General features: G+C 38.4%; 6 protein-coding genes and 2 pseudogenes across 10 annotated transcripts; 6 read left to right on the top strand and 2 right to left on the bottom strand.

Annotated features, from left to right (window-relative positions):
- The first annotated feature begins 4,579 nt into the window (after positions 1-4,579).
- Positions 4,580-6,835, top strand: LOC148723077 (uncharacterized; annotated as a pseudogene).
- Positions 6,836-10,724: 3,889 nt separating this feature from the next.
- On the bottom strand, positions 10,725-14,678 carry LOC148723076 (lactadherin-like). 3 transcript variants are annotated; one of them, XR_015991942.1, is made up of 4 exons: positions 14,482-14,678; positions 13,552-13,843; positions 12,779-12,894; positions 10,725-11,531 (listed from the first exon to the last, which is right to left on the bottom strand). XR_015991942.1 is itself a non-coding variant. In XM_088734035.1 (3 exons), exons 1-3 carry the CDS (start codon positions 14,531-14,533, stop codon positions 12,882-12,884), a joined length of 357 nt encoding a protein of 118 aa, XP_088590161.1. In that variant the 5' UTR covers positions 14,534-14,678; the 3' UTR covers positions 12,677-12,881. The 3 variants fall into 3 exon arrangements, 1 of the variants encoding a protein (XP_088590161.1); XR_015991943.1 differs by lacking the exon at positions 10,725-11,531 and adding an exon at positions 11,610-11,914; XM_088734035.1 differs by lacking the exon at positions 10,725-11,531 and having other exon boundaries at positions 12,677-12,894.
- Positions 14,679-16,812: 2,134 nt separating this feature from the next.
- On the top strand, positions 16,813-102,125 carry LOC111347662 (uncharacterized). Of its 2 annotated transcripts, XM_088734026.1 has the most exons (8): positions 16,813-17,001; positions 17,307-17,732; positions 18,060-18,098; positions 18,561-18,650; positions 99,652-99,831; positions 100,729-100,753; positions 101,180-101,330; positions 101,586-102,125. In XM_088734026.1, the coding sequence occupies exons 1-8, from the start codon at positions 16,926-16,928 to the stop codon at positions 101,697-101,699; spliced, it is 1,101 nt and encodes a 366-aa protein (XP_088590152.1). In that variant the 5' UTR covers positions 16,813-16,925; the 3' UTR covers positions 101,700-102,125. The 2 variants fall into 2 exon arrangements, with proteins under 2 accessions (XP_088590152.1, XP_088590153.1); XM_088734027.1 differs by lacking the exon at positions 18,060-18,098.
- LOC111319106 (uncharacterized) lies at positions 33,943-40,285 on the top strand. Its single transcript, XM_088734031.1, has 3 exons — positions 33,943-34,236; positions 34,785-35,604; positions 36,418-40,285. Exons 2-3 carry the CDS (start codon positions 35,062-35,064, stop codon positions 36,481-36,483), a joined length of 609 nt encoding a protein of 202 aa, XP_088590157.1. The 5' UTR covers positions 33,943-34,236; positions 34,785-35,061; the 3' UTR covers positions 36,484-40,285.
- Positions 45,225-46,925, bottom strand: LOC148723075 (uncharacterized). Its single transcript, XM_088734032.1, has 3 exons — positions 46,764-46,925; positions 46,279-46,442; positions 45,225-45,891 (listed from the first exon to the last, which is right to left on the bottom strand). The coding sequence occupies exons 1-3, from the start codon at positions 46,918-46,920 to the stop codon at positions 45,733-45,735; spliced, it is 480 nt and encodes a 159-aa protein (XP_088590158.1). The 5' UTR covers positions 46,921-46,925; the 3' UTR covers positions 45,225-45,732.
- Positions 56,981-58,126, top strand: LOC148723074 (uncharacterized). Its single transcript, XM_088734028.1, has one exon. The coding sequence runs from the start codon at positions 56,992-56,994 to the stop codon at positions 58,003-58,005; it is 1,014 nt and encodes a 337-aa protein (XP_088590154.1). The 5' UTR covers positions 56,981-56,991; the 3' UTR covers positions 58,006-58,126.
- Positions 61,434-75,048, top strand: LOC148723073 (uncharacterized; annotated as a pseudogene). Its single transcript, XR_015991944.1, has 9 exons — positions 61,434-62,354; positions 66,542-66,941; positions 67,060-67,218; positions 70,466-70,606; positions 70,948-71,088; positions 71,388-71,525; positions 72,149-72,316; positions 73,271-73,896; positions 74,328-75,048. The product of XR_015991944.1 is annotated as an uncharacterized LOC148723073 (transcript).
- LOC148723072 (perlucin-like protein) lies at positions 87,902-92,611 on the top strand. Its single transcript, XM_088734029.1, has 3 exons — positions 87,902-88,089; positions 91,865-92,263; positions 92,382-92,611. The coding sequence occupies exons 1-3, from the start codon at positions 88,014-88,016 to the stop codon at positions 92,570-92,572; spliced, it is 666 nt and encodes a 221-aa protein (XP_088590155.1). The 5' UTR covers positions 87,902-88,013; the 3' UTR covers positions 92,573-92,611.
- Positions 102,126-116,433: the final 14,308 nt, after the last annotated feature.

Raw genomic sequence — 116,433 nt, 5'->3', positions numbered from 1 at the left:
GTTAAAGAAAAACACATAACATAATGCAAATGCCAGATAGACAAGTTATTATATAGGGATCTTGCTGTGAGCAAATAAGCTCTTCTCGATTCATATATTTTTTTAATTTTATTTTTGGCGTATAGCTATTGATTCATTAATCTACGTTTTTTGCTTATAATGAGATACACCACCGTTACCATTGCTTTACATTTCTCTTAAAAATGGACAGACATTCACAATCTTACAACAATAAGTTAATTTCCTTATTTATTTTTAGAGAAAAAATCAGCGACGGGACGGTGTCCACCAGAATAGGTGACAATTGGCGTTATACTACCGAAACAGGTAGACTGCTTTTTCGGAGACGCGTAAAACACTTGCCGCTGGTGAGAAACATTAAAATTAAGCCCATATTATCTATCCGTGACGCCTCAAACGTAAACGCACGTAATCGCATTCTTTCACATTGCTGAGATTCAAACGATACATACATACATACATACACTTTATTGATGCTCCCTAAGTGGGCTTTTCAGCTCAATAGAATAAAAAAAAAAAAAAAAATACAAATATATAAATTAATTGAGAATGTAAATACAATAATATTATAATTACAAAATATATATCAATAATATAATATATCAACTTAATAAAACATTTGCAAGATGACGTCTAAAATTCCTGGGGCATTTTAAGGACTTAATGTTATCATTCAAGGAGTTCCAGAGTTTGGCTCCTCTGTAAGCAAAGGAGCGCTGCCCTGTTGACAGGCGACATAAAGGTATATCCAAAGCACCAGATGATCGAGTTTGTCTATTATGGACTTGAGAACGTGATTTAGACATATCAGCAAGATAGTCTGGAACAAGCTTGTTAATACATTTGTGCATCATAGTAGCGTCATTTAGAATGAGTTTCTCTCTAATAGGAAGCCATTTCAACGATCGCAACCCATCCGAAATATGGTCATACTTTCTTAGTCCCAGAATAATTCGTCCAGCAAAGTTTTGGACTTTTTGTAACTTGTCAATATTGCTGCTGCTGGTATTACTCCAGACAGTTGAACAATATTGGAGTTTATTGAAGACAAATGAATTTATTACTAACAGAAGTGTTTTCCTATCTAGGAGGTGCTTGATTCTGTTAATTTGGTACAGTTTAAAAAGGCATTTAGAGGCAATCTCAGTGATATGTTGGTTATAACTGAGGTGTGTGTCGAGAAGAACACCCAAGTCCTTAACGACAGGCACAGGTGTTATTTCCTTGTCAAAAAGTGTTATACTGAATGATGACAGTTTCTTTAAAAGTTGTGGTACTCCAACAGCTAGAACCTTAGTTTTGTCCGGATTAATCAAAAGAGAGTTTTTACAGCACCACTGAGATATTCTCGTAAGATCTTCGTTTAAGGAGAGGATGGACGTGGGTAATTCGGCAGGTGAAAAGGACAAATACAATTTACAATCATCAACATAGGAGGCAGATAGACAACGTTTAGGAACAGAAAGGAGGTCGTTAACATAGATTGTAAACAAAACCGGACCTAAAATAGAGCCTTGCGGAACTCCGAACTCAAGTGGGAGTACTTTAGAAACTGCGTCACCAATTCGAACGCACTGTTGTCGGTTAGAAAGGTAACTCTGAAACCAATTCAACGCACCCTGGGAAAAATCGAGATTTTGTAGCTTGGATAACAAGATGTCGTGTCGAATACTATCAAATGCTTTAGACATATCTAATAAGACCATGATGGAAACTTTCTTGTTATCCATAGCCTGGAGCAACTGATCTGTAACGTACAACAGAGCTGTTTCTGTCGAGTGAAGCTTTCTATTTCCACTCTGATGTGCTGCCAGTTTATTATTTCTAATTAGATGCTCCATAAGTTGTCCATGTACCAACCTTTCAGTGACTTTTGAGACTATTGGCGGGCTTTTCATCAAAATACGAGAAAGGTCTTATATTGGTGGTAAAAGCGTAGACGATAGCCTAAGGTGTATGATAATCACTTCGATTTTAGCTGAAAAGAATATTGTAGAACAATTTAGCTGGATCATTTTGTATTACTTAACGAAAGCGGATAAACGACGACCTACAGCAAAAGCGCGGGAAAAGAAATGCGAAGGAATGTTATCACGTGCGTTTGCTTTTTGTGCCAACATCTGTTTAGTCATGTGATCACCTTTGCCACTCACGGCAACTGTTACGCACGTCTCTTCGGAAAAACAGTCCACCTGTTTCGGTAGTAACTGTCAAAGGCATGACTTACCCAACATATCTGTACATGTCCAAACGATAATTATAATGATTATTAGTGCTGAATGTGCGTACAAATCAAGTAAAGAGACATTACTTCCCTCGAATTACTCTGAGCAACCCCTACCTAACACTTCTCTAACTTTGAGTTCATACGTGTAGATAAATATAAAGGAACAAACAAGCAATAACAAAAACAAAAAGAAAAGAGCCAAAAAAAAAAAAAAAACCTAGGAAAAAGAAAATAATACCCATATTTTTGCATACTTTTGGTTCTCCTTTTATGTCTGTGTTTTTTTGTTATTCACCACCATTATTATCATCGTCATTTTTGGCTTAAGAATATTTTTTAAATTTTATAATAAGAATACTAGTAGTGAGTCACTAACTTTGGTTTCATGTTGGTCCTAAGGAATGAATAATGAATCTCAGGCATCGACATCTTCACGGGTCAGAAAATCAACAACAAGTGCGTCAAATACCCAGAAAATGTTCTATTCAAGTTCACTACTATCCACCATAAAACACGGACCCACTTTCGATCTTTCTAAAGAAGGTTTGAAATCCTATTATGACATAGTGCAGATATTAGATAAACCTGAGTCATTTTGGATCGTTTACTTATAATGTATTATTCGTACACCGCCTAAAGATATATTTGTGCCTCTCGGCGCTTTCCTTATATGATTGACAGGCAATCATCGCACTTCACCAATTCGTGAATTTTCTTATTACTCTCCAAAACAAAACAATCTTCAAAGGTGGCAACTTCCAACAAACCAGGTAAGTGTGGGCATGACTCATCCAACAATTACGTCTAAATGATCATGTGAGTCAATGAATGTTGAATGTAGGTTTAAAATAAATAAAGTGCTCTAACTTCCCACGACTTACTCCGCGAAACGCCCAAAAGCTCCTTATATCTACAAAAGGAACAAAGAAACCATAAAAAAACATAAACATTATTTACCACAAATATCATCACCATCATCATCAAACTGAATTTAGAGTATTTTTAATCTCTATGGTTGAGTGAAAGGCTGAATTTATATTGAAAATGCTAACAGCGAATCACTAACCCAAGTTGATTTGATGTTTCCCTTTAGCACCAACTTATAAATCCCAGGCATCGGAAACTCTTCGGTTCAAACAATCACCCACAACTACGACGGGGACTCACTAAGAACACCATTCAAGCAAACCATCGTCGGCTCTAAAACACAAACCCACAATTGATCTTTCTACTGAAGGTTTTAAATCCCAGTGTAAGTCAATTATCACCGTTAAGAAAGATTTAAGATAACATATGTCTATGCCTTTAAATATTACTAGCTTCCACCTCTTCCGGAAAAAAAAGGGAAAAAATTCAAATTAAGATGTAGGTAAAGGCAAAGAAATGGTATAACTTGAGCTAAGATAAATGGAATCATATCATTTTTTAAGCGTTGTGTCGAATCTTTTGGCTCCATGCCTTATCTAAAACAGCCTTTTATGTATATATCTGTAAAGGGATTATGTTTGGGAATACCGTCATTGAATATCTCTTGGCAGACGATGTGCATACCAGCAAGCCTAACATGGTTGTAATGGTAGTGGTGCCACTGGCCATTTTTATCCTGATCCTTGTAATCGCTATTGGATTAATTTTCTTTCGAAGACATCAGAGCCATCGTAAACACTGTAATTGTCTTGCATTGTGCTCTCAATTGGTCCTAGTCAAGCCTTTTTTTTTTCTCGTGAAGAAAACTTCTTTTTCATCTGTCTTTATATATTTGACATTTCCTTTACTCTTTACCTTAAGTGATACATATTATAAACCAACTGCGCATAATTATAACAACCTGTACATAGCATCCCCATTACAACCCTGTACATGAATTTCAAATAATTGCAGCAGTTTGCCATGCATTATAGTATTGTTAATTTGTTTGGCAATGCTTAAAAAATATCAGACTTACCTTTCGTAATTATTTTTCCTTTTCTGTCAACGCTAACAACAACGACAATGGTGAAAATTAACTGGTGACTCGATGTTTGGGAATTACTGTGAAAATGATATTACATTAAGTAAGTTGACGCTTGATTACTGATTTATTTTTAACCGCATTTTTAACATTAAGTGACTAGAAGGAAACACATGATTCGCTGCAACTCTGAGTTTCGTGCGTTAAGATTAAATCTGCCTGATGAGTGCTTAACGCACGAAACTCAGAGTTGCAGCGAATCATATATGTTTCCTTTTAGTCACTTCATGTTATATACCGCTCTACGCAAATGTGTATTGAGCCCTTTTTAAGTATAACCACATTTCTATCATCTTTTCTTATTACGTGTAATGGGCATAATGGCAGAAAAGGTTCGCTTTGCGACTCTCAGTTATGTTAAACAAACCACTGTACCGGAAGCTATTAGAGTACTTGAATCCAGAAAGAAAAATAAGCAAAGCAACAAATTTATCAAATGGACAGGGGATTAAAATGTACTTCGGCATATCGTTTTGGCTGGGTGTCAACTGACCCCTCGACAACGAAAAATCGCTTCAAAGTTGCAGATACCCAGGGTAGTAGTCTTTCCGTGTCATGACCCTCCTGAAAAAAGCAAGGTTTTGAGATTAACGTATAGTCGGGACTGATAATATTTAGAAGAGGCAGGATATTCAGTACAGTGACAACATGAACTGATTTAACAAGGCTGAATAAGTAATTATTAGATTGCTGAGCCCTGGAAACAGTATTCAGAGAAATTAATTTCTAATTTCTTTTGTCATAGATGATGATTCGGCCAAGATCGTGCCATATGCACCTACGAGAGGCCTTTGAACTCTGAACAGACATCCTTCGACCGTGTGCTTGTTCAACAAACGCAGAGCTCACTGAATTTACCGTTCACTTAACCCTTTCAAAAATGGAATCCGAACTGGCAACCTGGAGACAGTGAGCGACTGCAAAAAAGAGTGCGAGTATGATAACATAGATGAGACTCAGCGAAAGTCGAAGTCAGTAAGTGAGGGATTTTCAGATCTTCAGGAGCGATAACGAAGAACCACACTGGTGGTGAGTGATAAAAGAGGAATAGAGCAGCCAAGCAGTTCCTGCGATGAAAAAGAAGGAAAGAAGGACTATGTTTACAAAAAAGGAAAAGGCAGAGCCAGTTCTAAAGCAGGCGCCCTAAAAAATCTTCCGAATCACCCTCGGAAAGGAACTAGCTGGTTACCTGGTGACCGGACGTCCTTTATAGGGCTCGAAGTCAATACAAAGACCGCCATGAACGAGACACCCAAGACTGGCAAGAATACAGATTACTTGTATGCAGTTGTTGACAAGACGAAAAAGAAGAGGAAACCGCCACAGGTAAAAATATTTCACCTACCAGAGCAAGAATTGTCTTCATGATTACCTGTTACCGTGACTACGAACTTCAGCGCTGTTTGACTTAAGAAAACAATATTGATAAATTTACCTCCTCGATTTATAATATATAAATATTATAGCTGTGCGCGCAGCTAGCTAGAGCATGGTAAATGGACAAATCTTTTAGTATCCTCTGAAAAATACTAAAGTTATACTTCTTACTAAACAACCGTGAGGGTCGTACTGGAAAAAAAAAAAAAAAAAAAAAAAATTATGCTGAGTAGGATTACGGACCGAGCAAAAACAAAAGCACCGTACAACTGAGGGCCATAATTCACCAGTACGACTCGAGAAAGCGGCGTTGATGAATAGTTTATTATGCGTCAAAACTCGTTAAATTTGATTTTTTCCGCCTTTCGTAACCAAAATATACGGCTTATGACAGTCACCGTCAGAAAACGGTTCGTACAGTGCACGGTAAAGTACAAACCAAGGTAGAACCAAATTGGAACACTGAGATTTACCTCAAGATTACCTTGAGACATAGTAAATATGTAAATAAAAACTAACAAAGAAACAAACGAGCAAAAATAAGAAACAAAACAAAACAAAACAACAGCAAAAGGAAGCAAATGAAACAAAATAAAGTAAAATATTGATCAAAAGCAAAATAAGACACAACTGACCGGGTCATCTTATCATACTGTGATCATATCATTTATGTTCTGTTCGTTTGTCTGTTTTTGTTGTTGTTGTTATTTGTTGTTGTTGTTGTTATTTTTTTGTTGTTGTAGTTGTTCTTTTACTCACTACTACGTTGCTATCATTATTCAGTATCGCTATTTGTTTTATGTTTGATCTAGATGCCCCCTCCCTACCGCGGTCTTGTGTACGCAGATCTGGCCCTCTCCCGAGAAAACTACGCCAAGCTTGTCAAAGAACAGTCCCAGACAGTATACGCCCACGTTGATCAAGCAAGTCAAGACCCTAAGCGTAAAGATATTAGAGCAAAATCATGAGGAAACAAAGGAAGGAGAAGACTGGTGAACTCTCTTCGTTTCCAATCTTCAAAAGAATTATTGAATGATAAAAAGAAAGAAAAAAAAAATTAAAGCTAAACTTACAGAAAATGACTCTAATAATAACACGTCATTGCTGTGGAGACAGTATTAAGTAATCACTTGTTTTGTCGTTACAAATACCGGACTATTTTGGTAGAAATGATTTCAATAAATTGTACCATGGATAAATGAAGTTCATATATTTTGAACTGCGGTATTAAATACGTATGATGTACGATCCTTCGCAGTAGATAGCGCTATTTATGCAATAGCGAAAAATCAGACCTGAAAAAAATCAGGCCTGTAAGGGATTCGAACCACTGACCTCTGCGATACTAGTGCAGCGCTCTACCAATTGAGCTAACAAGCCAACTGGGAGCAGGCCTGATTTTTTTCAGGTCTGATTCTCGCTATTGGATAAATATCGCTATCTACTGCGAAGAATCGCGCATCATACGTAAATTGTACCATGTTGATTAGAACAACTTAAACTGTCATATACCAGAGTGCGTAGGTTGATACTCATTAAGGTACGTATAAAACCTACGAAATCAGTCTTACTTCCAGGGGATAAGTTGATAGAGTTCGACATCGGCGTCTCATCCATGGGCGTACTGAAGGAAAACATTTCAAAATTTTAACATGCCTTCTAGTTGCAGTTGGTTTCAAGCAAAATAAAAAAATTGCGAAACAAAGCTTTGAAAATATCCCTAATGATTTTTCCCTTTTATAGATAAGTCATAAATCTCCGAGGACTAATGACATTGACTTAAACCGCAGCTTCAAATGTGTCAAATTGTAATACCCGTTTTAACGTTTGTGTTTTCGAACAACACGGTACTGTCTAATTTAAAAACAATAAAAGATGAATGAGTCATCGCACAGAATGCCTCGACATCATCAATTATTCATGAGCACTGAAGCGGGAGATTTGAATGCAATCGGACCTTGAAAAGCCCAGAATAAGAGAATAAAAAGGCCGAAACTAGCGAAGCAGTGTTGATAAAACTCGCTTTTTCAATAATCAAAAGCAATAAGTCAGAAACCCAAGAGTGGGTTTTTGAAGAAGAAGAATTTATCTTTAATTTAAGCTTAAAAATAGGAAGTTCAATTTTTGAAAGTATAAGGACTATCCCTGAGCCTCTGAAAATGCAGAAAAAACGGACATTTTTAGTATGAAGACCGATTTTAAGAGCGATTTTTTGCAAAATCAAACCGGCTTCCAAAAACCCAAGAAATGTAGGATGGAACTTTCCCGAAACAGAATCCCTTTTAACTTTGGAAATAAGTGAACGATAACCACCATTGCTCACAGTTTTAAAATTTTCTGTCGAAGTTCCTTTCGAAAAATGGCGTGTTTCAAATTCGACTCCATTATTTTCAGTCCATGTTTCAAGAAAACAATTCATTTATAAAAAAAAGAAAATTACCACAAGTTTTAAAAATGATCTTAGTGCATCAGCTGCTCTGTACCACTAGACCAAGCGATGATGAATGATAGAAGCAAAATGAACTCATAGAACCCCTGTTCGACCCTATTTTTAAACATGTAGTTCCACCTTTTGTTGAGGAGAGCAACCAGTATTTGTAATTCAAATGAGCGGTGAAACTGACTCGGCCTCCCACACCAGTAACGAATAAGACCTTTATTAAGGTAGTCGAACTAATCATTGCGTAAGTTCTAGCTTAACACAGTGTGTGACTTTATTTCGTTTCGAAGAAACAAGTGTCAGAGTGACTTGATGTGACTCGTTACGTCCTTTCCATCATGGAAAAATTGTGCGAATGTTTTTTTCCGACGAAAATCGAGTTCTAGACGGGAATGATAGAACGAACGGTTTCAAAATTGAGCACTATTCTAGCTTGTAACACATGCGCGTAATGTGTGACTTTTTTTTCTAACAACGGCATAAGCAATAGCTTTATAAGCTTTTGTTTCTTGGCTCTGCCTCGACAACTGAAGTTAATGAGCTCAACCAATATTAGGGTTGGCGAATGGTCCTTCAAAAACTCTGGGTCTCGCAAAATTTTTTGTCGAATTTCGTAGGTCTCGCAGTCTCGTTTTTTCAGCGGTTATGTGCGTCTCGAAGTCTCGTTTTCTATACGAAGGTTCTCGTAGTCTCGATTTTTTGCAAGGCTAAGGTCTCGAAGTCCCGATTCGTTTGTTGGTTTTTTTCTTTTTTAATGACGTCTTCTTTTAGTTGAAATAAGCAAACAAATACGAAAATGCTATGCTTAATAGACCCTTAATCAAATACTTAGTTTGAATTAACTTTTTTTTTCCAAAAAAAATTAGTCTTTTGAATATTAACTTTTATTTCCTGTAGACGTAGCTGGTGGTTTTGATTTTCCCGCTTTCGACGCGATCGCCGGAAAGCGATCGAGTGTATGGTAGTTTCAATATTTCAACCTACTTTGCCAACTTTTGCCATCTCGGGCAAACAATCCCAGGTAAAGCCACCATCAGTGCAACTTGCGACCTAGATCTTTCATAGTAGCTTACAGTAATAGGACTGCGGGACTTGACTGGCCAAGAGTGGCGTGGTTGTTTTCACGAGGCCAGGCTTGAAGTTTTACTGGTAGACTAGTAGCGAATTGTCGGCACATTCATAAATACCAACATCTATATATAGAGTACTTACGTGATTAGTGCTTTCGCTTCCGATGAGAAGAAGAAGACCTTATGCCCATTTCGGTTTCCTCCATTGTTTTAAACGCTTCCACCTTAACTGAGTTAAAACACGGCCACGCGTTCTTTCTGACGGCTTCCAGACAACTTGAGTTGTAAGTGACGGCGTGTCAGTCAAAAAAATCAAAGGGAAACGACCAAGCGCAATCTCCTGACCGGGAATTAGGTAATGACCAGGAAAAAAATTAGAATTTATTGACTGTTGACAGATTTTCAGATCTGATGTCTCGTACAAGGGTTTATAACAAAATGATCCTTTGTGAGACTATTGTACAAGCTCATTCTAGCTCATCCTCATAGCTCTCAACCAAATCTGGGGCACGCAATTTAAGAGTCTGAACGTCTCGCGCTCCCACTCGAAACCCTTTGAATTCTTGGTCTCGCAATGTAAAAAGTCAAGATGTTTCGGGCTCGCAGAGAAAAACGCTAGTCTCGCTGTCTCGCAAAGTCTTGCATTTACCATTCGCCACCCCTAAGATTAACCGAGGAGGAATGCGTGCGTGATCTTTGACCGATGATAGCTCTCTAAAACTCGTTTTGCCGCTAATAATACAGATTATAGTTGTTTTCGTTACTGCAAGTAAATGTCTCAAGAACAATAGGCATTCTGCGCGATTGTGGTAGTTTTATCTAATCAGTGGGAAATGTTTGTCGTTATTTGCGATACAACTATCTGCCAGGAAATGTTGGACAGGAGGGTATTCTGGTAATGTTTTATTTGTTTTACATGTGTGAAACAAATAACTGTTAAATCGCTAAGCTTTGAATTTCAAGAATCGCTTATCTTCTTATTGACTATTCCTGTAAGAAACATCGGTAGCACTGGCTCGGCTAACACAGGGTTAAAACGTCGGGCATAAGTCATCGAGGAGATCAATTCGAGCAGGCGATGAATTAGCTTTCCGCGCAAAATGTTCAAGGAAAACAAAAGCTGTCCTGCAAAGAAGGGAAAAAAGAGTTGTACCCTTTTAAAACACCGTGACGCACTGGCTTGTGAAGTTAACTGCAACGCGAGTGAGACAATTTGGTTATAACAGCCTGAAAGCACGCCATCTAGTCGTTACAAGGTGCACACATGCGCAAACGTGTGACCACTGTGTTAACTCGGCTGCGCCTCGTGAACCACTTACACATTGTGTCGTTGCCTGTGATCTTTTACTAAACAGAAGCACGAGAACCGGGCTTTCATTTGCCAATTAAATGTTACCGTTGCGTCATAGAATCCATTATCGATTCCTTTCTAACGACGAGTGAGACCATAAAGTACTTGCAAAAACGGGTATTAATCGGAAGCAACAGCATATCGAGTTCTCAAGATAAGAATTAGTCACACTATTTCAATCTCAGTTTGAAAAGGGATAGAAATTGCGTATTCAGTTTTTTTTTATCGTGTGTGTGTGTGTGTGTGTGTGTGTGTGTGTGTGTGTGTGTGTGTGTATGTGTGTGTGTGTTGTTAATAATTGTTGGCTCGAAAAATGTCTCGAAAATTTATAAAAATATAAGAGGTCTTGCCGTATTGCATTGTGGATTGTTTACATATCATGATCCTATGGAAAGTGTTATGAAAACTCATGATTTATCACTGCGTTTCACGCTATTTAATCGTCTTTCACGATATTGTCTTATTTATTCTAAAAAAAATTTTCTCAATCGAGCAACCAATTCGATCTTTAACTAAGGTCCGCCCAAGTTGCCGGTTTTGTCCGAGCATCCTCGAATTCTGCAATTTTTAAAAATTTTTTCCACGCTGCCTATTGCAGATAAACAATATCAAATCCCAGAAAATGTAATGCATTTATTGTTCAGAGCGCTGTGTAAATATTTATCGCGCAATATTGATGATAGCTGATCAGTTTGCGTCGTAAAAGTAAATGGTTTCTGGTTTGTTTGATAAAGCGGCTCTATGAGCTACATTACATTTCTACTGTGGCATTTCTTACAGCGTAATTGTGCAGTTATACAGCTCATTTCACACGGTTTCAGGGGACCCATAAGGGTAGGGTTGACAAGTCAGATGATGTATTGACTTGTGTACAGGGACAGATCAAAAAGTTCTGTCACTTCGCTTATATTTCCCTTGATGCACCAACAATTCCTAAAAATTGCTGTTACATTCCTTCGAAGTTACTTCCTTCGACTTCACTTCCGTACATCGTTGCATCCACATCTTTCACTTCTGGAAGCATTGACGGTACTCTGAAAAAGTTATAGATCTCGTCTCTGAATGGGCAGCCTAGGCAAACTCTTGCACCCTTGAAAATGGCTTTCATGAGAGAGATCAGGGTTTTAATTCATAGTTAGATACATGTACAGCATTTTTAAGGATCCTTTTCTGACTAAAGCAAAGAAGCTTCGGGCATTAAGCTCAGAACCTGTAAAACTTTGAGACGTCAGTGCCTGAGATGGGGCATCATTTGAAAAAAAATTGAACATTATTAAGTATGGAACAATTTTCTTTTATAAAAGCAAATGTCCTATTTTTATTTATTTATTTTTTTATTTTAATAAAAGTTTGCGTAGATTCCTAACTTTTTTAATTGAAAAGTTTCGGCCTTTGTCATGATTCTGAGACTTCCTGTCTGAAAGATATGAATCACAAGAAATTCTGCATACTAGCTGGACCATTCACAATTCACCATTTACCATTTGGTTACCGGAAATTGTGTGGTAAATCTAGATTGATAAACTGGGACAAAAGCAAATAGGGAAAGACTTGGGACTTGAGACGGTCGAAGTTTGGGGGGGGGGGTGGACGAAGGGGGGATTAGCAAAATTGTGCGTAAGTCTGGAAAACCCTGGCTACGTTCCTGTGTTCAAAGATAAAGAGAGTTTGAAAAGTAGACATTACTTTCGGAAACCTTCTGACTATTAATGGACAAATATATTTCCCCTTCATATAGCTAAAGTGTTTATAAAGAAAATTTCACAATGCAGTGTACGTGGCAATATCTGATAAAAAAAAGGACGTTAGAACACGATGTTGTTTATTTTGCAGAAACACACAGTGCTTGAAATCGAAAACTCAACTAAACCACCAAGGGAGGTTTCCTGCAAACAGAAAACACGCTTAGAACAAACGAAATTAAACTGAAATGAAAAACTCACCGATTGTTCGAGCTTAAGGTTTCTATAAACAACGATAATCCACTCTAACAAATATTTCGACATGAACGCGACGATTTCTTTTCCAAAAGCTATTGCTCGGATTACGTAAAACATAGTCCAGCAATGGGAGCTACACACGAGTAGGTGGTACGTCTCTCTAAAATTCAGAAGCTATTAATATCCAGCCATTTAACACGGGATTTAAATCCGAAAATGTTGCAATTGTAGTAAGAAAATTGATTAAAATCATATTTTTATGTTATTTTATATCACAGTTTTACTAAGTACTAAAACAACTAGTACACTTTAGGGTTCGGTAAATATCCAATACTCCCTACCTCCACTTTCGTGAATGATTGTTAGTTATTAGTCGGATAAGTGTAGGAATTTGACACCTTTGTTGGTGATTCTTTGAAACTAGTAGTTTCTGTTAGTTCAGGCTCACAAGTCGACCCTGACGAAAAACAAAAGATGAAATTTATTGCAGAAATTCATGTATCCAGAATTACCTACTTGCAGGTTACATATAACTATCTTGTTGTATTGTTCTATTTTACCTGTATGCTTATAAATTAAAAATTGATTCTTATGTCAGCGTGCGTTGATGGCATGGGGATAGGAAGAATACAGGAAGTCTGAAGAACACGAGAAAAGCGTAGGAGTTTCTTGGAACTCAGTCGAAAGCAAACGTCTAACTTCTTGAGATCCGTATTCCAAAGTTTTGAAAATTACCTCTTAAACACAGAAACTATGATAGCAACCAGGTGTGTGTTCGTGTTTCTAGCTTCAACTTGGTCAAACTGGAATTACATCGCGCCCAAAATTGATACCCTGATGATTCTTTTATCAAAACCGACGCAACAATTTCGATGCGATTACATTGCTATTGTACAGTGTACTGAAATATAAAGAAAATGCGTAAAGCGCATTTTTGATCAACATCGTCAGAGTTTTTATAACTTATTAAAAGATAACAAACGTGTATTCTATTCTTTATGAAAGTCTCCGATCTAAATGTTGCAGGATGACTCGCTAAGATAAAGCTTAGATACGATTCAAATTCGAATAACCAGGTATGTGTGCGGTTATAAAATGAATTATATTCGTTTACCTTAAATTCTCCTTGCTCTGTGTAGTTGTTCCAGTTGTTTCCATAAAACTCACATAATAGTGAGTAATATAGGAGCCTGGAAAGCCTTGTGTAGTAACTGCATTGACATTTCTTGCATACTGTTTATTCACCTGCATCCATGGATTTCTATCATTTGTATCAGGAGTCCATGCTTTGCTGTTGCTTAACCGTGCATAAAGATGAAATGAATCAGAATTCTGTGCTGATAATGCTGTGATATGCTTGTTTGGAATAATACCTCTTGCCATACCAAAGTCAGGTGGGTAACAACCTAATAAAACATGAATGAAAAACAAGTAAAAATGTAGTTTCTAAAGTGGGTCAAAAATTATTTGCACTTACACACACACACACACGCACAGACACACACACACACACACACACACCAGACTCTCAGCCAGATAGATAAACCTAACCTATACTAGCCTCCCCCCATCCAAGTAGATCTGTATAATTACATAGACCAGATATCAAGATAGCACTGAAAAGTGGAACCAAGTTACAGTTGCCTCACTCAAAATTGGTGGTATTAGTGATATGTAGCTAAAAACTCGCACACTAAAATGGAATATATCTTTTTACACAGTTAAGAGGAAGGTAAGAGCTCTTCATACTTTTTTTTCTCTTAATGCTAAATTACCTCACCAGCTAAGTCCGAGGTGAAATCATAATAATTTTCTGAAAAATGTGCATGTTTTTGAACGAGAAAGTAGGAAGCAATTACTATATTTTAACAGCTATATACATATGTACACTATGCTCTAGGGGATGGGTGCTTATTCTGGGAAGGGCAGCGTTTTAGAGCTTGGAGGCTTGCGGTTTCTACTATGGGAAATACAGTGGCCAAGCAAAAAAAAGCATTCTTTAAGAGCCATGTAATGAATATAAGTTAAAATGACCAGGACTTACCGAAAGTGTATCGCCCCGGCATCAGGATTGTCAGAAAATGTATGGCAAACATGTAGCTTCCCTGAAATGCCTTGCCTATTTCCTCATAAGGCACGCCATGTCATGCCATAAGACTACTTGACAGCTTGCTGAATTTGGTAACCAACATTCACCTACACTTTGATACACAGTGCCCACTCTTTTTGTTCATGGGTGCATCTGATCAAAATCATCGTCACACCTAAATTTTACAATTTTCCATGAATCCAAAAATACTTACTTCTGGCGAATACCTACATAGCTTTAAATTTTAAGAGCGTGTATGAATTCAGCTCCGAGAGTGAGGTAGCATATTCATGGTCGTGGCAGCAAAGGCAAATTAGATATCAAACTGAAAAATGATTTTGAGTGTAAGTGACAGTTAAAAAATTATTATTAAATGATTTTTTCTCACAAAAGATCGATCTTAGTATGCGAAACAAAACTAAAATTTTCACACAAGAGTTTGGAGAAAAGACGAGCAATTGAATTTTTTCCAAATTTGAGGATCGGCGCTGTTAAAAACGAGCCTCAGAGTGCGGAGGTGATTTTCGCTTGGAAAAGAATTATCTTAAAACATTTCGAAAACTCAGGTGGTTTTGATCACTTTTGGGGAGACAGAGTCGTGGGCAAAGTTTAAAAGAAGACGAGTTTTTATACCGAAATTCACGGTAACAGACAATTTGTCTTACCACTCACTATAACCTTCCTTGGTACTTCTCGCCGTGCACTGATTTTTGCTTTGTTTTGTTTTGTTTTGTTTTGTTTTTTTTTATCCGAGAAACGTCAAAAATGCAAATTTCATCGAAGGATCTACAATGGAATCACCAAAAGTGTTACAACGCAAAAATTCTGATTTCGTATTTTTTTTTTCTCTAACTGATATTTCTAATGCATCAAGCAACGTTTTCTTAACGAGTTTTGACTTGTCAATTAAACAACGGTTGCCCTGTAACAACTTATGAGAAAGCACTGACATCGATCATGAACAACATAAAACAGAAAAATTTTGAAGGAAAATCGACTTGTGTCTCAACTCTGTACTTTAGACACTCGTTCAGAACAAAAACCCAAGTAAATAACATGTTTGGATTGGGTCCTGTTTCTATCTTTCCTCTCATGCATACTGGTAACGAAATGTAAGAAGTATTAAGATTTGTTTTAGAGTTATCAATTAGGTATTACGTAGGGTAAAACTATTCAAAACATCCATTTCTTAATGCCAGATATCATGACCAGACTAATCAGCTTCAAATCAGATCAGAGCATTTAAAGGAACTGATCGATGTCAACAAACTTGATTAATATGCTAATTCAACGTTGTTCAGCTGTGTTACCTTTGATTTTGTGCCCGAACATTTACTACCGAAGATTAAAGGGAAAAGAGGAACAGATAGATGACTGATCTAAATAAATAAAGTTAAATAAAAAAAATAATAATTACAGCAATAACATCAGCGTCATGAAAGAGTCTACATGGAAAATATTTTCATTTTTTATCAGTTAGTACTTAAACGAAACTTTCATTTTAAGTTCACGCAAAACGTTTTACTAAAAAAAGAAATTGGTAACGGAAGTCTGACAAACAAATCCTTATAATGTTCAGACTAATAAATCTCTGAAGGAAGTCGTAGGAAAAAAAAAAACATTCATTAGAGCTGCAAGTTTCTTAAACAGAAGTTGTTTTAAACTAATAACGAGGAAAACGAGAATTACGTTTGAAATTTTATTGAATTTTAACAAAACGAGTGATTCCGGGGCAAATCATAAAATTCTTTGGGTCAACCTTTAAAACCGAAAAGGGTATTCAGAATGGAAACGTTAAATAAAAAATGAAAATTTTCCCCGTATGCATGTTTGCAAATTCTTTGTAATTAATTTTTACGTCTTATTGATGTTTTCAATATTGCTACCATCAGATTAAATATTGTAATGCATGGCCTGCATGATCCATTTTAGAGAAGTAAAACATTGGTAGCTAACTTACAAAAAGGACATCAGACGCAACAATTATGGTTTCGTAGTATACACTATGCCTTTGTCAACTTCCTCATGTTGTGTTTGTTATGAACCGATCATCGAAAGCTGAAAAGCTGTGAGATTGAAATAGGAACTTGAACAGAAGTGGGTTTGAGAAAAAAGTTTGAGTTGAGTCAGACACGAATGATGTCATTAGTGACGAACATTAGCCGTAAAAGGAAAAATCCCGCTGCGTTTTGACCTACAATAAGCACATTCATTCAGTCTTGATACGCGTGCGTACTTTTGGTGTCGAAAGTCACGTCTCAGTGCGGTGACTTAATCGGAATTGCCTCTTTACAATCTTAAGACGAAACCGAAGTGCCCGATTCGCATATCACACCACGATTCGCAAACCATTTTACTTTAATGCTCGAGCACATTGTGGGAAATACTTGTCTGAAGGAATGGAAAAAGTGCGTTTTGCGGTATATTCTACTCTGCTCGTGCTAACTGGAACCACACAAACAAAGAGTGATGGCGGTAAGCACAATATTTAGATGGAGAGGAACTTGCTTCCTTTTTTTTATTATTCGTATCCAACTGAAAGCTGAATATATAGGATGCTCGTTTGAGGAAAATCGGATGTGCTACTTTATATGTACAAATGATGATTTGGCGCTGTACTCGGACACATATTGCCCATAACATGTTTGATATAACAATGTACTCAGACACAACTTAGCCACTATTAAACTTTAAAAATAGGTCTTAGAAGAGTTTCGATTCCTTAAGCTTCACCCCTCTCTGCTGGGATAACTAATGTCTCCGTTGAACTGTACATTCAGGTCTCCTGAGGAGCTACGCTGATTCAAGTTACATTTTCTATGGGAGTAATGGTATTTTGTACAGTTGGGACAAACGCAGAACAAGCTGCGAAAGTTCTGGATGTAACCTTGTTTCGATTGAGAGTCGTGAGGAATGGAAATTCCTGAAGGAAACTATGCAAAACAATGGAACCTCTGAATACTTCATAGGATTGAGGAAAGATACATCAACCGGAGAGTGGAGATGGTTGAGTGACAACAGCACAGTTAACGCGTCCAGTAAAGGAAAGTGGCTCCCCTGGGCAGCAGGAGAACCTAACAATCAGGGTGGCGAGAACTGTGCGGAGATGTACAATTATGAAAACAACTTCGGGTGCTATAATGATCTGCGGTGTGACGTACCAAAGAAGGGTGTTGGATTCATATGTGAATGTAAAGATGGAGGAGGTAAGAGTCTCTCGTCGATTCACATTACTAGAAATTGAGAGCAAGACTAGGACAATCGTACTATAGCCCAGTCCTTCTCTCGAAAGTCGGTTGCACCTTGAAAGATTTAGTTAAAAAATGGCCTAACATAATGTAAATGCTAGAGACACAAGTATTTATGGTTCTTATTATTGAGCCAGTAAGCCAATAATATTTGGGGTTTTTTTTTAATTAAGATACAGCACAGTTACCATTGCTTTACATTTCCCATTGCTTTACATTTCCCTTAAAAATGGGGAGACAATCACAAGATTGCAATAACAAGTGAATTTCCTTATTTCTCTCCAGAGAACAAATCAGCGAAGGCGACGGCGTCCATCTGGATAGGTAACCGTGTTGGCGTCATAACTGTTGAAGGCATGACTTACCCAACATATCTGTCGAAAGAATAATGTGAATCAGTTCTGAATGTAGGAATGAATCAAGTAAAGAGACATGACTTTCCTCAACTTACCCTGAGCAACCCCTACTTAATAGCACTCTAACTTAGAGTTTATACATGCAGGAGTTTATACATGCAGGAAAATAGAGAGGAACAAACAAGCATTAATAAAAAAAAAAACAAAAAAAACAAAACAAACAAAAAAAAAATAAAAACAAAAAATAAAAAAATTTAGGGGGAAAGAAAATTGTACTCATATTTTAAGCATACTTTTGGTTCTTCTTTTGTGTGAGTGTGTTTCTGTGTGTTTGTTGCTGTTTACCACAATGATTAGCATCATCAATTTTGGCTTAAGAGTATTTGTATAACTTTATATGAGAATGCTAATAGTGAATCACTAACTTTAGGACTGACTGATGATTCGCAAGCATCGACAACTTCACGAGTGAGAAAACTAACAACAACTGCGTCAACAACCCAGACAAAATTCTATTCAGGTAATCCAATATCTGCCCTAAAGCACGGACCTACTTTTGACCTTTCTACAGAAGGTTTGAAATGCTATTGTAACATAATTATAGATATTAGATAAACCAGTCATTTTGGATCACTTATTTATCATGCATTTTTTATACACCTCTAAAAATATATTTGTTCCTAAAGTGGATAGGCAATCATCACATTACGATGAGTTTTCTTATTCCTCTCCAAAGTAAAAACAATCAGCGAAGGTGACACTGTCCACCAAAACAGGTAACTGAGAGCATGATTTATCCGGCAAATACGTTTGAACGATCATGTGAATCAGTGCTGAATCTAGGTTTAAAACAAAAAAAAGTGCCAACTTCTCACGACTTACTACTCGAAATACCCTGCAGCTCACTAAATTCAAGTTTGTACGTGTAGTTCCAAACAAAAAGAACAAACAAACCATGCAAAAACTTAAACAGAATGTTAAAACCATTTTCGTCATTTCCATGCATTTTGTTCTTTTTTCTGTTTCGTTGTTATGTTTTCCACCACCATCATCATCATCATCATCACCATCATCAAATTGAATTTAGAGTATCTGTATAATCTCTATGGCTGAGGAAAAGGCTGAATTTTTTTAAAAGGTAATATATGTCTATGCCTTTAAAGAATACTAGCTTCCCCTTTTTTTCTGAAAAGAAGGGGAATAAATTCTAATAACTATGCAGGGGAAGGCAAAGAGAAGGTATAACTTGAGCTAAAATAAATGACATTATATAATTTTTAAAGCGTTTTATAGAAACATTTGGCTCCATGCCACATCTGAAACAGCCTTCATCCTTCATATATATATATATATATATATATATATATATATATATATATATATATAGATATAGGCTTTCCTAGTTTGAGCACTCTGGCATGGCTGAGACGATACCACAGATGTGGGATCGTTCGGGGTAACCATATCGGTTCTCCCCCATCCTAGCATCAGCACTGATTAGGCCCGGAAGGCCGAAACAGTACTGTCTGCAGTTATATATACAAATATAAATTTTAAATTCTTAAACTTGATTTGAACAGAAAAACGTGACAAAAGCCTACAAAAAGACGAACCAAACCATCTCTAACACGATCAACCTTGCCGACCAAAAAATCCCACAAAGCCCAGCCCTTAACGGCCGAATCGAAACCTCAGGAAGCAGAGACGCGTTCATTACATTAAAAGATCACAAACCTGATTTCACGAGCAACCCATCCTGCAGACTAATTAACCCCTCTAAATCAGAAATTGGCATAATCAGGAAGCGCATTTTAGAAAACATCAACAACGAAGTTATCAAAGCAACGAAATTAAACCTCTGGAAAAACACATCAAATGTCATCTAATGGTTTTATTCAATACCTGATAAAGCTCAACATGCCTTTGTTAGCTTCGATGTGTGTGAGTTTTATCCGTCCATCTCTGAAAAACTTCTACAGAAAGCACTAAACCATGCATCCTATTCCACATCCATTAGCCCACAAGACCGCCATATTATAATTCATGCGAAAAAATCACTGCTGTACCACCTGGACACACCATGGGCAAGGAAGAGCACGACCAACATGTTCTACGTGACGATGGGCTCGTATGATGGAGCCGTGACATGCGAATTAATCGGAGCCTATATGTTATCCCTGATTGCGGCAAAGTTTAAAGATGGAGTGGGTCTTTACAGTGACGATGGGCTGGTGGTATGCAGAGCTACACCTAAAGAAATTGAAAAAAAAAACAAGAAGCTAGCAAATTTTCAAGTCTAATGGCCTGAAGATCAGCATCGAAGCTAATAAGAAAACAATCAAGTTTTTAAATGTAACCTTCGACCGCGCAAATAAATCTTACGACCCCTTCATAAAACCAAACAAACTCCTCTATGTCCACAGTCAAAGTAATTATCCACCTGCACTGCTAAAGAACATCCCGGAAAATATAAACAAGCGATTGACCAGCAAAGAAGGTTTCGATAAAATTATCAAACAATGCAAACCGTACAACAACATTACTAAGAAATGTAATCTATGTCTTTGCGAAGTTTTGGTTTTTTTTTTTAAAGTGCGTTGAAAGTTAATTGTAATAAGGTTTTTGTTTTCAATATAAACAGGTGTTTATTAATTTCCGGAGTGTTTTTTTAATTTCAGGAATGAAAAATTCAACGATTATTTGTAGTAAGGTCTTGAAATTAAGATTATTAATTGTAAAGGGCTTCACTTACGATTATTAGTCGCAAAGAGTGTACTATTGCGATTAATAATCGTGGAAAGTACGGCTATTAATCGTGACTGCATCCTTAATAGTCGTGTTTGACGAGCTTTTAGACTAATAGTCGTGCATCGTACGCTTAATAATCGCATCTGACAGCAAATATCATTATCAATCGTACTCCTCTCCAGAGAAAGTTCAACCAGAACTTTTTTTGGATGGCCGCCATTACGACCAAAAATTCAGAAGTTAGTACTTCTTCGCACATGGCTTTTCAAGCAATAAATGTCACACATTAGAAGTCTTCTCGGGTTCAAGTTCTCAGTGAACTTCATTTCTGTTTAAAAAGTGTGTTTACCAACGACGTTTTTCTTTTCTTTCGTCCTTCGACGAAGTTCAGCGCGGGCTTTCGATCTACCGAGAGAGAGTTGACCAACGTTTCTTCTTGGTGACCCAGAAATTGTAAGTAAATACGTTAATTTCGGACAGGTTTCAAGTAGATTTAAGTTTAACCAAATACAGTTGCAAACGAACAGCAAAATGGGTCAAATCACGAGAAATGCCAAATCCCAACAACGGCCTTTTGCGAAGTTGAAACGAATGTTTATGCGGCAAGCGACAGATGAAATCGGCGGCGGTGATCGATGTGATACGATTATTTCAGGTGTGGATAACTTGCATCGCAATCCGCCAGTCCCAGCTTTACAGAATTAGAAATTGTCAGACTCAATCCTAAAAAAAAAAAAAAAAAAACATTTCACTGATTTCCCTACCCCGATTCCCTACCTCATCATAAACGAAGAGGAAAGATTAATTTGAGTCGCGGGTTCATTTCTCCATTCTGCAAGACACTAGTTCTTTCCAGAACTATTGTGTTTCGAAATGGGTCGTTCAACATCAATTGGGAAAACGCTGTTTCAGAATGGAAAGACTATTTTCGATATTTTGAGTGAAACCCACCCCGGCGAGATTTGGCAAATGTCACGCCGATTCGGTGAGATGTCTTTTTCTATTCTTTTCCCATTGCGATGCTTATCTAGCGGTTAAATAGTCGTTTTTCACCCAAAACTGAATGACATAGAAGTAACAACAAGAATGGCCTTTCTTCATTTATCTCAAATAATAACTGTTTTGCACTTGTTCATTTTAGCATGACAAGCAAATCAGAAAAACAGTGCGCGACTGTCGACTCGTGCTACCGATGCGTTGATATTTAGATACGCATCATTTAGATCAAAACACATTACGTCGCATGGGTTTTCGTATTTTCCGAAACTTCTTTTATTCGATTATCATATTTCTGAGATGAATTTAGGTAATATCTAGGTGTACAATGGGTTCTTATCGAAATATTTTTTTTTCCGCGGTCAAAATTCAATTTGTAGGAATTTCGAAGCCTGCGTCATGGCGTCACGCACCCGCTCCGGATATGAAAAAGAAAAAAATTCATATTAATCAATGTTATATTTGTTTCAGCCCAAACACGTTGTGTCGGCGACAGAAACATCCCAAAAACATTCACAGGGATTTTAGAGTATTCTTTCATCTGATTTGTACACCACAGTCCATTTAAGCATTGTTAGTAGCCATCTTTCATCGTGGCTGTTTGATTAAATTATTTTTTATGGCTCTCTCTCAGTTTAAGAAAGGTTTAAATCTGCAGCTACATAAAAACGTTTCTTTACCAGTTTATATAATTACCGTGTATGACTTTGTACCTTTGTTTGTAGCAGATCAATCCAAACGGTATGCAAAGTTATAGGCGATAATTAGAGAGATTGATGGTAATGTAAACCTTTTCTTCATATACAATTGTCAGCTGAAAAACTATGTGACTTTTTCCCGCGAAAATAACTCGAAAAGGTTTCGGCACGGTATTACAAAGAGCCAACTTGAAGAGTTGTTTTGGCTATGGCGAATGAATATGGAAGAATACTCTAAAATCCCTGTGAATGTTTTTAGAATGTTTCTGTCGCCGACACAACGTGTTTGGGCTGAAACAAATATAACATTGATTAATATGGATTTTTTCTTTTTCATCCGGAGCAGGCTTCGAAATTCCCACAAATTACATTTTGACCGCGGGAAAAAAAAATATTTCGATAAGAACCCATTGTACACTTAGATATTACCTAAATTCATCTCTCAAAAATATGCTAGTCGAATAAAAGAAGTTTCGGAAAATATGGAAACTCATGCGACGTAATGTGTTTTGATCTAAATTATGCGTATCTAAATATAATCGCATCGGTAGCACGAGTCGACAGTCGCGCACTGTTTTTCTGATTTGCTTGTCAGTTTGTATGCCTAAAATGAAAGTGCAAAACAGTTATTATTTGAGATAAATGAAGAAAGGCCATTCTTGTTGTTACTTCTCTGTCATTGAGTTTCGGGTGAAAAACGACCATTTAACCGCTAGATAAGCATCGGAATGGGAAAAGAATAGAATAAGACATCTCACACGAATCGACGTGACATTTGGCAAATCTCGCCGGGGTGGGTTTCACTCAAAATAACGAAAATACTTTTTCCATTCTGAAACAGCGTTTTCCCCATTGCTGTTGAACGACCCATTTCGAAACACAAAAGTTCTGGAGAGAACTAGATTCTTGCGGGATGGAGAAATGAACCCGCGACTCAAATTAATCTTTCCTCTCGTTCATGATGAAAAATGCAAACGCATCTCGAATTACGTTTGATTAAACAAGAAGAGAAAAAATAAATAAATAAATAAATAAAAAGAGAAAAAAGAAATCGGGGTAGGGAAATCAGTGAAAGGTTTTTTTTTTTTTTAGGATTGAGTCTCACAATTTCTAATTCAGTAAAGCCGGGACTAGCGGATTGCGATGCAAGCTATCCACACCTGAAATAATTGTATCACATCGATCACAGCCGCCGGTTTCATCTGTCACTTGCTCATAAACATACGTTTCAACTCCGCAAAAGGCCGTTGTTGGGATTTGGCATTTCTCGTGATTTGACCCATTTGGCTGTTCGTTTGCAACTCTATTCGGTTAAACTTAAATCTACTTGAAATCTGTCCGAAATTAACGTATTTACTTACAATTTCTAGGTCACCGAGAGGAAACGTTGGTCAACTCTCTCACGATAGCTTGAAAGCCCGCGCTGAACTTCGTCGAAGGACGAAAGAAAAGAAAAACGTCGTTGGTAAACACACTCTTTAAACAGAAATGAAGTTCACTAAGAACTTGAACCCGAGAAGACTTCTAATGTGTGACATTTATTGCTTCAAATGCTATGTGCGAAGAAGTACTAACTTCTGAATTTTTGATCGTAATGGCGGCCGTCCAAAAAAGTTCTGGTTGAACTTTCTCTGCAGAGGAGTACGATTAATAATGATATTTGCTGTCTGATGCGATTATTAAGCGTACGATGCACGATTATTAGTCTAAAAGCCCGTCAAACACGACTATTAAGGATGCAGTCACGATTAATAGCCGTACTTTCCACGATTATTAATTGCTATAGTACACTCTTTGCGACTAATAATCGTTAGTGAAGCCCTTTACGATTAATAATCTTAATCTCAAGACCTTACGACAAATAATCGTTGAATTTTTCATTCCTGAAATTAAAAAAAAAAACACTCCGGAAATTAATAAACACCTGTTTATGGTAATTTGTGTCTTTTTGAGAAATTCGCGATCATTTGTAAAAAGGAACTTTGCAGTCTAAACAAGCGAAATGAGATAGCAAGTTCATACCCCCATAGAAACAGAAACCTCTTTAAGAACTTCATAATAAAGTAAAAATTTCCGACATTATACATACCAGTCACATGACTTATATTGAAAAGTAACGTTGTTTTCTTATTTTATATCTCCTAGCTGCCGTGTTCGAGCTTTTATAGCCAGTTATTGTAATTTAACGGTCAATTGTTGAAATTACCTGATGAGTGTGGTCATATTTTTGACCATACGAAACAGAGCTGTCGCAATAAAACGATGAACTACCTCTGAGGTCTTGAACCAGTTTGTTATAATTATATTTGTTATATATTTGTTGGGGTGTATGGGGTGCCAGGGAGTGGAAGTACCTCTGACGGGGAGACATGTCGCACCCTCTGGGGTGGTCCATCCGCTCTGGTCCGCACCTGGCACTCAACTCTCACCTGTGGCTCCAAGTAACTGTAGCATGTGCAGCGGCCACACTTCGACAAACCGTTTCGACAGGCGAGCTAAACCAAGTGAGGGTAGCCGTCAGGTCTGAAACCCTCGGTGAACTAGGGAATGTCTACCCAAGCATGTGAAGACTGAACCCGGCGGACTGGGCGGAAGAGATAATCTGATCCAGCGGCTACGAAGGCGGCAACAGCAAGGTGTTGTAGAGCGCCAAGAGCACGACAAGACACAGAAGACGTCGGGGTCATCTCCTGCAGCCAAAGAAGTTTTCGGTCGTGAGGTCTCTACGTACAACTGGAATTCAACTTCCTAGGCCAGGAGAGTGGGATCGCCCGCGTGCAACGACCCTGTTACTATAAACAACCTCCAGCACAGGTTCTCTATGTGCAACTTTTTCTGAACATCTCAACTCTTCTTCTGTATCCCGCTATCATCAAAGTTTTACGGCGATGGGGAAAAGGCGAAGCAACAAGTGGAGGTACCCACTGGCAATTGTAGCTCCAACCCTGCACGTAGGCGGCCTGGAGATAAGAGTCGCTCTCCTTCTAACCGTGGGACAACAGAGGAGTTCGGCGTTTTCGCAGGTGACTGAGCAGCCCTGTTTAGAATAGCACTACTCACCCTCCAATTAGGGAGGAGACTAGAAAAGGTGTCTCAAACACTGCTTGTACCATCACCTACTGGCCATTCTACCGCGGCTGGCAGTGTTACCCCTTTTTGCGGTCGAAACACAAAGAGAATGAAACAGATGATTTTCCAAGCATGGAACGTCCGAACACTTATGGACAGGGAAACTTCAACAAGGCCAGAGAGAAGAACAGCCCTTGTTGGAAAAGAACTGTCTCGCTTCAGCATCGACATTGCCGCACTCAGTGAGACTAGACTAGCAGATGAAAGATCCGTTGCTGAGCTCAAAGGGGGATACACCTTCTTCTGGAAAAGCAAAGCTCAAGCCGAAGAAAGAATCCATGGGATAGGTTTGGCAATCAAGACATCAATTCTGAAGCAGCTGCCAGATCTCCCTTCTACCATCAACGAACGCCTAATGAAGCTTCGTTTTCCACTAAAAGCCTCCCAATATATTACAATCATCAGTGCATACGCACCAACAATGACCAGCAGTGACGAAGCAAAGGAAACCTTCTATGAGGATCTGAATAACCTCGTAAAGGATGTACCCAGTGGAGATACACTCTTACTGCTGGGCGACTTTAACGAAAGAGTCTGCTCTGACTACACGAACTGGAATGGCGTGCTGAGACCACGTGGAATGGGGAAGATGAACTCCAACGGCCTGCTACTTCTGAGCCTATGTGCAGAGAAGAACCTGACAATCACCAACACCCTGTTTCGGCAAGCTGACAAGTAGAAATCAACTTGGATGCATCCAAGGTCCAAACAGTGGCACCTGATTGATTACATTATCTTCAGCAGACGAGATGCTAGAGACTTCAGGATTACCAGGGCCATGCGTGGAGCAGAATGTTGGACTGACCATCGACTCGTCAGATCTGTCGTCAAACTCTACATCGCCCCCCCTCGTCAGAAGAAGCTTAAGCTCAACCGGCCGTCATTCAACATCGCCAAACTCCACCATTCAGACCACCGAGACCACTTTTTGAACAGCCTGGACGACAAGATGACCTGCCATGGACCACTCACTGGAAGCCCTACACAACAATGGGACCAGTTTAGCTCGATGGTGAAGGAGGCAGCTCAGTCGATACTTGATCCAAAGTAGAGAGCGCACCGGGACTGGTTCGATGAGAATGATCAAGCCATCACCCAGCTCTTAGACGAGATGCAGAAGGCATATTTCCTCCATCTCTAAGCGTGATCACTTCAAACACCTTCAGCACCGAGCTTAGACCACCTTACGCCACACGCAGGATGAATGGTGGAAGAACAAGGCCCAGGAGGTCAAACTATGGGTTGATATGAGAAACTCGAAGATGTTCTTAACCACCATAAAGACAGTGTACGGACCGTCCGAGCCTAACAAAACCCCTCTCCTGTCAACAAATGACACTCTACTGAAGGAGAAGAACGCCATCAACGAAAGATGGAGGGAACACTTCAGCATCCTTCTCAACAGATCCTCTACTGTTAGCAATGAAGCACTGGACCACATCCCTCAGAGACCTACAATAGACAGCCTCGACCTCCCTCCCAGCATGGAGGAGGTCCAGAAGGCCATCAAGCAGACCAGCTCAGGAAAAGCCCCCGGCAAGGATGGGATCCCTGCAGAAATCAACAAGGCTGCTGGACCAGTAACCCTTAACGCCTTCCACAGCCTCCTCTGCAGCATATGGGAGGAATAAAACATTTCCTAGGAATTCAGAGACGCCACAATCATCTCCCTGTACAAAAAAAAGGGCAGCAAATCTGACTGTGGCAACTACCGGGGCATATCAGTCCTGTCTATTGCTGGTAAGATCCTGGCGCGCATCATCCTGAATCGCCTGATCATCAACATCTCTGAGCATAACCTACCTGAAGCCCAGTGTTGATTCCGTCCAGAAAGCAGCACAGCTGACATGATCTTTGCGGTCCGGCAAGTACAGTAGAAGTGCAAGGAACAGAATATGGATCTGTATGCAGTATTTGTCGACCTGACCAAGGCGTTTGACACTGTCAACAGAGCTGCTTTTTAGACAGTTCTTTAAAAACTTGGTTGCCCCAGGAAGTTTGTGACCCTGATCCGTCTATTTCATGACAGCATGACGGGTCTAGTGCTTTCTGGAGGTGAGGCGCCTGAACCCTTTGAGATTACCAGCGATGTGAAACAGGGATGTGTCCTTGCCCCAGTACTGTCTAACCTCTTCTTCACCTGCGTTCTCAGCCACGGTGTCAAAGACATCGAGGACGGAGTATACATAAGGTACAGACTGGACGGATCTCTCTTCGACCTTCGACGCCTCAATGCTAAGACCAAGACAATTCAGAAACTGATCCTAGAGGCCCTCTTTGCCGACTACTGTGCACACATGGCTCATACTGAATCCACCCTCCAGCTCACTTTCGACAAGTTTGCTAAAGCATCCCGCCCGTTTGGCCTCGCCGTTAGCCTTGGAAAAACAGAAGTGCTGTTTCAGCTCAGTCCTCTCACAACAGACCACCGCCCATCCATCTCTATCGAGGGAACGGAACTGGGGACTGTAGAGGAATTTAAACACCTCGTCAGTGTCATTTCCAGCGACGGCTCCCTTGACAAAGAGATTAACGCCAGGATCTGTAAGGCAAGCCAAGCCCTGGGCAGACTGCGAGTTCGTGTGCTGAGCCAATACAACATCCAGCCGTTTACCAAGCTCAGGGTCTACAAGACAGTTGTCCTCACCAGTCTCCTCTATGGTTGTGAGACCTGGACCCTATACAGAAGACACATCAAACTGCTGGAGCGCTTCCACATTCGGACCTTGTGCTCAATCCTGGGCATCAAATAGCAGGACATACTCACTAACCTTGAGGTCTCGGACCGTGCAAAAACCACCAGCATTGAGGCTATGATTCTCAAAGCCCAGCTCAGATGGACGGGGCATATCATCCAAATGGACAGTGACAGAATACCAAAGCAACTCCTCTACGGAGTGCTCAGTAAGGGAAAGAGAAAGCAAGGCAGGCCACTGAAGCGGTTTAAAGACCTCATCAAGGCCAACATCGCCTACACTGGAATCGCAACAAAGCAGCTTGAGGAGTGTGCACAGGATCGCAATGGATGGTGTGCATTGACACGCGAAGCAACAAAAGCCTTCGAAGCACACCGGCGAGCCAATGTCTCTGAGGCTTGCGTTAAAAGGAAGGCGGCAGCAGAGACACCCAAACCTCCAGGCCAGTTTCCCTGCTCCCACTGTGGTCGTGTTTGCCGTTTCCGCCTTGGACTCCTCAGTCATCAACGAACCCACCCACGCACATAGACGTCATCATCGAGACCGATGGACCACCAATAATTATTTTATAAATTATAATTATGTTATAAATTATAGTTATGTTATAAATTATAATTATGTTATAAATTATAATTATGTTATAATCATGTTTGTTATAATTAACCGCCTCCCGGTTAGCTCAATGGATAGAGCGCTGGACTGTTGTGCGTGAGGTCGAGGGTTCGAGCCCCGGCGGGACCAACACTCAAGGTCTTAAAATAATTGAAAAGAATTTGCTACTTTTCTAAATCATCAAGAAATAGTTAAATATTCTAGTCTTCTCGGAAAGGGCCGAATAAATAAAGGTCCCTTCTCCTGTAGGGTTAGGAGCAGGAGACGTTAATTTCACACGGACAAGATTACTGTGTGGTGAATGTCCTCCCCTTGGTGTGGGATGGGTGGGTCTACTGGGGGTGAGTTGGGGGGAGGGGTGGTGCCTCGCATGGACCTTATGTTCCGTTCGCACTAACGCTTCCGGGTCTAGTCACTACCGGTAAAGTCGTTAACAACAACAACAACAACATATATAAATGTATGCATGTGTATATATACATATATATATATATATATATATATATATATATATATATATATATATATATATATATAAGTGTGACTTGATTTCGTAGAACAGTGCTCAATACATAGAAGTAGAGCGAAGTATATATTGTGGGAGGAAAAAGACAAGTAAACTACAAGTTCATCCCTTGATGAGTGGGCGACCACGAAACAGGCTTGTAGGGATGAACTTGTAGTTTACTTGTCTTTTTCCTCCCACAATATATATATATATATAACTAACTGCAGACAGTACTGTTTCGGCCTTCTGGGCCTCATCAGTGCAGTGCTAATGCTAGGATGGAGGAAAACCAATATGGTCACCCCAAACGATCCAACCTTTGTGGTATCGTCTAAGCCATGCCAGAGTGCTCAAACTAGAGTACACTAGCGAGCATGCGCAATTGCAGAGCAATGACTCATCCTAGTTAGAGTGCTCAATTTGGACATGAAAGCAAAGCTTTGTATGCCAAAGAGCTATATCTAACTGCAGACAGTACTGTTTCGGCCTTCTGGGCCTCATCAGTGCAGTGCTAATGCTAGGATGGAGGAAAACCAATATGGTCACCCCAAACGATCCAACCTTTGTGGTATCGTCTAAACCATGCCAGAGTGCTCAAACTAGAGTACACTAGCGAGCATGCGCAATTGCAGAGCAATGACTCATCCTAGTTAGAGTGCTCAATTTGGACATGAAAGCAAAGCTTTGTATGCCAAAGAGCTATATCTAACTGCAGACAGTACTGTTTCGGCCTTCTGGGCCTCATCAGTGCAGTGCTAATGCTAGGATGGAGGAAAACCAATATGGTCACTCCAAACGATCCAACCTTTGTGGTATCGTCTAAGCCATGCCAGAGTGCTCAAACTAGAGTACACTAGCGAGCATGCGCAATTGCAGAGCAATGACTCATCCTAGTTAGAGTGCTCAATTTGGACATGAAAGCAAAGCTTTGTATGCCAAAGAGCTATATCTATGTATATGTATTTATAGATATAATGTGTGGTAGTCGGAAAAAAACAACTACATATACATCCCTAAAGACCTGTTTCGTGGTTGCCCACTCATCAGGGAATTTTAATGGCAGAATAATGCGATACCATCGCTTATGTATTACACTAATTGCTAATTAACATGGTTTATGCAGTGTGAAAAGTGTCAAGTCATCATTTGCGTAGGAGTGCTTTGTTTCTGTGTCGGCAGAAGAGACGAGTTCGTTACGCTTGTTGAGTGTTGATGGGTCTGGGTGGCAGATGATTAGGAATTTCTCTTTAATACATAGGTTGCATCGTTTTCTTGAGCTGTTGAAGGGCAGCTGGGAAGATAAGATGCGCCGGGGGATGTAATAATTGATATTGTTGTCTTTTAAGTGTCCAGATGTGTTTGCTGAATTCGGTGGAGTTGCGGTGTTTTGCGTGTCGAAATAATGAGGTGCGGTTGTTGTAGCGCGACTTAAAGTCGTTTAGAGTGAGCCCGATGTATGTGTCTGTCGTGCTGTTGTCTTTACGTGTAATGGTAGCTTGGTATATGACAGATTGTTTGAGGCAGTTTCCGTCTCGAGGGCATGATTTTTTTTTGTCGGCAGTTGCATTTCTTGTTGTTGTTTGCGGTAGAGGTGTCAGTTGTCGCGGTGGCGTTAGTCTTTACGTGGAAGGTGAGGATTCTTTTGTTGTGGCTGTCGATGATTTGTTTTGTATTGTCCATGCCGCTGTAACTAACTGTACTGTCTGCAAAATTAAGTTTCCCGGGAGACCACGTCTCCGATCACGTAAATCAAATCTTCGATTGCCGTGTTGCCAGCATGGTTGTCCTGATAGTGTAGTGGTCATCACACCTGACTAGTAACAGGGGGACGTGGGGGACGTGGGTTCAAACCCCCTTCAGGGCAAATTTTCTTTTCAAACATTTATTCTATTTATTTATATATATATATATAACTAACTGCAGACAGTACTGTTTCGGCCTTCTGGGCCTCATCAGTGCAGTGCTAATGCTAGGATGGAGGAGAACCAATATGGTCACCCCAAACGATCCAACCTTTGTGGTATCGTCTAAGCCATGCCAGAGTGCTCAAACTAGAGTACACTAGCGAGCATGCAAAGCTTTGCTTTCATGTCCAAATTGAGCACTCTATCTAGGATGAGTCATTGCTGTTGCAATTGCGCATGCTCGCTAGTTTACTCTAGTTTGAGCACTCTGGCATGGCTTAGACGATAGCACAAAGGTTGGGTCGTCTGGGGTGACCGCCTCGGTTCTCCCCCATCCTAGCATCAGCACTGCACTGATGAGGCCCAGAAGGCCGAAACAGTACTGTCTGCAGTTAGTTTACAGTACTGTTTCGGCCTTCTGGGCCCCCATCAGTGCATTGCTGATGCTAGGATGGGGGAGAACCGAGAGGGTCACCCTAAACGACCCAACATTTGTGGTATCGTCTAAGCCATGCTAGAGTACTTAAACTAGAATAAACTACTGAGCATGCGCATTAGTTATATATAAATATATATATTCTGTATACGAAGGAAACCCTAACCCTGTACACCCCAAGTAATCATACTCAAATATAATAAATGTTTGAGAAGAAAATTTGCCCTGAGCGGTATTTGAACCCTCGTCCCCCCGTTACTAGTCAGCTGTGATGACCACTACACTTTCAGGACAACCATGCTGGCAACACGGCAGTCGAAGATGTGATTTACGTGATCGGAGACGTGGTCTCCCGGGAAACTTAATTTTCAAGGTGACAGGGTAGGGGAAGCCTACAACCTCATATGAAACCCAACTAAGGATCTATTAAAGTTACACGACCGAAGTAAACTAAATCACATCTTAGATTTCGATTGCCGTGTTGCCAGCATTGTTGTCCTGATAGTGTAGTGGTCATCACACTTGACTAGTAACCGGGGGACGTGGGTTCAAATCCCGCTCAGAGAAAGTTTTCTTTTCAAATATTTATTCTATTAAGTATGATTATTTGGGGTGCACAGGGTCAGGGTTTCCCTTGTATACAGAATTTTTTTCATTGAAATTAGCCTGTATCCGTAATTGGATCCTTCTTTGTCATCCGCTAAGTTGACTTCGGTCGTGTATGTTTAATAGATGCTTAGTTGGGTTTGATATCGGGTTATAGGCTTCCCCTACCCTATGTCACTTTCAACCTAAACAAAGGATCTTATGAGCCATATTCAAAGCCTAACAACACACCTCTGTATGTGCACCGTGATAGTAATCACCCACCTTCCATCCTAAAGAACATTCCCCTGGCGATCAATTAAAGGCTTAGCGAAATTTCATCGGACAGAGTATCCTTCGACAAAGCAGCACCCATGTATCAGAAAGCGTTAGAAGCAAGTGGCTATAATCATCAGTTAAAATTTGACACAACAACTAAAGACCAGAGGAGTACAGAAGGGAGAGGAAGACACCGAAATATAACTTGGTATAACTCACGTTTTAGTAAGAACGTTGCCACTAACGTGGGAGATAAATTTTTAGGCATCGTAAAAGAATCCTTCTCGCCAGGGCACTCGCTAAGAAAAAATTTTAATAGGAACACTTTGACAGTAAGCTATTCGTGCATGCTAAATTTAGAAAGAAAAAGCGACGCCCACAACAAGTCCACCCTCGCAAATAATTCTCAATCGCAAGAAAAATCATGCAATTGTAGAGACAAACACTCTTACCCGTTACGTGGCAATTGCCTAATTCAAAATGTGGTCTACGAGGGCATAGTTGAAAGTCCCTTGGGAACCGAAACGTACGTCGGCCTTACTGCGTGCCAATTTAAAACAAGATTTAGAAATCATACAGCTTCATTTACACATGAGAACAAAAGGAACGCAACAGAGTTGAGCAAATATATCTGGTCCCTAAAGGATGCTGAAACGGAGTTTTCCGTGACCTGGAAAATAATAACTCGCGCCACGCCGTACTTAAATACCACAAAGAGATGCAATCTTTGCATAGCTGAAAAATTCTTCATCATATGCAGAACAGGGGCGGGCACCCTAAAGAAAAGGAACAAACTGGCGAGTTCGAGCCAGCACCCAACCAAATATTTGATAAGGCTGCTCAAACCACCTACTTAAAAGGATCGTTAGTCAACTAGTATCCAACTGACGAGAGAGGACTGTTCATCCTTTCGAAATAGATCTGTAGTACCAAGTTTCAATTATTATTTTCCTAAATAATTGATTATATATATAGGGACTATGTTTGGGAACACCGTCTCTGAATATCCCTTGACAGACGATGTACATACCAACAAGCCTAACTTAGTTCTAATAATGGTGTTGCTACTGGCCATTTTTATCCTGATCCTTGTGATCGCTTTTGGACTAATCTTCTTTCGAAGACATCGAAGCCACCGTAAGCAATGTAAGTGTCTTGTGTTGTGCTTTCAGTTGTTCCTCATTAAGCCTTTTGTTTCTCGCGGAGAATAACAATTTTCATCTGACTTTACATATTTGTCGTTTCCTCTACTCTTTACCTTGAGTGATCCATATTTTCAGCTAACTGTGCTTGATTATAACAGAATGTGCATACCATCGCCATTACATGCTCTTCGAATAGTTTCAGCAGTTTGCTTCTCATTATTGTATTCTTCACTTTTTGGAAATATTTCCCAAAGAGCTCAACTTTCCTACTTTTTTTTTTTTTTCTGTCAACACTAACAACAACTACAATGCTGAAAATTAACCGATGACTCGATGTTTGGGAATGAAAATGGAAATGATCTTACTTAAAGTAAGTTGAAGATAGATTTCCGATATATATTGAAACACATTTTCATCATTGTTGCTTGTTAATGGGCATATTAGAAGAGAGAGTTCCCTTTCCGGCTCTCGGCTATACTGAGCAAACCACTGCACTGGAAGTTATCAAAGCATTTGTATCCAAAAGGAAAATTAAGCAACGCAACAAGTTGACCAAATAGGAAGTGGAGTTGAATACACTTCGGCATGTCGTTTTGGTTGAGTGTTATCTGTCCCCTTGACAAAGAAAAATTGTTCTAAATTTACAGCAGTTATCTTTGCGTATCATGGCCTTACTAAAAAAAAAAATTAGGATCTGAGATGAAAGTATCTTCGGAACTGATAATATCTAGCAGAAGCCGAATGGATAGTGACAACGTGAACTGATGCAGCAACGGCTGAATAAGTAATTATTTTACTGCTGGACTCTGAAAACAGTAGTCAGAGAAATTATCAGTGAGGGTCATAAACAAATTGAACGTGTTTGATAAGCAATGTACTGCATGAAAATTTAGTAAGGCCTAATTTCTTGTGTCATAGATGACATTTAACCAAAGATCGTGTCACATGCACCTTCGAGAAGCCTTCGAGCCCCATACAGACGCCACTCGACCCTGTGCTTATTCAACAAACACAGAGCCCTACTGAGCTTACCGCTCGCCTAAACCTTTCACGGAGGGAATCTGAGCTGGCCACCTATGAGACAGTGAGCAAATGCATAAAGGAGTGCGAGTATGATGACATTGATAAAGCTCGTCGAAAGTCGAGGTCAGTAAGCGAGGACTCTTTAGATGTTCAAGAGCGAGCACGAAACACAATGGTGAGTGGTGAGAGAGGAATAAAGCAGCCACCCAGTTACCATGATGAAAAAGAAGAGAACAAAGATCATGTTTACGCTGTACTTCGCAAACATAGAAAAGGTAGAGCCAGTTCTGAAGAGAGAGCCCTAACAAAGTGTCCTGGCCGCCCTCAGAAAGGAACCAGTGGGTTACCTGTGGACCGAGCGTCATCTGTAGGGCTTGAAGAGTACACAAAGGCCACCCTGAACGAGACACCCCAGGCTGGCGAGAACGCAGAACAGTTGTATGCCAGTTTTGACGAGACAAACAAGAAGGATCATGTTTACGCTGTCTTTCACGAACAAAGGAAAGGAAGAGACCGCTCTGAAGGGAGCGCTCTCATAAAATCTCCGGGCCGCCCACAGAAAGGAACTTGTGGGTTATATGTTAATCAGGCATCCTGTCTCGGGATCGAAGACTACACAAAGGCCTCCATGAACGAACCACCCCAGGCTGGCAAGAACGCAGAATGCTTGTATGCAGTTGTTGACAAGACAAACAAGAAGAAGAAAGCGCCACAGGTAACATATTTCACCATCTCATGTAAGAATTATCTTCTTGACTAGAAGGGTCTACCTACTTCAGCGCTGTTTGATATGAGAAACCAATGTTGATATTTCTACTTCCTCGATTCACAATAGATACAGATGATAATCAAGCGTGCAGCGAGAGCACGGGAACTGAAATAATTTTTGAGTTTCCTTTGAAAAATACTAACGCCTTATTAACCAAGTGTGAGTGCCGTAGTGGGGATATTATCCTAAGGGAGTAAGGACCATGCAAAGACAAAAACATAAACATACAACCGAGAGCCACTACTCTTAAGTACGGCTCCAGAAAGCGACGTTAGTGAATAGCTTATTAGAAGGCACTCAAACTAAACTAGTTCAATTTGAATTTTCCGGTTTTCGTAACCGAAAAAACACTGCTAGTGATACTTACCGTGGAAACGGTCCGTACAGTGCATGGTAAAATACAGACCAAATTATAACCAAATCAGGACGCTCAGATTTAACTCAGGACTACTTTGAGATATAAACATGTACATAGAAACAAACAAAGAAAGAAACAACGAAAAACAGAACAAATAAAAAGGCAAAAGGAAACAATGCAAATCACAGCAAAATAAACTAGAGCTTTAATAAATAGAAAAATAAGAAATGAACGACCAGGTCAAACCATTTGTTTGTTTGTTTTTTTTTTTTGTTCTGTTTTTTTTTTTTTTTGCTATTTTTCTTTTCTTACTGCTATGTTGATACCTTTATTCAGTGTCGCTGTTTTCACAAATTGCCTGTAAGATATCATTTACCTTACTCGTTTAATGTTTGATCCAGGTGCCCGCTCCCTACCTTGGTCATGTGTACCCAGTTTTGGTCCATTCCCCAGAAAACAGTGCCTAGCTTGTCAAAGAACAGGCCTAAACTTTAGACGCCCACAATGATAACGTCAAGACTGCAAGCGTGAAGATATCACACTAGAGTCTTGAGGAAACAAAGGAGGGGGAGCATTGGTGAACTCTGTTTGTTTTTAATCCTAAAAAATTGTTAATGATAATCATGAAAGGTTCATTCAAAACTTAAGTAAAATAATAACATTTCATTGTTGTGGAGACAGTGATCAGTAATCATTTGTTTTATAACTTTAAATACCGAATTATTCTAGTGAAAATAATTTTCAGTGGATTGTACTAGGATAATTGTAACAACCTCAACTGTCGTGTAGCAGAATGCTAAGGATAGTTCTCGTTAAGGTAAATATAAAACGGAGAAAATCAGTATTACTCCATAAGTTGAACTAGTAATAAGTTCGAAATCGGCGTTTCGCGCATGGGCCTACCGAGGGAAAAATTTTAAAAGTTCGATGCACTTTGTACTTAGTGTTTGGTTTCATGCAAAAGAGAAGCTTAAGATTTCGCTCCACATACAGTCAATATATCGAGTTAAGTGTAAAAACTTGCAAATATCCCGATGGTTTTTGTCCTTTCAAAAAATTAAAATAAATTCTCGAGTTCTGCTGATATTAAATTAAACTACAGCGTCGAATTTTTCAAATTGTAATACCCGTTTTAGCATTTGTATTACAAATATCACGTTATGGTCTATCACAAAAACAAAAAGGGCTAAATAAGTTAACAATTTGATTTAATCAATGGGAAATATTTTATAATATGGTTAAAGCATTTGCTATACGCATTTACCCTACTAATCAAAATGACACAATTATCTATCAATATATGTTGGATGGAAGGGTATTCCGGCAATCTTTTATTTGGTTAAAATATGTGAAATGAGTAATACTTAAATCAGTAAGTTCTGAAATTCAACGAATCACTTATCCTTCAAACTTGACCATCACTGTAAATAGCATTTAGTAACAACAGCTCGGCTAACGCAGCTTTCAAACGTCAAGCATGCGGGAGAGAATCAACTCTGGCCGGCAATGCGCTAATTTCCCGCGCTAAATTTGAAAGGATAATAACAACTGAAAATGTGCCAAATGTGAAAGGATTACAGCAACTGTCCTCAAAAATCCAAAATTGAAACGTTCATAGAAATATGTATAAGGAGACAAAAGTAGGGAAAAAAGAGCTGTCCCCTTTCAAAACATCGTGACTTATGGGCTTGACTAGTTTGTAACTTGTGCGAGACAGTTTGGTTCTACCAGCCTGAAAGCATGCCACATGCGCAAACGTTTGACCACTGTGTTCACTCAGCTGCGCCTTGTAAAAATTTTTTTTGTTCTCACCGTATTTCGTGGTTATCAGCGATCTATTACTAAACAGAGGCACGGCAACTTGGCGTTCATTTGCAAATTAGATAGCCATGATTACAAAGTTTCCTATTGCATCACACACTGTATTATCTATTCCTTTCTAACAAAGTTTAAGACCGAAAAAAGACGTGCAGAAACGAGGATCAATTGGTAGCAGTGGCATATTGAGTTCTCGAGGTAAGAATCGGTCGTATTTTACTATTCCAATAGACAAAGGGACAAAAACTGCATTGCGATTATATGAAAATTCTCAAAGTTGTCGGGGGCTGAATTGTGATATTCGACATTGTGCAGTAGACTCACAAAAATTCGATATCCGCGTTTCAAAAATTTAAATCTTACCTTCTAATAGCATCTTAAGCCGATCTTCAGTTTTTACTATTCGTCGATGTTGTGTTAAGTTCTACGTGGGTTGGCCGTTATCCGTGTCCCTAACGGTTGGCCGGTTGACGCAGGTCTTATCGTTCTTTCGATAAAAAATATCCTCCTTCGGTGAAACTCTGAAATCTAGAATAAAGATATGATTAAAAGTTACTTTCTTCGAAATCAAAGTCCGCTGAGACCTTTTAATTAATTTTTCAAGCGATTTGGGGATTCTTACAAAAACTAGTAGTTTTCCATGGCTCAGGAGTGGACCCTAACGCAAAGCAAAGAAAAAAATAAAAATGAAGAAGTTCTTGAATTCAGAATTATCAACGTACATTTAAAATGCCTCGTATAAAAAATACCAATACATCGAACTGAAATTATTTGAAGGAGAGTTTCCAACCGCCGGCAAAGCGGTCGAGTGATGATATGAATAAATCAATATATTTTTTTAATATTGAGCTCTATACTCTAGAGTTTATAAAGAAACAACTCCCTGTTAGCTCAACTGGTTAGAGCGCCGGACTGTTGTGCGGAAAGTCGAGGGTTCAAGCCCTGAACCAACACTCAAGGTCTTAAAATAACTGACGAGAATGTGCTACCTTTCTATAATATCAAGAATGGATAGACATTCTAGTCTTCTCGGATAAGGACGAATAAACCGTAGGTCCCGTCTCCTGCTTCTATTAATTAGTTAATTTGGTTAGGCAGAAGACGTTCAAGAACCCACTCACGAGACTACAGGTCGACACTATTACGGTTATGCGCGAGCCAGAAAAAACCTGCCAGGAAAAAAAAAACCCTTCAGGAAAAAATATGACACGAATTCTTGGAAGAGACCATGGCCCAAACTCAAAGCAGTTAGCAGCCCATCCTACGAGGCTTCACAATTAAACAAATAAGTTTGGAAAAATAAATTTGGTATCAACGAAGGGGATGGTTTTTAGGTCCCCCTTTAGACCACTGCATCATTACCCATGATACTCTGGCCTTAGGCGCAGGTCCGTCATATCTCGCGCCGACAAAATATTTATTTCTGCCTATTCGTAGACTCAATCGTTAGAAATACCATTTTTCAAGCAATCCTTTTCAACGGAACATTCAGTATATCCCTCAAATATATATCCTGCTAGTTATATCCTGCTAATTTTTTCCCCTAACTTCCACTATCTAAGGTTCTTTATTCCTCCCTTGTTTACCTAGTTTTCCTATCTTCCCTCCTTAGTAAAAATAAGTAAATGATAATAATAAATAATAATTTAGCAATGGCTCTTCTTGTCCACTGTTTCCAGATCGAATAGGAATTTGGAATGGTATAGCAAAACAAAGGCGCCATAAAGCAAAGTAAACACCTGCAAGACTCTCCCTTCGTTTAAAAATGTGAATCATTTGCCTATGCTGAAAGGAGATAGTTCCGGGGGAATATGTACCTTTGAGCCAATGTATACACGGGTGCGTTTAATTCTGTTGTCTGCATGTAGATAGAGAACAAAGAAATGCCTAATCTATTTAATTTTATTGGCTACAGAAATTTCAAAACAAAATGCGAAGCAAAAGCCAGAAAATACACTCTTAACCTCTTCATCATTTCTACATTTCGCCCCTTATCCATTTAGTTTCCCCATCTTCACTCCTAAAGCAAACCTTAGATTGAGCGAAGCTAAGCGAGCGATCACTAGACTGTCCCGTTGTCAGGGATGAAAGTAAATTTGAATAATTTACATGTTGTGAAATATCTTAAAAAAATAAATTGATAATTCATTTTCAAAATGGACTTTTTGCCTTTCAAGCCCCATGTCTTTATCAATCTTTTGAACATAACTTTACAGAAACCATCAGATTTTTAGTAACTTGTGACCGACAGAAATACTCAACGAAATAGCATCGCTTCTCTAGTTCTGCATATCATAGTGATTAATTTTTTTTTAATCGTAAGTGAGAAACGGACAAGTTTAATTGCATGCGCGCATGCCTGAAATCTACCGAGTTATACCGTCTTATCCTAATAGTTCTCTTTATGTCCTTGTATACGTAATGTCAACATAGAGTATCCTGGTCATTTGAAAGGGGAGGGAATCAAATAGAAATAAAAACAAGACAATAAAGCTTGAAGCTTTTATTGTAAAAAATTGTGCTCAATAATCCAACTCCACCAATCTCACTCTTGACCGCGCGTGTGCCTCGATTTAGCATAAGGGCATAAGGAATATCATCTTTTTTTCTTGTAGTATGCCAAATGTTTACGACAGAATTTCAAGCAAATCACGTTTGTCATGGTCACGGAGCGCTTCAGTCATATGCTTATGGCAGATCCTTTCGTCGAAATGGAGCCTAGTCAACAACAACTACCACAACAACATTTAGGAAAATTTCACTTGCAGTAGACAAAATCATACACCGAATGTAAATATGGCGTCCAATTTGAATTTCCATTGTTCTGGACTGACTAGTCTCATCTTCACGTGGAAATACAAAAGGATTATCACATGTGTGAGAGTCTAGTCACTCCAGAACAATGGCAACTCAAATTGGACGCCATATTTGTATTCGTTGTATAGAAGGCCGATTAAGCTTAACGGAGCGCGGTGCTTCTTTAACAGAGCATTAGTTTCTCAGTCACCCGCACAATCATTCTCGCCTAGTTTGATTTGTTCGGTGTTGCTCGATTTAAGTAAAAACGAAAATTGTATTGCGTCGCAACTTTTCACCGATTTCGTCAGAATTGATTATTCACGTAAAGGTATCAATCTTTCAAAAATCGTATCATCCTTTATGTTTTCCCAAAATATTGTTTTAACGTCACCATAACGGTATTTTTTTTTAACCATAATCACTGAAGGGAGTTTCGCCGGCGCTAGGAGAAATCGCAGGAAAAATTCAGCCAGAACATAAGAATACTATTTTGCTGCTGAAAGACTCAAAGTAAATTGAAAAAAAATGAAGGTAAAAATTCAAACGTGGCTGTTTCTAGAATGAATCACCACCTGTCACAATCCTATCAAAATAGATTGTAATTACACGTTACGGAATTTGCTGAGAAAAAACGAACCCAAATTAAAAAAGATAGTAATAATCACAATCATCATGAAGTTAGCAGTTATATGTAATCACAGGCAAGGAGCTGAAGCATTCGATAAGATATTTCAGAGGTATGGCTCAATAGGTCTGATAAAGCTATCAAATGTGGGAAAAGGACTTTTTAGCCATCGTGCGTGAATTGTAGCCTATTGACATACTACAAATTCTGCTACGAATTTGTTTCATTCTTCTGGATTCGAAGTCTGATCGATAGGTGCGTTTAACTTCTTATTTATTTAAACCAGCTTACGAGTAGCCGTACACCAACCCCACTCTTCCCCCCCCCTCCTCCACAGAAAATAAAAAGAAAGAAAGAGGAGTTGCAAAATAACAGGTTTAACTTCAACTTGAAAGTGGTTTTCTATTTAATTATCTATGCTTATCAGTGGAGGTTGACACGTTGCAGAAAAATCGGTGAAGCTAGCCAGCAGTCGCCGGTACCGGTGACATCAAGAAAAGATATAAGCGAAGCTCGTACGATTCACTGACTGTACGGTCTCACGCGTATACCCTTTGAGCGAACGGTGGTATCTTAACTCGAAGTCGTTTACCGTCGTTTCCTTTAATTTTGGCTCATTTCCCAAACCGAAATTATCATTCACGCTCGATAAAATATCATATTAACTGATCCTGACATCTTACTCTACATCTAAAGAAGAAAACGTTCCCTATCTTCGAAAAAACTCCTTCAAAACATGATGAACATCGACGGAGGTCTTCAGCTGCTTGAAAATATCATTGACTAGCACTAGTGCTGATCGCCTTGCACGTTTTGAGAACATCCCTTCCTCCCTTCCTACTCCCTCACCCGAACTGGTTCCTAAATCCTCTTGAATAACCTCTGACGGGCAGTGCCAAGGATTTTCAATCAAATGAACGCTAGAAAATAAACTAATAATATATTACATTTTTATAGGGGTGGATGGAGAGTTGGTGTGCGATATCCGACATGACTTGAGCAGTAGACCAGACTAAGTACTTAAAGAGATCCAAGTTTCGACCTATTAAATCCTACCTTCGAATTCAGAGAGCATCTTATACCCATCTTCAGTTTTGGAATCTGTAAATTGTGTGCTTATTGAAGGGGTCATTGTTGAGACAGGTCCTGAAATTAAGAGTTCGAGTCAGGCTCCTTTAAAATCAAAGTACACAAAGACCTTTTAATCATGCATTTTGATTTGTACCTTAGTAAGCAATAATTGACATGATTATTAACTTACTGACTTCCTTTTCACACATATATCCTGGATCGCTATTGTAAAATTTCGCTGTACATCTTATGTTATTATACTTCCCATCGCTTAGCATCACCACTTATTTTCCTGCTTTAGGATTGTGTGGTCCATATAGACTCCAAAGTTTACCAAGTGACGTCTCGTTGACGCAGGGTATCCTTTTGCTTAACCAGCACCACGATCCCTCAACATCTTCCAGGCCAATAAACCAAGGCCGTTTTCTTTGAGCGAGTTTTTTGGTCAAGTTTATTCTTCCTCGGTTTCCATAGAAATCTTCTATTCTGTTCGCTGCATTTTTTCATGGCTTCCCTCCAGTCTGTCTCTTCTTCGTTGAAATATATCTGCAGTAGTTTATAACTCATGACAGCCAACCGATTTTCAGAGAAAAATGACAAAGAAAAGTTTAATTAAAATTATGCATCATCTAGGAACAAACCATTGGACACAAGAAAACTTTTTAACTCACCATGATACAAAAAATGGATTACGTAGACTAAACTGCGAATTTCCAGAACAAGGTCACTTCGCAAAAGAGGTGGCATTCCTTCTCCTGTCCCCTTTACGCCCAATGTTTGATGAGATAAGGGTAAATTTGAACTCTTATAATAACGAGTATAGATTCGAAGTGATTTATCGGCAACCACTCTCCTTAGCATTTCCGATGACGTTTTTGCTACCTTGCGTTACGTCAGCATTCTTGGACATGCACGTTAGTTTGTTATTGGTAAACGCACGGTGCGTTTTCACAGCGCTGAAAAGCGTGAATTTGTATATATTTTGCATTTTTCTTCCCCTTTCTTTAGATATTTAGCCAATGTGAATTTTTCGCGGTTTTGACAGTTAACTAAACTTGTCTAAGCTACACGGTCTCCGCTCTTACAAGCGATTCTCACCCGCGCGGGTACAGCAGGATTATTTATAACTCATTTAAAGCTAAAACTATTCCCACATGAAATTATATATTTTTTGGCTCTTTCACTGGTTTTACAAATGCACAGAATGTAAAACGTTTTTCTTGAAGTTCCTCAGCGCCGATTCGTATGGTATTAAGTTTACATATTCCAATATCCTTTTCGGAATTAATCCCTAGCCCATCTATCGATCCTGTTCGTTAATTCTTATCAAATGAATGCAAACATACAATAATTTCAATGAAAAAAATCAAGTACTTGGAGAAAATCCCCGCTTGAAAAATACATATCTAGTGTGGGTGCAGTTTCGATTATCTTCATTAATTTTTTCTTTTTTTTACAACGAAAAATATATATGTTGTCAGTCATATTCGAATTTGGAAATTCAAAGTATGATTACATACTCTATAAACAATGTGCTTACCATTGGTGAGTTTCTCTTCAGTAATATTAATAACACTAATAGCGAAAAGAAATATAGTGCAAATAGCAGTCCTTGTGATACTTCATAGACTCAAACTAAACTTAGCGCTGGTATTGTCGACACTTTTCGTAATTGTTGAAATCCAAATGTTATCAGACGTTTATGGAACAGAGCTAATAGAGACTTTTTCTTTTGCCAATTGGCAAAACTCTCCATAGTTATTTCTATGAACCAAGCGCTTCATTTTGCTTCTACAATAGCAGCACAAAACAAACCGCTGGTTTTGCTGCTATAGATAACATCATCGCCATCGCCAAAAAAAAAATTTCTCTTGGCATTAGTCCGTCACTACAACTGCAACGTACGTAACCACAATTTAATGAAATATTTCGCGAGCGGAAAACCCTCTTAATTTGGGAAGAGCAGGACTAGAATCGGTAACTAAGTTGAATCAGAATAGGTTTGGCAATTAATAATGTTACAATAATTCAAGAGTGTGAAACACTATGGTAAATCATATCATCGAGTTCTTCAAAAATTTTATTTGGCAGTTTTGATACTTATAAAGAAACGAAATGTAAACGCCTGATGAAGTCAAAAACATAACCGAGTTACCCAGCCTCGTCACAAATGAAATCCTTGTGGCCAGTTTTCCCGACGAATACAACGTCACCTATACACGCGTGATTATTCAGACGAAGTGCTTTATACAGGAAAATCAATTAAGGAAAATTCAATAAATGATTTCAAGTGATTTTAAATCTTAATTTGTTCATGCTCACACTCACAGACGCACAAACGACACAAACAAGTTGCGATAACAACAAGTTACTAAGTAAGGAAGATACTACTTAAACAATCAGCGGATTACCTCCGAAAAGCGAAACTTTAATAACTAGTAAGATTTTCCCGGGCACTATAACGTGCAAGCATTTGATCTTTAACCTGCAATAAAGAAAATAAAATAGTGTTGTAGCTTTAATTTTACACGTGTAATTACATGTCAGATACGTGTAGCCTGGACTTGAGACGATGTTTGTCAAATTCGTTTTCGTCTGCATGTGTAAATACCACGGTCCAACGTGTATAAAAGTATAAAAGTTTTATTAAGGTAATCCCTGGTCTGCTAAAATTGCCGGTGTTATAAAGATATTGTCGCTGATTTTACCAACAGAAGTTGCGGATGAAAGTCGGTTTTCATTTGTTTTCTGTTGTTGTTAGTTTTCTGTTAGGAAAATGAGTCACGTAGTTCATAGATGTAAATTTAGGAAGTCTTGCCATATCGAAAATAAAAAAAAAGAAAAAAAGAAAGAAAAAATAGGGGGAAGACTTTGAGATTTCCGTCAGCTGTCTTCCTTAAACACAATTAAAAAATTCGATTTCAGCCTTTTAATGAACAATGTCGGCGACTTTATGTGCGCTAAACTATAATCTACAGGATGTTTTATTGACCGACATTTGCATTATATCTCTTTTTATGTTTGGTATTACTAATGCTGCTGATTATGAAAAACAAGTCACAAATGGTGAGCACTTTTGTCTTTAGTATCTATTGATACTTTTGCATTTTGCTCAAGCCTTATAAATTTTGCACAAGCTTTATAGATTTTTCACAGGCTTTATAAACCAATATATTGCAAACATCTCGTTTTCCTTGTTATTTTAAGTCGAGTTAGGAGAGGATACATTTTTCGTTCTTTCTTTTTATTCTACTCTATAAGGCAATGTATCTAAGTAATGGCAGCGATTTCGTACAAACCAAAAAACTGAAACAGAATTTATTTACTGATGACTAAGGGAGAAAATCAGCACATGCCATTGGAAGTTATAGTTTAGGTCTTACGGCAACGGGATAAGAGATGTTCAAACGAAACCAATATTCTCATAATTCGGACGCATAGTGCTATCTTGGCTTAAGGTAGACATCTTATGATAAGTTTTGAACTCGACTTCCATTTTCTTCATTTGGCCATCCGCGCTTGTTGACTTCCTTAAAGCTGTGTAAACAGGTGCTCTATTTTCCTGTTCAAAGACAAACAGACGAACAGAAAAAGTTTACTTAGTGCGGCACATCATCAGTAAAAAAATGTGGAACTCCACGGTAAGTCTGTTCATGACCATTGCACTAAACGTCTCCGCATGAACAGTATCAGTTAGACGAATATACACTGTATTGACAAGTGCTCAAATTTCCTTATCAGTAGTGTATTGTAGAGATAAATTTAAGCCTTCGCCTCGGAGAGTTCATACTATCCGTATGTTCTTGTTATTTAGGTTCGCAGAGTCAACACTACCACCAGTGCTGCTGTAATTTACCTGAAAGAAATCTGTTTTTTAAATCGCTGTTTCATTGTTTAGGAGAGGGAAGATCGATAAATTTGGCTAAAATGCACTTATCGTATTTCTTACCTGCATTCGACTTGTGTCTAGCATGGCATATTGGCTGTTTTCCTGAGCTGCTTGCAGCCCCTTGTTCCCTCCCTCTTTTCCATTGACGCTATTTTTCAGCGTCGGACGAAGAGTTTTCCTGATAATTTTTGGTTTCACCGTATCATAATAGACATCATTTACACCTGAGAGGAGACACAGCATATGAGTTAAAAGGCGTATTTTACCATCGCAAAATCAAAAAAGTCTTCTATTTTAATACTTCCTTACGTAATAACGACTGCACACCATCACGTTTGTGAAAGTTTTTACGTTGCCTTGGCTATGAGAGGAGCTTAAGGCCTTGGATTCGCTACTCTTTTTGTGTATTCTACCGCATACATTAATTATGTTAATTACCTTGGAGCCCACAGTTTGGAAAGAAAGCCAACATAAACACTGTGATGGCGTCGTTAAAGTCATAAGCCACTATACTTAACATTTTTACGAAGAGTCTGCACACTTACCTTTACGTTCTGAGTACCTTGACCGCAAAAATCCAAAAAGAAAAACTGCCGTCATCATCACAATGATTGCTCCTTGGACAAAGACTACTACTAGCCATATCAGAGAACATTCGGCAGACTGGTCGCACATCTTTGGAGAAGGGTGAAGGGAGGTCATAAGAGGCTCTGCGGAATTTGAACAGATTTCATTTCGTGAGACGTTCAGTCTAGTCGATTTTAACACCAGTCCATCCTTTTTCAGAGGGAAACTTCAAGTATTTTTTACCTTATTGTCAAGCAGTATGGACTAGAAAAACTGGGAGTTTGAGGAAAAACCCTTCTTCGATAACTTAAAGATACTGACTTCTGGATTTACAGTTTATATCTTCTTATGAGTGAAGCAAGAATGGCAGAACCTATTTTGGAGGTTGAAAGTCCCAGTCAATTGCACCCCATTAATTTTTTTTTTTTCTATTCTTAAAACTACTTTCTTCAACCTCACCAAAAAGTACACCTAATGGTTTCTCTTGCTAGGAATAATCAATGAGTGCAACGCAACTTAGCGCACTTCTCGCTGTTTCTCCGAAAACTCCGTTTAAAGTTTTTTGCCGTGATTGAGTGCTCGTGCTCGTGCGAAGTAAGTAACATACATTGCCTTGCCGTATCGGAAACCTGTGACCGATTTGACTAAACATTGTCAATCCCAGTACTAGCAATACCTCAAGCAAGAGAGCCGCGAAAAAAAGCTCAAACGAACCAAGGTAAAGTGCAAACACCTCTTTTAGTAGTACTGTGCGACCAGAAGAATGAGACCTCTTTATTGGGAAGTATCATGCACCAGAGACTAGCCATTATTTTTCATAATCAAAGTTTTTGTGAGACTTGTGTAAAGCCAATTGCGGATGCTATTTTGATAGCCTCTTTTTGTTTGTTTATTTGCTCGTTTGTTCTTGTTTAATTCCCACGCCTGTTCTCTTTTCTCCTCTCATTCCCAAGCTACGCTTTTTACCAAAAGCTTATCTCGCTTTCGAAGATTAAAGTTTAGGAGAATTCCAAGATTTATTGACTATATCAACACTGCGAAGATTCGAAGCGCAAAATTACAACAACGCAGCAACTCTTAGACCTTTATGGTAATCAGCCTCCAATTTTAAGATGTTGTACCAAAAACTACACCAAAACCATGAACTTATGTGATACCTTCCGCCTTCTAGTCTCTCTAGTTTAGCCTTTTAAGTTCCTCGTGTTCAGTGATCTTTGCGAGAAGGGCCGGAAATCCTTCAGAGACCACAAAAGATTTACGCCACTGCGAATAAGTAGTTCCAATTATCTGTTACTAATTAATGCCATGATAAATTGTTGTCATACAAAATCGGAATACCAAAAGTGCAAAGAAACAAAGGTGGTTTAATTGATGAAACTAATCCACACTCAGTCACTAAATTGTAACGTTTCTTTTAAAGAGGCCAATGAAATTTTCCGTTTTCATCTCTTTCAAATGCACTAGCAAAGAGTAATGCCGTTTTACTATATCATAATAAATGCCAGAAACTCATGCAAATCTCACTTGTGTGGAGGCTATATGGAAATGAGCTCGAAAAAACAGTTTACCCAAAACGCACCACGGTCGAAGGCCGCATACCACATGTGTTCGACACACGGTGTATGTCTGTGTTAAGTGGTGAGGGGTTGATAAGTCAAGCCGTCGATAATTATAACGCCAACAGTTGCTTGTTATGGCCGTCACGTTCCCTGATTTTTTCTCTGGCGAGAAATAATCAATATTACAGTGTAAGGGTTTACCTGAATGTTGCTCTGAATGAGTTGTTGCCGTAGTTGTTGACTCGAGCAGTTTTCGATGCTTGGGATCCTTCAGTCAGTCCTAAAGGGGAACAATAAATCAACTTCAGCAAGTGATTCACTAGCAGCATTCTCCAAGAAAATTAAACGCTCTTCTTACATATAAAATTATACAAATACTGTAAAATCAGTATGGTGATGATGATGAAGATGATGGTAAATTACAACAGAACAGAAAAAGGTACGAAATATATTGGGATTTAAAAATTGTTTGTAATTTTCTTTTTCAATTTTTGATGGTTTATTTTCCCTTTTCCAATACATAGTTTTAAAGGACAAGTCGGGGCGGAAGCTATGCCACTTTACTTGATTTACTGTTACATTCAGCACTGATTCACATGATCATATTTGTCGAGTCAACTTTACCACCGTTAAAACACTGACGATTACCTGTTTTGGTAGACACCGTCACATTTGCTGGTTTTTTCTCTGGGGCGGAATAAGAAAGTTTACTAATTAGTGCAACCGTGGGGTTCGCCTATACATTTGTAAGGGATGCAATACTAACAATACGGCAAAAATGTATCTTTATAAACATTTATGGAGAAATACATAAAGAAATGAATTCAAAAAAAAAAAACAAAACAAAAAAAAACAAAAACGAAGACAAAAAAATAGGTTGTTACGATAGGTTGTTCTTGACTCAGTTAAGATCCAAAGTGTATATTTAGAGAATTCAGAAAATTGCATAACAAGAAGTCATTACTGACCCATTTTTAAGATCCAAAGTGACTTGCTACCTAACATTCACACTATGTTATGTATTTTTTTTCAACTTCTTCCTCGGTGTAACCGAGATATAATGGGCCGTAAATACGATTGACCTACACGTATTCTGTTCTCAGTTTCGTATAATGTGAATTGAGGGTCTATTACCTCCCCAATCTTTACATTCACATATGAACCCCGAGGTCACGAGGGGTGTAGAACCGTCGACACTATTATAGCGCCCAAAGCACTTAAGATAATCCTTGTACATTGGCGCGCAGTTCTCTTTAAAGTGTCCGTCGTGATGTTCACCTAATGCCCAAGGCCAGTCTTCTTTTCTGGATGCATTCATTGTGCTGTTATCGCTCAACCATCTCCACCCTCCAGTTGTATCTTTCCTCAAGCCTATGAAGTATTCTTCGGTTGTCATTGTCTGGATGGTTTGATTTCAGGAAGTTCCATTCCTCGCGACTCTCAATAGAAACGAGGCTATATCCAGACCGTTCACAGATTTTTTTTTACTTCTAGACCAACTGTACCGGTTACCACTGTTCGTTTTGAAAATGTACCCGGGACTACTACAGTTCTTCAGGTCACCTGAAAGTAGAATTCAATAAAGACATATGTTATCTGTTAGCTGTTATTCGTTACATATGTTATCTGTCAGCTGTTATTCGTTGCGGTGGCCAATTTACAATTTCAACTTAGTTGATATAACCAAATTACCTCGTTATCTGTTAGCTATCGACCTCGTCAGCCCAAAAAACATAGCAGTAAGTTGAGAAACAGAAACAAACTAGCTCGAGGCTGTTAGTTTTTCAGAGCAAAACAGCATTCAAAACTATTTGGGCCTGTAACCCATTTTAAATGCATTCAGAGACGAACGGCGCATTTTGGTCGCTATGCGTTTGGATCTAAAATGGAATTGATTAATCTTATTATTATTATAATCATAGAAATAACTTATACCCCTTACCAAAATGTCTAATAGAATACTTTTATCTAAAGCATATTATAGGCTAGTTTTAGTCCTGGCGCTGGTCGAAAGAAAAAGTACAATACCCCGCCACTCTTTTCAAGCCTTAACCTGCACCTATGTGCCTTTAGATAACATATGAAAATAGACAAGGCTTAGGCTTACATTAAAATAATGATTTTTATCTAATATTTCTGCGCTTGGCCTAGTGCGTGTGTGCGAACATCTCAGTCGGGTAATGAAAATAATTAACCCTCGCTATTACCTTATTTGGTGCTTTTCGCTGTGCACTGCTTTTTATTTCGTTTTGTTTCTATTCCTCTAGAAACATCTTGAACTCAAATGTCATCGACGGATTCACAATGGAATTAACGACTGTTACAATTTACAGAGTTTTGTTGTCTGCGGATTTTTTTCTCAATTAATATTTTCCCCAAATTAACCAAGATTTAACTAAGGAACTTTGATAAATCAACTAAGTAACAGTTACCCCGTAACGACAGCTGAGAACGCAGTGACATCATGAATAACATTTAAAAGGAAAACCGACTTCCTAAATCAGCCCGTTAGAAAGCCGTTCAGAACAAAAAAACCCAAGTAAAGAACATATTTAAATTGCGCCCTGTATGAGAATTATTCGGATAAATTCGAGCCATTGAAAATGTCCATATCTTAACACCAGGTATTTTTTCTAGAATAACAATCCATCTGGTTTACTTAGTATGTTTTCATGCATATATTATTTTCTGGGGATTTAACGGGAATTTTTGGGTTTTAAACACAGTAGATGGGTCCTTTAATAAATTAGTTCACGTCACGCACGCTATCATAGAATTACAGGTTACATTTTCCAATTTAACATCACTGCTTCAAGTAATATTAATAGCAACACTCTCTAAACGGATGATAAGAAGTATTTTGGATTTACATTACTATTTTAGTATCGATCGTGACTTAAGGTAGACTACTAAAGTGATTTTTTTTCTCTTTTTCCTCGTTGCTGCGTTACAAAACAATAGGTCGCGAAGAGTCAGCTTTCAGTGGCAGTATTTCTTAGGACGGTGTGAACATCCTTTTCTCCTAAATGCTGTTTCATGGTATCTTTGAGCATAAAAAGCCTCAAATTGCTCAATTAAGGCGTCAACCATTGGTTATTGACGTAAACTTCGTACATAACTGAGTTCGCTTCATTTGTATTGTTAGATGGAATTTTGGAAAATGTGCATATTATAACGGACTGGCGGTATTGGACGTTTGCCAAAAGTACTCCTATACCCTATTTTAGTTAGTCAGAATGAAAATGTCATAGGGAAGAGGGTGGAATTTTGCCCTGAGCCGCCGAGATTAAAGTTGCATATTTACAGTCATGGCGGCAAAGGTAAAGTAGGTGTCAAAATGAAAAATAAGTTTGAGTGTCGAAAAGCCATTAAAAAAGAAAAACGTACGTGATTTGTTCTCACAAAGGATCTATATAAATATGAAAAGCAAATGAAAAATTCCTCAAGCTAGAGCTTTGTGAAAAGACGAGTTATTTTTGATGATCAGCGTTGTTAAAAACAGGCCTTTAAGCGCTGACGGGATTTTGCTAAGAAAAAATAACAATTATTTCACAATATTTCGATAAACCAATGTGGTTTCAATTGCTTTTAGACATATTAATGGGAAAAGTTTTAAATAAAACCATGTTTTGAGCCGAAATAAGGCGGAACGCTTTTAGAGAGACTACAGAAAGACATGTGTACCAGTAAGACTATTTCCATACATGGTTCCGCATAGTATATGGATGGCAAAAAGCATCGCAAAACACGAATTAACCATTTTTACTTCTTGAGGCCTCCCACCAGATGATCAATCTTTAAGGGCGATGTTTTAAATAAATCGCGTTGTAATATTGGCATCAAGCGCTTCAGATCTAAACATACAGTACATGTAAATCATGGCTGTCAGCATTATTATTGATATGCTCACGGGCACTGGGCATGAAAGCGTGTGGTAACCTTTATATTAAAGTAGGGCAGAAAGTTTCTTTAAAAAAGCTTTAAATCAAGGCTCATGCCAATCATTGTTAACACTACACTTGAAGGGCAGAATTCATCCAAAATACTTTAACCTGAAAAATAAAAATTAATAAATAAAACGGGAAAATAACAGGAACAACATCACCCTCACGAAAACGTCCAAACGGAAAATATTCTCTTTATTTGATCTTTTTTTTTTTTTAAATCCGTGCTTAAACAAAACTTTCGTTTCAATTTAAAAAGAAAGTTCTTTGCACGAACAAAAATGCAAACGGAAGTCTGAGAAATCTCAGCCTGCTCAGCTTAAAACACAAAAAAGTTTATGCTTATAAAGCTCTTAAGGAAGTTGTGGAAAACGGAGAGAAAAAATTTGCAAAAATTGTTTTCTAAAATGAAAAACCAGTTGTTTTACTTTGTGATTAAAGGGGAAAACGAAGCTAACATTTGATCTGCCAATGACTTTTACAAAAATGATTGAAACCAAGAGAAGAGAAGCTATTATTTTCTTATTCTCCTGACCCTAACGATTTTTTGGGGTCAGCTATAAATACTCTAAATAGTATTGAGGGTGAAAACTCTAAGTAGAAATTAAAACCTTTTTCCCTGTATGCACGTTCTCATATTACGCCAGATTAATATTTTGAATATTTCTGCTATGAGAATAAGTACTTCGAAATAATGCTATGATAGTTTGGTACCTGAACCAAATCTGGGAAGTAGACCCAACAATAGTTTTGTGGTATAGACCATGCTGTTTTCAATTTCTTTTCAATTGTATTTGTGATGAACGAATCATCGACAGCTGGAACGCTATGAAATTGACATAGAAACTCGAACTTAACGAGGAATTGATTGAATCATGGCAGGCACTAACGACGTCACGAGTGACTAACATGAAGTGTTAAAGGAAATATTTTCCTCCGTGTTGATTTACAATTACCACATAAACACGTGCTTCATACATGTGTATGCGTTTGTGATGACAGTCTCGTCTTAGTGAGAACTGGACGAAATAATCTGTATTAGCTGACGTACTTGATGATCACATCATACTGTGATTAGCAAACAATTTCAATTTTAATGCCTGAGCACATTGTGGGAAACAGTTGTTTGGTAGAATGGAAAAATCGTGTTTTGTGTTATATTCTACTCTCCTTGTACTAATTCGAACCATATACATCAAGAGAGTTACTGGTAAGCACATTGTTTAAATCAATACCTACATGTTTCATTTGCTCCCGTATCCGCCTGGAAGCTGTCGATGAAAGATGCTGGTGTTAAAAAATTGGGTGCATTGTATCTTTCTAAAGCAAACGATGATTTGAATCTGTACCCGGAGACATCGTGCCAATTATACTTTAAATATCTCACTGTTCTTGGATGCAAATTAACAATCAAAATTCACGATCGTCGCAGCAAATTTTGGGTTGTAAATCTCGAAACTGGGGGTTTTAGTAGTTCAAATATGGCTGCTTATGATTTGAAAATGAAGTTTAATCAAATTAGATAGATAGACAGATAGATAGTTTATTATTAACCGATTTGCAACCAAAAGTTGAATTATACGATTATTTACAAGTTTCAAACATTGATAATTACGTTAAATAGACTAAATGTATTAAAACAGCAATAAGGACACTAAATGTATGTTCTAAAAGAAAAAAAAAAAAAAAAAAAAAAAAACGGTCGTATAAAACCGTTCAAGCCTTAAGGGCATTGAAGGTAATAAAGCTATTACGAAACCTGTTCGTCTTAAAAACTGGCTTAAACTTCCGCATATTTCTTGGGTTTAAGGTACATGTGTTGCGAGTAGGAAGAAGTTCATGGAGCTTATTCAGTTCATTCTGTAAAACATTCTTAAATAGTTTATCAACTAGTCTCTGGCGGCGATCTGAAAGTTTAGTCAGGCCTGATTCCGCCAAGGCATTATTATATGAGAAAAGAGGAAAAATAATGCGCGTACCCCGCTTTTGTATTTCTTCAAGTTCGTAGGAGAGGTACACAGGGAGGCCGTCATGGAAGACAGGACATGCATACTCTGTAATCGGACGAATACAAGTGCAGAAAAACTGGACTACGTCACGGGTACCAAGACCAAATTAGTGTTCAATAGGCGCTACACTTATCCTTCAGAACAGTGACTATGTTTCAGTTCCAAAATCAACAAGAAATGTACTAAGTGTTACTTTGATATTGGTAAGGATTGGAATATAAAAGATGGAGCAAATAACATTCAAAGGAAGCGAGACAGACCCATGAACTAAGAGGTGAATAAAGCTAAGAGTATTTAAACGCTTATAAGACTTGTAATACGCACATAGATGACATTAGAATATCTATTCACCTTTGGGATTAGATATACGTCGGTTTCGCAGTGTAAAACATGTGTTAATATATACTAAAACAGGGAATAGCGTTGAGGGCACGTTCTGATTGGCTGTTCAGACTACGAACACCCTTCATTATTCACCTCTAAATTTTTAGCACGGGATTTAGAGCGGAATATGTTGTAATGGTTGTAGGAATAAATGAGTTAAAATCATAATTTTATACTATATCATATCACTGTTTTAAAATATATTAGAACAGTTATTTCCCTCAGTGTCAGTGGTGCGCAGTGTATAGTTACCCTCCCTTTCCGCGGCTCGGTAAATATCCAGCATTATTATCCCACTGGACTCCGTAAATAACAAATAACGCCATAGACGAGTACAAATATCACGCGGTATTTGTACTCCAGAGAACCGGTTAGACAGTTTTCTCGCATTGCGCAAGCGAGGAATTGGATGGAAGTTACGAAATTAAAAAAAAAAAAAAAAAATGGTGGACAATTTGAATCATATTTCTGCGACGAAGAGTCGGAATCGCTGGAGAATATAGATCTAAGTGTATTAGATAAATCGAACGAAGAAAAACAGCTAAACAACCAGGAAATTTCCTTATTTATTGAAGAGACATGATAGAAACAGCAACAAGACAACGCGCCAATTCCGTTCCGCCTCGCGTAATTGTCATGCACTCCTTGTAAATACATATCCGCTAGATTCACCCACACTGAAATAATGATTTAGCGTGCTGGATAATAAATAACTTATTAGTCGTTTTGTTGTGTAGTATCGTTGAGTATTTTAACTCGTTATTTGTATTTTGACTCGCCCTAAATATACCAGCTCGTCGAAATAAGGGATAAATCGTAAGAGTCCTCAGTGATACTGCACAATAGAACGTCTAATAAGATATATGTACCTAACTCTACTTCGGTAATTATTAAATGGTAATGTTAGGATGTTGACACCTTCGTTAGGGACTCTTTAAAACTGGTGGTTTCTGATGCTTGTGGCTCATGAGTTGACCTTGGCACAAAAGAAAAGAGAACGTTAAATGCAATCAGAATTACGAGCTTGCACATGAAATACCTCGTTGTATGATTGTTATTTTTTACCTGCATGCGTATAAATAAATAATTGGTTCATACATGCGCATGCTTTCATGGAATATGAAGCACGCGGGAAGTTTGGGAGACCCTGAGCAACAAGTGACCTTCTAGCTCCTTGAGTGCGCTCAAGACCACCGTGGCGCGTTATTCCCCAACGAACGCACCACTGACTAATGAAACAACTGTTTTACAACATTTTAGACACAGTTGAGAGGATGTTGTTTTTTCACGATTTAAATATTTTGAGAAAGAAGTCGCGGAATCGATCTAAAATAAATAAATGTTATACTTATTATACACTTCACCCCTTGGGGACATCATTAGACGGCACGGACTAAATTACCATCTCTACACCGATGACACCCAGCTCTATCTCCCTTTCAAGCCCAACCCAGCCGAACAACCCAGTTCTATAGCAAAAATAGAGCATGTGTCTCTGCGATAGACTGATGGATGTTGTGCAATAAACTGAAACTAAACAGAGAAAAGACGGAGCTATTGATCTTCAGCGCACGACACCGTCAACCCCCATTAGTAGAGTATGTTGATGTGTCTGGTGAGCGGATCGAGCCTTCTCCCTCTGCAAGAAACATTGGAGTTATCTTCGATGAGCACATGTCATTAGATAAGCACGTCACCAGTACCTGCAAAGCCTGTTTCTTCGATACCAGCAAATTCCGATTCGTCGACTCGGAGAGACCGAGAACCAGAGGACGACCTCCTAAGTATTACCACCCTCTCCTTCAGAAAGAAAGGGAGTTGGAAACTCTCGTTCGAAAGATTCTACCGAAATCCATTGCTGACGCTCTCCGCCCGAAAGGGTCCAGACTCGCACACTTGTATGGCTTGCCGAAGACACATAAAGAACAGTTGGCCGTGCGGCCAATACTCTCTGCTACTAACACCTACAATTACTCGCTAGCGAAATGGCTTGACGACAAATTGAAACCCCTGTCGTGCAACCAATATACAGTGACAGACACATTCCGCTTTGCTGATGAAGTACGAGGCTTCGAGATCAGGAACGGCGAAATTTTAGTTTCCTATGACGTCATCTCATTGTTTACAAATGTACCATTGGAGGAAACAATACAGATCTTAGCTGAAAAAGCCTTTGCCCAGGATTGGTTCAACGAGACGCACAGCTTGAACATCTCTAAAGCGGACCTAATCGACCTCCTCCGAGCAGCTACGAAAAACCAGCTTTTCCAGTTTGACGGTGCTTTATATGAACAGACAGATGGAGTCGCTATGGGTTCTCCCCTTGGACCGTTGCTGGCTAACGTCTTCATGTGCTCGATTGAGGAAAACCTCGAACGACACGGTCAACTTCCGCGCTATTACCGGAGGTACGTCGATGACACCCTGACCGTAATGCCTGATAGGGTGACCGCTGGCCAGTTTCTAGACACCCTTAACTCTACCCATCCCTCCCTCCAGTTTACCATGGAAGTCGAACGGGAAGGAACCCTTCCCTTTCTAGGAATTGAACTGCTTAACCGTGCACCAAAGATTGAGAGTAAGGTCTACATCAAAAGAACCAACACGGGTCTCCTTCTGCATTTCCAGAGTCATGTTGACATTAAGTACAAGCGCAGCCTAGTTAACACCATGGTGGATCGCGCTTATCGATTATCTTCTAACTGGTCTTTCTTCTCCGAGGAATGTGACCGCCTTAGAGGGGTTTTTCATAACTTGAAATACCCAAAGCCACTGGTTGAAACTACAATCAAGCGGTTCGTTGAGAGAAGGATTTCATCTGCAGAACCCTGTCCATCACCAGACGTACCATCGGAGACTGTGAGATTAGTGTTACCCTTCAAGGACCAGTCGTCAGCTAATCATGTTAAACAACAACTGAACAGTCTAAGCTCGAAGTTAAGCGTGACTGTCCAACCAGTGTTCGTTAGCCCTAAGCTCGATCAACAGCTTAAGCAACACGAAATTAAGCCCCCTATTGTTAACCAACAATGTGTCGTTTATGAATTTAAATGTAACCTGTGTGATGCAGGGTATGTGGGCTATACTCGTGGTCACTTACACGAGCGCGTAGAAGGGCACACAAGGAAATCATCTTCTATCTACAAACACTACCACCTCCAGCACAATAGTGAAATGCCTGAACGCTTGATCGAGCAATTCAACGTCATCACGAAATGTAACGGCAAATTTGATTGCCTTGTTAATGAAATGTTGTATATTCGCATGCGTAAGCCAACACTGAACGTGCAAACGGATTCCATCCGCGCCAAGGTGATTGTTTAAGCCGTTCAGTCTAATTTATGCTATTCTTGTACCTTTCCTTATTTGCATGTTTTTAAACTAGTCTCTTGATAATGGAGTCACGATGACCCCGAAACGTCGAGTAATAAATCTTTCCTGGTTTTTTCAAGAAATTATTTAATTTCAATATAAGTTTAAAGTTTTTACTCTCATTATTACAGACTTTTACTCATGTTTTAGAGATTTATATGGTTTTTATAATCTTAACGGTCCGATTTATAAAATTACTGTACAGCGCTATTGGATAGTGATAGAAATAGCGCTATATAAATACCGTACTATTATTATTATTACTATTACTATTATTATTATTATTATTATTATTGTTATTATTATTATTATTAAATCGTCCTTCGACAATGTTCCACCAAAGCCATCATTTGGGTTGTGTCCCGTTTCTTTCTTTCTTTTCATACAAATATTAGTTGCAAAGTCCAACATAAGAGAAGGATTCAAGTTTATTTGTAACGTTTGGATTATTTAAGAAATCCATTGTTATTGCCAGAAATTAGAATTATCTGGAGATTAACACCACATGTAAAAAATTATATTGTGCTGTAAGTACACTTACGTGACTCTTTCAATGGCATGGTTCCTCTTAGTACAAGGAGAGCAAAAAATATTGCGAAAGACGATTTATCCATTCTTACCACTAAATGTGTCTCACATCTGCATAATAAGCTCAAACTTGAAAGATAAATTTATGGCGAGTCGCATCATGATATGAGTTTCAGGCGCTTCAGATCTAATCATACTTAACAGGGCCGTCATTACAAGGGACGCCCCCACTTGTATTGGACAGTGATAATGAGATTAATAACTTTTCCATTGTAGTGGAGCTGGATGTTCTTCGACAAAGCAATATCACCATGGCTCATGCCAAAGATGGCTAACATAATAGTCGCTTCGTACTATTAGTTTAAAGATTGTGCTAGCCGATTGTATTTCAACTGCATGGCTTCTCAGCTTTTCGATGACACGTTCACCTCGATCACAGCAGGGAGCAATTAAGGAAACATCTTGATTTATATATCTTTCAGCCCAAGGCCACCGTCAATTTAGTCCTTGAACATCATACTCCCGGAAAAAAATAAGAGAAAGAAAAAGGAGTATATAAATAACTAATATGAAAAAAAGGTTGAAAAAAATTATCACAAATTTCGGCTGTAGCAAAAGTTTCATTAAATTTGCAAAAAAAGAAATTAGCGTTACTTTAAGTGACTACGCGGACAATATTTTTAGCTTATTTTTTTATTCCGCGCTTAACTAAAAATTTCATGTTAACGTAATTTATTGAAAGATAAATTTCCCTATGCATCTCTGTAAGTCAATAGTATACTAAAAAAGATGATTATAATTAGTTTTATTATTGAAGTAGAAGTCTGGTCATGTTAAATAAAGCAAAACAAGCGAACAAACAGTCCTTTAGACAGTGGCGTTACCAATTTCCTCTTGCTGTATTTGTAATGACTGAGTTGGGAGCTGGAAAACTACGAGATCGCTTTTGGAAATTGAGCTTTACAAAGTTTAATTGAATCATGCCTGACAAGAGTGATGTCACCATTGAGCAATATTAGTCGTAAAAGGAAATCTACTGCTCCGTGTTGGTGTAACGATTAGTACAGACATTTGTGCTCGACACACGAGTGTCGGTATGGATTTAATTTAGTAGTGAGTGTTTGATAAGTCAAGCCATTCGCATTTATGACCCCAATAGTCACCTGTCATGTGGAACGCCGTTTCCTTCACTTTTTTTTTCTCTGGGAAGAAAAAAGAAGATAACAAAGTTCAAGAACCATTGTAATCTGGTGATTGTCATTTTCAAAGGGAAGTACTCAAAGTAACAGTAACAGTGCGTTATCTTTCTGCGTAAAATTAAATGAATGGTGTGAAAGAATAAAATGTGAAAAATTAAGAAATAGCTCCCCAACTATCTTCCTTTGGCTGTTTTCTCACAGAAGCAGTAGTCAAACCAACATCAACAGCTGTGTACCCAGCCACTCGAACTCTATAGGTTGTAAACTCAAGTCCTGTTAATTAATCCGACAGCTTATCAGGTCCAACAGTCTTGTTGTGCTCTGTTGAAGATCCAAGCCACTTGTGGTAAATTAGGTAACCCCAAAAGCTTTCCATTCTAATATTATATAGGAATGGCATCTCAAGATATGTCTACGGTTAGGCGAAGAACTGGAACTACAGGTGGCCCAAGCTCTGTCACAGGCTCTTTCACAGTCATGATAATTAAAGAGTTTGTATAGCGGTTTAGTTGGACTTGCTTTTGAGCTCCGTAAATGTAAAGTTGTGTGAAATAATCAAAGAAATAAAGTCTTACCTTCGTATAGGGTAGTCTGTGTTGTTCTCCTGGCGATTTGAGGCCGTTATGATGTGTTTCAGTTTCACGCCCTAAATTACCGTGCATAAAATACGTGAAGGTCGGAAACTTTTATTGACACATGCTCGCCAAAATCGCTGGAAAACAACACTTAAATACTTTCCCTCGAATCAAATCTCGGCAGCACGAAAGCCAAATAGTTTCCCTTTAAGCTCACCGAAAAAAATCCCACAAAAGTCGGTTTGTCGAGCAACCAATCCAGCGAGAATTTCAAATTAACGGCCATTCGGAATTCTTCTAATGCGTGGAGGGAACTTCTTGTGCAGCCGTTAATGCGCGGTCAACCTGGAACCTAGTCAAATCTATCTCAACGGGTCCTCCCCATATAGTCTTCTAATACCAACTCTTCACACATACTGAGGTACCCCGGGTAAACTCATACACTTGACTAGATCGTCGATACTGTCCATGTTCACTGTTTTCAATGGATTTTTACAAATATCCTCTTACCCGTGGATTGAGAAATTGGAACAACTTATGTGGTGTTTAAAGAACGGAGCTAAAGCCAGGAAGCTTTTTTTTTTTTTTTTATTTTCGGATGCAAGACTTCCTAGAATTATTTTTTTGAACCACGTGCTTCAGTTTGCTAAAACAGAAGCTGCAACACACGCGCACACACAACAAAAAAACGGAAAAAGCGGATTCATCCCGCTGGTTCTGTCGTTATAGCAAGCTTCGATATCATCGCCATCGTCCATTAGAAAGTATTTTCTGAACATTAGTTATTCACCACAACTGTAGCGTACATAGCCAGAATTTGAGGAAATATTTCCTAAGCTGAAAACCTTCTTAATTTGGGAAAAGCAGGTCTAGAGTCGAGTTGATTGCACGATTGAACAAATGCGTATCAAAACAGATCAGACAATAATGTTGAATTTATTCAAAAACGCGCGACATAATGGTAAATCACGATTGAATACTCCCAAAAGTTTATTTGGCAGTTTCTATATTAATGATCATGTTAGCGTCCTATGATGCTAAATAACCAGAAGTTACTCAGCCTCTTTATAAATGAAAGTCCCTGTGGATTTCTTTTAACTGAAGTTTATATCCAGTTTCTCAACGAATCAACTTGACTTACACACACGCGATTAGATGAGGTGCTATAAACAGTAATACCAATCCAAGCGAATTCAATAAATGGCTGATGGAACCAATAAACGGGTGAGTAACGCCTGTGCTGTTTCATTTATAGTTTCATTCTTCCTTATTACCGCAGCCTTTAAACGTCTTCAAGCAGATCACGCTGGTTTAAACAGATGCGAAATTAAAAACAAAGATTCAAGGGAATTACTTAAGCAGCAAGCTTCCGGCCAAATTAGCCCATTGCGGCAATCATTTCTTAACTTGTATTTTGTAATGTTTTATCATTATCCAGTGGAGACCTTTATTTAAATGTTACGATAGAAAACACAAAATTGTGGACACCATGAAGGCCAAACGTTTGTGTTAATGATCAGTGAGGTACTCCTATCCGGACTTTGAAACTATTCCTTTAGGATACGGTCATTACCATGAGTCCCTCGCCTCGTGCTAAAATTTTCACCAGGTTAAACGGAGTAAAGAACGTAACATGGTAACAACAGAAGCAGCCGATTGAAGCTGGTTTTTCGGTTGCTGTGCGTTGTCAATGTCGTTGTCTTTTGTTTTCCAAAATTAACTCGCATAATACCTAGAAATAAATCCAGGTACTATTGCCACATCGAAAAAAAGAAAACCAACCAAACAAACAAACAGACAAACAACCCAAAAAAAAAACAACTTCCGTCAGCTCTGTTCCTTAAACACTTTATAAAATTTCGATTTCAACCTCACTGACCATTTTCGACCGCATCTACAGTGAATTGGAATCTACGGGATATTATGAGGACCGCTGTCTGCACTTTTTTGCTGTTTGCTTTTGGTGTTACTACTACCACTGAAAATCGAGTCACTGATGGTAGGCACATTTCTTCCTAAACATTTTATCAAACTTTAAATTCATGGATGTTAAATATAAACTGAAAGCCAGCAAACATGTACAGTGTAGGTATATTTTTTCCGCGGGGATTCTGCTCCAACTGTTTCAGTGCTTTCCTTTGAAAGCTTTTTATACATTTGCCTCACACTCTCTCTACTATTATTAATACAGGTAAAACCAGCGCAGAGTTAATTAGGCGATAATGTTAAAATTATAGAGCGAGAGAGATCATGGTTTATCAAGTGATAAAGTTCTCAAAAAAAATCTAATTTGGTATTTATCTATATTTATGATCATGAAATGCAAACACCTCACAATATATATATCAAACAACCCACCCTCTTTATAACTAAAGTTATCTGTGGATTTCTTTTCACTGAAGTTTGTACCAGTTTTCTTGACGAATATAAACAGACTTATCAGCGCGTGATTGGATAAAGTGCTCTATAGAGTAGCATAAATTAAAGTAAATTCAATAAGTGGCTCAGGGAACCAATTGCAATGAACGGGCGAGTAATTACAAAGCCTGTGCTGTTTGATTTATGCTTACTTTGGCTCCATCCTTGGATATTACGTCGTAAACCTATCGAAGACCACATCGATTTAAATGGATACGAAACTTAAAAAAGAAAAAGCTGCTTGGGGAACTTCTTTGAGTATCATAGCCTATCTATCGTTCCTGTCGAGTGCATTAAACAAAAGACCAAAATCAAAGCAAGGGAACCAATAAAGGGGCGAGGAATGCCTGTGCTGTTTCATTTACTTTTAAAATAGCACCATTCTTCGTTATTACAGCTTAAACGTACCTACGATTTTTATTTGATTATTAAAGGATACGAAACTTACAGCAAAACAGTTGCTTAGAAAATTATTTGAGGGTAATCGCCTATCCATTTTCCAAATGCGTACGCGGACAAAAGCTTGCGAAATTTTTTTTTTACCAAAAGAAAAACAAAATTTCAGTTCAACCAAAATAGTACATTGAAGCATAAAAATTTTAATTATTTCTTCATCTAAAGCGTCTCAACCCTCTCTAGTGGAGACTGTTTCTAAGTGTTACGATAGAGAGCACAAATGCTCGAAATCGTTCAGGCAAAACTTAAGTGTTTATGGTTAGGGAGATACTCCTCCTATCCGAACTTAAAGAATAACTTTTCCTATGACATAATGTTCATTATTATAACTTATGACTGCTAAGAGGACAGTTCAGTTAGAACTCCGTCACATGCAGGACGACTGGTACAGCCGGCAAGCGGACACCATCCAGGGTTACGCTGATATAAAGGACATAAAGAACTTCTATATCGCCGTCAAGGTCGTCTACGATACCACCACATCCAGTTCACCCCCTCTTCAAAGCGCAGATGGGAAGACACTGATATCAGACGAAGGGAAGATCCTTGAGCGATGGGCATAACACTTCCACATTGCCCTTAACCGCACCTCGAACATCAACTAGGAAGCCATCGATCGTCTCCCGCAAGTCCCAATCAACAACGCACTGGCTGACCCATCCACAGAGGCAGGGGTCGCAAAAGCAATCAAACGACTCTCCAGGGGGCAAGGCACCTGGCGCTGACTCCATTCCTGCGGAGATCTACGCTGCTGGCGGCCCAACGCTAATCGAGTGCCTCACCAGCTTCTTCGCCACCATATGGACTCAGGGAAAGCTGCCACAGGAGCTCAAAGACGCCTCCATCATCCACCTCTATAAACGCAAAGGGTCCAGGAACTCCTGCGATAACCACCGCGGCATTTCCCTGCTCTCCATCGCTGGGAAGATTCTAGCTCGCGTCATGCTGAACCGCCTCAATGCACACCTAGAGCACGATGTGCTTCCTGAGAGTCAGTGCGGATTCCACGCAGGCCGAGGCACGGCCGACACGATCTTCGCAGCCCACTAACAACAAGAGAAGTTCCAGGAGCACAATGTTGGTCTCTATACCACCTTCGTGGATATCACTAAAGCCTTTGACAACGTCTGCCGCGACGAGTTGTGCAAGACCATGGCCAAGTTTGGATGCCCCACCAGGTTCATTGAAATGGTCCGGCAGGTCCATGACGGCATGTATGCTAGAGTGCAGGATGACCGCAAGTGTTCAAAGCCCTTTCCTTTCACCAACGGCGTGAAGCAGGGCTGCGTACTGGCTCCACCCCTCTTCAGCATGGTGTTCTCGGCAATGCTATCGGAAGCCTTCCGTGACGTAGACGTAGGTGTCAGATTCCGATACCGTACTGATGGCAGCCTCTTCAACCTCCGGAGACTACAGGCCAAGACCAAAGTATGAGTGGACACAGCCCGTGACTTCCTCTTTGCTGATGACTGCGCGCTCAACGCTAGCACAGAGTCAGATATTCAGGAAAGAGTGGACGTGTTCGCACAAGCCTGTGACGACTTTGTTCTCACCATCTCCACCGCGAAGACCGAGGTCATGCACCAGCCAGCACCTGCAACGGCCTACACCGAGCCTACTATCACCGTCAACGGTCAGAGACTCGCTGTAGCAGACAAGTTCGTCTATCTCAGTAGCACTCTGTCGCGCGCTGTCAACATCGACGCGGAGGTGGCCTACCGAATAGCCAGAGCCAGTGCTGCTTTAGGCAGACTGAAAGACAAAGTCTGAGAGCGCCGGGGCCTTTAAGCTCGAAACCAAACTGTCTGTGCACAGGGCGGTTGTTCTCCCAATCCTGCTCTACGCATACGAGACATGGACTGTCTACAGCCGGCACGCCAAACAACTCAACGCCTTCCACATGAGATGCCTAAGGACCTTCCTTCGCATCAGGTGGCAGGACAAAGTACCAGACACTGTAGTTCCCCAGCGTAATGAGTCAGAGAGCATCCACGCCATTCCTCTGCGCTGTCAGCTCCGGTGGGCAGGCCACGTCCGACGAATGGACGACAGCCGACTCCCAAAAAGACTGCTCTTTGGTGAACTTACAGCAGGACAGTGTCTACTCGGTCGGCCAAAAAAACGATACAAAGACTCTCTGAAAAAGTCTCTTAAGTGCTGTGACATTTCCTGCTCCACGTGGGAAGCGATTGCTGAAGACAATCCTGCATGGCGCTCGCTTGTGAGAGCGGGAGTGCTGGCATTCAAGGTCAACTGCGTCCGTAAGAAAGATCAGAGTCGACACAAGAAGAACACAGGCCGCTTTTAGAGCTGTATGCTGATTGTCCGCCCCAATCTACTGATTGACCAAATATAATCGATTGCGACGTGCCCAAAGGTAGAATTTTCGGCAAGTGGCCAGGCGTATCAGCGAATGGGCTCTCATCAAAATTTCCGTCACAATTATGTCTAATTGTTCCCTGGAAACTTGAATTGTAGATTTATGTAAATTCAAGCTATCGTGCAGGCTTTTCTGTATTTTGAATATTTCCATCGTCTGAGACTGCGATTCTTATCGGCGGCTAAGAGTTCCCTAAGTCAGTTGTCGCTCCCGACTCCTCTGAAATAGGATTCCATAGAACACTTTTACAACTTTTTTACCTGATCCCTAACATTTTAGACTTTTATATCATTATTTTCATAGCTCATTTCGTCCAATATTCGTTTCGCATTTATTTTGTTATTCTTTTTTGTGCGCGTAAGCTCCTTAGCTCCAGCCTAACTTATTATATTTTTTGGCATTCATAACTATCCTACAAAGCAGAACAGTAGGTCATCGTTATTGAGAGCATTACAAATTTTGAGAAAAAGACTTTTAAGTTTCTTTTACATTGAGCAACACATTTTGACGAGGTCCATATATATAGGAATGCCAGAGACGTACAAACGTTCTGTCGTTACGCAAGAGTATTTTATCTGCGGTCATAATTGTTTAGAAATTTTGTCCTGTTACTTGATAGAAAATAGGTATCTGATGTAATTTTATCGTTTAAAGTTTTTAATTAAAATTGCATTTGTGATATGTTTTTCTGATTTCCGAAGTGATCTCATTTTTGAAATTCGTTTTGTTCACCCAATCCCTGTTGTACCATGGTAGGTATGCAAGTCTTTCTTGTGTCCGAGGGTTTTTTTTTAGTTCCCTTTTTGTATGGCTACTTTTAATGATTGAATGAAACGTAGTTGTCATTTTAAAATAAACAAATATATATATATATATATACTTTTTTTCCTCCCTTTTATTTTTTCTTCTTAATCTCTCGGCTTTTCAACCAGAAGGCTCGACCTGCTTCAAGTATGATTTCCACACGGAAAAAGCTGACTGGGAGGAAGCCAAGGGAAACTGTGCCAGAAACAGTAGTTCACTTGTCTCTATGGAAACCGAAAAAGAATGGCACTTTGTTAGGAACTTGACCAAGAATGAAAAAAAAAACACGCTGGTTCATTGGTTTATTTGAAAGTGCTAACAGTTCTGATACGTGGTACTGGTTGAGTGAAAGCAAAGCATGGGTTAACGAGGGTTCTAATGAAACATGGCGTTGGAAAGGAGGAGAACCAAACAATCATAACACAGAAAAATGCGTGGAGATGATGCAAAATGGAGAGTACAACAACATACACTGTAAAAAAGATTCGTATGATGACGATCCGGGATATATATGCGAAAAGCAAGTGAGTAAGTCGATGATCATGCCTATCTATGTCAATTAACGTTACAAATCACAGTAAGACGAAAAGTTGTAAACAATCTCTGATTTCGAAGCAAGTAACTCTCATTCATATTTTCTCCTCAGATTGTTCCATTGTTTCATTGAAAGCAGATATTTTCATTGAGGAAGCTACAGAACCTGCGTCAACCCGCCAGCTATTAGAAACAAAGACAACAGCCACCTCACGCAGAACTCAAACGACTAATACAAAAACTGAAGATCGGAATGAGATGCATTCAGAAGGTGGGATTAGCTTTGTTGAAAGTTTATTATTTAATATATCCCTAATGTACCGCTCGCTTCTTGTCAGATGTCACACTGCAACCCCTCCCTCCCCAGCCCCCCACCTCCAGAATATAAATGAAAAAAGAACAAGAAAAGGGGGATAGGAAGGGGACGATGGGTCAAAATCATGACAGCCACCCTTTCCTGCTCCATTTCTCATTGGTTTTGGCTGAATAATCCTTAGATACCACATGATCGTTCTTACTGTCATTAGAACTGTTATGCTTAGAATTGTTCTTATAATGATCATTAATATTATTTTTGTCAATGCTATTATCGTTATTATAATTACTATTATCACTATCACTGTGTGATTCTTCTAAGTCACTTGATGACATTCTGGTCTGCTGTCACGACTACTTTGATAAGCGTATGCGTCCTATGCTTCTTCTTGCACTAAAAAGGAAAAAAATTCCAAGAACGATAAACATTTTAATAAGCGTGTTTTGATGTGCAGAGTTCGGATTTAGGAGAGTCCAACAAATTATGAACAATATTTCGAGCGTTTTACTGGGCTATTCTGCACGCACAATAAGAGAAAAAAAATGACGAGAAGTCCCTTTACCCTCACTGGAAAGGAACTTCCTTTATGTAAAACATTGGGGGTAGGACCATTCTTCGACCATTTTACATTTCGAAGGTACGAAAACGGCTAAAAATCTCGACACCATTCTTTTCTTAATTTCGATGACAATTCGTTAGGAAAGGCATTAGAAATAGCCTCGCAGTAATACACCTGTACGTTGCGATGGGCATAAATTTCGATACCTCTGTTATACATGTTGTGCGATGATACTGCAGCAATATCCGATCGAATGCTTTAGCTCCTTGTCTGCCAATAGAGACCACTATTAAAAAACATGATGATAATTTTCAATATTATGATTACTATATGAGCATCAGTTGTCCTCGAAATTAGAAAAGTCCGGAAAAGATCTATTTTGATGACCTCGTGATAGTGGGTGATGAATTTACATTCAATCCAGACAGCTCATTAGAATCTCTCCTTCCAACTTTTCTACAACTTCCTTGAACCTTTCAGCGGGAAAATAGCATTCTTGTTTATAAGTTTACATATTACCTGAGACTTTCTTGGCGAGACTTACTTCAACAGTTTTGGCTAAGGCTGAGACTTTTATATCGAATTGAGTACAATATCTCATGAAAGCATAACTGATAAGTATCATTTCTGATGGAATGGAAGTATTTTGAAATAATACCATTCCGGTTTGGAACTGAATCGAGCGATGGTGAGAGATTTACTACAGGCAAGTATGATTTCAGCAGTTAATAAAGTGAACCGTGATATGTTTACTTCTTTAAAGAAACTCCGCGTTTCGCTAAGTTTGATTAACTTTATATGTCTGTATCGAGTACATCTGCGTACCATTCATTTATTAATCTACGTATTTTTGTGGGATGGGAACCAAATCAAAGCTCAACTTGTACCACACTCACTGTCCATATCATACTAACACGAGTCGCTTGGATGTTGGAGGGATATTTGAGCATGTCAAGAGAAATATTTGTTTGGTGAAATGGAAAAATGGCGTTGTGCGGTATTTTAGTAATCCTAATGCTAATACCTTCCGATAAATTATTACAGATCTGATGGAATTAGTAAAGTATATGTTCCCTCTTGTTGGAAATTATCGTCTGCTGTAACTAATAATGTTGAATATATAATGCATTTCTATTTTCATATAGACCACAAAGGTAATTTCAAAAATGTATACAATGGTTCCAGTTACATATTCCACCAGCTCAACAATGTGACACCTTTTTAATCCTGGTCCGGAAGCAGAAGACAGTGCAAGCAGGCTGAATATGACCTTGTCTCTATTGAAATCTATGGAGAATGGAGCTTTTTAAACCAAACTATCCAGGCTTTTGAAACAGGGGAATACTTAATCATCAATATTATTATTGAGATGCAATGAATATATGAAGTTCATATATTTTGAACTGCGTACAGGCCTGATTTTTTTCAGGTCTGATTTTCGCTATTGCATAAATAGCGCTATCTACTGCGAGGATCGCACATCATACGTATCTAATACCGCAGTTCAAAATATATGAACTTCATATATTCATTGCATCTTAATAATAATATTGATGATGATGAAAAGGATTAGATTGTAAGTAGGATTTTAATTGAAATCGGAAATACTCTTAGGTCGTTTTTACTTTTAACTTCTAAATATTATTATTACTATTATTATTATTATCATGAATATTGTTATTACTATTATTATTATTGTTATTACTACTATATATTTATTAATTTACTTATTAATTTTTTTAATATTTTCTTTCTCTAATTGACAAACCGGCACATTCCGATTGAAATCGGGAGTCTCTTTACAGCGATGACCATGAATGCTAAAGAAGGCATAATCACCCCCTTTTTTCTTTAAATACGTGTTACATAAGCGTTATTTGATCGGAAGACACCAAAACCAAAAATTTACGTTGAGTATTTTTGTTTTTTTGTTTTTTTTGTAAAAATAGAAGCACTCCATTAGCCCTTTGCACCTTGTCCATCTTAGCCTCCTTGTTCATATCAGCTTAATGTTAACTACGTTTCGAATGCTGCAATTTATTTTTTAAAGCTACTTTGAAAACGGGATTTGAAAATATATTTTTTTTACTATGCTACAAGGAATTTAGAGAGTGCGAAGACTAAATTGAACAGTGACGCGTAGGGTCGTTTCCACGCACGCGACCATATCATACTGTGCAAATATACAGCGACAATCAAAATAAATCAAGTTTTAGGAATATTTATCCTATAACTTTGGCGTAGAAGTCAGTTAAAAGAGTACTGAATGATGAAATCGTAAACGGTTGTAACACTGCAATTTGTAACATCTTAACTGCTACAATATTCTTATTATACAATTCCTTTTCAGTGTCATGACCGAACTCTAAGACTTGTCCGTTATCAGTTCAACAGACGATTCCAAAAAACCAGTAAGGTTTGATAAAACACCTTGATAGAAACGACCTTATATGGAGATTCAATTCGTACAATGTTAAGTTCATACCGAAATGAAGGAAGATAAAATAAAGGAATAAGGGTACTATTTGTTGGCATATTTTTAAGCATATAAGTAAAATGAATCAAGGAATTCAACAGGTTTGTGGATGGTTCTGAATGCAAGGATTTCTTACATTTATTTTCTCGTATACTACTTTGTGTCAGAGTCGACTCGTGTACCACAAACACCGGTTACTACCCGTTTCAGAGAATCACTAACGAAAGCGACAAAACCCTCCACCCGGCCAAGAGTTGCAACAACTTTTACACCGCAAAACCGACCTACATCAAGTCAACCAACACAAGGTACAGCGTGGCCATCTTAACGTCGTTTATGTTTATATCATCAATGGCTGTATGCCTCTATATTAGATTTATTGAACAATCGACAATTGATGAACTGATTAATTGTTTGATTGACCTGTTCACTTATCGATTCATTTATTCATTCCTTTCATTTATCTAAAAATTGAAAGTCTCATTACAATTTTGGTCATGGAACTTCGGTTGAAACAACTAGGGTTCGATTGATTTTTATCTTTGGTGGCGTAGGAGTGAAATAAATCGGGTTATATAACCGTGACGTACGTTGGTGATTCTAAAAGTAGGGATTTCTGCAAATGATTTTCTGTATTGCTTTATGTCAGGGTTGACTCGTGAACCACAAACACCGCTCACATTTCGTTTTAAAGAATTAACAACAAGGGTGACAAAACCCTCCACTCAACCAAGAGGTGCAACAATTTCAACACTACAAAACCAACCTACATCAAATCGACCGACGCAAGGTACAATGTGACCATGTTAACGTTTTCTATGTGTACATGATAAATGTCTACATGCCTCTGTATTAGCTAAATTGAACGATGCATTGATCGAATGATTACTTGTTTGATTGACCTTTTCACTTATCAATTCATTGATTCATTTTTCTTCATGAAACTCCATTTAAAACAAATAGGTTCGATTTATTTTTATTTTGGTAGCGTATAAGTGAATTAAATCGAGTTGTATAAGAATGAGATACGTGGGTGATTCTGAGCCTAAGGATTGCTGCAAATGATTTTGTCTGGTTGCTTTCCGTTAGAGTCAACCCGTGAGCCACGAGCACTAGAAACTACTACTCGTTTTAAAGAATCAATGGTGTCGAAAACTTATACATTATCAACAAAAGGAAATAATTTTACACTGGAAAAGCGAGCCACATTTAAACTCCCAACTCAAGGTACAATGTTATCGTCTTAGCCTCTTCTACGTCAGTATGATAATCGTCTACATGCTACCAGCTGTATTTATCCATATCTTAATTCATTTAATTTACTATGTGATTGCCATAGAGTTTTACTTTTGTTTCTTTACTTCGAATGTATCGCTGTTGACGAAGAATAAAATCCAACCATAAAATAATGTTTTCTTTACTTAACACCAAAGCAACGTTATCATGAATTGCAATTTCGTACTTCCCAAAAACTTTGTTATAAGTGTGCAACTTCTCTTTAGAGTGACATTATGAGGTGTGCCTTACGTTCCATCTAATACCATCTTCCATGAGTTCCCCAGGGAAACAGAGGAGATCGATTTTCGCTATTGAATAACAAAGCTTAAGATCTTGACGAAAATGTCTCGGGCAGGGAGGCGTAGAAATGTAACACATGAGTTTATAGATAATTTGAGCCTCTAATACTCCAAAGATCGATCACAAGAGTTAATAAACTGAAAAGTGACATTCAATTTTTCCACATTCCTTAGTTTTCGTTTTAGTCTCCACTCAAGCTTTTTCAGTTCAATCAGCCTTCGATCGCCTCATAGGAAAGCAATAAAATAACCATTTTCATCTTTCTTCTTCAGGAACTACTTTTGAGAATACCGTTCGTAAATCTTCAAGGCAAATTTTTTTATTCGGCAAAATAAATTTGGTCTTGATCATCATAGTGCTACTGGCCGTTTTTATCTTAGTGATTGCAGTCGTATTCGGAATATTGTTTTGTCGACGACACCTGGGTCATAAAAACAAAGGCAAGTCACTTGCAACATTTACATCTTCATTTTTGTTTGTTTATTTGTTTGTTGTTTGCTTGATTCGAGCTTCTATAATATCTCCAGTTTTTTAATCAATTTCAGCGAGTATGGTAAACATGGGAATAAAAACTTAAGATATTTGGCTAAAACGTTGTTGAGAAATTATAAAATATATTTAAGCTAAGGGGGAGCCATTCACCCTACTCCCAATGTTACCTTTGGAGATCCTATCCCTTTAAATATTGGAAGGGGAGGGGGCTTTAGATTGGAGGGCTGGTTGTATCTTATCTTGGCTTGCTACTAACATCCATTTTCTTCCTCTTCTTTTTTTTTTCCGATGGCAATGACAATAATGGTGTGCTTTATCGTGACAAACGGCAAGTAGTATACAGTACAATACTTTAGCTTTAATCTATTGTACTCCGTTACCTGATTTTAATGAACTCATCACATCTTATTTATCCAGATTTTGAACAAGGAAAGACAAGCGGCCTATAAATCAATTATCCGCAAAACTTAACTTTCCGTGAGAAACATTTTGAGTAATAGCAAAACATATCCCATTTGGCTCTGGATTGAATGGCACAAACAAAATATTTTCAGATATACATGGTGATGACGGTACTTATATAATGATAATTGCAATATTTTTTCCCTTTCAAACCTCATTTTCTGCCCAGCCATCATTACCTTTTCTCAATGGAAGTTTTACTGTTATTGGATTTAATGTATCTTATTTGCTTCAAAGTATTCATCTAACTCATATCATAAAAAGTACGTTACTTTTTTTTCCTGAAAATATCCGTTCGAGTACATAGTACGACGCTACACGTAAACAAGCGGGCAAACATATAAGTTATATGAACATATCCTTGCATAGCGTAATCCTACTGAAACCGTCTTTCCGCTTGATGAGAGATAAAATCATTTTGCCTTACAGATCACCTTCAGATCACCTTCACGATCGGGTTACTTGCACCTACGAGGTGCCTCCGAACTCCGAAGTGCAATCTATTGATCCTGTGCATGTTCAACAAACACAGAACTCCACCGAGCTCACTGTACACTTAACACTTTCACAAAAGGAATCTGGGTTGGCCACATACGAGACAGGGAGCGACTGCAAAAAAGAGAGCGAATATGATGACATGAATGAGACTAATGGAATGTCGTGGTCAGGAAGCAAAGGATGTTCAGAAATTCAGGAACAAGAACGAGAAAAAGCGATGACGATTGGTGGTAAGAAAGGAATAGAGCAGCCACCCACTTTTTGCAGCGAAAAAGAAGAAAAGAAGGATAATGTTTACGCTGTTGTTCATAAAGAAAGAAAAAACAAGGTCAATTCTGAAGCAAGTGCTCTCAAAACATCTCCAGGCCGCCCTCAGGAAGGAGCAAGTGGGTCACCTGTGAACAAGGCGACAGGTGTCGATTGTACTGGTCATTCGTCACATGAAACTGATTTAGGGCTCGACAACATCGCAAAGGCTGCAGAGAGTGAGACACCTCAAACTGGCGGGAGCAATGAATACTTGTACGCAGCTGTTGACATGACAACGAAGAAGAAAAAGCCACCACAGGTATTTCATCTAACAGATTCCGACAATTTTTTTTTTTTTTTTATGTTGTTGTTGTTTTTTTTTTGCTTTGTTTTGTTTTGTTTTGTTTTTAAGATGACCCGTTTCGTCTCCAGCGCTGTCTAGTTTAAGGAAAAAAGTTCTTATTCATTCATCTCTTCGATTAAAAACTTTTTTCGATGAACACGGAACACGGCAGCTGGACTTGTTTTTGAGTATCTAGAGGGTCCTATAAAAACTGCATATTGTATATCAAAACTAACAGACAAACCAACAAAAAACAAACAAACAAACAAACATTATTATTATTATTATTATTATTATTATTATTATTCGTGCATTACCTACTATGTTGCTAATGTTATTCAGTGTCGCAGGTTTCACTAATTGCTTATACGATATAATTATATTTCTTCGTTTATTGTCTGATCTAGATGCCCCCTCCCTACCGTGGACTTGTGTATGCAGATCTGGCCCATACCCGAGAAAACAGTGCAAAGCTTGTTCAAGAGCAGTCCCAAACAGTATACGCCCAAATTGATCACGTCAAGACAGCAGGCGTGAAGATATCGCAGCAGAATCAGGAGGAAGCAAAAGAAGGGGAGCATAGGTGAGCTCTGCCCGTTTACAATCCTAGAAATAATTTAGAGATAAAAAATATAAAAACTCAGTCAAAACTCTAAGAAAATAATTAGAATTCGCAGAAACTTTCATCGAAACAGTTGTCAGCAATCATTTGCTTTGTCATTACTAACTTGATGGAAGTAACTTCCATAGATTGTAGCAGAATGATTGTATCAATATCAACTGTTGTGTACCAGAATACTTAGCATGTTTCACTTTAACTTACATAGAAAACCGAATAAAATCAATAATACTTATCGGCGATAAGTTTGTGCGGCCGATGGGTTAAAAAACGGGGGCTCTGTGCATGGGTGTACTAAGGAAAACATTTCAATGGGTTAACGAACTTTGTACGTAGTGTGTATGCAAGAGGAAAGCTTTTACCATATGAAATCTCTTGCATGGTAAAGTATAAAATTTGAAATATCATTGCTTTTTTTAACAAATAAGTAATCAATTCGTGAGGTCTGATGACATTAAATTTAACTGCAGCGTAAAATTGTAAAACCCGTTTTAACGTTTATCTTTTTGGTTTGGCCTACCAAAGAAACACACAAAAAAAGAAACAACAACCAATGACTAAATAAACGATAAACAATCGAGTTCTTGTGATAAGAATCCATCCCACTCTTTCTATAAATGGTGAGATACCAACGGTAATTGTTTATAGTCCTTTTATGGATGAATAAACCCGAGCCTGACTCGGTTTACCCATCGGTGGCAATGATGACGATTCTTGGTCACCAGTTCGGCCCATAGACAGATTTGTCTGTACCATTTCCTTTTCGGACACACATTTCCATTTTTCCCACTGTGACAGACAAAGTTAAACAGCACCTCTCCGTTTTTCGGCCTCCATACACACCTTTTGCCCCTTTTCTTTGACCTAGTTAACTGTTTGAGGGTTCAGTGGCCCGATTAATCATTATTTGTAAAGCGGTAACAAAATTAACTGTTGGGCGTAGAAATTGAAAAATTGTAAACGTTAGTCATAAGAATTTAAAGCATGAAGTCTTTCTGTTAATCCAAAGGACAGAAGAGTAAAAGAAATTAACTGATAGTTGTAAAACAGTCAAAATTTGCTTTATGTAATACCGACAGGAACAGTCTCTAAAGGGATAATTTCATTTTACTAGACGCTTTGCTGTGAAACGCCGCTGAGTATTTTTACAATTTGTGCAGTATTTTGACCAGCCCGTAAGCCGAGTAAAAATACAAACAAAGAGTAAAAATGTTCAGCGATACTTCACAACAAAGCGTCTAATTAACAACTATTCCACGAGCGCGCGTTGGATATGAGATGATAGATAGCCAACAAGCACGCGTGGAATAATTGTTTTATTAAAATCGTTAGATCAAGTTATTAAATTTTCTTAAATTTTTAGCTCCCTTTTAATTTTAACCTGACGCGTACGCTTACCATATTGTAGATTATGGTGTATTGGCTCATATACCATAATGGCTAACCCAATAAAAAGTATTGAACTGCATTATCCAATGATTCAGTTTTTAATAATGAAATTTATGTCATCCAACACGCCCAAGTGTTATTTCAGTGAGGGTGAATTTCGCGGATATAACTGAAATACAAATATCGAGTGAAATTTGTGCTCGTCTCGCACGCTATTTGTTCTCTACCAAGCACAGTTGGATAATAAATATATCCTATTAGACGTTTTGTTGTGAGTATCGCTGAGTATTTTTACGAGTTGTGCCGTATTTTGACTCGCCCTACGGGCTGGTCAAAATAGAAATAACGAGTAAAAATACTCAGCGATACTACACAACAAAACGTCTAACAAGTCATTTATTATCCAACACGCCAAACGGGCGAATTTCGCGGATATTTATTTACGGGGAGTGCGTGACAGAAGTATGCGAAGCGGAACGGAATTGACGTGTTGTTGTGTTGCAGTTTCTATTTTCTTCATTAAATGAAGTAGTTTTCTGGTCGTCAAGCTGTTTTTCTTCGTTCGATTCATGTAATGAACTTGGATCTATATTTGCCAGCCCTTCTGACTCTTCGTCGTCGGAAATATGACTCAAATTCTCCGCCATTTGTTTTTTTTTTTCGTAACAACCATCCAATTCTTCGCTTGCGCGATGCGAGAAAACCTGTTTAACCGGTACTCTACAATAGAGGAGTACAAATACCGCGTGATATTTGTACTCGTCTATGTCGTTATTTGTACTCGTCTAGGTGTAGTTGGATAATAATAAGAAACATTTTGTATTAACATGACTATTTTAGCATTTACCCTCACTCTAAGTGATTTATTTTCTTCTTTCTCATTACTGCGTAGAAAACAAAACAATAGGTCGCTTTGAGCGAAGAGTCAGCTTTCAGCGACAGTCTTTCTCTGGATGGGGGAAAGACCTTTTTCTCTTAAATGCTCTTTTTTAGTATCATCAAGCATAAAATAGCTTCAGAATGTTGAATTAAGGCGTCAACAATGGGTGGCAGATGCAAATTTCGCAAATAATTGAGTTCGCTCTTTGTGTATTGTTGGGTGGAATTTTCGTAAATGTGTATATCATGTTGACCGGTTGTACCAGAAGCTCAACCGAACCACATATTCCTATATTTCCATACTCCTGTACTCTATTTCAGTTAGTTTGAATAAAAATATAATGGGGAAGAGGTTGGAATTTTGCACTGAGCCGAGTGTCATGGAAGTGTTAGGAATCTATTTATTAAATGTAAATTATTTTTTGTATTCTCTTAGGATCAGTGTAGTTCGTGATTATTTGTATCTGTTACGTAATTTTTATTCTTCACTTGTGTAAACTGTTGTGTAATTAACCTTTATTGTGTGTATCAAATAGTTTTCTTCATTCTTTTCGGGCACCTTGCGTCCATGTGTATTTAAGGATTTGGGTGGTTTGGTACGGTGTGGTTTTGTTTTTGAGAGAAGGTCACCGGCGGTGAAGGTTTGAAAGTTACCAAGACTCGTTCGGATCAGAGCACGTTTTAATCACTGAAGAGTCATTCAGCAAAACCGTTCCTTTACACGACAAAAGATCCATTTGTCGGGGAGCACATGTGTGCCGAGAAGCTGGCCGAAGAAATTAAAGCGCAGAACTTGAAGGAAAAGGAGAAGATTATCTTCTGTTAGACAGTAAGCCAGTGAAGACAACTGAGTCAAGAAAGATCTGAGCGAAGACCGAATTACGTGAGGTTGGAAACTTCTACGTTTAGCTGGGTTAAACGTGAGTTCGGTTTGTGAATTGTGAATTTGGTTTGTCAGTCGTTTGTTGGTGGAGCGTGGTGATTTGGGGACAAGATAAGAACACGGGCGTAAGGTGAAACCCAACCGAACTGAACTAAAAAAAAAAAACATTTTTTTTATCATAATAGTAATAATCTTGTAAATAGTTTTAGTGTACTGTAGTTTAAGTTAGCGTATTCCTGTAAATTAATTAGATCATTGTATTATCGTTATTGTTAGTCGCTTTATTGTTGTAATTAGCATAATAAATATCTCTAGGCCTACGTTTAGTTGTATTGTGGCGTGTGTTCTCGGGCTCGTTTATGTTCTGTGTTTTGTTTGCGTTAGGGGGCACCCACCTTTGTGGCGCGGATTCGTCACACCGAGAACAAAAGTTGCATATTTACGGTCATCGCGATAAAGGCAAAGTAGGTGTCAACCTGAAAAAATAATTTGGAGTGTAATAAAAATATCTAAATTTTCGCTTGGTTTCGAAAAATCAATGTGGTTTTCAACAGCTTTTAGACAGACAAATGGGCAAAGTTTGTAAGAAATCGATTTTTTGAGCTGAAATGAAGCCAACTGCTTTCAGAGAGACTGCAGAGAGTCAGCTGTTAAGTACCATGTTTACCGGTGCAATTATATCCATATTTGGTTCTATGTAGTACACGGATGGCAAAGAGTAAGGCAAAACATAATTTAACCATTTTGACTTCTTCATATCTTCTACCAGATGATAAATCTTTAAGGGCGAATTTTCAACAAAAATACCAAAGTGCTTTTCATACCAAAGTGGGGCAGGAAGTTTCTTTAACAAAACTTTAAATCAAGGCTCATGCCAATCATTGTCGACATTAAACTTCACTGACAAAGTTCATCCAAAGCGACTTTTCAAACCAAGTTCATTGCAATGTGTGGCTTCCCAGCTCCTCGGTGACTAGTACATCTCAATCAAGCTTTTAAAGTAATTGACGACAATCTTGTTAAATGCAAATCTAAAGTTTTTCATTTAAACTGGCAACTTTGATTTAGTCCCCGAGTATTTACTCCCGAAAATTACGAAAAAATGTATTACTTTAACAGAAATAACATCAGCATCACTAAAGCTAGTCTCCGTCGCAGCCGTTTTGTTTGGATGTCACGCAACGCTCCCCCAAAAGAACGGCTGCTGACAACCGAACTACATTCCTTTCTCATTGTCCTTGCGGTTTGGTCGCGGTCTGATGAACAGACCAATCACATACCAGAAAATCCGAATGACGTAAGTTTTCACGCGAAAATGTGGATGTTGGGAGAAACACAGAAGAAATTTGTCGATGAGAGCTCGAAATGTTTTATATGTTCATCGTTGTGCCCTGGTAAAGATAGAGTATATATTTTTGAGAAAACTTCTCACAATTTCGTTGAAATGATAGAATTTACGCTCAACATAGACGTCAACTGCTACGCCAACGACACGAACGCTAGATTGTTTGAGCGGTTAAAGTTTCGGCGAGCAACTGCGAAAATAGAAGAAGCTAAGAACTGAACTGAAACTCTTTATTCGCACTATTTCAAGAGGTTACTACAGATTATAAAAGTCGGAATATATAAGAAACAGTAAATTACATCAATAATCAAAAGGAAATACAAGACGCCTTTCAATCTAGGCCAAGGGCTAAACGCTTGCTTCGACCTACAGATAGAGATCAGGAGGAAAAAAGCGCGTGCTTGCCGTCAACAAACCGGGCGAAGCTTCAAGAAAAATGCAATTTAGGTCGGCCAACGTCTCCTACACTACTTGTACTTCTTCATTTGCCAGTCCGCTGCTAGCTGGAGCGAACCCGATTAGTTATGTTCGTGGCTTCTTATCACCGGTACAGGAAATCGGCCCGAATTATCGAGTGTTTCCGCACGTTGGTACAACGCAACAACAATAACAATAATATGACCACTTTCATCGGTAACATGGTCAAACACGAGCAGGAGTGCTTGATATATTAATGATCTCCCGGATCCTGTAGGCAACTTAACAAAAACATCTTCTTTCTCGACTAAAACTTTTTTAATTGCAAGCTTCTGGTGAGCTTTAAGCTCGAAAATTTGAACTTTGACGACGCTTTGCGAGAAGCTCCTTCAAGCACCGCCCTTTGTCTTGTGTTTTCCACACGATGATCGCAATGAAAAACGATATCTGATTGGACGAGTCTCAAAAGGTTAGTCTGGCGCGAAAAGGTTCCTGAAAATGGAACCCGAGCTGTGATTGGCCAGTTCGGAGAAAGGAATGTAGTTCGGTTGTCAGCAGCCGTTCTTTTGGGGGAGCGTTGCGTGACATCCAAACAAAACGGCTGCGAGGGAGACTACACTAAAGCTTCCACACAGAAAATATTCTCATTTTTATTGTCACTCCATAGTTGAACGCAACTTTCATTTCAATTTAACAAAAGACTGTTTATACGAATAAAAAATGCAAAAGAAACTTTACTTAGCCTAAAAAATCAACAAAGTTAGTACTGATAAGGCTATTAAGGAAGTTGTGGGAAAAGAAGAGAAAAATTCACAAGATTTGTTTTCTAAAATGAGAACCAGTTGTTTTACGCTGTGATCAAAGTGGAAAGCGAAGCTTACATTTGATACGCTATTGACTTTTTAAAAAAATGAGTGAAACAAAGAGAATATAAACTGATATTCTTTTATTCTCCTACTTTTACGCAAATAATTTATTTGTTCAACCATAAACAATGTAGAGAGTATTCAGGGTGGAAACTTTGTACATAATTATTTTTTACGTCAGATTCATATTTTAAATATTTCTGCCACTAGAATGAATATTATGAAATGATGCTATGGTAATTTGGTAAAGCCTGGCTCACATATAATCGTAAACGATCACAGACGATGGCAGGGGATCGCACGATCGCTGAAACCACTCAACCGAAGATCGCGAATCGCATGTTCACATATGATCGCAGCCATCTGTGACAACTGATTCCATGGTTTACCATTCAGGGGCAATACATTGTAACTTCAGTCAACCAACATAAACACAAAGGACGCTCAACTTTTAATAGGTGTTAACATTCTGCTTCTGTTGTCTTTACTTACACCGAGAATCGCTGCCAGATCAAGGAAGAAACGTCGCTTCTTGGTGCAGAAAGTCTTAAGAAGTAGAGAATTATTTGCTAAAGCGATTGAATAAACAATCGTATTTTCTGATTTCTTCCATAAAGTATTTCGTGTCAATTTCCCCCCTACCATCTAGTCAAAACACACGCACTTGTCAAAGTTGATAAACAACTGGCTGTCATGGTATCATGCCGCTTGCATAGCAGTATTGGACATATTCCAATTGCATGATCGCAGAACTTTGTTCACATATGATCACACTTGATCGCAGACGATTGCAACCGATCGCAGGAATAAAACATGGTTCTATTCCTGCTATCGCCTGCGATCGCGATTGCACTTGATTGCACACGATCGCATAGCTGTTAACATATAATCGTAAACGATCGTTGGCGATCGATTGCGATCGCCTGCGATCGTGTGCGATCATATGTGAACCAGGCTTAACTCAATCAAATCAGGGACCTAGACCCAACAATGGCTTTGAGGTAAACACCAGGCTGTTGCCAACTTCCTTTCAATTGTATTTTTGATGAACGAATCATTGGCAGCTACAAAGCTATGAAATTGAAATAGAATCTTGAACTGAAAAAGGATTAGACTGAATCGTGACAGGCGAGAATAATGTCATGAGTGACTATTAAAAACCGTAACTTAGAAGGAAATCATCTCCTCCAAGTTGGTTTACAATTGTGACAATGTTACAAGCTTGTTACACGTGCATGCGTTTGGTGTTGACAGTCTTGTCTTAGTGCGAGTTGGACAAAATTACCTGTTTACAAGTGCAGTGTTGAAGTACTTTGCACTCTCATCATTCTGCGATTTGCAAACAACTTCGTTTTCATGCTTAAGCACATTGTGGGAAACACGTGTTTGGTGGAAATCGCGTTTTCCTGTATATTATACTCCCCTTGTGTTAACTGGAACCACATACATCAAGAGTGTTGCTGGTAAGTATGTTGTTTATTACAGTCTGGATATAACCTTGTTTCAATTGAGAGTCGCGAGAAATGGAACTTCCTGAAAAAATGACCATCGGGACAATGACAACCGCTGAATACTTTATAGGCTTGAGGAAAGATACAACTGGAGTTTGGAGATGGTTAAGCGATAACAGCACAGTGGACGTATCCAAAAAAGGAGAGTGGCCTTGGGCAACGTGACAGCCTAGCAAAGATGAGGGTCGTGATAACTGTGCGTAGATGTATAGAAATTACAGCGGCCAAGGGGGGTATAATTATGTGGCTGTGTCGCCGAAATAACTGGAGCAGGACTCATAAGTGAATGTAAAGATGGAGGAGGTAATAGTCCTTCGTCTATTCAGATCAAACGAGTCTGAGAATAAGAATAGGGAAATCGTATTATAGTCCACTACTTCTCTTAGCAATTATACATGTATCATATATATATTTTACTCATTTAAGATATTAAAGAGAGACATGAAGAGAACTTCGCGCTAATATACAAGGGTTATCGTAAGAGATATGGGCTCTATAATAATGTCGGCTGCTCTGCACACAACGAATACGCAGGGTTCATATGTGAATGTAAATTTGGGGAGGTATAAAAACCTCAATTCACATTCCACGAGACTGAGAATAACAATACAAGCAGGTCCACCATATTACGGCCCAGTCCTTCTCGGTTGTACTCAGGATGATACCTGACAAAAAAAAAAAAAAAAAAAAAAAAAAAAAAAAAAAAAACATAGTGTGAAAGTTAGATATAACAGTCATTTTGGATCTTAGTATTGGGCCAATAAGGACTTATTGTTATAAAATTTTCTGAATTATTTTAATATATCATTTTCTTTATTTCTGTATTGGCATTTATGTTTTCCACTATCAAAATACTATTAAATCGCATCTAAACTGCATTTTCCGAGCTACGTTTACAGGGCAGGGAGACAAACGAAACAAGCAAAAGTTGGAGTAAAATGGCTGCAGGCCTTTACCTACAGCCGTGTTTTAACCAAGTTACGATAAATTGAATTAGAAGAAATTGTTGCAAATTGTGACAAAGAGAACAGTGACTACTGCCCAGTGAAGGAGAGGGTAAATTAATCGCCAAAGAAAACAGACAAATGAAATCATTTTGCAGCCCCACCCAAGGAAAATGCAGCAAAGGAAAATCAAATACACCTCCAATAATGAGGTAATTTAACTGTGGCCTCTGCTAACAGCCCATGAACATTACTACTCACAATCACATTGAACTCATGTAAGAATCTTATGCAATCAAACGGCGATCAAATATTAAAATAACAAGGCAGCGACCTTTACGAACAGCCCAGATACACTGGAACATCGCGATGAACAATCTGCTACAAAACACTCGATAATAATATGTACAAGATGGAGGGTATATACTACATTCAATGAGACAATCACGAGACTGTTGCCCCTGCTAACAGCCCACTTATATAACCAGAACATGTATAATCATCGTAAAATTATTTAATTTTTTTTACAAAATAACAGTAGATACTAATTGCAAAGTACTAAGATACCAGATAGTAGTGGCGCCACCCCAAATCAATCCTTACCATCCCAGTAATTACATTGACTATATAGCTCTAGAGATAGGACTGATCACCCCTGTCAATCAGTCAATAATGTCTCTAATGCCGACGACACAACTATGTATGCATGAGACGTCTCGCCCATGGTTCTCGAATTTGTAGTGAATAATGGTCTTGAGCGGTTATCATCGTGGTTTCGAGAGAATCATCTGGTGATCAACAACACAAAGACGAGAGCAGTACCCATTGGTCCCTGTAAGTACAGTTACGACCTGGCCATACATAGCTCTGTCATTGAGACACTGCCATCTATCAAAATACTTGGCCTTGAACTTGATAGCATGGTGTCTTTCAAGGATCACATTACTAAACAGCTTCAAAAGGTATACGCTAAAAGTGGCGCTCTTAGGACAATCAGGCGTTTTGTCCCTGACAATGTTATGATAAGCCTCTATAAAACTTTCATTTTCCCTCCTTTTGAATACTGCTGCCCCCTCTTTCTTGGATTGGGGAAAGTGCAAGCGAATCGGCTAGAGGATGCCAACTATTATATTCTTAGATCACTGCTAGGTTATCTCAAGTCTACCCTTTATGATGAATTGCTGCGAATCTTGAATATGGAAACGTTAGACCAGAGAAGAAAACAACAATCCCTTATTCTGTTATATAAATGTTTGCATAACGACGCTCCCAAATACATCCGAGATTTTTTTAGTTTTAGGGAAACTATGTACAACCTGAGAGGAACCGGCATTAATTTGTTCGCACCTAAATTTAATTTAAAGTTTATAAAAAAAAAATCCTTCACTTATATATGTGCGCAGCTGTGGAATGGATTACCTACAAGTGTAAAACTGGCCAATAATATCAACCTTTTTAAGAAGCTATTGAGAACTTTGAAACTTTAGCCGCTTCTCAATTTTATATTTGTATTTAAGTGACTCTCGATTTCATTGTGCAAACTTAATCTTTAATTTTAATTTTAAATTATTTAAACTACTGCCTCACCATTTTATACCTGTATTTAAGCGACTTTGAATTTTACTGCACAAACTTAAATTTTAATATTAATTGTTAGTTATTCTAATTCCTAATCAATTAGTTTTTGACAGTATTTATTAGGTGTTTTAGATTCTTAATCTTAGAGGCACGTACGTATTTAGAACGAGCTCTATGAGCTCCTTGACGCTACGTGGGTAAATAAAGTATTGATTGATTGAGTGTTAATTAATATTATATAAAATGCATGTCAAATATTTAAGATCATGAAGTTAAGTGCGTGCATACCAGAGAGATAAGCGACTGATCACCCCTGTAAATCAGCCAGTTTCCCCTATTTTGATGTATGATTGCCAAATTAAATTAATGTTGATCAACTAAATTAGGTAGACAACGAAGGAATCCTGATATATTTAGTAAATGCATTGGATTGCCATCGCGCCAGAGTGCGAATTTGAGAATCAGACAATCCCCTGTCTGCAGCATAAGAGGCAGCACCGATACGAAAACTATGACCTTTATATCGTGCCGAGTCAAGACCACAAGACTTTAGAGCCCACGAAAGCTGTTCAGCAAATAAATTACGCTCCGACGAAGGGCTAATGCTCGAAACGTCTGCTTTTGTAATCGTTACGGTGGCCAATTTACCATTTCAACTTTTTTGATATATCCAAATGAATCAATCAATCTGCTGTGTTCACAATCTTGTATATTTGTCACAAAAGCCTGCTCCCATTCCTGTGAGTAATTCCACATCTGATCAGTTAACCATAACTTTTAAAATATTATTATTTTTTTAAATGGTTGCAAAAACGTGTCAAATTTGTACAATAAATGAAAAGAAAGTTAGAAATTTGTTTCTATTTTATGACACTTTGTACGACTTGAAAACATAACGGATTGAAAATTGAGTGTATTGAATATTAAAAACCTTTCCTTGAAATCACTTATAATGGCGTAAAAAGAAAAATAGTAATTGAAAACATTTTTCTACAACTGCATTTAACATTAACATTTGAAATTGGAGCAAATGTCATCTTTAATTATTTTAATTACCAGGGGCATACGCGCATTTCAAATTTTGTGGTACACTTCCTTTCAAAAAATTCTGCCCTCCCCAAAGTATATTTTTTGTGACCCTGTCTTGAAAACCTAACATATTTTAATTAGACTGATACTAATGGTTACATTTTCAGCTGATACCCTTAAAACTTCGAGATACATTCACACGAAAAGCCAGTCAATCCTTTTGAAATACATTGTATGGACAGATACATGTAGTCAAAAAGAAATTCAACACATGAAAGTAGATTGACAATTGTTTCATTTGCAATTAAACTTAAAATTAAATATTATCCTCTCTAAAACAACACCGCCCTTTCCCTATCTCCCCCCTCCCCCCACCCCACGACCCATTGAGAAGAGCAAGAATGAAATTACCAGACATGTACCAGACATATGTCCAGTTTTAAGGGAATTACATATTCAAGTAGTACTTTAAGTTTACATTGCTCCATATGGTTGTTCCACTTATTTCCATCATCACTGTAACTCACATAATAGCGATTCACAAAAAAGCCAGAAGCGCCTTGAGTAGAGATCGCAGTGATATTTCTTGAATGCTGTAAATTCACTTGTATCTATGGTGCTCTATCATTTTTATCGGGAGTCCACTCTATCCTTTTCCTTAACCGTTCATAACAAGGAAGTGAATCAGAATTCTGTGCTGATGACGTTATGATATCGTTGTTTGGAATTGTACCAGTAAAGGTGAGGAACAACCTAACAGAAGTGATGTAATTTGCAGTCGCCCTAGCCTATACAATAGATCATGAAATTATTCACTCACGTACCAGGAGCTCACCCACATAAAAGACCCAAACTAAGGGTTGAAAATCCATCATTGCAAACCTAACGTAAAGAAAGCCATGAATTAGTTGGAGGGGATCCCCACTTGAAAAATACATGTCCAGTGACAGTGCGAGTTTGATCGTCTTCAGTCTATATACATCTATATATATTTGTTTCTTTTTTACGACGAACACATGACTTGATTTCTATGCTGTTTGTCATATTCGAGATTGGAAATTCAAAGTACGATTCTCTAGTCTAAGAAAAATGTGCCTACTATTGGTAAATTGCTCTTCAGTAATATTAATAAAATTAAAGCTGATAAGAATTATAATGCAAATAGCAGTCATCATGACACCTAAGAGATTCCAACTCGGCGCTGGTATGGTCGACAATGTTCGCTCTTGTTGAAATCGAGATTTTAAGGAACAGAGTTAAAGCCAGGAAGTTTTTTTTTTTTTTTTTTTTTTTTTTTTTCAGTTGCAGGGCTTCCTAGAATTATTTTTTTTGAACCACGTGCTTCAGTTTGCTATAACAGAAGCTGCAACACACACACATACACACACAACAAAAAAACGGAAAAACCGGATTCATCCTTCTGGTTCTGTCGTTATAGCAAGCTTCGATATCATCGCCATCGTCCAATAGAGAGTCTTTGCTGAACATTAGTTAGTCACCACAACTGTAGCGTACATAGCCAGAATTTGAGGAAATATTTCCCGAGCTGAAAACATTTTTAATTTGGGAAAAGCAGGTCTAGAGTCGAGTTGATTGCACGATTGAACAAATGCGTATCAAAACAGATCAAACAATAATGTTGAAATTATTAAAAAAAAAACGCGCGACATTGTGGTAAATCACGATTGAATACTCCCAAAAATTTATTGAGCAGTTTCTATATTAATGATCATGTTAACGTCCTATGATACTAAATAACCATAACTTGATTTCTTTTAACTGAAGTTTATATCCAGTTTCTCAACGAATTAACTTGACTTACACACACGCGATTAGATGAGGTGCTATAAACAGCAATACCAATCAAAGCGAATTCAATAAATGGCTGGGGGAGCCAATGAATTTCGAACGGATGAGTAACGCCTGTGCTGTTTCATTTAAAGTTTCATTCTTCCTTATTACCGCAGCCTTTAAACGTGTTCAAGCAGATCATGTTGATTTAAACAGATACGAAATTAAAAACAAAGATTCAGGGGAATTGTTTAAGCAACGAGCTTCCGGCCAAATTAGCCCATTGCGGCAACCATCTCTTAACTTGTATTTTGTAATGTTTTATCCTTATCCAGTGGAGACCTTTTTTTAAATGCTATGATAGAAAGCACAAAGTTGTGGACACCATGAAGGCCAAACGTTTGTGTTAATGATCAGTGAGGTACTCCTATCCGGACTTTGAAACTATTCCTTTAGCATACATTCATTACCATGATCTTTAATTCCCTCATGCTAAAATTTTCATCAGGTTAAACGGAGTAAAGAAAGTAACATGGTATCAACAGAAGCAGCCGATTAAAGCTGGTTTTTCGTTTGCTTTCCGTTGTCAATGTCGTTGTTTTTTGTTTTGCAAAAATAACGGGCATAATACCTAAAAATAAATCCGGTACTGTTACCACATGGAATAAAAAGAAAACCAACCAAACAAAGAAACAGACAGACAACCCCCCTCCCCCCCCCCCCCAAAAAAAAAAATAAAACTTCCGTCAGCTCTGTTACTTAAACACCTTATAAAATTTCGATTTCAACCTCACTAACCATTTTCGACCGCATCTACAGTGAATTGGAGTCTACGGGATATCATGAGGACCGCTGCCTGCACTTTAATGCTGTTTGCTTTTGGTGTTACTACTACCACTGAAGATCGAGTCACTGATGGTAGGCACATTTCTTCCTAAATATTTTATCAAACTCTGAATTCATGGTTGTTAAATATAAACTGAAAGCCAGCAAACATGTACAGTGTAGGTATATTTTTTTCCGCGGGGATTCTGCTCCGACTGTTTCAGTGCTTTCCTTTGAAAGCTTTGTATACATTTGCCAAGAAAAAAATGTCTCACACTCTCTCTACTAATATTAATTCATGTAAAACCAGCGCAGAGTTAATTAGGCGATAATGTTAAAATTATAGAGCGAGAGAGATCATGGTTTATCAAATGATCAAGTTCTCAAAAAAGTCTAATTTGGCATTTATCCATATTTATGATCATGAGATGTAAACGCCTCACAATATATACCAAACAACCCACCCTCTTTGTAAATAAAGTTACTTGTGGATTTCTTTTAACCGAAGTTTGTACCAGTTTTCTTGACGAATATAAACAGATTTACAAGCGCGTGATTGGATAAAGTGCTCTATAGAGTAGCATCAATGAAAATAAATTTAATAAGTGGGTCAGGGAACCAATTGCAATAAACGGGCGAATAATAACAAAGCCTGTGCTGTTTCATTTACGCTTACTATGGCTCCATCCTTGGTTATTACGACGTAAACCTATTGAAGACCACATCGATTTAAATGGATACGAAACTTAAAAAAGAAAAAGCTACTTGGAGAACTTCTTTGAGTATCATAGCCTATCTATCGTTCCTGTCAAGTGCATTAGTTTATGGTTAGGGAGATACTCCTCCTATCCGAAATTAAAGAAGAACTTTTCCTATAACATAATGTTCATCATTATAACTTATGACTGCTAAGAGGACAGTTCAGTTAGAACTCCGTCACATGCAGGACGACTGGTACAGCCGGCAAGCGGACACCATCCAGGGTTACCCTGATATAAAGGACATAAAGAGCTTCAAAATCGCCGTCAAGGCCGTCTACGATACCACCAAATCCAGTTCACCCCCTCTCCACAGCGCAGATGGGAAGACACTGATATCAGACAAAGGGAATATCCTTGAGCGCTGGGCATAACACTTCCACATTGTCCTTAACCGCACCTCGAACATCAACTAGGAAGCCATCGATCATCTCCCGCAAGTCCCAATCAACAACGCAATGGCTGACCCACCCACGGAGGCAGGGGTCGCAAAAGCAATCAAACGACTCTATAGGGGCAAGACACCTGGTGCTGACTCCATTCCTGCGAAGATTCTACGCTGCTGGCGGCCCAACGCTAATCGAGTGCCTCACCAGCCTCTTCGCCACCATATGGACTCAGGAAAAGCTGCCACAGGAGCTCAAAAACGCCTCCATCATTCATCTCTATAAACGCAAAGGGTCCAGGAGCTCCTGCGATAACCACCGCGGCATCTCCTTGCTCTCCATCGCTGGGAAGATTCTAGCTCGCGTCATGCTGAACCGCCTCAATGCACACCTAGAGTACGATGTGCTTCTTGAGAGTCAGTGCGGATTCCGCGCGGGCCGAGGCACGGCCGACACGATCTTCGCTGCCCACCAACTACAAGAGAAGTTCCAGGAGCACAATGTTGGTCTCTATACCACCTTCGTGGATCTCACTAAAGCCTTTGACACCATCTGCCGCGAGGAGTTGTGGAAGATCATGGCCAAGTTTGGATGCCGCACCAAGTTCATTGCAATGGTCCGCCAGGTCCATGACGGCATGTATGCTAGAGTGCAGGATGACCGCAAGTGTTCAAAGCCCTTTCCTGTCACAAACGGCGTGAAGCAGGGCTGCGTACTGGCACCAACCCTCTTCAGCATCGTGTTCTCGGCATTGCTATCGGACGCCTTCCGTGACGTAGACGTAGGTGTCAGATTCCGATACCGTACTGATGGCAGGTTCCTTAACCTCCGGAGACTACAGGCCAAGACCAAATAATGAGTGGACACAGCCCGTGACTTCCTGTTTGCTGATGACTGCGCGCTCAACGCTAGCACAGAGTCAGATATGCAGGAAAGAGTGGACATGTTCGCTCAAGCCTGTGACGACTTTGGTCACACCATCTCCACCGCGAAGACCGAGGTCATGCACCAGCCAGCACCTGCAATGGCCTACACCGAGCCCACCATCACCGTCAACGGTCAGAGACTCGCTGTAGCAGACAAGTTCGTCTATCTTAGTAGCACTCTCTCGCGCGCTGTCAACATCGACGCGGAGTTGGCCTACCGAATAGCCAGAGCCAGTGCTGCTTTTGGCAGACTGAAAGACAAAGTCTGGGAGCGCCGGGGCCTTTAAGCTCGAAACCAAACTGTCTATGCACAGGGCGGTTGTTCTCCCAATCCTGCTCTATGCATGCGAGACATGGACTGTCTACAGCCTGCACGCCAAACAACTCAACGCCTTCCACATGAGATGCCTGAGGACCTTGCTTCGCATCAGGTGGCAGGACAAAGTACCAGACACTGAAGTCCCCAGCGTGATGAGTCAGAGAGCATCCATGCCATTCTTCTGCGCTGTCAGCTCCGGTGGGCAGGCCACGTCCGACGAATGGACGACAGCCGACTCCCAAAAAGACTGCTCTTTGGTGAACTTACAGCAGGACAGCGCCCACTCAGTCGGCCAGAAAAAACGATACAAAGACTCTCTGAAAAGGTCTCTTAAGCGCTATGACATTTCCTGCTCCCCATGGGAAGCGATTGCGGAAGACCATCCTGCATGGCGCTCTCTTGTGAGAGCGGGAGTGCTGGCATTCCAGGTCATCTGCGTCTGTAAGAAAGATCAGAATCGACACAAGAAGAACACAGGCCGCTTTTAGAGCTGTATGCTGATTGTCCGCCCCAATCTACTGATTGACCACATATAATCGATTGCGACGTGGCCAAAGCTAGAATTTTCGGCAAGGGGCCACGCGTATCGGCGAATGGGCTCTCATCAAAAGTTCCGTCACAATTATGTCTAGTTGTTCCCTGGAGACTTGAAGTGTAGATGTATGCAAATTCAAGCTATCGTGCAGGCTTTTCTGTATTTTGACTATTTCCATCGTCTGAGACTGCGATTCTTATTGGCGGCTAAGAGTTCCCTAAGTCAGTTGTCGCTCCTGACTCCTCTGAAATAGGACTCCATAGAACACTTTTTCAAATTTTTTACCTGATCCCTTACATTTTAGACTTTTATATCATTATTTTCATAGCTTATCTCGTCCCATATTCGTTTAACATTTTTTTTTCTGTGCGTGTAATTTCCTTGGCTCCAGCCTAACTTATTATATTCTTTGGCATTCATAACTATCCTACAAAGCAGAAAAGTAGGTCATCGTTATTGAGAGCATTACAAATTTTGAGAAAAAGACTTTTAATTTTCTTTTACATCGAGCAACACATTTTAACGAGGTCCATATATATAGGAATGACAGAGACGTACAAACGTTCTGTCGCTACGCAAGAGTATTTCATCTGCGTTCATAATTGTTTAGAAATTTTGTCCTGTTACTTGATAGAAAATAGATATTTGATGTAATTTTATCGTTTATAGTTTTTAATTAAAATTGCATTTGTGATATGTCTTTCTGATTTCCGAAGAGATCTCATTCTTGAAATTCGTTTTGTTCACCCAATTCCTGTTGTACCATGGTAGGTATGCAAGTCTTCCTTCTGTCCGAGGGTTTTTTGAGTTCACTTTTTATATGGCTACTTTTAATGATTGAATGAAACGTAATTGTAATTTTAAAATAAACAAATATATATGTATGTATATACTTTTTTCCTTGCTCTTATTTTTTCTTCTTAATCTCTCGGCTTTTCAACCAGAATGCTCGACCTGCTCCAAGTATGATTTCCACACGGAAAAAGCTGACTGGGAGGAGGCCAAGAAAAACTGTGCCAAAAACAGTGGTTCACTTGTCTCTATGGAAACCGAAAAAGAATGGCACTTTGTTAGGAACTTGACCAAGAATAAAAGAAAACCACGTTGGTTCATTGGTTTATTTGAAAGTGCTAACAGTTCTAATACGTGGTACTGGTTGAGTGAAAGCAAAGCATGGGTTAACGAGGGTTCTAATGAAACATGGCGTTGGAATAAAGGAGAACCAAACAATCATAACAGAGAAAAATGCGTGGAGATGATGCAAAATGGAGAGTACAGCAACATAGCCTGTAGAAAACCTTCGTATGATGACGATCCGGGATATATATGCGAAAAGCAAGTCAGTAAGTCGATGATCATGCCTATCTATGTCAACCAACGTTACTAATCACAGTAAGACGAAAAGTTGTAAACAATCTTTGATTTTGAAGCAAGTAACTCTTATTCATATTTTCTCCTCAGATTGTTCCACTGTTTCATCGTGTGACGAATCCGCGCCACAAAGGTGGGTGCCCCCTAACACAAACAAAACACAGAACATAAACGAGCCCGAGAACACACGCCACAATACAACTAAACGTAGGCCTAGAGATATTTATTATGCTAATTACAACAATAAAGCGACTAACAATAACGATAATACAATGATCTAATTAATTTACAGGAATACGCTAACCTAAACTACAGTACACTAAAACTATTTACAAGATTATTACTATTAAGATAAAAAAAAGGTTTTTTTTTTTTTTAGTTCAGTTCGGTTGGGTTTCACCTTACGCCCGTGTTCTTCTCCTGACCACAAATCACCACGCTCCACCAACAAACGACTGACAAACCAAATTCACAATTCACAAACCGAACTCACGTTTAACCCAGCTAAACGTAGAAGTTTCCAACCTCACGTAATTCGGTCTTCGCTCAGATCTTTCTTGACTCAGTTGTCTTCACTGGCTTACTGTCTAACAGAAGATAATCTTCTCCTTTTCCTTCAAGTTCTGCGCTTTAATTTCTTCGGCCAGCTTCTCGGCACACATGTGCTCCCCGACAAATGGATCTTTTGTCGTGTAAAGGAACGGTTTTGCTGAATGACTCTTCAGTGATTAAAACGTGCTCTGATCCGAACGAGTCTTGGTAACTTTCAAACCTTCACCGCCGGTGACCTTCTCTCAAAAACAAAAAAAACCACCCCGTACCAAACCACCCAAATCCTTAAATACACATGGACGCAAGGTGCCCGAAAAGAATGAAGAAAACTATTTGATATACACAATAAAGGTTAATTACACAACAGTTTACACAAGTGAAGAATAAAAATTACGTAACAGATACAAATAATCACGAACTACACTGATCCTAAGAGAATAAAAAAAATAATTTACATTTAATAAATAAATTCCTAACACTTCCATGACACATCGAAAGCAGATATTTTCATTTTGAAAGGTAGAGAACCTGCGTCAACCCACCAGCTGTTAGAGACAAAGACAACAGCCACCTCCCTCAGAACTCAAAGGAAGAATACAAAAACTGAAGATCGGCATGAGATGCTTTCAGAAGGTGGGATTTACTTCGTTGAAAGTTTATTATTTAAGATATCCCTAATGTACCGCTCGCTTCTTGTCAGATGTCACACTGCAATCCCCCCCCCCCCAAGCCCCCACCATATGAATGAAAAAAGAACAAGAAAAGGGTGATAGGAAGGGGACGGTGGGTCAAGATTATGACAGCCACCCTTTCCTGCCCCATTTCTCATTGGTTTTGGGCGAATAATCCTTAGATACCACATGATCGTTCTTACTGTCATCAGAATTGTTATGGTTAGCATTGTTCTTTTTATGATCATTATTATTATTTTAGTCAATGCTATTATCGTTATTATAACTACTATTATCACTATCACTTTGTGATTCTTTTAAGTCGCTTGATGACATTCTGGTCTGCTGTCACGACTACTTTGATAAACGTCTACGTCCTATGCTTCTTCTTGCACTAAAAGGAAAAATTTCCAAGAAAGATAAACATTTTAATAAGCGTGTTTTGATGTGCAGAGTTCGGATTTAGGAGAGTCCAACAAATTATGAACAATATTTCGAGCGTTTTACTGAGCTATTCTGCGCGCACAATAAGAGAAAAAAAAATGTCTCTTTACCCTCAGTGGAAAGGAACATCCTTTATGTAAAACATTTGAGGGTAGGACCATTCTTCGACCATTTTACACAGCATGAAAATGTAGATTTACGCCAAATTAAAGTTGCGTAAATCTGCGTAAAGATGGTTAACAAACTTTACATCACCTTTACATTGTTGGTAAAGGTCTGTAAAGGAAGATTTACGCAAAGCGACGTACAGCCCACGTAAAGCTAGCGTAAAATCGGTGGGTCGAATTTACGCTTATTTACTCAAAACGTAAAGTTGACGTAAACTCGCACTTTACTCAACTAAATGTAAAGCAGTTTTAAAGTTTACGTAAAGTTGATGGGTCAAATTTACGCTTATTTACCAGGGATGTAAAGGTGACGTAATGCACACTTTACTAACCGAACGTTTAAATACGCTTTTGTAAAGGTAACATCAAGATGGTCAGAATCATGCATGCTCCTTTACGCCGTTTACCTAAGGTTTGTGTAAGGGCACACTTTGTGTAAAGGAACGTTAAGATGTCAGAACTTATCTCTGTACCCTCTTACGCTCTGACCCTCTGCAGCCTTGCACAGAAGCGGGAAAAGGTATAAATAAATGTAAAACTTCTCTGAAAGAAATATTTATTTGGACTGCCCACTGGGCCAACTTCTTTACCAATTGGATATTTGACAATTAGTCCTCAAAATCGAGTCGAGTAGAAGAAGTTAAAGATAATCCAAAAAAAAATAATGATTCCTCGTGAACATTGCATGGTAGGATTAAGCGGCATATTAAGTAATAATCATATAGACAACCCTGAATGTTGAGAGCCAAAGATACATTCTCTCGGAGAAACACTCTTGCCTACAAAAGCATATACAAGATTTACTTGCCAGTGGGGTACTTATGATAATTTACTGGTTTGAAATGAGCTGATGGCCCAGTAATGAAGAACCAATCAGAGCCCAAAATAGCTCATATCTAGAGGCTGTCTATGGAACAACAGAGAAGAGAGTGTTTTTCTTGCTCTCATTATAAAGGGTTGTTTATATAACAGTCAAAACAGTAATTACAATTACAACTCATAGCCTATAAAGCAATCTTATATTTCAATTAACCTTACAGTTTAAAAATGCCTCCCTGCCTCAAGCCTTCTTTAAAGTATTTGTTCCTAAAAGCTAAATGTGAAACTATTTTGTCATTGATTTCGTTTAATTTCTAAACCTGAATACGGCGAACAGTTTTATGAGATTGCTGGCATTGTTGTAGAGAATATGCAAACTTTCAAGGCTATATTATTAACAAGGCCTTACATGTATCTGTTTGCTCTCTATTTTTGGGTTTATACTTCATGCAAACTGATGTAACTGATTTGCATCGCTAAGCTAATCAAAAGCTACAATGTTTTTCTCTTAAAGTACATTGGGTGACCAAAATGTAGGTACTGTAGGTCCTGCTAAGACACCATCTTGGTCAGACAAAACAAATTGTGGTCAGATATCACCGAAAAAAGTTGAAAACTATAATTTCTTAAATTATCAAGCTATTACTTCCTTGCATTGGTTTGCATTTTTATCACTGGTACCTATAATTATTATTTCAACAGTAAAATGTATCATTTCACTGTTATAAGGGTCTGTGTTATCACTGTTCTACCATAGCACTAACTGAGTGGAAACCAAATTCAGACACTACAATTTTATTTTGTTTACCCAAATATGAGTTTGATTACAAAAAATGACAGGCAAAGAAAATGAGCACAACAATATTTACTTGATGACATTCTGGTCTGCTGTCACGACTATTTTTGATAAGCGTCTACGTCCTGTGCTTCTTCTTGCACTAAAAGGAAAAATTCCAAGAACGATAAACATTTTAAAAAGCGTGTTTTGATGTGCAGAGTTCGGATTTAGGAGAGTCCAACAAAATTTGAATAATATTTTGATCGTTCTTTTTACTGAGCTATTTTGCACGCGCAATAAGAGAAAAAAAAAATGACGAGAAGTCCCTTTCCCATCACTGGAAAGGAACATCTTTTATGTAAAGCATTTGGAGGTAGGACCATTCTTCGACCATTTTACATTTCGAGGGTCCGGAAACGGCTAAAAATCTCGACATCATTCTTTTCTTAATTTCGATGAAAATTCGTTAGGAAAGGCATTAGAAATAGTCTCGCAGTAATGCACCTGTACGTTGCGATGGGCATAAATTTTGATACCTCTGTTATACATGTTGTGCGATGATACCGCAGCAATATCCGATCGAATGCTTTAGCTCCTTGTCTGCCAATAGAGACCCATAGCACTCTGTAAGTTACGTTGTTTATGAAGAGCGAGCTCACGATAACATAAGTCGTCGCACTCTCATCCCCAGTTTCCACAGTTTACACAAGGAACGCCTGGGACCATGACTCCCCTTTTGGCGACCAGTTAAAACGGCTTCCATTTTTAGACTCGGGCTTTTCTACGGATGCCCGAGAAAAAAATCAGCTTGCTATTAATCCAATTTTACAGTTTCCTTGAAACGCGATCTCTCACCAAACTCCTGCTAATTCCTACTCGCACCTGGAGTGAAACTGAAAATTACGATGGTTACTGCAGTTTGCGAAACGAAACGAAACGAAATGGAAAATCTGTAGTTTGCGAAATGAAATTTCCCGATCAAAATTAAATTATGGCGGGAGATTATCCTCGCGATGACCTTTGCATACACTTGCTACGTAGAGGACCCTTGCGTTAAATTTTCTACCAGTTCAGGCGAGTCCAACTTTTGGTCGAGCCATCGAGGGTCGAGGGTCTTATGTCGGGATCGAGCGTATTAAGTCGAGGGTCCCTTTTTTGTTTTTGTTTTTCGCAACCCATGTGTCTAGTCGAGGGTCCCTTTCTTCTTTTTCTTGACAATAGAAAATACGAGTCATCGCATTGCTTGAGACCAGATGTTGACGTTGTTACGAAATAAAGGTTTACATTAATACACAGCGCGCTGTACAACGATTGTCGATTGTGATTGAAGTGAAACCACATATGTAACGTGTCTTCTCTAGCTTTGTCAAATCGTCCAGCAACCTTGACCAGCTTTCGTTTGGATGTCGCTGTGACGCTGCATGTCTCATGTACTTCGTGAAAGCTTGCTTAATGAGTCACAAATATTAATAAACGATCGCTCTTTTGCCTGGCGTGATAACTTGACCTCAAATTCGAACAGTAATGCAACAGGCAATGTATGACGTGCTGTGGGATAAACAACCCAGGTGTGAGAAGCGCGACAGGCTGATGGATAAAATTCATGGTATTTATTTTTGTTCCTAATTATCTTTGCGACACTTGCAAAGTACCGGCCTTACTAGGTAGGTAGGTAAGACTTTATTTAACGAGGGTAACATGTGACAGTAATAAAACTGATAAACTAATGGCCCTCGAAAATTAAAATTCGGAAAAAAAAGAATTGTAACAAACGTAACAATTTTAGGAATAATTAAAATAAAATAATTAACCTATATACATCATAAAATATTTAAAAATATATAAAAAAAAAATTACAGGAATAATTTGCTAAGAATTTGATTATCTAAAATTATTTTAAAAAGGGAACGCTTAAAACGTTTTACACTGGTACTTCGTTTGATGTCCACACTTAATTTGTTCCATTCTTTCGTGGCTCGCACAGCAAACGCTCGACCCCCTTCAGAACTTCTCTTAAAACGCGGGCACATTAAGTTTAAATTACAGAAACGGGTTTGTCTATTATGAGTGTCAGAGTTTCTGATAAGAATACTATTTATATATTCCGGGGTATTTCCATTAAGCCTTTTGTAGGTTAGAGCGCATCGATTGACGTATGATTCAGCATAAAAAGGAACCCACTTTAAGGTGTTAAATACTAGTGGATGTTTACTGATGTTTATCTAATGTGGGTATGGATTGGGGTTGTACTAACCCCGCAATTTCTTGGCTCTTCTCTCTAAATAGCAAAGTTCTGAAGTCAATCTCAAGTTCATTCGCTCCGACGAAGGGCTAACGCATGAAAAGTCAGCTTTTATAATCGGAACGGTGGCCAATTTACCATTTCAACTTTGTTGATATATTAAAAAAAGTTTTGAAGTCATCCTCTTTCATGGTCTTTCATTTGCTCCGACGAAGGGCTAACGTTCAAAACGTCAGCTTTTTTATTCTTTACGGTGGCCAATGTTTTTGTTGTTTGTCTGTTTGTGTGTTTTTATTAGAGTAAAAGATGTTTCTATGAAAGCATATGTACATTAAACTAACCTTGTCAAATCATCCGGCAACTTCGACAAGCATTAATTTCATTGTCGCTATGTAGCTGTAATAACAATAATAATAATAATAATAATAATAATAATAACAATAATAATAACAATAGTAATGATAATGATAATGATAATAAAATATTCATATAGCGCACGATCCACTATTTGTCCATAGCGCTTTACATCAATAAGTTAAAAGACCATCTAAAAATTAAAAGAGTTAAAAAAGCTTGTTTGAAAGGATATGTTTTTAAATGTCATTTAAAAATGCCTATCGAACTACTGAATCTTAGTTCAAGTGGGATCGATTTCCATAGTCTCGGTGCCGCCACAGCAAACGTTCTCTCTCCATATGTCTTCAGTCTAACTTTCGGGGTCGTCAGAAGGTGTTCAGCGGACAACGCTGTTCCATTCAGAGCTTTGTAGACTAGTAGGAGAATTTTAAAAACTGTACGGTAACGGACAGGTAGCCAGTGAAGCTGTTTGAGGACGGGGGTTATATGATCAAATTTCCTAGTGCGTGTAACAACTCGAGCTGCTTTGTTTTGAATAGATTGCAATCTTGAAATTAGATGTTGTGGAAGACCATAAAGCAAGGAATTGCAGCTATCGAATTTCGCAGTAACAAAGGCATGAACAACAATTTTGGAACTCTCTTCGTCATTGTACTGTACATCTCATGTACATCACTACAGCTTGCGTATTAGTGTTGAGAAATATTGATCATATTCCCGGCCTGAAAACGTGACTCCACGCTTAAATACAAGCTGAAAGGTAAGAGTGACGTCGCGAGAAACCCGGATGGATGAATGCGTGGTATTAATTTTTAAAAATAGTCATCTTTGTGATTCATGCTTGTTTTGAAAAAAGAATAAGTAGATTAAAAACACACGCTACTATCAACTTAATCCGGTCAAATTTTTTTTCATCTTTGGTTTATTGAGAAATCTTCTGAGTTTATTTATACGAAAGAAGAAATACAAAATCTTAAGAATAAGGCTAGGAGGCAAGTGCGGCTGAAAGAGTTTTTTAGGGAAGCTGGAAAAGCGAATAGTGAAAGGTGTAACAATCGGGAAGTCTCCAGCAGAGAGTTGAAGTTTTTCATGCAGGATCTTGATTATTTTTACTTTGAGTGAATTTCTGTCTTTTCTGTTATTCTGAATCCCTGTTTTCTATCAGAGAAAGCCTGGATCAAAGAATTGAAGGCACAATTGTTACGAAGTGAAAAAATCTAACCTTGCCCCATGCTTTTCCCGATTAATGCTTTGGACTTGGTTTGACTTATTCGTTTTGTTATGTATACATTGCACGACTTTGAAACATTTTTTTTTCTTTCCTAAAAAGTGTTGCTGACGGGCCAGGGATCCTCTACAACTACCTTATCAGTTGTTACAAACATCGGTGGCGTCAAGAATGACAAAAACTGCTTCACCCATTATCTGACAATCGCTATCTTAGGAGGATTGTTGTTTATATTATCAATAATCCTTGCTGTGGTTTTGATACTGCTACGGAAGAGACAAAGTGAGATAGATACTTGGATTTTATTGGAATTTCATTTACAAATATAACGCTAATTTTAGCCCGCTTTGTCATCTTGGTCATCTAAGGGCAGACTTGATTAAAAAAAAAAAAATCTAGCTAGGTAGTTAGATCTTATTGGCATTTCAGTTAAAACTTAACTTTAATCTCTAGTCCCACTATTATCCTGGTAATCTAGGGGCAGACTTAATATAAAAAGTTCAAGAGATGCTTAAAATCAAACGAACAAGTTGATCACTTTCAAAGTTTAAATGGTGAGTTTAGGATTAGAAAAACACGAGTTGAGGCAAATACAAAAAAATATACCCTATTTTTCTTAGGCGTTCTGTAATCAAATACTATGATGCCTTTGAAGATCGACTGATTCTCCAAAAATAACCCCTAATTAAAGAACAATAAAATTACGCCATGCCAAATCAAAAAAAATACCAATCAAGACGCCCCAAAGAAGATAGTGAATACTTCTAGGTAAGCTGGGGGTCTCATTGAGGTCATGGCTTTTACGGCTGAGGGTTAACATTATTCCTTCGTTTTCACCAGAAATTTAGGGTTAACTCTTTTTACGACTATCGCTTGAAATTTTTCAATTTTTGCAACTAACGCCTAAAGTTTCTAGCCGTGTTACAGCTATCGTTAAACGCCATTGAGATTCTCTAAGCTTTGCCACGCCTTCTTGGCTGGTCAAGTTATTCAACCTACATGTCTGTTTAAGCCTGACTTCAACTTTTACATGAGCCCAAATTTTAACTCTTCGGAGGAAATAAAAATATTTTTTTTTTCCTGTTTGTTTGTTTTTGTTTTTGTTTTGTGTTGCTTCATGTTAATTTTTTTTTTATTTTATTTTGGTCTCTGATGATGGTATTTGATTTTACTCAACAGATGTAGTAAAAGAAACTGTTATAAAGTAAGTAGCCCCCTTTGCACCTGTTTTAATTTTATTATTTATTCAGTCTGATGTAAATTAAATATGCGATTGATTTGATCCAGGAGTGCAAAAAAGACATCTCACCGCGCGGTAAGAATGATAACTTTCTAATGTTTTTGAAAGTGACAAAAGCTAACAGCACAGAAAAACTCTCCAGTATGTTATTCCAGATTTAAATGACCCCCTCTTGCAATCAGAGTAAGGTGACACCTTCAGACTCGCCGTCTGCATGTTAGTGGAGTGTTAAGACGTAGTTACATATTATTTCGAAAGAAAGCCGTTCCTTGTCTTCCCCTCTGTCTAGTCACAGAGACTTGGTCTCATAAGGTAGCAAGGCTAATGCAACTTTGAAAGACACTTTACATAGGCCACTACATTGTTTATTTGTATGCTGTCATTGTACAGGAATCAACATGGCTTCAGAGAAAGCTTGCCGTTGAATGCTTTGAAGGTCGGTGCCCAGCTTAGCTTAGCGGCGGGAAGTAAAAGAAACCAAAGTGAGCCGTCTGTCCAACAGGAGGGTGTATATACCGCGCTGTGTTCAGAGTCAGTAATGGTAATTACACAACCAAAGAGATTAGAATTACCCAAAATGAATGTTATAACTAGAAGTATTATTAACGACTGTCTAATTTCATTTGGCAACGTTTATGGTTTCTTTCAACTTTTTTCATTGTATTGACGAGTTCAGTCGTGTTTTCAAGCATTAATAGTTTTGAAAGGACTCAAGAGCAGGTTTCGATAACCATGCACACCTACTAAGTCAATAGCACCATCGTGTTTCTGACGACTACCACTGAATATTTTGCAGACCTCTGATGAGGATGGGTCCCGAACGTACGCTTCCCTTATGAAATCAAAGGATGAAGACAACGACATTGAATATGAGAATCAAATATCTGTTCTTGAATATATTAATGCTTAAGTGTATTGTTCATAAGACGGGTAGCGTTAATCCGTAAAGGGCAGAAGTGAACGAAACATCGATAGTGTGTGTCTTTGAAAAGCCATAGAGGAAAAAACAACAGTTGCCATTGACATTGGGGTAGTTTAATGGTGGTTCGAGCAACCTTGTCCTTGAATTATGTTCTATGTAGACGAAAAGTAAACTATGCCTTTAGCTCGTCTAGGTAATCTCATCTGTTCACGCTATCGCTTAATTAGAGCTTGTTGCAGTCTCGCCATTAAAATGAATAAAATGTAATAATAACAATGATGATATTAGGTGATTGATTGTGATCTTTTCTTACTGTACTACGTAGTTAATCATTATTAAGTATTTGATAGGATCATGTTTGAATTTGTTTCTCCGCCATTTGACAAACGCTTAAGTAAAGGTGAATGATCTGTATTCCTGTCTCTCGGTGAATGTCATATTTCAGTATCTCTTTATCAATTTTGTACTCAACCTTGCACAGAGTTCTTACTTCATGTGGCTGACTTTGATTGTATGACGTTAGATTATAGGATGAATAAGACTAATGAAACAGTAAAACGCACTGAAATCTGCGCTTTTTTACTGTTTTATTTTATTATTATTATTATTATTTTGAAATTATTAATGCTTTTTAATTGGGGGGGGGGGGATTAATTAAAAAAAGAAAGACTCGTACTCGATGACATAATTTTCTTAAATCCAGAGATATCTAGCACGACAGTCGTACTGGAGGAACTCAAAGAGTCATGGCTTTAACGGCCAACGGTTAAAATTATGGCCAATTAGCAGCTACAGGTTTAAAACTTTCCATTGCTTTCACCAGAATTGTTTTCCTTTTTTTTTTTTTTTCTTTTTTTTTCTTTTTTTTTTTTTTTTTTTTTTTTTTACAGTTAACCTCCTGTACGACTAACTATTAAGGTTTATCATTTTTAACGCCTAATGGCTAAGATTCCTCATTTCATACTTTTTTAGCAATGCATCACCACAGATGTAGATACATAAGACACAACAAAAAAGTTTAACATAAAGACATGTCTCCTCCTAAGGTCAAAATTCGTCTAAATTACTTCTAAGGGTAACGAGGAGGTTGAATTATGAAAAACTGAACTTAGTTAAAAAAAAAAAAGAGGAAAAATGTGCCATACCAGGAATACTTAAGCTTAGTGATGTTAAATCGTTCTGCAGAGCTGGTCACACGTTTACATTCACTTCCCAGTTTATTATATGACCCTTGGATACAACCCAGATGGGGCTTGTTTACTGATTGAGTTATGATATATCACACAGTAATCTCGTGCGTGGGAAATTAACGTCTCCTATCCCTAACCCCGCAGGAGACGGGACCTCCATTTATTCGTACCTATCCGAGAAGACTAGAGTATCTAACCATTTCTTGATATAGTAAGGTGGCATATTCTTCTCACTTATTTTAATCACTTTCACCAGAGTATGGTGAGGGTCGCACAACAGAGCGAGGCTCCAAATTAAGTGCGCCCAATATCCCAACCATCCCACCCCAGGGGAGGACATCCATCACACAGTAATCTCGTGTGTGGGAAATTAACGTCTCCTACCCCAACCCTGCAGGAGACGGGACCTCCATTTATTCGTCCCTATCCGAGAAGACTAGAATATCTAACCATTTCTTGATGTTATAGAAAGGTAGCAAATTCTTCTCAATTATTTTAAGACCCTGAGTGTTGGTCCGGCCGGGGCTCGAACCCTCGACCTCCCGCACAACAGTCCAGCGCTCTATCCATTGAGCTAACCGGGAGGCGGTTAGCTCAATGGATAGACTTTGAGTGTTGGTCTGGCCGGGGCTCGAACCCTCGACCTCCTGCACAACAGGCCAGCGCTCTATCCCATGAGCTAACTGGGAGTTAGCTTCCTCCCAAGTCCCGCCTTGAGTATCGGCTATTGCGTCGATATCGTTGTGGTCGTTTAAGCTCAACAATGCACCCTGCTTCATCTGAAATAAACAATAACACTTTGCTTCTCCTTTAATTATAAGAGAAGCTGAAAGTGGAAAGTAGTGTTGTTTCCCTCATGCAAAATTTCCCTTATTTATTTGGCTTATTCTTGATTAAAGACAACTTGTTATCAATCTATTTTACCATTTCCTTGACCCGTGAGCCTGCGCCAAACTTCCTCCCAAGTCACACCTTGAGTAATCTTGTGAAAAAAACAAAAAAAAAAAGACAAAAGAACACTCGTGATTATGGAAACAGAGCAGGAATGGCATGCTTATTACAATTGAGATTCAAAATAAAACAGGCAACTTACGTGGTGAATGGTATATTGGCTTGAAACGAAATTTAAAAACGCCGAGATGAACATGGATCAATGATAAACCTTTGACTATTGACAAATGGCATGCAGTGGGCAGAAATCCTGACCAAAGCGACTCTTACTGGCTAATTCATGGGGAGTATCCACCTGGAGCTAAAGGATCATTTAGCACAATTAAGAGGGGCATACCAAGAGGATGGATTTGCGAGGAAGAAACAGGTATTGATCAGTACCAGAAAAAGTAAAATATTAGCTGCATGTATCAAACTTTGATTTTCATGCACAGCTTTGAATTTCTATAAGCTAATCTCACCCTCCCTTTTCCTTCCTTTATCTTTCCTATCTCCACCCTGCCCACTGATAGCTCATCACCATAATGGGAGCAAACCGCTTAGTCTTAGCCGTAAATGTACTCAAAAGCTTTCTGGATTATAGGGACGTGACACTTTTCCGTAACTGGGATATTATTCGACAAACGTATGGTGGCAGTGTGGCAGTAGTTATGTTTCTTCAATAGCTAACTTTAGAGGAATTTGTTTTCACGATCCTGTTCCAGCAAGTACAACTCCTCCTAAAACATTAACTGAAAATAAAGCTGTTACCGCACAACGCAAGAAGACAACTCAACAGGATATCACTGCTGTATCAGGTAGGGTCAACGATCAGTAGTAGTTTGAGTGTATGAAGATGAGCATCATTCATTAAATGCTGGATTTGCATGTTTTGTATTGATATTTTTCTTCGAGAGTTCTGTGTTGTTTTGTTTACCTGCTCGTTTGCTCTTTACGTGAGAAAAAAAAAATTATTTGCTCTTGACGTTAATTTCTGTTAAAGTATTCCGTTATAAAAGCGAGAGGGACCTAGAGTCAAGACTCTATGTTTTCAAAACTAAGTATTTGAAACGCTTTAAATCCAGGGTCTGACCTGATTCCTACTACGGCAAAGTCAACAGAAAAAGTTCAGCGGAGATCTTTTCTTTTTGTGGATAAGTATTTAAATCCCTACAAACCTAGTAACCCACAGGAATTCCCTATTCGGGGGACAACCTAATTGTCAACTTGTTTTTTTTGTTTTTGTTTTTTGCTTTTTTGTTTTTGTTATTTTTCTTGTTCTTGTTTTGTTTCTCTTGTTGTTGTTGTTATTTTTTTGTTTTGTTGTGTTTTGTTTTGTTTTATTTTTTGTTTTGTTGCTGTTGCTGTTGATCTTGTTTTTTTTGTTTGTTTTTTTGTTTTCTTTTTGTTTTGTTTTGCTTTTTGTTTCGTTTTGCTTTTTGTTTTGTTTTGCTTTTTGTTTTGTTTTGCTTTCTGTTTTGTTTTGCTTTTTGTTTTTGTTTCGTTTTCTTTTATTCTATTTGAGCTTTGTTTACAGTTTAGGCTTCCTCGACGACCACATTGCCAGTAGTGACAAAGGTCGGTGTCCTCATCGATGACAACAAGTGCTTTTCCCTTTATCTGGCAGTCGCTATTTTAGCAGGATTGTTTATAGTATTCATAATCCTTGCTGTGGTTTTGAACCTTCTACGTAAGAAACAACGCGAAAAAGGTTCTTGGATTCTATTGGCATTCCATTTAGAATTCAAATGTAATTTTAGCCCTTTCTTTTATTAGGCAATAAAGGGGCAGGCTTTATTAAAAAAATAATTATCCAAAAATATTCTGTGAGATATATATAATCACACAGACAAGGGAGCCAAATATAAAGTTAAAGTTGTGTGGTTCGGATGAGAAAACTCCAAGTTTTGGCAAATAAAATAATTACACCTTTGAAGTCTCAGGCGTACTTGATTTAAATGATTTGCTCTCTCGTTGGACAGATTGGTTCTTCAAAAATGACATTTTACTAATCGTAAAATTACGCCATGCTAAATCGGGGTAAACTGACCAATCAAGACGTGCTAAAGACAGTATTAGATCACAACTCTAAGAAAGCTGAGGGTCTCTAATCTTTAATCTTTAATAATTATACTCCTAAGACAGCCAAAAAAAAAAAAACAAAAAGAAAACTATACTAAGAGTTTCAAAATAATATCATAAGAAATAGCAATAATAATTTCAAAAGCAATGGCACTAAGTAATGAACAACAATCGGTTAAAACTATTAATATAAAAATGATCTATGAATTTATTTGGACTCTATTTTGACTGATGATTATATTTCATTTCGTTTAACAGATCCAATAAATAAAGCTGTCATAAAGTAAGTTGATTCTACCGAACTTGTTTTGATCAGACATTTAGTCAGTCGTAGTTAACTCTGATCGCATGAGTGTATTGCTAAAAAAGATTCATGATTTAGAAAAAGATGATATAACCTGTCTATTCTCTTGCTCAGAAGTAATATGTTTTCTTTTCGGAATTCGTTTTTAGTATTCAAATGGCTTGATTCAGGCAAGACGAAGACAACTGGATCGTCTGAGAATATAGAAAGCTTTCCAATGCTTTTAAAAGTCACAAAATCGAGGTTGCTGATAGCTCCCTAGAGGCCAGTAGACAAAACCTGGAATGATATCATAGTTTTGTGCTATTCCCATATTTACTAGCCAAGAAGAAGAATGGGCGTGTAAAAGAGAGCCACGGCTATATCTCGGACATCTGACGTATCACCATTTTGAGTTTTATCAAAGCGATTATAGAAAATTGAGAAAACAAATTAAGCAGACATGCAAGAAAACAAACAAATAGGTAAAAAGGATAACATTTGTTTTTTGGAGGAAAAGGGGGAAGTTTCCTGCAAATGGTGATAAACAATAGCACAGAAAAATTCACCAGTATGTTATTCCGAATTAAATTGACCCATTCTTGCAATCAAAGTGAGGTGAGAATATCAGACTCTGCTTCTGCATGAGGTAAAGTGTTAAGGGGTCGTCGCATTTCACATAGAAAACAAGTTTCCCTGTTTTCCCCTCTGTCTGATCACCGAAACGTATTCTCACAAGATAACAAAGCTGATCCAGCCTTTAGATAGGCCACTATATTGTTTATTTGTTTGCCGCTGCTCTACAGGAATCAACACGACTTCGAAGAAAGTTAATCGATTAACTATAGTCTGATCAGAGGGACTTAGTCTGAGAACATAACAAGGCTTATGCAACTGTTTAAGACTGATTTAAGATAGGTTATTTTATTAACCAGCCCAGCAAGTTTCCTCTAAGACAAGCCCATCGATACAGAAATCACGATTCCTAATAAGAACTTAACAAATGTGACGATTTAATGAAGACGAATAGGTTTCCTCTCAAGCTGAGTAGTTATCATAATTATTGATTAGACTTAGTTTAACGAATTGGGTGCCGCTGCTTGTTGTTAGCAGTTTGATCTTGCGTTCGTGTGTCTTCCTGTTGGCGGTCAGTTTATTTCCATTCTTAAATGCCATTAATAAGGGTTTCAATGGGGTTAACCGTCAACCGTCAACGTACTAACCAAAATTTTAGCTGTCAACTGTCAAATACGCAATATTTTTACTGTCAACCATCAAAGAAGCAAGCTAATGTCAGCTGTGAAATGTCTCCGATATCCTTAATTAAGAACTACACGATTCCCTTAGTAACTGTCATGGGTCAAGTTCTGTTGTTTATAAATACAAATGTTGATGTATACATAAAAATACATGTATATAAAAAGTCCTTTAACTTCTAGTCACGAGTAAATCTTGTTAGTGGCCGAACTGACTTCCGGTGTGGAAACATTTCCTGGTGTCGTAAAACGTTGACAACGTTGTTTAACGCGTAACTAGAGAAAATTACAGCCAAATCAGCGGGTTTAGTTCGTTGTATAGACGACATTCCAACAAATGAACCGTCAACCGTTAAATTACCTAAAATTGAACCGTCAACCGTCAAAATTTGTATCAAACAAAGTGACAGCAGAAATAAAATCTGTCTTTGATTTTAAAACATGTTGCTTAAGTTTTTACGTCAATCCCGCCTTTGTTTGAAAGCTATCTTACAAACAGTTGTATTTCTACGTATGATGCACGATCCTCGCAGTAGAGAGCGCTATTTATACAATAGCGAAAATCAGACCTGAAAAAAATCAGGCCTGTACGGGATTCGAACCACTGACCTTGGCGATACTAGTGCAGCGCTCTACCAATTGAGCTAACAAGCTAACTGGGAGCAGGCCGTTAAGTTGATTCGTAGATTTTGCATAAATAGCGCTCTCTACTGCGAGGATCGTGCATCATACGTATCTATAACCGCAGTTCAAAATATATGAACTTCATATATTCATCGTATCTAATTGTATTTCTGTGTGTTACTTCATAAACTGGAAGGTTGGTTAAAAACAGGGCATTTTATCCAACTTTAAAATTCAATATCTTCGCGTTAAATCATTTCCCAAAAAAATCCTTTGGACATGTACAAGAACGATTTCTTGGCTTTCGAAATCCAGATTTTTCGATGTATTTCATTTAGTACCACATACTTGGATTGAAGGTTATTTTTTAGTAAGTTTTCATCTTAATGAAAGAAGGTTCGCGGAATGTAATTATATTTTCAAAGTAAATGGAAGAGGATTGCTCAATATATTATAATTAAAAAAATAGAAAATAGAAACAGGTTTTTCTTGTATCCCCCAATCAAAGGCGGTATTGACGTAAAAACTTAAGCAACATGTTTTCAAATCAAAGACATAGACCTAGAGAGTAGGGGATAGGAGGGGAGCTTATTCGAGATGGGCGTTTGTTTGACATTATAAACTAGGGAGTGGGAGCTTATTTGAACAAGGAAACTTATTCCAGGAAAGATGGTGGTCAAAACATTTTATAAAAGCCATGGGGTGAACGTAATATCAAATGCTATTGTATGAGAACCACTGTTACATCAGGATTGCAGCACATGTGTGTTCAGGTGTACAGGACATTTGATGTCATACTATACAAGTACATTGTAGAGTTATACATTGACCGCTTTTTTATGTGGCAAAAATCAATTCTACATTCGTAGAGTATGCACAGTGCTCAAAAGGGTCTCTGAGTTCGCAAGTACATGTGGGAAACACAATATCCACACCAAGAAAGATTCCATAAATCAAGAAACATATGGACCAGACCCCAGTCTGCTGCTTTATTGTGTACATAACTTTGAAAAACGGTTGGTTGCTCGACAGGTCAGGCTATAACAAAGGAAAACAGCTAACGACATGTATAAAGCCCTTTATCTCCCATCAGTGAACAAGAGAGAAATTCTCTTTACAATATCAATGCAATATCAAGCAGACAAGTGAAAAGGGGGCTGATTTAGCTGATCCAGTATCAAATCTCTGAGGAAACATTTCAAGAATTGGATGTTAGATAGTTTTTAGAGTTGTGCCGTTTTCATCCAACACGCCAAGTTTTTATTTGAGTGCAGGCGAAATCGCGGATATCTCTGGAGTACAAATATGGCGTGATGTTTGTACTCGTCTCGCGCGTTATTTGTAGTCAACGAAGCACAATTGGATAATAACTGTAGATATTAATGTCTTTAACTAAGAGAGTTTGCAAAAACCGTCCCTTACATGTTGTCAAATTACATCCATAAAGCTTAAATCTGAGGGCACAAGCGTTGGAGCACTTTGTTGGGTATAATCTTATGTACTGTGCTATATGAAAAGGTTTGAAAAGGACTGTTTTGTTTGTATCATCATTTACATTGGCTTGAAACACCTTGAACAAAAACTTAAAAAAAAATTATCACTTGCTTAAACATGCAATTGTCATGTTAATTCCTATGTACGACAAATATAAGCAATTTATGAACCTTACCTAGCACCACGATACCCATGTATATGTTTGCCAATTAAAAAAATTTATCCTTCCCTAAACAACACCACCAAAACCTTCCCCACCCCCTTCCCCACTAAAAATAGAGGGGTCCGAATAACCGGGTATGTGTGCAGTTATACAATGAACTCGATTCTCTTTTCCTTTACTTTTCCCTCCCCTGTAAAGTTGTTCTAGTTGTTTCCGTCAATACTGAAACTCACATAATAGTGGGTAACAAAGGAGCCAGAAAAACCTTGTGTAACAATTGCCATAATATTTCTTGAATACTGTAAATTCACTTGTAACCATGGATTTCTATCATTTCTACCAGGGACCCATGCTTTGCTGTTGCTTAACCGTGCGTACTTAGCATATGAATCAGAATTTAGTAATGTTGATGCTGTGATATCGCTGGCTGGAATAATACCTCTTGCTATACCAAAGTCAAGTGGGGAACAATCTAATAAAGCATTAATCAAAATCAAATGAAATCTAGTTTCTAAAGTGTGTGGTCAAACTATTTGTATACACACACCAGCAATTCACCCGGATAAACAAGCCTAACCTATACAACCTAGCCCCCTCTCCCCCTCCCCCTCCAAGGAGATCTGTACATATAGACTTGATATTACCTTAAAACTCGATAAATAAATAAATGAATAAATAAATAAAAGGCACAGTTGACTCATTGAAGATTGGAGGTATCAATGATCTACAGCTGAAACTCACACGGCAAAATGAAATATATATATTTTTATACAATTCAGCGGAAGGTAAGAGCTCTTAATAATTTCTTTTTCTTTTTTCTCTCTCAATTCTAAACTACCACACTAGCTAAATTCGAAAGAGATATTATAATAATTTACTTAAATATGTGCATTTTTTTTAACAAGAAAGTAGAAAGGAATTACGATATTTTAACCGCTATATACGAATGTACACTGTGCTCTACGGGGTGGGCGCTCATTCGGAGCAGGGAAGTGTTTTAGATTGAGAGCTTGGGGGGCTTACAGTTTGTATCAGAGGAAATACAGTGTACAGGTCAAAGAACATTCTATAAGAGCATATAATGAACGTAAGGTGAAATCAGGACTTACTGGATGTGTATAGCTCTGACATTAGGATTGTCAGAAAATGTATGGCAAACATGTTACTTCTTTGAAATGCCTTGCCTTTTTGCAATTACTTAACAGCTTATTGAATTTGGTAACCAACAAACCGCCGCCCAGTTACCTCAATGGATAGTGCGCTGGACTGTTGTGCGGGAGGTGGAGGGTTCGAGCCCCGGCCGGACCAACAATCAAGGTCTTAAAATCATTAGGAAGAATTTGCTACCTTTCTATAACATCAAGAAATGGTTAGATATTTTAGTCTTCTCGGATAGGGACGAATAAATGGAGGTCCCGTCTCCTGCAGGGTTGGGGTAGGAGACGTTCATTTCCCACACACGAGATTACTGTGTGATGGATGTCCTCCTCTGGGATGGAATGGGTGGGAAGGTGAGATCGATATGGACTGAAGCGGCTGCCAGAGGCGCCTAAGAAAATGCCGACGTCCGTTCTCAACCTTAACAACATCTCATTGTAACAAACGTGTCATTCAGCTCTCTGCAAAAGGTTTGAATGAGCATCATATTAATATCATATTAGTATCCATGTAGTATCCATGTACACCTTGATACACAGTGCTCATAAAGTCTTTTGGCTCATGAGTATGTCGGATCAATAACATAGTCACACCTAAATTTTACAATTTTACATGAATCAAAATACCTACTTCCGGCGAACACCTCATGATGACTTTAAATTTTAAAAACGTGTATAAATTCAGCTCCAAGATTAAGGTAGCATATTCACAGTCCTGGCGGCAAGGATAAATTAGGTGTCAAAGTGAAAAATATTTCTGAGTGTAAGTGACCATTAAGAAATAAAAAAAAATGTGATTTCTTTTTTCACAAAAGATCGATCTTAGTATGCGAAACATAAATAAAATTTTCACACAAGAGTTTTGAGAAAAGACGAGCAATTAAATTTTGGCCAATTTTGATGATTGGCGCTGTTAAAAACCGACTATAGAGTGGGGAAGTGATTTTTGCTCGGAAAATAAATATTTTACAACACTTAGAAAACCCAAGGTGGTTTCGATCAATTTCGGCTTAAGACATTCATGGGCAAAGTTTAATAGAAAACGAGTTTTTGTACCGAAATTCACGGGCCACTTTTAAAGACACTGCGTCTTAATCGTAACCATTGCCTTCCTTGGTTCTTTTCGCCGTGGGTTACTTTTTGTCTGTTTTTTTTTCTACTACTCAAGAAACGTCAAAAATGCAAATTTCATCGACGGATTCATAGTGGAATCATGAAGACGAATGAAAAACGGAGAAGAGTATTGAGAATAGAAACGTCAAGTAAAAAATGAAACCTTTTCCTGTATGCATGTTTGCAGATTCTTTGCAATGTTTACGTCTGGTTGATGTTTTGAATATTGCTATCGTCAGATTAAATACTGTGATTTATGGTGTACATGACATATTCTAGAGAAGTAAAGTTTGGTAAATAAATGTAAACAGGACATCAGACGCAACAACTAAGGTTTAGACGTATTCACCATCCTTTTGTCAATTTCCTCTTGCTGAAAGTGTTTGTGATGAACAAATTATCGGGAGCAGCAAAGCAATGGGACTGCAATAGGAACTTGGACTGATTTATTGAATTATTCCAGGAAAGAATGATGTCACCAGCGACTAACGTGAACTATAGAAGGTGTTCTCCTGCTCCGTGTTATCTTACAATTAGCACATAAATTTGTGCGTGATACACGTGAGTGCTAAATATCGTCTCAGCGAAACTCGGTGGAAATTTCCTATTTACAAGTGCAGAAGCGAAAGCACCTAAAACAAATATCATACCGCGACTTGCAAACAATTTTGTTTTTAATGCTTGAGCACATTGTGGGAAATACTTGTTTGGCGGAATGGAAAAAGTGTATTTTGCGGTTTATTCTTCTCTTCTTTTGCTAACTGGAATCATACACATGAAGAGTGTTGCTGGTAAACACAATTAATGGCTACAAGTTTCCTTTCTAAATTATATTTCGTATCCAACTGAAAGCCGACAATGAAGCATGCTTAAAATGTTTGAAAACGATCCTCGCAGAAATGAACACTACTTACAGTCAGGCTAAGTAAAGCGTAACCCTCAAGATTACATAAATGAATTGATCAATTGGATATTGAACCCGCCAGTCGTTTCAAGAATGCAATAATGGATTGATTATTTGAATATTGAACCCGATAGCCGTATCCGTTTTGAAAAGGCGCGGATCATTGTTCAAATTAGAAGTCCATTTTTGAAGTCCAATAATATTGTTCTATTTGACGAGGAATCCTGAAAATGAACAAACTGCACTGTAAAAACACTGCGAAAACAGTCGATTGCAAAATTTATCGAAATCAAAAAAGTCCTGCGACGGCTTCGCCCGTAAACTATTTTTTCCGACCATGAATACACACAAGAATTTCTATAAGTTCGTCAAGATGTAAATAGGCGATAAAAGCTCTCGATAGCATTCCATTTACAACATTTACAAGAAGTTCCACACAACACTCGAACTCACCTTCCCCCCCATGTCTGACGCCATGTTGAAATAGTTTCGATCCATCATCACGTGTTCGCATAATCCAATCAGAATGGACTTCTGATTTGAACAATGATCCGCGCCTTTCCAAACGAATACGGCTATCGGGTTCAGTATTCAAATAATCAGTTTATTATTGCATTCTTGAAACGGTTAGTGGGTTCTATGTTCAAATATTAAATTTGTTATTGCGCTCCTGAAATGATTAGTGGGTTCAATATTAAAATAATCAAATCATTAATGTAATCCTGAGGGGTACGCTTGACTTAGTTTGACGGTAAGTAGTAGTGAAAATAAAGCCTACCAAACAAAAGAAGAAAAGAATGTGAAACCAAACCACAGCTGGTTAATCAACAGTGCGTAGTGTATCAAATTAAATGTAACCTGTGCGATACAGGGAGCTATGTTGGTTACACTCAAACAAATAAAATAAAATAAAATAAAAAAATAATAATGATAATTATAACTCAGAACAGTTTGGTTCATCTTATCTCTATCTCTGCCGGGATATGGTATGTCTCTGTTTTATTGTACACTTAGGTCTCCACAAGAGCTTTGCCGGTTCAAGGTACACTTTCAATGAGAGTAATGGTTATTTGTACAGTTGGAATAGAAGCAGAAAAATCTGCGAAAGCATTGGGTATAACCTTGTCTCTATTGAGAGTCGTGAGGAATGAGAATTCCTGATGGAAACTATACAGAACATTACAACCCCTGAGTACTTCATAGGCTTGAGAAAATACACATCAACTAGGGTGTGGAGATGGTTAAGTGATAACAGCATAGTAACTGCGTCCGAAAAAGGAGAATGGCCATGGGCAGAAGGACAACCTAGTGACAATAAAGGTCGCGAGAACTGTGTGGAGGTGTACAAAGATTATGATGACAATTATGGGCTCTATAATGATATGAGTTGCGACATGAAAAAAAGATTCTGTTGGATTCATATGTGAATGTAAAAGTGGAAGAGGTAATATTTCCTCGTCGATTCAAATTACATGAAACTAAAAATAAGCATTGGTCAAACCTATTACGGCCCAGTCCTTCTATCGAAAGTCGATTGCATCGAGGAAGACAGTTAAAGAAAAACACATAACATAATGCAAATGCCAGATAGACAAGTTATTATATATCGATCTTGCTGTGAGCAAATAAGCTCTTCTCGTTTCATAGTTTTTTTAATTTTATTTTTGGCGTATAGCTATTGATCCATTAAATTACGTTTTTGCTTATAATTAGATACACCACCGTTACCATTGCTTTACATTTCTCTTAAAAATGGACAGACATTCACAATTTTACAACAATAAGTTAATTTCCTTATTTCTCTTTAGAGAACAAATCAGCGACGGTGACGGTGTCCACCAGAATAGGTGACAATTGGCGTTATACTACCGAAACAGGTAGACTGTTTTTTCGGAGACGCGCAAAACCCTTGCTGCTGGTAAGAAACATTGGGATTTAGCCCACATTATCTATCCGTGATGCCTCAAACGTAAACGCACGTAATCGCATTCTTTCACATTGCTGAGAATCAAACGATGGCGGGCTTTTCATCAAAAAACGAGAAAGGTCTTATATTGTGGTAAAGGCGTAGACGATAGCCTAAGATGTATGATAATCGCTTCGATTTTAGCTGAAAAGAATATTGTAGAACAATTTTTGCTGGATCATTTTGTATTACTTAACGAAAGCGGACGAACGACGACCTACAGCAAAAGCGCGGGAAAAGAAATGCGAAGGAATGTTATCACGTGCGTTTGCTTTTTGTGCCAACATCTTCTTAGTCGTGTGATCACCTTTGTCACTCACGGCAACTGTTACCCACGTCTCTTCGGAAAAACAGTCCACCTGTTTCGGTAGTAACTGTCAAAGGCATGACTTACCCAACATATCTGTGCATGTCCAAACGATAATTATAATAATTATTAGTGCTGAATGTGCGTACAAATCAAGTACGGAGACATTACTTCCCTCGAATTACTCTGAGCAACCCCTACCTAACACTTCTCTAACTTTGAGTTTATACGTGTAGATAAATATAAAGGAACAAACAAGCAATAACAAAAACAAAAAGAAAAGAGCCAAAAAAACAAAAAAAAAAAAACCTAGGAAGAAGAAAGTAATACCCATATTTTTGCATACTTTTGGTTCTCCTTTTGTGTCTGTGTTTTGTTGTTATTTACCACCATTATTATCATCGTCATTTTTGGCTTAACCGTATTTTTTAAATTTTATTGTAAGAATACTAGTAGTGAGTCACTAACTTTGGTTTCATGTTGGTCCTAAGGAATGAATGATGAATCTCAGGCATCGACATCTTCACGGGTCAGAAAATCAACAACAAGTGCGTCACTACCCAGAAAATGTTCTATTCAAGTTCACTACTATCCACCATAAAACACGGACCCACTTTTCATCTTTCTAAAGAATGTTTGAAATCCTATTGTGACATAGTGCAGATATTAGATAAACCTGAGTCATGCTGGATCGTTTACTTATAATGTATTATTCGTTCACCTCCTAAAGATATATTTGTACCTCTCTACGCTTTCCTTATATGATTGACAGGCAATCATCGCACTTCATCTATTCGTGAATTTTCTTATTACTCTCCAAATCAAAACAATCTTCAAAGGTGACAACCTCCAACAAACCAGGTTAGTGTGGGCATGACTCATCCAACAAATACGTCTAAATGATCATGTGAATCAATGAATGTTGAATGTAGGTTTAAAAGAAATAAAGTGCCCTAACTTCCCACGACTTACTCCGCGAAACGCCCAAAAGCTCCTTATATCTACATTTATACTTGTAGTTATATACAAAAGGAACAAAGAAACCATAATAAAAGATAAACATTTACCACAAACATCATCACCATCATCATCAAACTGAATTTAGAGTATTTTTTTAATCTCTACGGTTGAGTGAAAGACTGAATTTATATTGAAAATGCTAACAGCGAATCACTAACCCAAGTTTATTTGATGTTTTCCTTTAAAACCAACTTATAAATCCCAGGCATCGGAAACTGTTCGGTTTCAACAAT

Source organism: Stylophora pistillata, chromosome 9, assembly GCF_964205215.1.
Source record: "Stylophora pistillata chromosome 9, jaStyPist1.2, whole genome shotgun sequence".
In the NCBI taxonomy this organism is placed as follows: Eukaryota; Metazoa; Cnidaria; class Anthozoa; order Scleractinia; family Pocilloporidae; genus Stylophora; species Stylophora pistillata.
The sequence above is the reverse complement of the archived record's forward strand: the minus strand, read 5'-3'. Positions and strand labels throughout refer to the sequence as shown.

Excerpts from the sequence above, each read along its gene's own strand:
- LOC111347662 (XM_088734026.1), top strand. The coding sequence starts at position 16,926 with ATGGAAAAAGTGCGTTTTGCGGTATATTCTACTCTGCTCGTGCTAACT. Across the intron at positions 17,002-17,306 it reads ACAAACAAAGAGTGATGGCG|GTCTCCTGAGGAGCTACGCT; the intron begins GTAAGCACAATA and ends CTGTACATTCAG. Across the intron at positions 100,754-101,179 it reads GTAAAAGAAACTGTTATAAA|GAATCAACATGGCTTCAGAG; the intron begins GTAAGTAGCCCC and ends GTCATTGTACAG.
- LOC148723074 (XM_088734028.1), top strand. The coding sequence starts at position 56,992 with ATGGGTTCTCCCCTTGGACCGTTGCTGGCTAACGTCTTCATGTGCTCG.
- LOC148723076 (XM_088734035.1), bottom strand. The coding sequence starts at position 14,533 with ATGTTTGCCATACATTTTCTGACAATCCTGATGCCGGGGCGATACACT. Across the intron at positions 13,844-14,481 it reads GCCGGGGCGATACACTTTCG|GTTGTTACCCACCTGACTTT; the intron begins GTAAGTCCTGGT and ends ATGTTTTATTAG.
- LOC148723075 (XM_088734032.1), bottom strand. The coding sequence starts at position 46,920 with ATGACCTCCCTTCACCCTTCTCCAAAGATGTGCGACCAGTCTGCCGAA. Across the intron at positions 46,443-46,763 it reads AAGGTACTCAGAACGTAAAG|GTGTAAATGATGTCTATTAT; the intron begins GTAAGTGTGCAG and ends GTCTCCTCTCAG. Across the intron at positions 45,892-46,278 it reads TAGACACAAGTCGAATGCAG|GAAAATAGAGCACCTGTTTA; the intron begins GTAAGAAATACG and ends GTCTTTGAACAG.
- LOC148723072 (XM_088734029.1), top strand. The coding sequence starts at position 88,014 with ATGAGGACCGCTGCCTGCACTTTAATGCTGTTTGCTTTTGGTGTTACT. Across the intron at positions 88,090-91,864 it reads TGAAGATCGAGTCACTGATG|AATGCTCGACCTGCTCCAAG; the intron begins GTAGGCACATTT and ends CTTTTCAACCAG. Across the intron at positions 92,264-92,381 it reads TATATGCGAAAAGCAAGTCA|ATTGTTCCACTGTTTCATCG; the intron begins GTAAGTCGATGA and ends TTTTCTCCTCAG.
- LOC111319106 (XM_088734031.1), top strand. The coding sequence starts at position 35,062 with ATGGTGAGTGGTGAGAGAGGAATAAAGCAGCCACCCAGTTACCATGAT. Across the intron at positions 35,605-36,417 it reads AGAAGAAGAAAGCGCCACAG|GTGCCCGCTCCCTACCTTGG; the intron begins GTAACATATTTC and ends TGTTTGATCCAG.